Below are 144,179 nucleotides of genomic sequence, written 5' to 3'. Positions count from 1 at the left end.
AGCATGCTCCTCCAAATTCCCTCTATTCCCATGGCTAGCAAGGTGTTTCATTTTTTATAGCAGATCTTCATCCAGAAGATAGGAAATAAATGCTGAAAGAGCTGTGTCAAGAGCATCATGGAGTTCCTCCTGCCCGCAGCTTCTTCTGGGATTTCCGAGCACTAGGGGATCTTGCTCCATGTTTTCAAGGCCCAAGCCACCAGATGCAGTGTTTTCTGTGCCATATTTTGGAGTTAAATAGAAAATTGTCTGAAGGACAGAAGACACAGAGACATTTCAAAGCTAAGAAGGAAGACAATAAACTTCACTGGTGCCTTTAGAAATGACTCCACCAGGGCCTTTCAAGCTTATGTCACCTGTTTTGTTAATGGATTTGCATTTCAAAACCTGTTATTTCTCCTCAGTAGTTTCCTAATGAGCTCACCATTACACTTCCCCTAGTTCTCAAATGTATTTCATGTTCTGGGCATCTTGGGCAGAAGAATATTCCATTAAGGGCTGGCAACTTGGAGCACTCCCAGGACGGCATCGCTCTTGCCCACGCCTGGCATATTGCTTAGCAACACCGAGGAACATTTACTGCACATCCTGCTATTTATGTTTCATGCTTCACATGTTGACTTTCTCTCCTGCCTCCAAGTTCCTCTGATGGAATTGCTGTACATTAGATGCCCCAATAGTGGTGGACAAATACAAGCCACTCTTCTGTCCCTATGAATTAAGGAGACAAATTATTTCACCTGCTGTGACAAACCTGTCAGTTTTTCCTGCTTGTTGTTATGGAAAGTTGCAGAACCTGACTGATATCAAATATATGCTCATATGCTAATATCAAATATATGTTCATTGTTAAAATAATGCTATATTCACAGATACAGGAATTACAACAAAGACGCTCCCAAACTTTAAAGCTGATAATGATTCACCTAAAGTATTCCATTTTGTACAAGGTCCTGCCTTCATTGCCCTGTTGGCACACTCCAAAAGACCTCCGCAAACTTTGGTCTCCCTCCGTTTTACTGGTACAGCTGCATCACCATACTGGTATTCCCCACAGGTATTTCTTTCAAGAATAACAGTTGACTGGGAAAGACTGGGAATGACTGAGCAGCAGGAGACACAAGTGGCTAAGGGTGTCAAAGATCACCAACCCCACCCAGCAATTGCTGTCTAGGGTTCTTTAATACTTTTGTTCTTCCCAATTTTCTACATCAAGAGTGCACACCAACAGAAAGCCCAGACTGGGACCATAATGTGCTATGCTGTAGTGCAGCAGCTGCAGCACACATAAAAATGATGTGTAGGATTTTCTGTCTGAGGGCCTTCACATTTAAATATGTGACTCTGTTTACAAGTATTTAGAGAGGAGCTCAATGGCTCAGTATAGGTTCAGAAGAGAAATTTACCCTGCTACCACCAAATGAATGTTTTTCAGAGAAGAAGGAGAAGGAAATTATCTTTAATATACAGCTGAATTTCTTCTCAGTGAATTAAAATGTCTAGCAAAGAGCAAAACCTATATATTTAATATAATAAGATATAGAAACATTGGGGGAAATACTCAATGGGCTAGATTCACAGAGGTATGTAAAACCCTCTTTTTGATCTCATTTCATTTAGCATCTCTCAGATTTCAGTATGGGATTTTGGACTCCAGTCTGATTTTAAAGAACTATCTCTGGAAGCAGCCGAGCTACGTTCTGGAAATCAATCCTGGTAATTGAACAAGAAAAATAAACTATGACCGTATACCCAATGCACTTTCCATTTTCCTTATGCATTTGACTGGAAAGAAGATGAGAAGGAGCATCTTATGAAAAATTTTACATGAATTTAAGATAGCCATCTGTAGAATAAATATACAGTATCGCACACTGTGACTTTAACATAACAAATCAATTTGAACCTTGATGTAAGTGGAAATTATACCTGTATGTAGTCAAATACCACATTTCTGGGGAAGAATGTATACTTTGTGGGAGAGAAATAAGCATATTAGTTTAGAAGGATATTAAGTACGGTTGGGAATATAGAAAATTTCAGATGAAAATGATATAAATTATACTCATATAAAAATGGGTCAGTTACTGCCATTACAAAATAAATGAAAGCACAACAGTGGGAAAAAAATCTATTATGAGATTCGGGAAGCTCAATTTCTCACAGTGTTAAGTGCTGTGAATCAGAGTATATGCACACAAGGTATTTCAGATTTTCTACAGAAATTGCAGTGAAATTAGAATTTTGTCAGTATTTCTTCCTAGGTTTTCAAGGCACATCTAACTGAAATGGCTTCAGGATGCAGATAAGATTTTTAGTTGTTTGGATGATGTCTTGAAAGAATCAACACAGATTTGAAAGTTAACAATGGATCAACAAGAGCGAGAAAATGTCGTGTGTATCTAACTGTTCATTACTAAATACTGTAAGCCATACAGCAAGCATCTTCAATAAAAATCTAAACAGTAACATCCTATACAGAAGATGAAATAAATGTAGGGAAAGCTACATGGGCATATATATCAGTTAATGTCAGTGCTTCTCCTTCTGCCAGTGTGTGCAGGTAGAAATGAGAGGACCAAAGAGGATGGCTGTGTTCAGAACCCATCTGCCAGGGAAAGCAGCAGCTCACTCACTCTCATGCAAAGCCGAGAGGTGAGGATCAACACCGAGTGCTTGCAGTCCAGGCTTGGGAGAAAGGCAAGACTCCCTGCTTATAGCAGTGGTCCCAGTGAGTGACGGTGGCTCACACCCTTCTGCTGTTTTGTCAGTGTGCTGCCTACCAGCAGGATGGGGAGACCCAAGCAGCTGTTTGAGCAACACCACCTCCAGTGTAAGGAATTTCTACCTGAGTAAGGGAGTGCATCCAGCAGCTCCTCACAGAGATACAGCTGCCTCTGTGCAAGACTCATGGCAAAGCATTAACAGAGCCTCAGGATGAGGCTCAACATACGTTAAAATGTACTGTCAAGTAGGTTGCATAGTTCCGTGCTCAACTACAAGAGGTGCTACCTGACTACTTACAATTCTTGAGACTACTACCTCCTTTGGAAATTAAAGCCTTTGCTCTCAATTGTGTTTTGGTGTGGGAATATCAGTCTTGAAATCGCAGTCATCATTCAAACCACATGGGAAACAAGGGTACATGCTGGCCTTTTTACTTTAACAACAGTCAGAAGTCCCATAGTAGTCACAGAGTTCATAAATGCTACATACTGGTCAAGAAGTGACATCTATAAAGCAGCTGTGACCAGGAACAGTTTTCATCAAGAAAAGATGGTAAGATCAGAAGGACATATTCCAAATCCCTGGTGCAAGCTCAGTCAGCCTGAAAAGCTCACCCCCTGATCTGTCCGGCCACTGCCATCACATCATCTTTCAGGACAGAAACTTTCCAAGGCCAAAGGCATCCAAAGACTGATAATCCACACAGTTCAAATTTCAAATACAGCTTGGGCTACTGGAGACTATCACTGATGGCAAAAACGATGTGCAAGCCATCAATAACGTTACTGTGCAAGGATTTTAAGTCAAGTGGGGACTACTGGTAGACAGAAAATGCACGTCAAGGTGGTACAAGCCTTCAAGAAACTCTATGTTCTTTTAGATGCGCCACCCAAATATTTTAAAAAAGGTGATAAACACTTGCTAGTGCAGAAATTTTCTTTCCTTCAGAAGACTGCAGAAAGTGCAGATTGTTTTTAAGATAGATTCATCACCTCTTTTTTTTTTTTTCCAGGAGAATTCCAAATATCTGCTGACACCCTCAGGCAGAAAGGCAAATTTTCTTTCCATTTAAAAATGGAAAGCATGCTTCTCTCTCTCTAAAAAACAACCAAAAAAAAGCACAACAAAAAACCCCTCATCCAAAGTAACTCAGGACTCAGAGTTTGCTCATTTTACCCAACTCAGCTGCAAAAATATTCAAAAGTAGCTCATCTGAAATATCCTGTGCTCAGGGCTGTGAATAACAGGCCACAGTTCCAGTTCTGAGCAACCTATAATGGAAGTCTGAAATATGATTTATTTGCTTCTTTATATTTGGTTATCCAGGATTTTATATCACCCTACAACTTCTTCTCTCACTAGATAGTAAATACTCTCAAGATGAGAGCTCAGGAGACCCAGAGCATACTTTGGGAACTGCTGAAAGCCAGACAGTAAGTGTCGTCTTATCCAGGAATAAGAGAAAATCAAGAAGCAAAGAGGTAGAATGGTTCCATGTTCAAACAGCAGTGACAGGGCTCCTCTGTTCCTGTAAACCTGATCCTGGCCCTGGACACCACAACGGTCTGACCATATCGTGGTGATGACACCCAGAGTCCTTTCCTCAGCCTCCTGCTACTTAGATCATTCTTTCTAAAGTGCCATCTCTGTTTGATTAGGTGAGAATTCAAGTACCCATTTAAAAATAAATTTCTTCATTTGCAAAATTCAAAATAAAAAAGAGGGCCAAAAAGAAAAAATAAAATAAATATTTTTATTCCAGTCTCTTCTTAAACTGGTTTCCTCCTTCTTGGGTGAGAAAATTTGTACTTCTGAGGCTCATTTGAACCTTCAGCATCTCCATTTCCATGTACTTCTCTGCTAAAACGAAACAACAGGGACATTGCTCAGTTCTGACAGGTTTCCTGTGCCATGCCATTTTCTGAGGAAGGTGCTTTTTCAGATAAGGAAACTACTTGTTACTGTACACCAAAAAGTTTTCAGTTTTGCTGTGATCTTGTGTGAAAGAGGAATTAACCCAGTAATCCACACATACTGAAGGTAGTACCCTCTCATGTTACCGACACCGAAGACAATTTGAAAAAACCTTTTTTATGAAAACATAACACAGAGTAGCCATCTTTTCTACCCCCGTTTAACATATATCTCTTAACACTTGCTCTGGCTTGGAATTTTACTCCAAGAGTAGCATCTTTCCCAAAGGAGTGCCAAGTTGCCATGTGCAAATATCTACCATTGACTTATGAATGACATGATGCAGTACAGCAAATGCAGATTTCAACATCAAAGAGCACACAGGAGGTGACAAGAAGTCAGGACAGCAGGAAAAAGGCTGTATTTTATTCTGGAAGAGAAGGGAAGAAAAAGTGAAATGTGAGCTCAGGAGGATCAAGGAAGGGCTTCTGCAATGGTTCTAAACCACTGTAGGCCAGACAGGACCAGCCAGAGGGAAATTCCAGTTCAGAAATGACAAATGGAGTATGAATGTGTTTCTACAGATTGAAAACTTGCAATCAGAAAATATTGCTTCATCTTAACATCTCCTACTTCAGGTTTCCAAAGGTTCTTTGCGGATTTTTGTTGTTTGTGTTTTGGGTTTTTTTTATTCCAAAGTAACAACTAGATTTTTACAGATATCTTCTCATGACCATTCTTCTCTTTTCTTGCCACATAAATCCTCCTCTTCCCCACTTGTAAGGAACAACCCAGAGAAAAGTCAGCACAGGCAACAATACCCAGTCTCTGCACCTTGATCTTGTACATCAGGGGACACAGGAAAATAATACAAAACAGAATGAGAAATCTCAGACATTTTGGGAATATTTCAGAGGACTGAGGGGGTTTGCTCAATGGAGTTACTCACCTAGGGTTAGCCCATGGCACTTTCTCATGGCACACTGTCTTTTAGGGGACAGGTGCTATGAACTAGCTCAGTTGCCAGAACTAGTGTAGCTGCTTCATGTGTTACCTGTTACCAGATTTGAGACACATTTATCCTAAATGCATGAGTCAGGACCCCTCTGCTGAGCTGAGATTTGTCAGAAGAGCAGCTAAAACAAAGATGATTGAGACTTCATCTGAACATAAGAAGTGAGGAACACTTCAGAAGGAAGAAAATATAAATGTGTGAATGGGAAGAGGAGCACGACTGAGAGGACCAGGATCATGGGCATCATTAAAAATCTGCATGAGGTCCAAATGCAATCTTAGTAGATTTTCCCTATTGCCAATGAAGCATTCAAAGTCAAACAGGATGGCAAGGACAATTACATCCCTGCAGCTGTGACTGATGTGAACCATTCATCTAGACAGCAAGAACTTTCTTGAAGTGAGTAGATAGATCTGGTAGCAACTATTGGAGAAGGAAACAAGACTGAAAGATTATGTCCAGGACACAGTTAGAGGCATAATTTTGTATTGCTCTAAAGACCCCTGCCATGGTATAAAAATCAGGCTATTCTTCTGCCATTGGTAGTCAAAGATGGGATCAGTGGGAAAAGAAAACTATGGGAGTATTGTAAGTGGAAGCCCTGAGAGAAGGTGCAACCATGCAAAGAATTGCCCAAAACCATCAAAGAAATAAATGAACGGAAAAAAACACTAGTAGGTTTATCCAGAGGGCTCATTTGAACAGAGAATTAATTTTTAAAACTTTTGCTCCTTTTAGCCAAAGTGTGTCTCTGAGTCTCTTTAGTTCAGGAAGAAGAGTGGGGAGGTGAAGGAAGGAATCTAGTAGAGAAAAAGAAAAAGTAAAAACAAAGCTGAAAAGTCAAACTAAATTCTAAAATGCAGGTTGAAAGGTTAATGAATGCAAATAGCTCAATTGGGGTGCTGCATAATGAAAGCTAGCAATCATGTTGAACAGGGGAATAATCAAGAAAGGATGAAAGAGAAACACACTGGGTCATGGTAAAGACACAATTAAACTTGCTTGATGTAAGTCCAATGCTTTTTCATGGGGATACACCCAATGCAAATGTGGTTCAAATTTGGAAAATATGATTTGTGACCTTTTTCTAGTGAAAACATTTCTGCTGTTTGTACAAATATTGCTAGTTTTATATAGCCAGTTAGCTTCCCTCCAAGCACTCCCAAAGCTAAAGGTGAAAACAGCAATGCTCTACAAAGTACCATTCCTAATTACCGCAGCTAAAGGGACTCAGGACAAAACAGCACTCTTCACAGACTGATACATGAATAGATACCAGCAGAAGTGAGAGCCTATAAAGCAGCTTTATAAATGGGTACCGGAAAAAAACAGTGAAAAGTTTGCTGTATTTGAACAGCTTGGTCAGTCGTTCTGTGCACAACTGTTCTGCATCACAGAGTGAGAACTTCGCAGCAGGAAAAGCTTTGAATTTATGCTAAACGTGGCAGCCAGGTATGTTGTACCTGAATGTAAGTATCTGCAGTGGCTGTCTATGATGCACCTGGGCTGTGTTCAGTCTCTAACTGAAGTTTCATTTGGTCTAACCAACAAAACCATAAAGAGAATGGGCTGACAGAAGCATGTAAGGAAGTTGCAGCCTTCCCCATGAACATCACCTGGGGCACATGCTCTGCACTGCATTACGGAGAGGACAATCCTCCTCCTACCCAGATCCTGGTTAAAATGCTTCGGATGCTTCCAGCCTGAGAAATTGCCTCTGTATTTCCCTTGCTCATTGCAGTATGAATTCAATGAATGTGAAAATAACTTTTTTTTTTTTTTTTTTCCCTTTAGCAATCATGCTAAAAGCACTTAAGTGTAGGTCAAGATAAGGTAAACAGTATGACTCCATCACTGAATGGTTCTATTAAATAAGGATGATTTTCCCAGTAACAGTTATATGGCATGTCAAGTCTTTCTTTTCACTGTTTCTTTCATTCTGTTTTTTCACTAGTATAAAAACCCCAAACAAATAAACAAAACCTAAACCACAATTCTGATATAACTGAAGATTCCTTGTTCTAAATATGATCAGAGTTTCTGTTTGTTTGTCCCGTACATGCTTATAATTTCTTAACTGTGGGTTATGTTCTGCCATGGGAGAAGCATCTTTTAAGAGTTTTTAAACTGAAGGAAGCTTCTCAGGTGAGTATTTTTAATCTGAAAATGTTGCTTGGCCTGAAGGAGATGAGATGGGATGTGTTGTGGTGCAAGAGACAATTGGAGACCTCATTAAAGCCTCTGGGAGACAGAGATTGCCAGGGCTCACATGTCTTGTACAAGGTCTGGGTTTTATCAGGCTACGTGCTCTGTACCTGCCATATTCAAGAAAATGCGACTTTGGTTTCTATTAGTTTCTTAATTAAAGTGTTTCTAGGAAAATCTGCCCCTTAAAAGAAAAACCTGGTAAAGAAGAAAAGAGTATCTAACTAAAAGAGCTTGGTGTAAAATGACTTATTTCAGGTAATAGCAAATCCCAGGAAAAAAAAATGCATTTTACTCTTTCAGAGCTCAATACTAGTTATTTTTAAAATCTACCCTGTTGTGGCACATGGTCAACACCCAGGTCTGACTTTGGGTACTGGCTTAGGTCTCAGTTCCATGAGATTTCCAATACCTGAGGATACCATATAGCAATACGAGAGAAAGAAAGAAAGAGAAGAAATATATAACTTGTTTCCTTTTTTTTTTTTTTTTTTTTTTCTGAAAAAAAGAAGGCAAGAAAGGTATCTGATGACTCTGCATGAGTTAAAAAGAATTCCAGTAAAAGGCAAGGCAAAGATCACCCTCAGAGCTCAGGGTGTGCTTTGTAGTGAGGGTTTTGCCCTGGGATTTTTTTTTCTAAGAGAAAGGGAAATAAAACAAAGGAAAACAAGCTCTAGTCTGAGACTGGTAAACAGATCCATAAATGTGCACATTGCTTCCAAAGCAAGGTGGTTGAGGAAAAAAATATTGGAATCATTGAAAACAGATTAGAGGCTGCCCTAGGGAAAGTGGAGTATGAGGGCTGGACAAACCTTGATGGGCTGAGGGACCTTTACTCATTCCCAGAACGACTATATAGTTTCCACCGAATAAGCCATTAAGTTACACAGCTGAAATTATGTGGTTTCGAGGCCTGAAAGGGGCTATTAGTCTTTTCTCGGTAAACCGAGTAGTAAGTAGATAGACTCAGACACCTGCCTGAAACAGTGTTACTTAACACATTACACAGAGCACCTTCAAAGAGTTTACTTTTTAAAATGGGGAGAAGATGGCAGAATCACAGTCCACGTAAGCAAAAAAAACCAGCACAATGTGCAGCCTCCAAGAGTAAACAGCAAACCCAGCATTTTTTAATTTATTCTTTCTTGTATAACTCCCACACCAGTAAAACAACCCTGAAAATGAATCAGCAGTATTACCTCCCAGCATCAGCTATCTACTCCCTTAGCAAGAGAGTGCTGCAGGGGGAAGGCTTTTCTTTCTCCTGTAGAGTTAAGTTCATCTGTTTTCTTTTCTTGTACACAGAACATACTGCTCTCTGTCCTCATCAGGAGAAAAAAACCCAAGCAAACAAACAAAAAAAAAACAAATAAACCCCAACCCACCAAAAAAAAACCAACCCCAAAAGCCCCAATGAAGTCAGAATTTAATTCTCTAATAATAAATGAGAGTATCAGAGACTGTTAAGAGATGAGGCTGGGGTGTGTGTGTGGAGAAAAAGTCCCTTAAGTGCTAAGCTAAGAATTCCATAGAGCCTTTTTTATGTAAGTTCTGGAGAGAAGCTTTATTAAATGATTTATTCTTACTTTAGACACAGCACTTACCTTAGCAGAATCTGGCCAAAAGCTGTCCGCAGGCTCCTAAAAACACAGCCTTGTGTGAAACCAGAATTGCAGGAAGGACAGATGAGCAGACCCAGAGTCTCGGTTCTGTCTTGGCGTTTTGAGAGAGTTTGCTTTGTTCAGGATGGGCTCCCAGCAGCAGATGCAGTCAGTGCGGACACTGTACCAGGTCTAAGTGCACGGGCAGGACGCTGCCAGCTCTGCCTGCAGCACTGGTGGCAGCCATGTGAAGAACTGTGTGAGTAGAAACAGCAAGTGGGGAGCTCTGCTTGGCTGACAATTTGCCGTGGACACGCTACTTCTTGTCCACGTCTTGTGATATCTTCAGGTTTGCCTTCAATTTAATTACTGCTGCACTTACTATCGTGCTTTACTACTCTGGGCCTGCCAATTCTTCTGACATCCTCTTTCCCTACAGCAAATCCCAGTCTATCCTCATAATCTTCAAAGGTCTCCAGTTACTTCTGCCCTACCTGTCCTTCTTAGCAGTTAGCAGCTAGGTAACTTCCTTTGCTATTTAGGTGGCTGTACTGTTGATTTAAATCCTCCTCACTGCCCCAAGTTCCTTTCTACCATCTTTCTTGTGTGAGATAAATAGAATTTTAAAAGTTCGAAGTCTGTCAATCTGTCTGCACCTCAGCCTCACTGCAAAACCCACTCTGGTTTAAAGCAGCAGCTGCCATGAGAAACCAGCTGACCAGTTGGTGCATTGCCACCAAACCTGTTGCCTGGAAATTTTAGATCGCGGTCAATTCATGTTAATGCTTCTTATTAATCTTGTTACCCCAGAGCTTTCCACTATTGCTTGTTATTATTCCTTCTCTTGTTATAATTTCTCTGAAAACTGAGGCAAGTTGTTGGTGCCTGGAGCTGAAGTCCACCGTGCACTGGGATGAGACCTGGCCAACTGTCAGTCTGCATGGCATCAGGAAAGAGAAGGAAAGGGGGGTTTATATTTAGGGCTGTTAGTGGAAAACTGTGGACTCTGGCACTGAAAAACTGAACAGTTCTTAGCTGTCACATCCTAGCAGTCTGCAGGTGAGGGGATGGTAGCCTTTATCCTACCAGGTCTCACAGGATTTTGAAGATGGATATACTAACGTGTAAGCATGTTTGTAGCCTAGCCATGTGGAGGTGGTGTTTGTTGTTTGCCTCACAGCTTGATCCTCCACAGCCTCTTTGCTGTAGAGCTCGCCTGAAAACAAAAGGCAGCTTATTCAGTTTTCCCATATAAGAAGCTCTTTGAAAAGATGCAAAGAGGCTTTCACAGCTTTTAAAAAAAGCAATGCCAGGACACTTAATATACCTTCTTCCTAAATTATCTCTGGGTTGCAGAAGGGCTAGAGTATTTGTGCAGATTATGGTGTGTTGCATTTGCCTGGGAAACTATCATTTTGTAGGTTTGTTGTGAACTGTACTTCAAAATATCAAAGACCTCACACTTGCCTCTCTTACTGTTCTTACAACATCAGCTTGCTATTTCTTAATCTTCCCCCTAGCTACCACCTACCTCCCTGCTTGCTGTTCTCAAACTGGTCTTTATTGACAGGGTCAGAGGATGAGCAGAGCCTGTGGAGGCGGGGGCTGGATGAGATCACTCCTGTGGCACCTTGGTGCTGTGTCAGTCCCAGGCTGAGGGGAAGGAAGAGCTCTGCAGATGGTCTGCAATAACCCGCTCCTGCAGCCCTCACTCTTTTGTACCCAGTGTACATGGGCTGTGGACCTGCAGGGATCAAGCCCTGTGTGCCAGTATGAGGCAGGGGAATTTGTGACAGTGAGTGTTCCTGAATAACAGCCAGCAAGACCAGTCACCCCCTTTCTCAGGGGCATGAATGGCCACAATAAGAGTTTCTCCTCACCACCGCTGCTTGGCTGCCCACCCTGGCTATAAGCTGGGTCTATCAGAAATGATCACATTGTGTACCAGGTGGAGGTACCTGACATCGTGCCCTTCTCACAGTCCCCTTCCCTCCTCTGCCTCTACTGCTAAGCTCACCTCAAGAAGTGATGGAGTTTGATGGAGAGGAGGAACCAGGAGACATGAGATGAAGAGCTGTGGAATATGCTTGAGGCAATCTCAAGCACAAATACAGGCTGGGTGATGACTGGACTGAGAGCAGCCCTGCGGAGAATGACTTGGGGGTTACAGTGGATGGAAAACTGAATATGAGCCAGCAATGTGCATTCACAGACAAGAAAGCCAACTGTACCCTGGGCTGCATCAAGAGAGGTGTGACCAGCAGGTCGAGGGAGGGGATTCTCCTCCTTTACTCCTCTCTCATAAGACCCCTCCAGAGTACTGCATTCAGCTCTGGGGTCCCCAGTGTAAGAAAGACATGGGCCTGCTCTAGTGGGTCCAGAGGAGACCACAAAGATGATCAGAGTCCTGGAGCCCCTCCCCTGTGAGGACAGGCTGAGAGAGTTGGGGTTGTTCAGCCTGGAGAAGAGAAGGCTCTGGGGAGACCTTATAGCAGCCTTCCAGTACTTAAAGGAGCTACAGGAAAGCTGGGGAGGGGCTCTGCATCAGGGAGTGTAGTGATAGGATGAGGGGTAACAGTTTTAAACTGAAAGAAGGTAGATTTAGATTAGATAAATTCTTCACTGTGAGGGTGGTGAGGCACTGGCACAGGTTGCCCAGAGAAGCTGTGGCTGCCCCCTCCCTGGCAGTGTTCAAGGCCAGGTTGGACGGGGCTTTGGGCAACCTGGGCTAGTGGAAGGTGTCCCTGCCCACGGCAGGGGGGTTGGAACAAGAAGATCTTTAATGTGGCTTCCAACCCAAACGATTCTATGTTTCTACAATTCTGTGAAATAGCAGGTCCCTGGGAAACTGTTAGGTTTGTGCTTTTGCAAGGGTGAGGTCATGAGATGGCCTCACAAAGGCCACCAAGGGAAGAACTGGGGTAGGTAACGGGTGATCTTAAGCAGTTTTGTGCTGTAGTGCTCTTTGATGGAGGAATAATTCCAAATTTTGTTGACAAACACACAGATCCTTCTCATTTCCAACACCCTCCAAAGTGCCCATCCAAGCTGGAGTGCAAGGTTCTGTCTATTGAGGTAGATGTCTCTGGGCAGCAGTCATATAGGAAGGGGAGAAGACACATTTCTGTCAGGCAATCAAACAGACCCAATGTAAAGATCTCTCCAGCTCTCTACAACAGCCTGAACCACTTGTAATCTGTTTCTTATTTCATGCTTTTTTGTATATTTTCAATGTCATCTTTATATATTTCCATTTTCCATATCTAAAGTATGAATAATTATTTCTTCTTTCCTTCCTTTCTCATGAAGGTCAGCTTGTTAAAGTCTAAGTTGCTGTGCTCTACAGTATTAAAGTCATATAGATATTAGAAAGCAGGTAGACACAGATCAATCATATGTGTTTGGGTTATAGGGATTTTACTTTTCCTTTCAGCTGCCAGTGATGTCCCTGACTACAGGTGCATTAAGAATCCTTAGAAAATCTCACTGGTCTCTGAGATACCAAGCTTTATCCCATTCTTTTGCTACCATCTCAGAGACTGAATGGTGGCTAAAGAAAGATACAAAGAGCTGGGTTCTGCTGGAGATCCAAGTTTAGAGCCTCAGAGAAGCTTTAGAGACAGGACAGCTAGAAAGGTTCATTTTTCCCACCCAACATTAACTACTAACCTCCATCTATATAAACGTCAGCATCTGCCTCTGCAACAGCCACCCAGTCTACTTTTTCAGGCTCTAGAACAGGCACTAAGCAGCAACATGTTTGCTGTCTTTCCTGCCAATGCTAATGTTTCAAGTATTTGTGCTGTTCTTCATGTGGGTTTAATATCACTCATTGTGGTAATATTGTTGATAATGAAATAAAAAGCTACATGACTCAGAAAACTCCTCTGCAAGGACCTTGAATAACTGTAAAAATATGCAATTTCTGCATGTGAAAGAGAGACAGTTTTCCTCTCTAACAAAAGGTGCAAACTGCAGCATCTTGTTAATGCAAGTAACTTGACTCATGAGAGCCATCTCGCTAATGTGAAGGGGACAGCTCATGGAAGTACATTTGTTCATATTTTACTTGTTCTGTTCCAAACCGTTCAGGAGTTGTTATTGTTTAGGTCTTTAGAATTACACATTTTAAACTGAAGCTCTAGCTTTTAGCTATGCAAGTCCCAGTTCAATCTGTATTTGTTAAAATTTTACCGAGGACTTGCTAGAACTCCAGCGGGTAGAAGATTCAAAGACAACTCATAAGCTACTGCTCACCAAACCCATCAGCAAGGGTGTGCTCTGGCCCTCCTTCCCTTCTTTACCCTCCACACCAACCTCTTACTATAAAACTTTAGTTTCAGTTCAATTTGTGGCAGCTGATACATTTCACTCTGGATATGCAGTAATTGCTGCCAAGAGGCAACTGTCATGTAATAATTTCAACATCAGCAGAACTGGGCCATTAGGCATTTCAGTGATTGATAATGTTGCTGGCTATCAAGGTCCAGATAGTTTTTAAATGAAGGGTGTCCACAACAGAATGATTGGAATCTAAAAATTGAAGAATGTGTTAATTTTTTTTTTGAGATGTATTTGAAAATACAATTCAGCATGTGCTAAATTAATGATCACAGGCATGGATCAGATGGTTGGTGCAGGAAAAAGAATCCACGCGCCATGTGCCTGTTTCTGTGGTGATGTGTTGGTAATTAGTTTAAATATATCTGTTACATCTGTTGATTTTGGTTCTACTTTTGAGTAATAAGCCAATCTGCATCGTTATTTAAAAAATAATTTAGCTCCACATTGCAGCAAAATTTATTATAATACTGTAAATAAACCAAAATGAAGATTTTTCCAAGTCCCAGGACTGTAACTACTCATTTTAACACACACACACGAAATATTATTTAAGCTGGCAACCTGCTGGGTTTCTTCATTATATCATAAGCAACCTTTAAGATTATGTAACAGCTGTAAATATAGCACTGAAGCAATTCATAGTTAAGAGAGGATTGACGGAAGCACTGTCTTTTTTAATTATTCAGCTATCAAACTTAGAGAGGCTTTGTTGATCCAGCAGTAGCAGACTTCTGCCCTCCAGTGTAATTCTCACTTGTGCTGAGCACCCGGTAAAACTGAAATATGGTTTGAAGAAAGGTGAATTTATCTCCTTTTCCGTGATAAACATAATTTGTTACTCTTTATCATATCTGATTGCCTTTTTGGTCATAAACACTGAGCTAAGCATTGTGTCGGAGCCCGGTTGCCCATAGAGACCTTAGATCTGCAGCATCGTCCCTATTTAGGGCAATGCTCAAGCACCTGGTATTGTGTAATCACATGCACAGGTGCTTTCCTGAGCTGGAAATAGCTAAATATGTCCATAACCAAGTGATCTTCACCTTTTTGTCCAGATCAGCTTTGAAAATGTTCCCTTCCATTCTATTCTAGCAGAAGAACTGTCCTTCCACAGTGCTAAAACACCTCACAGGCGCAGGCTAATTTCAGACTGGTTTTAGTTAAGTCTTTCAGGTCCCAATGCAGGATAGGATTTTCCACTCTCTTTCTCTGTGCATCTCACATATTATTAGTGCTACAGCAAAAACTAAAAGCTTGGTAAAGAGTCTAACTAGGACCATACCAAGCCATGGTTCTGCAACCTGACTGTCAGGGATTTGCAGGTTGGGGTATAAAGTGTTGGATTTGATGTTTAAATCCCCAATGTATTGAAACCCACTATCTAAGAGGACAGTCTTCCCCTGCATGTCCTCCTGGCTGAAGGTAAGATCCTCAGGGGTGCAGATACTGGGCTCCTATGGAAGGAGTCAAAGAGGACAGTTCCCTCCCTTGGGGACGGGCTGGCATCAGAATCCACTCACCAGGTGTGTCTCCAATAGCCCAAATATTTTACCTTTTACCAGCAAATTATGCCTCTCCTTTTCTTCCCAGGTAGTCAAAATTGGTGGAGTGTTCAAGACAAGGATCATTTAAGTGGAATGAGGCTGGAGCACAAGCTTAACACTTCAAATGGAACTGGAAATGAACAGCCATTTTATGTTTGCCATTAGGTTACTGAGCCGTAGGGTATATTTTAAAAGTCTAGCAAAATTCTGGCTGATCTCAGTAATTCAGGATTTAATCTGTAAAATTAAAATGGATTCAAAATGTTTCATTTTAGAAATTGAAGAACTGTATCAACTCATATCATATTAAAGCCAATATTTTTCCATGGAATGAAGAAGGGGAGAAACAAAACAAACATATACAGAACATAGGGAAGTAGTGAGAATCAGGTATGTTTAAGAATAATCTTTATGTTGTCATATCCTTGAGGACTGCTGCAGAACTGGTCTCATGTAACTGAGTGGAAATGCCATCTTTCCTGAAATAGATAGTCTTAAAAAAATATTTGTTTTGAAAAATCCGTTTTCTGGGAGAGGGACAAGGAAGTGGAGCAGAAATGGAGTTTCACCTTAAACCTTTGTCAACAGCTATACTTTAAGGACCAAGACTAAATATAAAAACAAATTTACAGAATGTGTGAGCAAGGATGAAAAAAAAATTATTTTTTTTACCTTCACAATAATAGACCAGACTTTCCAGTAAGTTTTACTTCTAAAACTATTGAAAATTTTATATGATCTTGGTACTAGAGGGATTCATATTTCTATTAACATTTCAGGAGCCAAAACTACTTATTTTCCCAATAGATATTTGATATTCTTGTCTCGGATGCCTTAAATGAAATATTTTCCTCCAATGTTTAAGAATGTAGATTAGGGGAAGAGCTGCTTTTATGGTGGATAGAAAGGAGCTTTCATCCGACCTTTATAAATTTAGGCTAAAACCAGCAAACAATCCAACTTACTGAAATCTCAACTGCATACTATTTACATTGTCAGATTCACAGAGAAAATAAATGACAATCTGGCTGATGGGTTTATCTTTCCTATAGATTTGAATAATTTAAAAAGAATTCTCAGGATGCAGTTATGTTGTACAGATTTCATGTAATTTTCAAAATTTCATGGTGTGGTAGTACCTTATTTGATGCGGAGATGGATCACTAGCTCATTAGTTAGGAATGGGTTTAGAATACTTTGACCCTTGGCAAAATTGCATTGTCACTTCTGTGTGTATCAAAGATGGATCTAATTGTGCTTTTCTCTCAGTTATGGCATCACTGCTTTCCACTGCTTCATAAAAGCAGAAACAATCTACCCAAAATATTCTCCTCTGTCAAAGTTTTAATTTTGTTTCTATGTAAATAATGCATGTGCGCAGGCACCAGTGCTACTGTCATTAACTGGGAATAAACCTGGAGCTTTCGGCTCTCAAAGTACAAATCCACACAAAATGAGCAAAACCAGCAATTCTGTCACATACTATTAAGCAACAGACTGCTATAGTCAGAGTTAGTCACCATAGGGAGGGCAAAGCTGCATGCATTAAACACTGTTTATAACATTGAATATGGAGGTGCTAGCAGACAACGTAGACCCCTCATTTAATCCATTTTAAAGGGTAAGAGTCAAGCCTGGTATGAAGATAGGTTGCATGCAGCTTTGCTTGCAAGCACATCTATCTCACTTTTGATTTCTCTGTCTGTGCTACAGTCATTAACTACCATAGCTGTGTTATTCAAAACAAACCAGACTAGAAGTAGCAACTGCAAATGAAATAATTAATCTCTCTTGCGCTGAATGTTAAGAGGCTAATCGTTCTACATACACTTACCAAAAGCCTGTACCTTGTGTGTGTGTGAAGTAGTGAAAGCTTACTCAAATACTGCAAATGTGCTTCAAATGATCCAGCTAGAGACACTATCTGCTGCAGTGGGGAAAGCAAAAAAAGATGCTTTTTTTCTCAAGTCTCAAAGTGATGAAATCTCGATTTCAGGGGAAGGCTGTCTTGAAATGCCTGAGAAATAACCCATTGCATTGATATTCTGTCAAAGCTTTCCACTGCTGAAGACAGAGGCAAAACAAATAAATCCCTTCACTAGGAGCAACCCAATGTCAATACTGTGCACAATGTTTGCAAGGTCAACTCTGTGCTCTCTACAGGCAGGTCTGTTTATAACTGCTGTGTTCAAAACCAAAGCCTGCTGTCGATTCCCATGTGCTGACAGCAGTTACTATCACACCAAAACCAAAATAATAAATTGCACCAAGCATTCTTCAAAGGGAGACCTGTATTCTTCAGGGTTAACTCCAGAGAAGAGGAAAGTGATGTCAGCACGGAGGCAAACATTAAAAGACACACTGGAGAAGCTTTGAAGATCACTTGGGCTCTTGGAAGGGAAGAGTCCAGAAGTCATCTTGCTTTTTCTCTAGTTGTCATTCATGTTTTCTGTACCTTCCAATGTATTCTTCCACATCTAAACTGGAAGAATCTCTTACCATAGCTTTTTAGGATCTCTCTACCCTGTTCTTCCCCTTTCAAGCTACGTGAAGGAGGCTAAATTGAAGTGATGTGCTGCCCAAGGGTGACTGGATCCCCTATCTTGTACTGGATAACTGTATCTCACCCACAGGACATGTTTACCCAGTGAATATACAGATTAAAACATATGCATTGCTCTGTTTAGCTGAGCAATCCTCATCACCCTGGAGGAGGCTGAGTTATGTTCTCACCCTTAAAGGTGTCCATTCCAAGGGAAGGGAAAAATGCAACAGGGTTTAGGGTCCCCAATGACTCAGGAAGGCGGTTGATGCTTCTACTAGGACACTAATAAACAGGTTATGGGAATCAGTCTTAAGCCCTGAACCCGCCTGAGCACATTTTCACATCAAGAAGAGAATAAATGATTCAGGCAGAGAGCAGATGTTTAGGCTGTGGCTGCTTAGTTTGAAAGAAAGAAAGATGTTTTCCTCTGTTGATGTCGATAAGGTTGAGTTGTTTCATTCTTTTATTTGAGAGAAAATAAAAGCTGTTTTGAAGTACTACCCCTGACTTGCAGTGGCACCCACTGGTCTGCTGAGGAGCAGTCATGACCAGTCAACTGCAACGCATTAACAGGAGAGGGCAAAATGGGCAAAACTATCAAACTTCGCTGTACGGAAAAACTCAGTGTACACCTTGCCACTCTTCTTGTCTCATTAAATTAAACTAAATTAAATCAAGTCACCTCTGAGTCCTATATGGTAGAAATATGCACAACAGAGATCTGTCTATGCTTTAAATTCTTCATGAAGTGTGGATATGAGGACTGTGCCTTTGCAGCTCAGTTTCATTGATGTGTGAGCTATTATTCATGTCAGGTTTTCTTTTAAGGATACTTGAACAACTCTATTTTTAGACTTTACAGTGATCTTACTTCATCAGATATTGCATGCATAATGCATCATCAGCAACAAAAAATTTAATCATAGCATAAATCAGCCAAAAGATGCTACAAAAAATCAAAGTCCAAATTGCTTTGCTTGGGGACTTGAGTAAATGGATTCTGCTTTCTTATTCTTAAATTCAGAGAGGCTGAATGGGTGATGCTCCCCAGATATGTAACTGATTGGGGAATGTATGTTGTAAGGCCCCTCAGGTTGAGTCCCAACCATGAAACATCATATTTCAGTCTGAAAGCAGCCTTTACCTTTAAAGTTTTTGCCTAAGAGAAATCAAGACTAGAATTTGGGTCTCTCATCTAAATGACTCAGATAAAGTACACCTGACTGATGGCAGAAAACCACTTGCTGATTCACAAATTCAAAAGCAAGGAAGAAAAACCTTTAAAGCAATTTCAGTGCTGTCCCCCATGACCCAGAAAGTAAACCCTTCACAGGCACAGGAATTTCAAATGCTTCCAGTTTCATTTCCAACAGCAAAGAGTAATTACCTGGGGCTGTGTCCTGTTATTAATGTGTTAAGGAAATAGAATTAAAATCAGACATCTTATGAAACAGCAAAGAGCACTGAAGGGGAATTAACAGACCTGTTTTTTTCAGCTAGGAAGGCTTTTTACTCATTGTTGCTGTTTTCGTTAAGGACAACCCATTTAATTCTAGCTTTAAAAGGTGGGTCCAATAGGTTATTTGTGGGAGCATATGTGGGGGGGAGGGCTTATTCCTTTTCCTTGCAGGTTACATGGATATGACAGTAGCAGCTATTGCAGCTAGATGAGGCTTGACTGTGCAAGCAGTGTCTGCTCCTTGTTTCACCCTCTCTGGACAGCAGAGGCAGGAGCAGCTCATGACATGCTCTGTACAGGGACATCCCTGAATCATAGAATGGTTTGGGTCGAAAGGGACTTTTAAAGGTCATCTAGTCCAGCCCCTCTGCAATGAGCAGGGACATCTTCAAGTAGGTCAGGTTGCTCAGAGCCCCATCCAACCTGACCCTGTGCTTGAAAGGAAGCACTCAAGTGTTAGGGTAGCTCTTGCTGCCTAAATAACCACTCTAGGTTGGATGGATAAGCCAGATCTAGACAGCAGGTCAGCAGCTGGACCTCCCCATCTGAATGGGACAAATGTCAAATAAAGGTATCATTTCATCTGAGGGCTATAACTATGACAGCAGCAATATTTTTTCCTGACCTCAGTGACTTCTCTTCACACTGTTTTATCTTTTACAGTGAGAAGCTTTCTCCTTCACAACCTCTGCCATCTGGAGGAGTCTTTTGTATTTCGCTGGTTCATGAATCCACCACATTTTATCTTCAAGATATCTCTTTCCTTTGATTAGGCCTTTTATTTCTCTTTCCCTTGGGTTATCCATCTTTGTTTCCATAGTATATAAGTGAGCTGCTGAATAGCCATTATTAGTCCCTAGAGTCACATAAGGATCTCTAGAGCATGATAAAACCCTCCTTGGGTGTGTTTTGGTTAGATTAGAGCCAAAGAACTAAATGGAACTGGGAGATGCAATCCCTCCTATTAGTTTAAGAAGAATTGGTGAGGGAATGTTTATCCTTTCATGGGGGAAAGTAGGGAAGGACAGAGAGTGGGGGAACAAGACGGAAGGGGGAGGAGGAGGAAGGAAGCAGCCAGGCAGCTAGCGAGAAGGGGAAAGTGGACTACTTTGATCAGCCACCATGATGTGAAATTCATTTTGTCCTGACAGCGTGGTATTTACTGAAGGTACTGCATCACTGCTTGTTGATGATGTCACAACATAAAGCTTTTCACAGCAGCAGAGGTAAAAAATTCAAGCAACTAACTTCTTCATCAGTCAAGCATACCTACCAGAAAGAAGCCCCTCTGCAAGCAGAGCAGTAATAGTGCTAGCAGTGCTTCAGACAGAGCAGCTATTAACGTGAGAGGAGATTATGTGCACCTGAGCAAAGCATCAACATATTATTTCCATAGTTAGAGGCATGATTTAGTTCCTTAGGGATCCCAGCCCCACCAGGGCATGAACCTGTAGGAAGGGAAGGCTGTGTGCAGCCTGCCTGAGCCCTGTATCAGCAGGCTGATTTCGCCAGGCGGGGTATGGAGGCAGAGGGGAGAGCAGCATTCCCAGAGGGCAGTTCAGAGCATCTGGAGGTCCTATCCTCAGCACCAACTGCTTGATTCATCCTTGATGAATTCCCCATCTGATATTGGAGCTTATTAGCAAAATAAACGGATCAGAAAAACATGTCAATTTGGAAAACCAAGCACATCTCTTTTGAATAAAACGATCTGCATGATAGGGATTTGAACAGTTTTGGATTTGTCAGGCAAATGCTCTGTTTGGTTGTAGTAAATACTCCTAATTTTCTCATTTAGAAGGATTTCAGTTTGACATTTTTATACTTTGCACTATATGAAATACTCCCCTCTGTGTGTGGTCAGGACACCAACCTAGATCTACATCCAAGGATATAATGAGTATATAAAAGCATGAACAGGAGAGAATGAGAGGCCTTTCTAGGAGGGTAGAAGGGCATATTATTGAGTGGGATACAGCTGGACTGAAGTTCCTGTAGGTTCTGGGTAAAAATGAACCTCATCTTTCTCTCCACTCCCTATTGCTTACACTGCTACACCTTCGTGATGTCTTTGCCCAGGCCCTTCCCCTCCGTATAGGCCATCTACCACAAGATAATACCATCAAAGATCTGTGCAGTCAGCCAGTGTGTTACTATACGCTACAGTTATGTTAAATTCACCATGAGGGCTTGAAAACAGTTTCTTACATTTGTATACACAAAGTCCCATGGTGAACCTTTGCACTTAGAAGTACAGCCATGCAGTATTTACATACTGAGAGGCAATGACAGGATGTATCCCCATAACCATCCCCCTCTGTACATACCCAAAGTGATTCCGAGCATTTGAAAGCTGCTTGTAATACTGTAAAAAAAAAAAAAAAAAAAAAAGTTCTGGACACGTCAATTAAAAAAAATACAGTAGTGTTATAAAAGTCATAATTGTGAATGTCTTACAGATGATGATCTGTCTGTATGACATTTCATTTGCTGCCTTAGGGAGTTCTCAGAAACAATGTATTTTAATGAGTCACTGTAATGACTTAAAATCAAGTCAGAAAAAAGACACTCTCTGTAAAACACTACTTTTAATTAGGAATGTGAGATATTATTCAGGAATATATCTGTTGCTCATGTAATGATTTTTTATAAACCTAATGCAAAACCTTTCCTTGGTAACTGCTGTGTTAATGGAAAATGTAAACCCTGGCCCAAGAAAATAATTGTTATATTTTGAATTACAACAGGAAATAATTTTCACTCAGATTCTTTATCACATGTTTAGAATCTTTCCTTCAAAACGAACAAAATTAAAATTACTAAATGTTAAGAACAACTGTCCTGAAAACTGACAAGTGCCCATGGGCTGGTGCTACTTGGCTTAAGCATCTTTCTTTCATTTCATCATTGGTTATACTGTCTCAATATGAAGCTCAGGACAGAATGAATATCATGAATTTAATGAGGTTATTATAAAGTTATTTTTTCAAGATACATGATTTTTACAAGGTGAGCATATGTACGTCTGAGCTTTCAAAAGACTGTAAGAGGAAAAGCCAAGCTGGCAGGAAAAGACATGCAAAAGAGCAACATAATGAACCATAAGAAGGACTGAGAAGAAGGAAATTAAATTATATAACCACCTACCTTACTGGGAGATATTCTAGTAATCAATTACTGAGAGCAGGGTACATGTTTTTTATAACAGGGACCTTCTTCAGGCTGAGGTAGGAGAGAGAGGTAATCAGTAAGTAGGAACAGGCTCTCCCAAAGGAAAAGTCAGGTAAAACATTCATGTAGTTCTCATGTTCTGAGGCACCCTTTTGGATGTAACTGTGTCTCTCCAAATCTTCCGTAGCAACCCTAATGAAAGAAGCTTCTTAGTTTAAGGAAATAAAAGTTAAATGTATAGAATGGCATGATACAAAAATCGATTATGACTACCCTACTGTTTCTTTACCCTTTCTCCTGTAATTTTGCTGGCCAACACTTGAGGTGCCCAGACGTAGGCATCTAGCCAGTCTGTGAGCAAACAAAGTACAGAATTTCACAAAATGGCTGTAGTTTTATCTTTCTGTACTGGACCAGGCATCACTATTTGGTGAAATTAAAACCAACTTGGAAAAAATCCCGTTTTTTTCAATTTTCATTATGAACATTTTGCACAGATCAAATAAGACACCACACATGTTACAGAAGGAAGCAAGGAAAGGACTCGACAACACTTGTAATTGTGTACAAAGCATTCAGGAAGGGGAACAGGAGTCAGGACTCCTTTTTAACCTCTCAGGAAACCACTTTGCACTCCAAAGCAGTTACCAGTGTTTCTGAATTTATTTCAATTAACATATTATAATGAAAAACTGGATAGGTTTGGTCTTTATCCAAATAAACCATGTTAAATTTAAGCTAGTAGAGCAAAAGACTGTTGATTCAAAAGAAAAAATTGAGATATCCAGGGAAAATTAAACATTCCATGAAGCATCACTCTGATTCTCTTTATGAGATAATTAAACTCAGGATGTTTTTTGAAACTATGCATTAGAAGTCACAAAAAAGAGGCCATTAAAAAAGTATTGAAGGTGTTACAGAAGCAAACAATAAAAGGACAAAAAAAAAACAGTCCTGAGATTTATGAATTGGAATTGCTCACAGCCATCAAATCTCTGAATGAGTTCAGATTATTTTTCACTCACATGAAAATAAACAAAGGATATATTGAACTATTATACATAACCAGTTATAAAGGAATGTATTGTGTAAGTGTAATGTATGGTAATTGCTTAAATACTGCTATAAATAAAATAAATAAATAAAAAAAGAATTATGAAAGACACAGACCTCCTCAAACACTTTGGTCAGGGAAGGGCGGTTCTGTCCCTCTGTCTGACCTCACTGGACACAGCTGGACCAGGTGACTATTTATTGGTTCCTGATAAATATCCAAATATGCAGCACCCAGTGCTGGTTTTTTCAGAAGATGGCACTGTGGAGCTGAATCAGATCTTCCCTGGAGGGCTGAGGAAAAAAGAGCAATCTGCAACTCTGACAACAAGATTTACAAATTTTCTGAACCATAAAACATGGTTCATCATGACTGCAGTGAAGAAGGTCAGGAAGGTATGGAAAATGTTAGAAAAGGCATTGAAACTTAAGCTTCAGTGACTTCTCATCATTAAAAGACAGGCAATCGCTGATCTATTAGCTGAGTGTAGAAGTGCAAGTCCCAACATCCCACCCATATTCCATTTTGGATAATTAAATTCTGCATAGCTAAAACCCCTCTCCCGGTTAGACGGACATCATCTGTATGCCACTCTTTTCATGGCCTCCCTTAGTACACTTGCTTTCCAGGTTTCCTGTTCTGTTTGCATCTCTTTGTTTTGAATTTCTTTCCCCATGCATGTGTTAGCTTGAGTCTTTTTCCATGCTGTTTCATTTTGTTATTTTCAGCTCAGCTTTGAGTTAGATTATGCTCGTGCTGTAGAGCATTGCCAATCTTGTCATACCATCTGTTTCAAAAATTAGAAAAGAAGTTGAATCCCTTAATGGGTTGAAATAACTACTTTGCTCTGGGAGTTTTCTTCATGGATTATGGTTATTTGTTCACTTGTTGATAGTTCCATCCTTTATGGCCCAGTAATTTAAATACCACTACCTTCTCTGCCATTATGTCTCCCTTAAAGCTTCATTTTGCCTAAGATTGCTGACACTCTATACAATTCATTTTGCACTTCCAAACACAAAAGTCTTTACAGGTCTTCTAAAAACTCAACAAGGAACAGCATGTTTTATGAGATGACAACTAGGTGGCTCTTCTACTAATACTTAAGGCCATATAGATTTCTATGTTATTGCCTAAAACAATAAAGGAAAATAATTTTAGCATTCCTCTTTAAAAATGCTTTTTTTAAAAAAATATATTTTTTTTTACTTAAACTGAACTCTATTTAGGTTTCTTTCATGCATTCAATTGCTCCTGCCTTCAGTAAATTAGATCTGGAGGATTTCTGAAGAGTCAGTGAGCATGTGCTCATGTACCCTCATGGCAAACGAATGGAAAGCAAGCTGAAAAAGGTCCAAGAGAAAAATGAGGGGCACAGGAGCCTTATTAAAATGTGGCTACTGGAGTGAGTAAGAATTGTTTCTCCTCTGTGCACATCTGAGCATGAACTTGCTATACATCAGTTACACCATCTTCCTGCTCATCTCAGCAAACTGTCAGTAAAGGCACGTAGGTCTGCAACAACTAGACATGATGAGGATTTTTTTTTTAATAAGGCAATGATCATGTATAATACAATTTAAAACTGTAATTTCTACTAATACAGTCCTATGTATATATGATAGTAGTTTTTTTAAAAAATTCATTCATTAATTTCAGTGTGTTCTCATGACTGATTTGGACCTGGTTTCTCCAGAGGATGGTGCTTTCCTGACCTGAGGGAAAACAAGGGACAGAGCAGAGCTGACAGAATCCTTCATGGCACAGGCCTTTCAGCAAAAGGGCCACCAGAAAATTTTCAAGTCCCTATATAAACAGAAAAAACACTATTTTTTTTTCTCTGAGACTGAGTAAGAGTACAGCAGTGTCAGGGGATTCAAGAGGAACTGAAGACTTCAACAGTTGTAGGAAGTTTATGTACAAGCTGTTGACAGACTTCTCTGTTTCAAACACAGCTGCAAGCTGCTATTGATGGGGAGCATCACAGGTCTTGTAGTCCTCACTCTCTGCTAACTAGTTTTATCTTTCTAAATACTAGATACTAGTTTTATCTATCTAAAGCACTTTAAGCTTTCTTCCTTCAATTGACTTTTGTCTTCTGCTGGACTTGTTGGAGCTGTTCTGGGAAAATGTAAGATGTAATTTAAGTGTAGAAACATACTAGAACAGAAAGGGAGAACAGCTAGAAGCAAGTGAGCAGTAGGGGTCTGTCCTGGTTTCAGCTGGGATAGAGTTAATTTTCTTCATAGTATAATAGCTGGTATAGTGCAGTGTTTTGGATTTAGGATGAAAGTAATGTTGACAACACACTGATGTTTTAGTTGTTGCTAAGCAGTGGTCAAGGACTCTTTAGCTTCTCATACTGCCCTGCGAGCGAGTAGGCTCCATCAAGAATCTGGGAGAAGACACAGCCCGGGCAGCTGTCCCCAACTGGCCAGAGGGATATTCCATACCACACAATGTCATGCTCTGTATATAAACTTGGGGGAAAGCTGGAAAATTTACCTCTGTAAATCACTGTTCTTGTATTTGTTTCAGAGGATAAGGTGGAAAAAATCAGGATTAGAAAACAATCATGTCTACGAGGAAGTATTAGACTACTGCTTCAATTCAAGGAACAGTTTTTCGGATTGGATCATTTTTCATAAACGCTCATTCTCAACTTCAGCTGATCTCATCTCCTAAGCCCTGAAGTCCTCTCTTCTTTCATTGGCAAACTTCTTGTTTCTGTGGGAGTTTTGATTGCATAAGGACTCACACGTTCACAAGATTCAAGTTACTTTTAATTTTTTATATTCCTCTTTGAGATTAATTATTTATGTGAACTTTTTAGAAAGTTTCAAGTTTGGTGTTACTAATTTAGTGCATCTTTTCTTCTCTGGATCCTTTTGATAGTGCATTACTATGCAGCTCGAACGAATAACGAAGCTACATTTTTTCATTCTAATTAGCAGTCACATTTTTTAATAGCCTACAAAATATAAATGTCAAAGTGATTTATTTTTCTGAGACAATGACAGGAAGTTTGGTACATATTCTCTAAACCACTGTTTAGCTTTAAAGTATAAATCAGTCTGTGGTACTTTATTATCTGCACAAGACTGTAATGTGATGGATAACACACAAAGAATTTTGAAATCCTGAAGTGTTATATGTTTTGGTAGCAGAATAAAATTATTATTATATCACAGACTTCATGCTAACTAAAAGCATGCATTTATGTTTTCCCCACAGCATGCTCTGTCCTGACAAATAATATTCTTTTATTCTGTTCCTTAAATGAAAGTCATCATAGAATTCAGTACTCTAAAAAAATCGGTTGACGCTAGGACTTTCTCAGAAAAATAATATTATGAGGGTCTAGTCAGCCAGCAGGTTGATTAGTTTAAGCACCAGGTCCTTAAAGTTCTGAGCTCATGTTTCTTCATGACAGAAATGAGCCATATATGAACCAATTTTCTTCTGAATCTGCACATTTTGTATTATTTATAGACACTGTCCCATCACTGGTTTTTTGTGTTTGTTTTTTTTTTTTTAATTTTGTCCAACATGGCTAACTAATTTGAAAATGTGTGAGAGCAGTAAATTACGTGAAAATACCTATTTATGCCAGTTAGTCTGTGATGATACCTGTTAACCTTTGCTGTTAGAAGAGAACAGGTTCTTGACAAAATTATACAAAAATAGGCAATAGTTACAAGATATTCTCACACAGTGTCTGTAAACTTCTGAATTTTTCTAGGCTTTTTTGGTTATCTATTTTTGTAGGTGCCTGAATTACCATGGATCCATGTTGATTTTTTTTTTTTTTTTTTTGTGCTAACAGACCTTAAGGGTTCTCTAACAAAGGCTCCTATTTATTGAGATGAGTTTTCATTCCTTTAATCTCTGTTGAGGAAAAGTTCTGCCTAAAACAAAGATTAATTTTTATACCAAAATAGTGAAATTCAAGAAGAAAAAAAAACATATGAAGTGGGCTAACATCATCAGGATGACTGAATTATATAAAAAATAAAATTCCATACAAGGCTGCCACCAAAACTACTTTTTTTGGTGGTAGCAGATCAAATTTAAGAGCTTCCTATTCCTGCTACATCTACCTCCTTGTTAAAGCACGTAAATGTGGATTCCTACCTCTCAATAGAGGAACTGACTCAGTTGTCCAATCCTATTTCATTTAAGATGCTGCACTCATTTTGGCTGAAATAAAAGTTATAGCTTGTATGGTGCTATGCTTTAGATTTGTGAACAAAACAGTGTTGATAACACGGGGTTGGTTGTTATTGCTGAACATTGCTTACACAACATCAAGACCCTTTCTGCTTCTCACCACTACTGGGGGTGTGCAAGAAGTTGGAAGGGGACACAGCCAGGACAGCTGGCCCCAACTGATCAAAGAGACATCCCATACCATATGACAATTCCCACACAGCAGAAAAGCTGTGGGCAAGAAGAAGAAAGTGGGGGACATTTGGAGGGATGGCATTTGTCTTCCCAAGTAACCATTACCATGATGGAGCCCTGCTTTCCTGGAGATGGCTGAGCACATTCCTGCTGATGGCAAGCGGTGAATGAATTCCTTGTTTTGCTTTGCTTGCATGTGTGGCTTCTGATTTACCTATTAAACTGTCTTTACCTCAACTCATGTGTCTTCTCACTTTTACCCTTCCAATTCTCCCCTCCATCCCACTGTAGGGGAGAGAGTGAGTGGCTGTGGGGGGGTTATTTGCTGGCCAGGGTTAAAGCACAACAGATGTCCTGGCATATCTGGAGTACTCCTGGGATGTCAACATGTGGAGGTCTCCAGCAGGCAGCTTGCCCAGAGTGGACAGGTCTAACATGAGGGTTGCAATAGCAACACTTAACAGGACTTGTGTGGGCAGATTGATCCTGCAGCCTGCAGGGATGGCAGAATAATTGTACTTCTACAGATTCATAATAGCAAAATATTGTGTAGCTTGTCCCAAATGCTCATTACATTTATCAAGGGGGCAGGGAGGAAGGAGGAGAGGAACTCTGCAACAATTACATTGCAGAAAGCAGTCCCATCAAGAGGTGGTGCTCAGTGTTAATTTTAGAGTTAAGTTTTATCTAATGCTCGGTGCCGACTAGGAAAGAGGGATGGGAAGTAAGTGGTATCCACCTGCAACGTGGTTGTTTGAATCAAACCATTGACTTCTTTAGAAAAGCATCACAATACTTTTTGCCCTGCTGCTGCTGACAGAATTTATATCCACTCTCACAGAGAGATTTGTGCAGTATCAAGTGGACATCAGTTGATTTTCACTCGTACTTCACATCAGTTGTGGTTATAAATTCAAGTGACCTCTGAATCCTTTTCACTTGAAGTGTTCTACAGCTTTAGTGGCAGATGTTTTTACTGTCAGTTGATGCAAAAATTGAACCTCTGATATTGAAATATTTCATAAGCATCTTGGCTCAGTTAATCATTATAAGTAGTTGTTCTACTACAAAACTTATAAGGTTAGTTTCTAGGGATTTAAATCACTATATTACACATGAAAACTAGAAGTTATCCTTAAAAACATGGATATGTCATTTGGACAAGAAAACACAAACCCTTATTTGAACCAATGTCTTGAGTGTGATACTAAGCAGTAGATTTGCTTCTGTCTTACTCTGCTGAAGACAGGCTCCTAGGACTGGCAAAAGCGTTAAGTAGTCTTGAGATATTAAGAAGAACTAGGAGCTACAGGCTGGTCAGCCTCACTGTAATCCCTGGGAAAGCGATGGAGCAAATAATCCTCAAAATAATCCTCAAAACCATCTCTACATATATGAAGGTCAAGAAGGGGACTGGGAAGAGTCAGCATGGATTCATGAAACGGAAATCATGCCTGACTAATCTGATAGCTTTCTAGGACAAAATGACTAGTGGCCAAGGTGAAAGCAATGGCTACTGTTTATCTTGACTTCAGCAATGCTTTTGACATAATCTTTTCATTGACAAGCTGATGAAATATTGAGTAGATAAAGAACAGCCACGTGGAATGAAAACTGGCTGAACTGCTGCACTCAAAGATTTGTCACAGGTAGCACGAAGTCTAGCTGGAGGTAAGTCACCTTTGTATCCCAAAGGCCAACACTGTTTAAGATCTCCACTGATGATGAGGATGATGGGACAGACAGCACCCTCAGCAAGTGTGCAGATGATACAAAACTGGAGGAGGGGCTGATACATGAGATATGTGCCTGCTATTCAGTAGGTCTTTGACAGGCTGCAGAAGTGGGCTGACAGGAATCTCATGAAGAAAGGAAAATGGAAAGTCCTGTGCTTGGGGAGGAACAACCCCATGCACCAGTACTGGGAACCAACCAGCTGGAAAGGGGCTTGACAGGAAAAGCTCTGGGAGATCCTGGTGAACACAAAGTTGACCGTTACCCAAAAATGAGCCCTCATGGCAAATAAAGCCAAGAGCCTCCTGGGCTGCTTTACGAAGAAGGTTGCTGGTGTTGATCAAGGGAGTTAATCTTCCCCCTCTACTCGTCCTCCATGAGACACATCTGAAGACCTGGGTCCAGCTCTCATCTCTCCAGTCAAGACACCAAAGTGAGTCCTGCAAAGGGTCACGAAGATGATTAAGGGACTGGAGCATGTCATAATGAGGAGAGGCTGAGAGGGCTGGGACTGTACATCCTGGAGCAGAAAAGGCTCAGGGGCATGTTGTCAATGTGTATAAATACTTGATGGACAGAGGAAGGGCAGAGCCAGACTCCTCTTAGTGCTATCCAGTGACAATATGAGAAGCAGTTGTCACAGATTGAAACTAGAGGAAGTCTTGTATCTGAACATAAGAAAACTTTTTCACTGTGAGTGTGGTCAAGCTGTTTCCCAGAGAGGTTGTGGAGCTCCCATCCTTGGAAATATTTAAAATCTGAATGGACACAGTCCTAATCAATGTGCTCTGGTTGACCCTGTTTGGAGTAGGAAGGTTGAGTTAGATGATCTCAAAAGGTCTCTTCCAACCCCAACAATTCTGTGATTTTGTGATTATTTTCTATCAGTGTATATATAAACTTGTTTGTTTTTCTGTCTGTAGCAGTTAGGATCTGTCCCAGTGACCCACAGCCATGGAGACTCCTTTATTACAAAATACTGCAGAGTATGATGATGTCAGCCACAAAACAAGTGCTTCTAGTGTGTAACATAGAAGTTATTTCACCTTTTTCTCAACAATAAGATACAAATCTCCCAGACAAAAATTATGTACTTCACGTAAATAAACTCCTATTGAAATTAATTTACCTTTTTTTTTTTTTTTTTTTTTTTCAGGACTCATCAGAACTCAAGTTTGTTTCTCTTATTTTCAGGAGTTATTAGTGTCCGAAGTGGCATGTGCAGTATTTGCTTTTCTGTTTCACATGCAAAGTTTCAGCCCCCTGGATGCTGCTCTTCTTTTTCACACCATTCCAGATTACTGAGCAGTATATTCTGCATTGTACTATTAGCACCTGTGGTGGGTTGGTTGACCCTGACTCGCTGTCAGATCCCCACCCAGCCGCACTCTCACTTCCCCTTCTCAGTGAGACAGGAGGAGAAATAGGATGAAAAAGCTCATGTGTCAAGGTGAAGACAGTGAGATCACTCACCAGTTACCATTGCAGGCAAACCAGACTCAACTTGAGGAGAATGAATTTAATTTATTGCCAATAAAAATAAAGTTGGATGGTGAGAAACAGAGAAAAACTAAAACACCTCCTGCTCCTTGACTTTTCCTCTTTCCCACCTTCACCCACTTCCCCCCTTCCCTGCCGACTCCTCTCCCCCAGGGGCGCAGGGGCTGGGGCTGGGGGTCGCGGTGGGTCCCTGGCAGCCCTCTGGGCCGCTGCTCGCTCCTGCCCCGTGTCCCTGCTCCAGCGCGGGCCCTTCCCCGGGCTGCAGTCCTGCAGGGACAACCTGCTCCCGCCGGGGCTCTCCACGGCCGCAGCTCCTGCAGGAAATATCCCCCCGCTGCGGCGTGGGGCCCTCCCCGGGCTGCAGGGTGGGTCTCTGCTCCCGCGGGGTCTCTCCGGGGCTGCAGGGGATCCCTGCGCCGGGCCTGCAGCACCTCCTGCCCTCCTCCTCCTCCGGCCTCGGGGTCCCTCTGCTGCTGCTCCCTCCTCGGCTTCCTCCTCCTCTGCCTGGGCCGCCTTTGGCCCTTGCTCGAACCTGGTTTCCCCCCAAATCATCAAGATTGTTCAACATTTAGGTCAAAGTCCAAGAGTTTAAAAAACCTGAACTTCCATTGCTTGCCCCTGGCAGGAGCATTTACAATGCATGGAACTTGCCAAAAGGAAAATATGGAACAAGATGCTTCCTTCACCCCACTACTTCTTAATCCAATACTGAGAAACAAGTTAAACTTGCCAACAGCGTATGAAGATAAATGGAACTGACTGCAGATCATCTACTGAAAGACATTCACTTAACATGTAGCTGATTTGTTTTCATATGAATTATTTTCAGATCAGATTAGGCTCCAAAGAACATGCATATAACATTTTTCCATTGTGCCTACTTTAAGATTAGTGTCTACTCAGGACATTTATAGATGTGATTATGACTTCATTAGTATACTATTTCAGAAAGTACTTTAATTAGTTTATTAAAGTATTCCATGGGGGCAAAGTGAAGCCGCATGCATCGCAGGGTGTGATTTGTGCTATAAAATACATTTTCTGCAGTTTGTAATTTGCTTAAAAATACATTGTTTAAACACACATTCCATTTATGGAAAACTGGGTTGTTTTGCTGTATTAATCCTGTTTGAGCTGCCACAATTAAGATGTGAATTCTTCTAGGTATCAAGATAAATGTTCAGGATCAAATTCTAAGAAGCAAACATCCTTCGGTTGTGTGGCGGGCTGACATTGGCTGGCAGCCCGCTGCTCACCCAGCTGCTCTCTCACTGCCCTGTCGAGGGGAACTGAGCTCAGTTTGAAAAAGGAACACAGCAATTCAGAAAATCGGAATTCACCTGAACTAAAAATTTGCATGAAATATGAAACTAGAAATAATGTAATATAAAATTACACTGTGGTGAAAAGCAGGCTGTGCACAAAGTGCTGTGGTTGTAGACAACTCATGGTATTTTATTTGTGTGGCAAAGCCCTAACTAATGGATCTTAGAAATAAAGTTTCTCATAAGAAGCTAAGTCTCTGACTGCCATGAATAAAAGTTTGAAATAAGGCACAAGTGTAAGTCTGCAACATCTGAAGGAAGTAAGAAAAATCTAATTCTCATTATTACTGCTTAAATCTTATAATCTTATAGTTAAGCCAGCCTCATGGTTTGAGAGAAGCAGGAAGAGAAGCAGAGCAGATTAATACATTTTTAGTGCTTGGATTGTTGATACTATGTGTGCCGTAACAGGCCAAGATAGCAGGTGGGAGGATGGCCAGTTTGTAGTATTATCAGAACATCTTGCTCCAGTACAAGTGCTTTGCATCTGTGGAAGCGAATGTTATTTACAGAGGATGTAACAATTATTGATCACATTTCAAATATGGGGAACAGGAGAACAGATGAAGTGTCTTGCCCCTAAGAACAGTAGGGCAAGGGCAGAGTCTGAATCCTGAGTCCCTGCTCATAGAGAATGCATTTATTTATGACAAGCGCAGTCTACACAAACTATATTTTTCAGGCAGCCAACAAGTTTAACAGGAAAGGTAAATCTGCAACAAAATGTTCTGATATAAATGTTATTTCCTGCAGATTTATTTATTAATCAGAACTGGAGAATGTATAAAAATGTTTTTGCAATCTGACTGTAAGATAAGATACATTGTGAAGTAAAGTAGGAGCTAGGCATCGGTGTCAGCCTATCCCTAGAGATCCTGAAATTAATAGTTGTATTTATAAATGAATTATATTCTGAATCTTAGCAATGGCAAGGGATGTGGTATGAACTGAAACATATTGTTATTCTAGTGAGATACTGTCTCGCTAAAGGAAGAACAGAACTGGGTCAGCCCTAGCCAAAGCAGAATCTGTGTCAGGGAGAGGGCTAATGTTATCCCTTAATCATTTTTTAAATTTCAGTTTTTTTCCTTGTGGGCAAAACACTAGGGATTCATTTTGTGAAATGCAAATATTCAAAGACCAGTGACTCTTTCTTGCATTTGTCTCCCAGTTCTAACTGTACCTCACAGCTTGAGCTTGCGGGCACAGTCTCCTTTCTGTCCCTTCCTCCCATCAAATGACAGTCCCAGAAGGGTGGAAGAAGTACCGTGGAGAATGGCCTTGCTGACTCCCAGGTGCCTGAAACCTGATGATGGAAATAGAGAGGCTTTGCAGGATCAGTAGAAGTAGGTGATAAAAGAATGGTACTAACGTTCCCTTCATCCTTTATATTCTTCTCACCCCAGCTTCATCTCACTTGGTTTCTCTCCAGAGACAGGAGTTATCAGAATAAGGAAATCTGCAGTGCTAGAACACTTCATGTAGTATTAAACTGTGAGTTACTATATTACAGATGTGCAATCATGTACCGTTTATCATTTATATTCAAATGTCCCATTCACTTCAGGAGATGTAACAATGGGTCTATAACTATTTCATTTATAAACATACAATTCTATAATGCAGGATCTATTAGCACATCCCTCACTACACTGAATCAGCTTGAACCTTAAGGGGACTTCATATTTTAGGGGAAAATCTGTGTAATAGGTGGCCTTTTTGAACTGTTCATTTTAAATTTGAAGGCACAATGCAGCAGTCTGGGTGACACCAGTTACTGGCCTCAAATCTTTCCTCACCAGACTCATCTCCAGGTAAGAAATCGACCATCACAGCAACTAAAGAGTGTGACTGCTCAGCTGAGATTTTAATTTCCTATGGGAGTGCCTTACTCTGTTGTGTGTTCTTCCTCAGCAAGGCATGGGATGGGAATGTAAGTAGACTACTTTTCCAGACAGCCACCACAACTGGGGACATAGCTGGGAGGAGATGCTGGGGCTGAAATAACATTGAGAGAGCAGCACTGAGAAATTGTTCCTAATGCTGAAGTTCTCCAAAAACCTTTAGCTTGTCTCATGTCCCTACCTTGTCCCTGCCATAACTTCACCCAGCTACATTTTAGTTAATGATAGCATGGTAATCTAGTCTCAGAATTGAAGAAAGCACCTTTCACGCTATTCTGATCAGAAATTTTATCTGTCAAGCATTTCAAAGATGAGTTCTGAGCAAATATTCTTCAAGTTCATGTTGGACATGCAATCACATAAATCTATTCTTAATGAATGCTATAGGAAAATAAAAGCAACCTCATATGAGGAAACCATGAATACCTACCATTTTCATCTGCTTTGGAGAGCCATTTTGAAACGCCTTAACACAAGCCCGAGAAGGCTGAAGGTGAGAGGCTGATGGAGTCCTTCAGTTTCTCAGTTGTCTTTGAGAAGGAAAATTAAGGATAAAGTCAAGATAATTGTCAACAAAAGGGCTTTTTTCTCAATTTCAGCATTCTCCAAATACAGGTTACTTCCTCTCATTATTCTGACTTGTAAGCAAAGTTGCTTCTTGTCACTATATAGAGTTCCTGGAAAAAAATGTTGCTTCATTTATTTTTCTTCCTCATTTTGCTTTAAGATGTTTTGCCTTGTGCAAGAGAACAAAAAGATAATCTATTGCAAGCCAAGTGGAAATGTATATGATAATGTTATGGATCACTTCTCTCTGGAACAGGACTGATGAGGTAGGAATCAGTATGTCTCTCGTTCTGGTATGCACCACAGGTGGGAGGGAAAGAGAGGTTTATGCAAACCTGTACCTCTAACAAGGCCAAATAAGGAGACAAATTCTTTCCTTCAGGATGGCTTTTATTATGTGACAGCAATGCTTTCTACCTACCCTTTGAACGAGTGTAGAAAAATACAAGGAATATTGAAGTATCTTCTGAGCCAATAATAAGAAGATGCAACATGAAAGCAACCAAGTAATGACATCAGAAGCTTGTAATCAATGACAAACATCCAAAGGTAGTAGGAGAAGATGCAGGATAGGTTAATCTTTTGTATTTTATACAATACTGAAAAAAAAAAAAAATGTACACAGTTTGCCTTTGGTCTTGCCATTAAATGTTTTATTGCTAATACAATAAAAATGTGGTTCACACAGTTACCTTTCACTCAGCAATCAGGTACACAAGTATATACAAGTTGCAAAACTAAGGACTGTTCTCTCTGCAGTTTTTGTAAATAGAAAGAGAGCAACACCAAGGCCGTAGAAGGATGATGCCTAAGACCAAGCCCACTTGGGATCAGAACATGTTTAGATTTCTTGACAGAAGTCGTGTCAGACATTCAAAGCTATGAATGCTTTGGACACTATCCAAAGTGAGCTCCTGAACTTGGAAATAATAGTATTGCCAGTTTAAATCATACTGAAGATGGCTTAAAATATAAATGCTTAATTAATAAATCTGGCGGATTATGCACATCAACCATGAGCAGTAACAACCAACCACTTGATCCTATGCCTGTAGAGGCTAAACCTGGACTGATTCATTTGCAAGTATGTCTATAGCTGCGAGACATCGGAAGATGGTCAGAAATCGACTGAAACAGGTCTTTAATTACATCATGGCATAGCATTTTTTGGTTGTAGCCATCAGTTTCTCTCCAGTACAAATTGATAGTTGTTGTTCAATTTAAATGACTTTTTTTTTTTAATTATTATTTGCATATTATAAGCAAAGCAAAATTTAGTATTAGGCCTTAAGTGAGAAACGTTTCCTATTAGCAATTTTCTTCTTTTACACTACAATATAGATAACAAGATCCACTAACCATAGCATAAAAGGCCAGATGAGTGCAAGACAGAACATCATTCTGTCAAGCCTATTCCTTGTAAAATCATCTTTTGTTTTCAAAAACCATAAGGAGATAGTACTTCATAATTACTCATATTGATGCAATATATGATGGAATTATTCTCCAGTGACAGAGTGAATGTCATCACAGCTCCGGAGAAGCTATCCTGATACACAGAAAAGGGAAGGAGGGAAGGAATGGAGGGGGAGAAAGAGGTGAATCTGACAGATCTGTCTACAGAACCGATTTGAAGTTCTGAACATTTAATATTTCTAAAAGGTAAACAAAAAAAATCAGATGCATCTCACTTTGGCTTTATTATACTCACCCAAGGAGTGATTATGCGGTAAATTAGAATCCCACCCCTGTATCTTGATGCCACAGAAGCATTTTAAAGAGGCCTTTTTGTAACATTAGGGAAGATTTTAATAAGGTGCTGAAGAAGAACCTTTAGCTCCAGAAGACCTGTAATTTTCTTCACAGACTTTTGCCACATCATATGTTCGGTATTAAGAGTCTATTTTGTCTTGGAACTACACATTTTAATGATGCGTACAAAACACTGCACACCTGTAGTAAAAATACAACACACAGTAAAAGATTTCCCACTTAGACACCATTTTTGTCAGCCAATTCTACCCAGTTATCTGAACAATAAAACCATTTTAGTGGGAGGAAATAGATTACTGCTGTTAGATTAACCCAGTTATCCTTCCATAAATTAAAAGTAAGAAAACTACATGATACTGCAGTAGTTATAACAGGCTATGCTACTTCTAGGAGTCCTTTGAGATAAAAGTAGAGATTTTTCACTTACTTGGTTCTGTTCTTCCGAAGATTCAAAACATTATATATCGATTAAATTCTATACTTTAAGAAAAAAATCTGCATTTAAAACCCATTCATGTGACAAACAAGGAGTAGTGCTTCCAGTTGCCACCCCTATTTGCTTTCCTCTCCATATACCAGCACGTTGTAAACAATACTCTGCAAAGGAAGTAATGTGTTGTTCACCTTTTTTCTGTCCTCCATGCAAAAACACCATGATAAAGTTCTAAACAAGGCCACAAAAGATTCAGATACTTTAAGAGTGTGATGCAACTCACTGACCTATTTGCAATTTAAAAAACTACATAACCATGTGCAAGGCATCCTAGGAATGATTGGAAGGCAAGTCGTTGGGAAGAAACTCTTGCAGAGTCTATATTTGTAAAATCTGTCCAGCTACTTTGATAAAAGGCATTAAATATGGTACAATTTATGCATAAGTACTACCAATACCATGGAGCATTTTTGCATCATTTTTTGTGGTTTGTGAATGAAAAGCCATGAAGAAAATTAATGATTTTCTCTTGGAAAACTCACAAGAAAACAGAAATTAGCAAACATAAGGCCTGTGTTTAGTTCTGTCACATTGACGCTGCAGCAATTTTGGAATTAAATTGTTCTGCTAAAGTCAAAGGAGTATCTTTCAGCAGGATCATGATTTCTTCCTATTTACAGTCTTAGATTATGGGAAGAGCATCTCCTACACTACATAATCAAGGATTTAAAAAAATAACTGCTTTTATTGCTGCAGGAGTTGGGAACTAAGTTTGAGGATCAGGCATGGCAATTCTTTCCATCAGTGACTTTTTGCTGGAAGAAAGGAGTCACATTTTTATTTTAACTCAACTAGAATTGCTTGTTTGTTTGTTTTATTTTCTTCAATACTATAAGGATTTGAATTTAGAATATTAAAAATACCTGCAAGCTCTCTTGCTTCAGAAACTTTGAAGTGGAAACCAGTTCAAAGTTTTTATTCCTCAGAAACAACAACTTGTTATTCCTGAAATGAAAGCTATTTCTTCTGCAGGCTATTTCCGAGGAAAAAAAAAAAAAAAAAAGCAAATATCTCTTTCATGCTTTCTTTAGAAGGACATTCATAAAACCAGCAGAAAATAGAAGCAATTGGAATACATAAGCAATTTAGAGACACTTGTTTAATCTCAGTAATTACCTATTCAGTAGAGACAGGATTGGTTATAAAGGGCTATAGATATTTTTCTATTTAAAACTTTAAAGAGTTTCCTCAGATGTGCTAAACACAGTATAAATGTCATATCTGTTCTTCTGTCAAAATCATACCAAGATAAAGGACAGAATATGGTCAAGCAACAGAAAGTATTTTCTGCGTAGCTGTCACAGCAGATGAACAACTCTGAGCTGTTTTGTTCATTCACATGTATACAATCTCGTTTACTTCAGTGAACTTCCGTAAGGCAAGGTGACGTCAGAAATTGACCCTGTCAGTAATTTTCTGAATAGCATTTCCTGAAGTGGTTTTAGAAGTCAGCAATGTCAAAAAGCTGCATTTTAACACTGCGTTTTCTTTACATCTTCTGTGTGTTTTGGGTTTTTTTTAGTCAGATTACATTCTATTAAAATGCTCAGTCCTTCAATCTCTCATTGGTCATCCTGTAGCTTGGAAAAGATGAATTTGAGAATCCCACCTGCTCCCAGAGAGCACAAGTAAGGTTCAGGGGATTAAGAAGTACATGGCAGGACGTGGCACTTGGCTGTGCAAATTCTAGATCACTTTTGGGCAAAATTAATAAATTCCAGTGCCTGAAGAAAAAGAATATGAATGATAGACATCATCAGGTTACCGTACTGACAGCAGTAACCTAGCTTAGGAAATGCTGGCCTTACTGGCTGCCACCTTTTGGATCCGTTTTGGCACTAAGGAATTTTGTCTTCCGTGAGACAAATACTTAATGAAGGACACAGGGTTTACAGAATCAGGTTGTAAGCACACAGGACCAGCTGGCATACTTGAGAGGAAATCTGAAACTAGTTTTAGATTTTGGTAGTCACAGATGTCATGTCAGGGCATGACCTCTTCCCAGGCTGCAGAATCCAACACAAATTAGATAAAGCAAAGCAAACTTATAAAAGTCTTCTGTTGGCATACTGGGGGAAGGGAAGGGAAGGGAAGGGAAGGGAAGGGAAGGGAAGGGAAGGGAAGGGAAGGGAAGGGAAGGGAAGGGAAGGGAAGGGAAGGGAAGGGAAGGGAAGGGAAGGGAAGGGAAGGGAAGGGAAGGGAAGGGAAGGGAAGGGAAGGGAAGGGAAGGGAAGGGAAGGGAAGGGAAGGGAAGGGAAGGGAAGGGAAGGGAAGGGAAGGGAAGGGAAGGGAAGGGAAGGGAAGGGAAAAAAAATGATGCTAAATTTGGGGAATAATCTCTAATGTATTTCTTTGGTTATGGTGGCTTTTATTCAGCTTCTCAGCTCTGTAGGCAAAATTCAGTTTGGTGGCAGTGGCAATGTGGGCAGCAAATGGGTAAGAGCAAAGCTGGCAGGAGATGTCTGAAGAAAAACATGAGCAATACATGCAGGGGCTGGGAAGACCAAGGGGACTGCGAGTCAAACAGGTGAATTTGGGTAGGCTTCTGGTGAGGGATACTGAGTGATGCCAGCATGGCTCTGGAAGACTCTGAGACAGAGAAGGGCACAGGGTCTTTGCCCTTACCTACGCATCCCCTTTCCCACCATCTTCCACACTTAGTCTCCCTCTTCTTGCTTTAGTTGCCCTGAATTATAGGACTTCACACCTCGTACATAACTCACAAACCCTATCTTACCCTTAGCAACTACTTACATTTTTTTACATTTTTCCAAGAAAGAAGCAACAGCCACTCCTCTCCACACATTTTGCTTTGGAGGGATTAAGAAAGTAAAAGATGGACTTTAAACCTAGGAGACAGGACTGGAGTGTGAAATCAGTGGAGATACTGGAGGTGAGTGGAAGGGTATTGGCAGTGACTGCTTCTGCAAGGGACCATTTTGTATAGCATTAGCAATTGTCCTTTTAGACAAATACTCCAGAAAAGAACCGTTTTCTGCATTGCAAACTCTGTATCTCAAACCTTAATCTCTCTGTGCCTCAGTTCAAACAAGGTAAAAGTGTCTTATCTACTCATCTCAAAAAAGTGCTGTGTAAAGCAAATTAACATAATACATTTTGTGAGGAACTCAGATAAATATCGATGAGCATGAAGGCAAAAGTCTGCAAGGAAATTAAGTTTCAAAAGCAAAATCTGAAGAGGTAACAAATGCTTCACTGGGACACATATTGAACAGCAATAAGCAAACAAATTAGAGAATAGTTTCTCATTTGGTAAACACTAATTGGTACATACCTAAAACGTGGCAGAAGTCCAAGTGTAAGAAAATGCATATGATCAGGTGCCTGCAGTGGAAAACTCCAATGTCTGAATCTGAGGAATCAAATTAAGTAGGCACACGCCACCTCCTGGTATTTCTTAAATACAGCTTGGTGACTTATTTATGTACTTCCCACATTGTAAATTTGCACAAAAATGCAAATTTGAAATACATGCCAATTCCTTATTACTGAAAAAAACCCAGAAGAAAATGTTGCATCTATACTGTTATTTTCAAAATGAAAACTACTGGAGGTTTTGCTCCATATAGTGTTATCTGTGAATTTATCTAAAAAGACAGAAGGGGTTAAAACATTATAAACCAGCTGAACAAAACGTTCTGGACTAATATGCAGTCGAGGGAGGGGGGGTGTGGGAATTGATTTTTTAAAAGAAAATAAATTACGAGTGTTGATGCAGGTCATCTGTCAGCTACCTCTAACCCCAGTATTTCCATTTAACCAGTGCTTCTTACAAAGATCAAGTAACAGCACCGGGGTGGTGGGATTCCTGTGCCTTAGAGTCTGTTCCTAGCACAGGAGAGGAGATGCTGTAGTGGGCACAAATGACCCTGTGCAGTTCAACCAAGAATGATACCCAGGCTCTTGTCTCCTAACGCCACTTTCATGTTTCACCATGCCACTGACTCCTCCTCAGAGTCCCGGTCTCCTCTCTGTATCCATGCTTCAGGCTTTTATCTCAGCCCAGGTCTTCTTGCCAAACTGATAATGCTTCCTGTACCAGGATAAAGAAAACCTGCAGTTTTGGGATAGAAAGTGATGAATCTCCTACTTCGTTTTGATACTACATCTTAAAATAGTTAATATTTTACCTCCCTACCATTTCCTATTACAACATAATGACTTTTCATATTGTGTTTTATGCCCTTTTCCCTAAACATATTCCTGCCTAATTTTTTTGTTTATCTTCTGTATTTGCTTGGAATTATTTTTAACATCCTAAACCAGTCAGCCAATTGGCATTAAGTCAGCACAACTCAATTAATCCTGCCAGTTCACACAAGCTGAGAATCTGGCCCACTGTGATAGGAAATTGTCTTTTTTTTCTCAGTGGAGGCTCTCACCCACAGGCCTTTTATAAACTTATTTGGTTATTTTAATGGATGTGACATGACTTTCTCCAAAAGGTATTAACAGGAAAAACATAAATATTTTTTTCTGTGATCAGTGGAACTAGTGAAACCTGATTTCCCATGGGTTTGCATCCCACATACCTTACCTCCACTGTAATAATCCCAACTCCTCTCTTCTTTTCATCATGACCTCATTCATCCTCTAATACTTTTAGTAGCCCCTCCCCATTCCCTCACTGCCATCTGGGAAGAAAGAAGCACACGTCAGGCCTGGCTTGGTGTTGTATCTCTGCTGTCTGCTGTTGGTTGCATCCATAGCTTGTATGCACAATGTGCCTGAGCAGAACTGGTCAAGCAACATAAAAAAATGTTGAGTTCATGTGGTGCTTTTTTCTCTCAATGAGGTCACTAATTCAGTTTGCTTTTGCCTAACCTTTACAGATTTTCACAAAACCCCCAGAACCTGTGAGACATCTGTCTCTATCTGTGGCAGAAACCGGCCTGTTCATTTCTAAGTTATTAGGGACTGACCAGTATGATTGCAAAAGCCTTAGAAACCAAGGAAAAAGAAACAAAAATAAATTGCATGGAACATAATGTGCATTATTTGTTGTCAGTACTTTAAATGACACAGAATAAATATTCTTTGCAACAAAACTGGAACACATTCGTTCTTTTCTTGAGGGTTTTAATCAATTCTCAAAAAAAAGTCTAGCCGAGACTGAAAATGGAAGAAAATAATTAGATTCTATTTTTGGATGTTATGGTAATCAAAAACTTTGACATTACTCTCCTATTATATAGCAGAGGGAAGAGAACACTCCAATGCAGATACATAGAATATGCTGAAGTACATCAGCAGCTCACTGGAAGGGATTGGGAACTCAACTAATGTCACTGATTTGGAGTATGAAAACTGTAGTGTGATCACTTGGGACCCATACACAGAGCCAGCTCTCTTTACAGGTAACACTTCAGGAAATCTGACTTTCACATAGAGTATTTGAGATATCGCATCACCACCCACTCTGTACTGGTAAAAGTTCTCTGCCTCATTCCCCTTCTGCCCCAGTTGGACAAGTAAGTTAAATTTTAATAACACAGACGTCATTTCAATACAGTATTATAAACCTATTTACTTTATAGAAACACTACCAATCCTAAAAATAAAATCTATCAAAATTGCTCCAATCTGCCAGAAAAATTATAACCGTAGACATTCCTGATGCCAGAGGGAAGGATGAAAAGTATGTTAGCCAATGGTATAAGAATGGCTCCTTCTCTGTTTGAATAAACTTGTAAAGTCTCTTTAACTGTAGGACAATTAATGACTTAAGAATAACGCATCTGTGGATCACAAAACTATTATTTGTTATTAAATACATACACGTGTGTATATATTCATCATATGAGAACATTTCTTACACGCTTGAGGATTCTGTAATATTGACATCTTAAATTTTGATGTAGAATTTATTCTCCAAGTATATATGACCATAGTTTTGAAAAGTGTTTGGACGGAAAAGGATTTTGGATGCAATTTTAAGATTCTTGCTCTGAGACATCTGCAAGACACTAACTTTTCTGACAGCGGCTGCTCAGCACTTTCAGAGAATTTCTAAAAAAAATGTAATCATTCCAATCTATTTTTGCTGTCCCCCTGACAGCTGTCTTCCTAGTGGGTATAGCTGTCACTGAGAACTCTTGCTTGAGAAGAGACTGGGGAAAAAAAAAAAGATATCTACCAGCAACTACTGGATGGTTTGAGGGACGGAATTGGCATGAACTCTCTGCTCTGCTTTCAGGGCTGGTTAGTATCGTCAGTTTGCATCCACTCTACCTCCTGCCAAAATGAACAATGACAGAGTAAATGTCTTAACACAGCCCCTGAGGATCTGACCTCTGCAGTCTAATGACGTTTGGTAGAAACATCTTCTCCCATCAACTACATTTGGATGGCCATAAAATATTGTAACTACCACCTGGTTATAGAATCAACTATAAAAATATGAGGTTGGAAAAATAAGCCACTGAGTAAGTATTACTAAAATGATTGTTGAATTGACAACAGATTAAATAGATTAAAAAAAAATCTCAGTGAAATGCCTGGGAATGGTTTTCTTTACTGGTGGCTGGGCAAGCCATGGAGTCTGTGCTGTAAAAACTACTGTCACTATTGAAACCCAAAATTAATTGTTATAATGGATTTTAACAACGCAGTGGTGAGCAGCTGTAAATCACTCACCAGTCCAGTCTTTACTCGTTTCTGTTGATGAGTACTATACATTTCTTATGTTTTTTTTCTTTCTACAACATTTTAAAACTTACCTGTATCTTTCCTACGTAAGTATAAAGGTAACATTAACTTTCTGCCATTCCTGCATTATACTGTTGCCGGGATACATGAATTCCTTTGGGATTTTTTACTATTTTTTTTACCTATTCTTTAAAACTCCTTGAAAAGAGCTCAGTCTTAGCCATCTAAGACTAACTAACCATTCCTGTTACCCTTTTGAACCTCCGCTAGCAGTTCAAACTAAGGTACTTTGTGCTGCTTGCTGCAGAAATTTGATTGTAGTTTTATGTGAATTAGTAATTCATTTGGAAACATAGAACTGCTACTGCCAAATTACTAACGCAATTCACATTTTTATTGGCTACAGAACAGGATGTTTCTGTCTCACACCTCAGATATTTCTAGAGTGAAAACTCTAAAAGCTGTGCCTATGTTATGATTATCTCTTTAAAAAAAAATTAAAGAGAGGTTACATGGGAACACAAGAGTTTTGTGCATGTGTGGATCAACACATGTATGAATTCGTGATCCAGAAGATTTAGGAGATGTTCAAGCAAAACTGGGCAGTCCACTTAGATGAGCTTGGAATGAGGGGAAGTAGAACCAAACAGTTTGGCTGCAAATTATCCATGTAGCAATTTCACCTTTGTGCAGTTACTGGGTAGTTTAATTGTCACCCTAGATGGTGTCAAAGGATCAGGTGCATCTTTCATTGACAGTAAACGAAAGATGGGTGTTGAACAGAAAGGTGGCTGGGTACTCTTCTGATGTCCTCACTGAAATGAGAAGTTCTTGTATTCTACAACTAAATTTCTACCCGTTACATAACACATAAGGAAGCACAAAGAGATCAACACATACATATTCATAGGCTACAGCTGTTTGCTCTGTTTTGAAATTGAATTAGGAAAACAGTTGTTTTAAACAACAGCACTACAATTATGCTAAGGGCTTTACTGACTTTTATTGAATATTAGATACTACATGATTTATGTAATAGCATCATAAAAGAAGCCTGCTTTGAAACATATCAGCTCTCTTCAAAGAAACCTCAATCCCAACACTGTTTATTCTGTCATTTGAGCTTTTAAAGCCTACTCCATATCCACAGCTGTTTATAACACACACACAAAAAGGAGGAAAACATTTTAAAAACCCTCAGAGAATAAAAGGTATTCATCACAGACATGGGAGCTGTAGTGTCAGACAACTGAACCTTTGGTCTTAAACTGTTTTAGTGTTTCTAAAAGAAAACTAAGAGTTATCAGGACACATTATTCACAGTGTTACATTTAAATCTGTGAGTAGTGGCTGAATGAACACCAAGCTCCTGCTTGTCTCATTCAGACAGCTAGTAAGAACTAGTAACTGCACTATTTGCCAGCATTTTCCTGAAACCATATGGCATGACAAGTATGCTGAAGATTGCACTCCTTTATGCACAGCTAATAAAAAAATAAGACAAATAGCTTGAATGAAACACCTCAACAGAGAGAGCAAGTGTCTTTAGGTGATAGAATGATCTTTGTACTTAAAGTTGCACCTACATGATGAGTTGAGACCATGATAATTCGTTTGTAATTTTGGCTGTTAAAAAAATGTATTAAAACTTTCTTCTAGAGAAGAACTAGGAGGATTATTATCACCAGCCCTACTTAAAGGACAAATGCAGCTATACAGAATTTCTCAGCGCTGACCATTGTTGGCTGAAACATTTAATAAATTACACTCTAATCCCAACAGGTCATGCTTTACAAGCAGTGCCTCAATATACGTATCTATGAAAGGCAGGCTGTTAATTTTTTGTTATTACTTTCATTGTTTGGTCCCAAGAGTTCAAAAATATAATCTGTATTTCAGAAATTATATCAACAAATAAGAATTTTAGTTTATTCTTTTAACTCCCCCAGTCGCACCCACATGTGATAGTCTTGCCAATTTTCCCAAATTAACATATGGAGACTGCTGAAAACTGCTAGACATGAAGACATATCACCTCCCCAGTTTCACATTTTTAGGAATTATTTTCAAAGTAACACGTCAGAAACACTGATCCTGCTTATCCCATTGTGAAAGTTAGATTCAAACAGCGTAAGAAGATGAAATGCTAGTTCTTCACCAGATGTAACATAAGCAGACCTAAGTCAACGAAGTATGTAAAGTCTAATAAACTTTTAGCTGATAACTAAATGAGAATACCTTGGACACATCTGTCTAACTTGATAGCTGGACTGGCACTTCTTCCTTCATGAAGCAACTTCATGTACAACAGAAAAAGAACTTTTCAGATTTCCCCATGCCTGTCTAGAGTATCAAATTTTGAAACACCAGATTTTGAAACTGGTAGGATTATTTCAAGGAGAACGGATTAAGAGATTATCCTGCCTTGGATCAGTAGCTGTTTCACGTGAATTCCATCTGGGTTATTCAGCACTGCCTGTCTCAGCCCAGCCACCAAGCACAGCTTGCCCGGCTTGGCCCCCTCCTTCAGTCCCGGGGTAACTGGAGCTGGGCACGACGGCAGCTCCCACCTGCTGTCCAGTTCGGACTAAAAGCAGAAACACGCTGCCAGGCCAAAGATCTTCTGCCAACACACAGGTCTGGAGTCCAACTTTGACTTCACATTGTTTAAAGCAAGCAGCGCCTTCCCCCCCCTCACAGAGGCTGCCGCTCCTCCTCGCACAGCGCCCGCCAGGGCCGCCCCCACCACCGCAGGAACATCAGGGTTTTAGCGCCAGCACAGCCGAACCTCCTTCAGACAGAGTTTCCCCACCAAGGCTTCAGCTCATCCGGGCAACCAGAGCGGGTGCCCGGGCCCCCCGGAGCCGCCGGCACCACCCGGCAGGGCGGGCACCCCACTGCCCCCCCGCCGCCCCCCGCCCTGTCACGGAGGGGCGCCGGGCACGTGACCCGAAGAGAGCGGGAAGGCGCCTGCGAGGCGGGGGCGGGGCCCAGAGGGCGGGGCGGGGCCAGCGGGGCGGGGCCAGGGGGAGCTGTCCCGCCCCTCCGTCGCTGGGCGCCGGCGAGCCTGCGCCGCAAAGGCTGCCGGGAGTTGTGTCCGCCCGCGGCGCCCGGCGCCCTCCGCGGCCGCGCTCGGCGCTGCCAGGGCGGCCCTTGCCCCGGCCTTGTCGTGCGTGTCAGCGGTGCTCCTTCTGCCGCCGTGCCCCCCTGTCATTGCTTGTGCGTGGGGAGGGATGGGCGGAGAAAGGACGCGACACTACTCCTCATAGAACTACCGCTCCCGGCGTGCATTGTGCCCCGGGCAACTTAATTTGGGGGGGTGGGGGGGGAAGATGGCGGCAGCTAAACCGAGTTGGAGAGGCGGCTGAGGTGAGTCTGGGGCAGCCGGGAAGCGGTCCCTTTACTTGTCTTCGCAGCCGTCTCCTTTTCGCGTTCTTCTGCTCCCTTCTCCGCTCTCCACGTTTGGGAGCGAGGAGGACGCGCCAGAGAGGCGGGCGCTGAGGGGTGGCAGTGGGAGGCTCGGGTCGCCCTGCTGCAGCGGGACCCCTCAGAGCGGCGGGGTGGGGGGGGGAGGCGGGAGAAGAAGCCACGGGAGATCGCTGAGGGCCGGCGCCCCCCACGCTGTCAGCACGGCAGCCGGCTCGAGGTGTCCCTGTGGGCGCTGCTCCGGCGGGCGGGCTGCTCCTCGCCGGAGCAATCCCGGGAGGCCTGTGGTAGTGAGCGGGACCCCCCCTTGCCTTTCCCAGGAGAGGGCTTGAGGTCCTGCCACCGTTCAGTAGTGCCTCCTCTGGAGGCAGAAGCCTTCCATGAGGCGATCATAAGTCAAAATCTTGTTGTCAGTTAGTCAGTCGTGTCTAATGTGGTCAGACATCCCTGTGGCATCAGTCTGAAAGCAGCGAAGCAGTGAAGGATTGTGGCTTTGGGATTTCCCTAAGCTGGTTTTCTCCAAATGGACCATAACACAGCGAGGTATTGCTAAGCATTAACCGAACACAATGCAAATTTACAAAAGGACTACACTGAGCTTTCTTAAATATCTTCATCTTTAAATTGCTCAGCACAGAGCCATACTTTAGATAATTGAGGTGTACGTTCTCTAATCCTGTTACTGAGAACTAATTATAGTACAACTTCTATTTCGTTAAGCTGAATATATTTAGGGAAGGTATTCTGTGGTACTTTGAGCTGAGATACTAGGAAGAAGAGATCTTAGCATGGATTGAGAGGTCTCTGTGCTCTGTTGGAGAACTTGTGGAAAAGCCTGTAACTTAAAACCAGAGTTTTAATTCCTATATCAAAATCAAGTTCACTAGCCCAGATGTTAAACTTTGTAAGGCTACACCAGATGTTTGCTGTTCAAATCGAGTAGGTAAGCTAGAACCAGAGTAAGAGACAAGGCTTTAGGAAGATAAAGGTAGTACTCTACTTCCTGAAGCCTTTGTAATGCATTCATAATAATATAAACTGGCATAATAAACTGTGGTTTTTAGTAACTTTAGTATTCAGGGCTTCTTGCTGGATGCTCTTAAACATATGATAAAATTTCCCTGAGAAATTGATGGTTTGGAATTGAAATCTTGACTGTAGTGCCCTGGTATGTGTAAAGACTTATGCTAAGACTTTTAATAAATAACACAATATTTGTCTGAAAAAATGCTGCTAGAATGGGTTTAATTTCCAATTCAGGGGGAAAAAAAAATCGCAAAAATGGGAATTAGAATTTAGTTTGTAATTAAACATTTAAGTTTGGCATCACATTATGAAAATGCTTGCAATTAATGATGAACATTAACTTCTCTCTACATCTGGCCCAGACTTGTTCAGGAGAAAATAATAAACAAATTTTATATTACATGCAAGTAACTTAGAAAATGAACTTCGAGTCTAATGAAAGGGGATTACACTTCTAATCGTGAAATCTAAATAGTAAAATGTACATTAAGATCAGTGACTTTTAACTGCCCAGCCTAACTATGATTAAGTAATTCTTGTAAAATTACTGTGTGATTTTTTTAAAAAATTAAGATTATTTTTAAAAAAGTAAATAATGTCTTCTATAGTTGGAATAGAGCAAAAAGTATTTATCTGGATTTTTAATCCACTACTAGCAACATGTGTACCTCATTATAGGAAAGTTGCTTTTAATTTTGCCAACGAAATGGTTATTGGGTTAAACTAGCCTTTGAGATGGTGGGAAGGGTTGCTAAGGAACACTTAACTTGATGTGTAGGGTTTTTCTTGTCCTAAAACCATCTGCTCATGATTGAATTTTCTAAGATGAGGCAGGATTAATATCCTGTTGATGTGCCTGTTTACATGAACTCTTGTGTAAGAGAACAGGGTGGCCTCATAAATAACAGCCCGGCTCATGTGTGGCTTTGCTTCTTTACCTTTCTGAGAAAGCCAATTCAAAATAAAGTCAGATACTTTCACAGAAATGCACTATGTAAAAAAGTGCTATGTAAATCCATCTTACATTGCATTTTTTAGATTTTGGGAATTGTAGTTGGAGCCGAACTGTCTATATTTAGGAATGAGTGTGTGACATTAATCTTGCATGGCACTGGCCATTTGTCTACTTTCAAAACTAAAGTCACTGATTAATTTTTCAAATAGGAAATATGAGTGGGGGACCAGGTGATGTAGAAACTTAATGTATGGTGTATTTTTAATTTTTTAGCTCATGTCTGCCCAGCCTGGGTTCCCTATCAGAGGTGTTTAAACTTGTACTCTTCTTTGGCTTAATTTGGAGGAATGGATGGGTGCCCAGCTGGCAATTTAATTTTGAATACTCAAAATCAAGTTAATCATTTATAGTGTTACGTAATAGAACAATATAATGGTAGGCTTACGAAAAGAAAATACAAAACCTTCAGGTATGCTGACTTATGTTTCTTTACCTGTAGCACAGAACACTTTTCCAATGTAGGTCTTTTACAGAAATCTGTTGTTTTAGGGCAGACAGGACAAAGATGTCTACTCTTCTGTTTACTTTCAATGCCATTTATGGAATCCTATGATAATAAGAAATAATTTCTATTTATAAACTGTTTATTTAATGATAAAAAAATCAGATGTAAACATGTAGCTGGAGGAAGATGATGATCAGAACCATTCAGTAGAACAAAGTGTATTTTTATTACTATGTTAGTACTGCTGGAAATCTGATAGAACAATAAATTGAGCTTGGATTTCCTTATCCTAGCCAAATTGTGTAGAATGTCTTTAACACTAAACTGAAAGTTTTTCTTATAAAAATGACCTTTCTGTGTCACACAAACATCACACAAGTGTTGATCTGCTTTTTAAGGTACATTCACTAGCATTGTCATTTTGTTTATAATAGGAAAACAAAATAACTTTTAGTTCTCTGCAGAAAAGTAGATATGACTCTTCTTTACCTCTTTCAAATCCACAAGTCAGTTGCTTTGGTGCATCTTTTGGAGATGTTGTATAGGTACATAATATCCTTAACTTGCTTCTGGTGATCTGTCAGATATCACAGAATGACATGAAATATGTTAAATAGCCTATTTAGGAAAAGTAAATTATATCTTATGGTTTACCATATCTCTTTTTTTAATTGCAGCCAAGTTCTACTTCATCAAATTCTGGATTATTTTTTTTTTCCCCCCTCTCTTGATATGTCAAATTTAATTCAGTGACAAACAGCAGAGCAGGCTCATGGTGGGAAGCTTCTCATTTTATTTTTGTTCTGTTCTACTGTAACAGATATCAGCATCTGTGGACTAAACTTTGCCCTAGGCCTAATGAGCCAGTGATTGACCATTTTATGGAGAGGAAGTTGTGTAGTCTGTTCCGAATGTAGAATTCAGGCCATCTCCATATTGAATTTTTGGTCCTGTTACAGATCATAAAATGATTGAGAAGTCCAGTGAACTATTTAAAAACAAATCCCAGAATCTTCAATTTGAACACCTTTCTTAGTTGCTTATACAACTTTTCTAGTAATTTCTGCATTAATATCTTCTAAAGTTAGTTGACTGCTAGCAGCAACAGCAATAATGTTCCAGCAAAATTACTGAATTCCCAATTGCTGGTGTTGGTCAGTAAAACACTGAGTCTCTGGCACTTTCTCACTTAAACCTCTCATCAGGCTCTTCGCGTTTTTATGTTCTAATACACCAGTATATCTGTCTTCCGTAATCTCTTGGCTAAGTTCTTAACTCCACTTTAATTTAGAGATTTCACTTTTCCATGCATCAGAACATTGCAATCCACAGCACGTGTTTCCTTTCATAAAATTATGCTGCTTCTAACTCTGTCCTTTGAGAGGGACATACAGCTGTCTAATAGGATAGGGTATTTTAAATAAATTACTTCAAAGCAGTATTTGTAGTCACGGTTGCTATTAGCAAATTGGAACCTTTGAAATATGTATACAATGAAAATAAAGTTTATTTTTAACAACTATGAACATTGCTTTAGTGCGTGATCATTAAAACATATTTTGTGACCAAGTAAAATACATATCCTTACATTATCAGTATCTGTAATTAAGTGTTTTGATGCACATATATAACCGAGTATTAGATGATTTTTTTAAATTTGATTTTTTAAATTTTATCTTTGAAAACAACAATACTCGGTCAGTTTAACAGATTTTTTTTCTTACTAATGAAAAAGTACATTTGCAGGGAAGTTGCATCTGGTCATTAATAAAACCCCAGTGTGCTGGTTTAATGTAGAAAAATCTTCAAATAATTTTTATTTTAATCCTAATTAATTAGATGGTTGATTAAGCTATTTTTATACCCAAAATAAATTATTGTAACGTCAGTTGAGTTAATTATATGAAAATATCTAATTGCATCAAAAATCCTTTGAGCAGCTTTTCTTTGTAGTAGCTTGCGCTCTGATATAAAATCTGTATTTTTTGATACTGGAAGAAGAATGTCCTAGAAAGTGCCACACAGATTTTTCAGCATACTTTTGCTCTGTATAGAACAGAAACCTTTTCATAGTCATTTTAACTGAGAAGTGCTGTGATTTACGTTTGAAGTGGAAGTATCCTGTTAAGGCGATACACCATTTAGCACTTTAAACAGTGGCAGATGGGAAGGCCATCCCAATAAACACGGAGAAAAATGTTGATTCGGACATCAAATACAAGAACAGAATTACTAAATTTCAAGAACTGGAAAAACCTACATATAGTCTGGTCAGAAAAAAATGATATCTGAGTTTCTGTGGTAACAGCCTCTGATACTGGAGCTGAAGAACGGGACTTTGGCTCATTCTGCATAAGTTTCGATGTATATTTGGATGTAAATTGCCTAAAGCTATTGCTTGACTTAATTTTTTGTTTTCTTTATAGCTTCTTACATTTTTACAAAATAGAAGACAGATTCCTGATTAACAATGCCTGGCAGTAAGTACTGATACCTTAAGTATGTTAAGACAGAATTTAGGGGTGTTTATGATATTTTATTTGGGAATTAAAAAATCTACCAAAATTAAAATGCAAAAAACCCCAGAACTATGATACTTGCTGTAATTTTTAAGATATTTTGGATCTCAATATTATCCAGCCTCTGCATTTGTAAATCTCCTTATGTTTTTCAAAAGAACCTAGTTTGGTCTCTGCATTTTCCTTTTCAATAAGAGAAGTTCACAGTTTAACATTGATGAATTTTGTGGTTTAAAGTATGTTCTGAAATATCTTTTTATTTTGTGAATACATTATTCAGATATAGCTATCATACTAGCTTTGGAAAATTACAAATATTGTTTAGAGAAGATAGAATTACTATGTAGGATATAAAGTGATAAGACTTAAAATTTTTAACATTCAAAGATAAATGAAATTTTTGACTCAGGTGTTTCTAAGAATCACATTATTTACCTTGAAGAGTAACAAATTTCTCTAACACAAAGGCTCAAGTTATTAAATATGTGTTAATATTATTAACTCCAACTAATTTTTATTTTTTTTTCTAATTTCTATTTAGAAGAACCCTGCATGGTCTCTAGTAAAACTGCTAACATCAGTCTTTGGAGAAAGCAGTCTGCTTTTTCTAGAGGATAGAGGTCTTCATAAAGTTAACAGTACCTATCATATTGAGTGCACTTTAATTATAGGTTTGTGATGAATTTCACAAATGTTTAATTTCATGAGGAAATGTTTGAGCAATTTTTTTTTTGTGTGATGACAAGATTTCTAATAAAATCTGTAATAAGTTGTGACTATGGAGTACTTAAGAATCTTACAGTATTTCAGTGTTGTGTTGTTTGAACCACTGTAATGTGAAATACCTTACTGTAAATATTTAGGTGTTTTCTGCTTTTCTGGTGAATAGCTGAAATTATTCCTCTATATAGACATGAGGTTTTGTAACTAAATGATGACCAATATGTATGTATTATATTGTATATTTACATCACAAGTAGCTGGCATAAATTGTTCCAGCTGTACTATGGGTTCAACTTTTGTAATCCAGTGAACTGCTGCTGTGTTTCGTTCGCAGTGTTTAGTACTACAATTTTCGTGTGAAGGAGTGTGTTGGGTTTTTTAAACAATTACACTGAAAAAATAAGACAGGATTTTTTTTTTTTCTAAACCATGTATGCTTATGTTCAGGGTCATTATTAACAGTATTTACCATAATTTATGTAGAGTCTGCATTATGACAGTCAGATGAAACTTAAAGGAGACCAAAACAAGTGATCGCAATATTTATCTCTAGCGAGACATACAGAACCACACAGCTATTTATATATCTTCTGTGTATATTAATGAGGTTTTTTAGGTGTAAGTGAGGGAAGGGTAACCTAACAGATCTGTGTATTGCAGTTACTGTGAAATAGCAGTACTTAATAATTTCCTTCCAAAAATTGTGGTGATGAAGGATGATTAGATTTGTATGCAAGCAAGCATTGCATTGAGGCTAGTTGTACTCTTTATCTGTGTGCTTACAGACAGCCTTCAAGACTTCAACTTTGTTGCATGTGAAAGGGAAAGCTGCCTGCTAATTCAGGTTTCTCTGGAGATTCCACAGGGTTGTTTTCAGAGCACACTGACGAAACAGGTTGCTACGACTTAGTGTGACTTTGAAATCTTTAAGTATTTGTCCTTGAAATCTGAAAAACTCTGTTGTTTTTGAAGGCTGGGTTTTGGTTAGGTTTTTTTTTTCTTTTTCTACACGGAGTTCTCCTATCCCACACATCAAGAAGTGCGTTAAGCATCTTTTGGAATAAAATATGGAAAAGGCTGTTAGAGTGAAATAGTTTTCAAAAATGTTTTCTATCATGCTAGAATGAGTTCTTTATAAATGAAGTGGAATAATTATATTTATTTTAAAGAAAAGTTTGATGGAGTTGTCAGGTCATACTGATGAACTCCCTCTTCCAGTGTTGTCCTGCTTGCTTTCCTGAGTCTCTGTATTGGTTCCTGGTAATACTTTTACTCCTTTTTTGCAGTGCAGTAGTTAGGGAGTGTCTAGGTCTAGAAATGGTAATTTGGAAGGTCAGGAGAGGCAAAGAGACTGTTATCATGGAAAGACTGGGCAAGGAGACTTGGTCTTTCCAGGTACTTTACCTGTTCCTGGAGATACTTTAGAAGTCAGTCTTGAAGTTACCCTACATGAAATGTTCTCAGGACAATATACTTTTTATCTCCCTCAATATTAACTGTTCAAAAAATAGGCATACTCCAGAATGTGGTATTGAGAGAGAGAGATGAACATAGTTAACCAGAGATTATGTTCTTTTCATTTGACCTCATCTCAGTCATGTGTGCTGGTCTTCAGTTGTTTGCTACATATCAGTTTTTCAGACCTTCTGCTGATGTTGCTGTTCAGTGATCCAATTTAAGAATATGGGGATATATTGCTGCATTGAGTCCTTAATGAAATCATAGAATCACAGAATACCAGGTTGGAAGGGACCTCAAGGATCATCTGGTCAACCTGTCTTGGCAAAAGCACGATCTAGACAAGATGGCCCAGCACCCTGTCCAGATGAATCTTAAAAGTGTCCAATGTTGGGGAATCCAGCACTTCCCTGGAGAGATTTTTCCAGTGGCTGATTGTTCTCACTGTGATAAATTTTCCTCTTGTGTCGAGTCAGATTCTTCCCAGGAGTAACTTGTACCCATTACCCCTCATCTTTTCCATATGACTCCTTATAAAAACGGGTCTCAATCTTCTTTGTATCCACCCTTCAAATACTGGACCATCATGATAAGGTCTCCCCTAAGCCTTCTCTTCTCAAGATTGAACACACCCAATCCTCTCAGCCTTTCCTCATATGTCAGGATTCCCAGCCCCTTGATCATGTTTGTGGCCCTCCCTCTCCAGCCCCACATCTTTTTTTTTTTTTGTATAACAGCAATGAAAACTGAAGACAGTATTCCAGGTGTGGCCTGACAAGCACTGAGTAGAGTGGGATAATGACTTCTTTATCTCTGCTGCTGATGCCCTTGTTGATGTAACCCAGCATCCCATTGGCTTTCTTTGCCACAGCAGCACCCTGTTCACTCATGATCTTGTTGTGCACCAGGTGCCCACGTTCCTTTCTACAGAGCTGCTCCCCAGCCAGGTAGATCCCAGCATATGCTGCACTCCTGGATTATTTTTTCCCAGGTGCAAGACCTTACACTTGTCCCTGTTGAACTTGAGAAGGTTTCTGTTACTCCACTCTTCCAGCCTATCCAGGTCTTCCTGCAGGGTGACTCCCTTCTGAAGTGTCTGCTTCCCCACTTGCTTTGGTATCCTCAGCAAACTTCATCAGGGTACACTTGATCCCATCATCCAGATCACTTATGAAGATGTTAAACAGCATTGGGATCAGTATTGATCCCTGGGGAACCCCACTTGTAGCATGTTACCAATTTGAAGAAGAGTTATTTGCCACCACCCTCTGGATGAGGCCTGCCAGCCAGTTCCCCACCCACCACACAGACCACTTATCTAGACTGTAATGCACCAGTTTCTCTAGGAGGAGGCTGTGGGGAACCATATCGAAAGCCTTGGAGATATCCAGGTAAACAATATTCACTGCTTGCCCCACATCAACCAAGCAGATTACTTTGTCATAGAAGGTGATCAGGTCTGTCAAGCACATTTTGCCCTTGGTGAATACGTGCTGGCTTTTCCCAGTCGTGTGCTTCATTTGACTTGTGATAGCCCCCAGGAGGATTCATTCCGTAACTTTCCCAGGGATTGAAGTAAGAAATAAGGTTTCAGTCTCAACACAGTAATCATCCATAAATAGAATTTTTTCAATCTAGTCTCTTAATTTTGAGATGTAAAAATGTTTGGTTTAGACTAGCCATGGCGTGGCATTTGTATTGACATCTGCCCTGTAGTGGAAGTGTAATGCTCTGTAAATGCTGAAGCACTTGTAGCACCCTTGCTAAAGCATTGCTTTCCCCTGTATTCTTTGTAGATACATCTTCATGTGTAGTTCCTCTTGTGCAAATAATATAGGCATTGATGCAAGGTGTGCTTGTGCAGACACCTTTGTGTCTGAAGTTGAAATGCAAGTTCTGAAATGTTGAGAAAGCAAATGTGTTTTCTCATTGCTGTTACAATACAGGAGGAGTAGATCAATTTAAGACACAGCTCTTTTATTAACTGATTTAACTGTGCCTTATCACAAAGAAAGCATGGATTAAAAGATTAATTAGTCCTTTTATTTAAAAACAAAACCAAAGAACTTGTAAGCAGATAGCATTTGCAGTGCAGGCAGTATGTTTTTTTCAGTTGTCACAAGTGTGCTCTCAATTTCCCTATTTAATAATTTGTGCTGATACTTTCATTTAACTTCTCTTATTGAACATGGGTGGTTTTGGTAGGGGTTTTTTTGGCTGTATTTTGGATTGAAATGTTACAGATGCTTCTGCTATGGAAAAAAGCATATCTAAATCATATACCAAACCATTTGTTTAAGACTTTTCTGGTTTGGGACATTATGTTCCAGATATTCACACTTAATCAGATGCTTGAAACACAGTTTAGTAATGATTTTTTTCAGAAACAGCTAACCTACTTACTGGCTGTGTTCCCCGACTTTAATTAAATATTTAACTTAAAGGCAGATTTTATACTAAAATGAAATTTTTCAGACTTGAAAAAGTATTTTTGATACAGGTGAGGACACCTGCTGACTGTAATGTATTTTACTTGTGGTAGCGATGTGCGTGATTTTTTTTTCTTATTCTTTTCTCTTGTTCTTATACAATTAACATAATCATATCTTTGCTTTTCAAGGTTTTATTAATATGATTGCTACATTAAACTGATTTTAGCTGCTTATTAGCAGGTCCTTGTATGACTGACCATGACATGCAAATCGAGAGCAAATAAATAAAATAAGGATTTTGACAAATGTAATTTTCCCACATTCTTGTCTTGAATTACTGCTGTGAAGTTTAGTAATATGAAATCTCCTATTATATTCTGTCAAATATTTGCTGGTTAGAAAGAGGACGCTGATTTAAGAGATAATGTATCAGTTATGTGGAAAATCTGCCATCATTTGTCCCGATTCTTGGTTACAGTGAAGTGACTGTTTTGGTAACTTCAGAATGCTGCTCCAAGTATGCTCAATGCATTGATTGCTTCTCATTAAACTACCCAACATTTTGTTTCTTCGGCTTTCCAAACACCACGGGGCTTTTTGCCAGTTGTGTTTGCAGGGACAACTAGTCTGCAGTTGGTGTGTACTGGTGGCTTCCCTAGTTCGTGTGAGATGAAAGTAAATAAGAGATGAAACAATTGATGAATAGTGATTGTCATCTTTTTTTGTTCCTGGATGTTACTGCTTTCAGTTAAGTTGCTTCAAGGTCTTTAAACAACCCACCCGTTCCCCCTAACCAAAAAACCCAATAAACTTTTAAAATTATAATTTTCTTTTTGAATAGAGCTTCCTTGCCAAGCGTAGGAAGGAAAACAGCACTTGAAATGGAATTTGAAATGAGTGAATACTTAACTCACATTTAATGTTCTTAATGCATTTTAAGAGCCAGATAATCTCCTAATTTTGGGTTTCTTCCCTCACAACAATTTTGGGAAATGAATTTATTTGTCTTCTGGAATTCTAGTTATTATTCTGTGTATAAGTAAGTAATAACAAGATTGTTAATGAGAAAGGAAGACTTATTTCCCTGTGAAATACCCCTGGTGACTGGAGATGTGTTCCTAAATCAATCTATATAAATATTTCATGGCCTAAGCGTTCTAATGTTTTTAGTGAAAATTAAGCCATACTTCTAATGAATAAGTTTTTCCACTCTAACGTACTTTTTTCCTCATCTGGAGTGTGTTTCTCATGTACCTTTGATACTTTAAAACCCTATATGGGACCTTCTACTTAATGATGCATTTTTCATAATTGCTTTAATTTATTTTATAGGCAGTAGAAAACAAATTTTTTTTTTGATGGTATTGTTGACTACTTAGAATAGTGTTAAAATAAATACACAATAATCCTATAAAATCTGCATCAGTTATTACAGAAGAGTTACATGGGGGAGTATCTCAAATCATTGTCTGCTGCTTGGTTCTAGTACCTTAGAGGTTGAGAAACAGTGGCCCTGTATCAAGTCCATCTTTCAAGTACTAACCCTAACCAACACTGGAACCTGAAAAACAACTACTGCTAAGGGAGTGTTGTGGTTTGGGCTTCCTTTGGCAGCTTGTCAATGTGCTAGACTTAGGCTAATAAAGGAAAATAACTATATTTCAGACTATCTGTAAATATTACTATGGTCAAAATACATAATGGATTCTTTACACAATAATATATAATAAATGCTTTGAGTATGTAACCACATAGACATAGATTTTTTTTTCCAGCTGATTTTTAGGTGATTGTCTTTTCTATACTGAAAAGAAAATTAATACCTTATCTGAATGTATCCTTTGATTAACCTAAGGAAAAAAACTCCAGGAACTTGTAGCTGGAAAACTGTAGCTCTTTGTTCATTTATTTCATTCATGATACCCTGAGCAACTTTGTGTACCAGTGGGGTGGTTGCTTCCCTATTCTTTAGTGAATCTGTGTGGATTTCTTTAAGACTTGTTAATTTTGAACAAGTGCTCATTTTGTTGTTTTCTGTTAGCTGTTAATTCTATGTACACATCATCCTAACCCCATTTGGGAAAGTTAATGTTTATGAGCAATTCCACAGAAAGTGAAAATCACTTGTATTAACACATTGTAAATAAACTTTTAAACTATACACGAACAGTTCACCAGATGTTGAAATGTAGCTTAATAGTTTTTCCAGATTTTATTAAAATATGGCTATTGTTATTTACAGAAATCGCTTTGCATCTGGTTTTCCTATCAGTCGATTAATCTTCATGTGCAGCACTGTTTACTATTGATTTCTCAATCATGGGACGAAAGGGTAAGAAGGCTCATGCTGATTATGCATGCAAGTGTCCTGTTTTTTTTTTGTGCATGACAACAAATGAAAATTGATTTTTGACGGGGAGGGGGTAAGTTTTCCACTACATGATTAATGCATGTCTCTGTGGAAGGACAAGGGTAAACTGCTTTAAAAAAATATTTTAACCTTCCCTTTACCTGGTATATGGACTTTCTTTCCCATCATCAATTGCTAGGACTGCAGTGGCTCTCTAGAGAATCAGGTACCTTGTGAATTGCTGAAGATGAAAGTTAGCTGTGTACATGACTCTTGGCTTTCAGAGAGTGCTATTTCATTGCTAAAATGTTACATAATTCAAGATTAATTCATGCAGGTATTAGGAATGATTAATTCATGCAGGGCAGGTATTAGGAATGATTAATTCATGCAGGTATTAGGAATGAGTAGAAAATTGGAGCAAGGAGATGTGTGACTCCTTATCTACTAACCTGTAGATTTCAGCTAATGATCATGTCTGAAGGTGAACAGTTCCAGATTTTGCTGTTTTGAAGGTGCTTAGCTGAAGAGACAAAGTTCTGCTTGATTACATATTCTTGAGTTGTGTCTATGAAGTATACTAGCAGATTCTGTTTGTAGCGGATGTGTTCAAGGGAATGACCTATGACTTTTACTGGTAACCCAGCTGGCTCAAAGAACACAAGCCTTTTGGTACCCATGTAGAGGTCAGCATGAAATTTTCTAACATAAGGTACGTGTCATAGTTGTTTACGTTTCAAAAGTTAAAACAGTAATAGAATCCTTGTCTTGCAAAGGTGTATTTTAAGAATCTTAAGACTAGCAAGTCTAGCAAGTCATTTGTAACCTAGGAAACTTTTTAATTTGCCTAAGTACAAGATGTAAAAAGCAAATTAGTTAAATCTATTTATGGAGTGCTTGCTGTTTTCTTGAATAGAAGCTTAGATCAGTAAATATATTTCTGTGGAGTCAATACTGCAGTAGTCTGACTTGCATGCTTTTAATTCAGAGCAAAAAGGTTTTATTGTAGGTAAAGAACTGTCTAGTCTTTGATAATTTACATGTGCAAATAACTGAGCTCATGAAATGAATGCTGCTGAAGTACTGGTATTTTGTATTTAAGAACTTTGACTTCTCTCAGGTATTGAATTGTTTTTCTAAACTAGAAACATGGCAATAAGAATCTTTTAGATTAAAGATGTGCAAAATCCCCAACAATTATGTGAGAAAAGGTAAATGTTTGATTTCAAAATAAACATTTTTTAGATTGTTTAAAAAGCTACTGAGTTTAAAAAAAATAATATTTATACCATGTAAAGTCTGAATAGAATTCTAGACCCCAAGATTTTAAAATATAGTTGGTGTGTGTGTAACTCAACCTTCCTTTTCATGTACAACTTGAGATCTGTTAAGGGTCTCAGTCCTTTTGTTTTTCACGAAGAGCACAGCTGTGATTCTAAATTGTACTCGGACATGTTACAGTATTTTGCTGATTAAGGTCTGTACTTTGGCTTGAAATGGGCACCCAGAGTCTTTAATCGTGGCTTGAGAATGCTTACTCATTCCTTAGAGAATGTTTCAACCTAACACTTAGCTGTATCATTATACTAACTCAGTATTCCTTCCTGATAATTTTGTAAAGCTGTTAATATGTAAGGAAATATGTGAAGATAAATCTTCACAGATATCTTGTTAGTGTACTTCTGTAGTTCTGACAAATACAGAATACTTTATGCAGTAAAAACACATTCTCCCATTTTCACTAAACTAAAACATAATTGTTCAATGATTAGAAAAAAACTTTAAGGTGCTGATACCCTACTTTTGAACTTATAGGTAATAAAATATAAGTAGTTTTTAAATGATCTGTGTCTGATATGATTGAGCTGTAAAGAGTTCTCATCTTGTAATAAATGCAGTGCAGGTTGGATCCAAGACTTTTTCTATATGCGCGTGTTGGGTTTTTTTAAATGAGTTTGTGATCTGTTATTGACATTAGTTTAGACACGACCTTAAAGTTCTTCAGAACTGACAGAACATTATTTTTGAAAATTGAATCTGATGTTGGAATTGCAGCGTGGTGAGAAGCGCTGGTTGTGGGGAAGAATGCTTGGATTGCTGTAGAAACCAATGAGCCTGTGTGCCCACAGATGTCCTGTCTCATTTCTGCAGAAAGCTGAGACAACTAACACTTGCTGAGTAACAATATGTGTATATATAACTTCTTACTTGTGTATAAATATAAAGCTGTCTGTCTACTAGACTGATCATCTTCTAGACTGAACAATTTGGTAGGAAACAGAGTGGTGATAATGAAGGGACATAGCCTTTAGGTACTGAAGATGCCCAGAAGAGCAATCAGCTGCATATGTGTTCCTTGTGTAATCTGTGGCTGATTAGAAATTGCAGGAGGGGGGAAATGCCTTTTAATTAGCTGGAATATGTGGTTCTGGATAGGTGTATCTTCTGTCCTTAAATCTCACCATTTTGGAGAGAAGACAATTCAGAACCTTGTAACAGCTTCTTGACAGTTATTCTGGGAAACCTGAATCCAAGCTGGAGCACAGTTTAGAACTAATGGGAAAGGTAACAACCACAAGGATATTCTATAATTCAGATAACCCAGAAGGAGATTTTTAGTGTAACTTCTGTCTTTCATGTCTGTGTTTAAAACTTAATATGGAAAAGTTTTTGCTTAAGAATCTGCTTGTTTGTTGTAGCACAAACATGCCTTTCTATGAGGGCAGGATGAACTAGAGAAAGCTATCGGCAGAGAAAAGAAATTGTGTAAAATGGAGTGTATGGGCAGCTCCAGGGACCTGTTGTTGATAATACGTAAAGAGATTTTTTTCAAATTTTTGATTCCAAATTATTTTAGTGTTCTTCTATATGTATATTTGCATGTTCAAATTGCAGTATCCTATTGTAAATACCTTCTGGGAAAATCAAATTGGTAGGTACAGACACAAATAGGATACTGAATTGAAGATTGGTGAGACTTGGACAAGAATTTGAGTTCTTAAGCTTATGTATCATCTGTGACTGTTTCTCAAAGTAACATTACATTTTTGTTTAGCGTTTTACTTTTCAATAATAATACAATTTAAGCACTTTGTAACCAAACAAGAACAGATGTTTTGTCATGTCTTGAGCCCCACATATGTGCCTCAGAAGGATTGCTGTGCTCTTTTATTAATGTAGATACCACAGCATGCTTCTAGATTCACAGAAAAGTTTTCGTCCATTCTTTCTTGTATTGCTTTCTGTATACAGTCTGTATGTGTGAAATCAAATTTATTTAATGTGGTATTGAACTACTTGTATACAGAAATTTTTCCTTTTAATTAGGAGATGTTTTTCAAAATTTGTGTACATGTACTGAAGTCTATAGCTGCGTGTGCTGAAATGAGGGTAAAACTTTTTGAAGCTCTGACGATGCTTTTGTTGGCATTTGATGTGTTTTAATAGAAAATAGAAAAAAGGATATATAGAACAACACACACATGTCCTATATACAATTCAGTGGTTTACTCTGAACTAGTTAAAATCTAATTCCGTAAGAGAAACCTTGCCACTGCATTAGCTTCGAGGCTTCCAGAAAGAAGGCCTGTGAACCTTTGCTTGCTCATTGTCAGAACTTTTAATCGTGATGCACACGCTGTTTTCACTCACAGAAAGCTTCTCATGCTTTATTTTCTTCATGAATCAAGGGACAATGTGGTACCTACTCCCTGATCTATTTTAGCACTGTGCATTTGGGCAATGTGTGCTGCAAGGCCCCATTGGGCTGGAGTGGAGAATTTAATCCTCCCAGCCTAGATACTGCAGTCATAGGATACCTGTGATAAAGAAGTGACACAGCTGTTCTGAGCATCCTTTCCTCTGAGGAAACAGATGGGCAGCAGCATAAGATTCTGTGAGTTCTTACCACTGCGTTCCTTCCTTGTGGATTGATTCAAGATTAAGATGATGGAAAGCTGCATCATTTTAAGAAAATTGAAGTAGTCATAGTCGAGAAACTTCTTCATGCTTTTCTACATTCATATTTTTTAATGTACAAAGTTTCAAGTGCTTATCACCCTGAGAATAGTGGCAACCCTGGGCACTTTCTGACCAGTTACTCATGGGTTTGAAGTGAGCTTGTCTTCTGTAGAGCAGATGATGGTCAAAGTTTGCCGGTGTCATCCTTCAAGCTCTCTTCAAATAGTGCAAATATATAGTATTAACAAAATCTTCATGACATTTCAAAAGTAGAGAGTGTTCGACATTGTTCCACCTGTTCCTTGGCATAGGGAAGCCACAGCTTCAAAAAGAGAAGAGGCTGCTATGTAATACAGATAAGCTGACCAGCAAGGTGTATCTTTAGACATTTTGGAAACTTTCCCATGTGTCAGGAGTCATTACAGTTTGTTTTGTGACTCTGACATCAAGACATCTGCTGAATCATGGTATTTGGTGACCATTTATGTTTTAAGAGATGCTAAGTAATGCATATGTGCTACTTCCATAAGCTTGAGACTTTAGATGTAGTGTTAATTGTAACATTACCACATCTACAGTGGAGGTTGTGTCATTAGCAGTATCACTGTGAGATGGTTGGATTTGCTTTAGTCTCTACTTAATAGACTAACACTATCCCGCCCTAATGCTCTGCCTAGAGTTGTATCCAGACCCATGTGTTTATCCTGGCTTCCTGTTGATGCCCTCGTCTTCCCCTCCCCTCTCTCATCCTCAAAATACATCCATATATGAGGGGTGTTGCTTTCAAGGCAATGAATTCACATGAATTCCTGTAGCAAAACAGAAGTGAGCAGCAAGTGTTAAAACAATGAAATAACTTTCTTCCTTGCTGAGAAGTAGGGCTGTGTCCAGTAATCTTATGCAGAAATGCAATGGGACAAGGAGTGTGGAAAACCTAGTTTAGAACTTCTAAAATTAGAACTGGGCATAGGGGGAGTGGCATGGAGAAAGCCCCTGTTGGTTCTCTGCCTTGCTGCCTGGAGCTGGCACTCGGAAGAAATGGTATGACCAGCTTGAGCATCTGGGAGTGATTCTGCAGCCTGGGTTTAAGTAGCAGTCAGCAAAGCTTATTGAGGCATGTAGCCAAGAATATATATTTTTACCTAGTTGGCTAACCTGCTGATCAGAAGTAGGGCTTGAAGGCTCCAGAGAGAGACAGTGACGCTTTTGGAATAGTTTTGCCCCTGGCACCCCTCAAGAATTGCTTCTTACGGACATCTGGCCACCCAGAGATAGCTAAGTGTTGCTGCTTGTCCTGTTACCTTTTCTCTCCTTCAAACATAGTGCCTGTCTCAGTCCTGAGGTTCTGCAGCATCTTCTGTAGAATGGTCTTTCATGTTACACATTGCTTCATACCTGCAACAAGGTGGTAGGAGAGGTGGAGGTGTTGCAGCCCTCCTCGGTGGAACCCATGGAGGAGTGTAAGGCAAGTTTGCTGGCCTTTCGAGTGCATGCAGAGGTTATGGGATGCTTATCTGTCAGCTGCAGCTATCTTCTGCGGCTGTGAAGTGTTTAAGGATGCAGTTTTCTGCTCATCTGGGTTAGAGAATAGGTTGGAGTCAAGGTGAAGCCAGGCTTTAAACAGGATAGTCTGGTACTGGTCTGGTACTGGGAGCTTACTTCTATGCCAGGATTATTACTGTTCTGGGAAGACTCTGTTTGTCTGTACCCACTGATCTTGGGAGGAGCCAGGCATTTGGACGGGGAGAGACAGATGAAAGTATTCGTATTAAGTAGTGAGAGTAGGAGAGGACGCTGCTGTGATAATGTCGATCCTTTTTTTTTTTTTTTTTTTTTAATTCTGAATTAAATAGTAGATAAAGGATATCTTACTGGCTCAGTGTGTTACTGGATGAGGCCTTTAAGTACAGCAGATACTTTGTGGTGTTTGTTATGAGCTGTTCATGCTCTACTACTTGTCTGGATTGAGGAATAATCGGTTCATGTGCTTCAGACATTCTGCAAAGCACTATGAGCCTCCTTTTCTCTCCTCTTTTAGTCCAGTAGTTTACTTATGTCCCCATTTTTCACTCATTTATGAAACACCTTGCTATGAAATCAGTATTTGAAATCAGAAACAGAAGCATGATTACCCAAACGTCTTTTATTTCCTCTTCTGGGTTTATCACTCAGAACTCATTTTCTGACTGTGAACCTAATATTGAAAGCAGGAATGAAAGTTGGACTTCACCCGATTTTTTTTTTTTTTTTTTTTACAGTTAACATGTTATCAGTGCTGGAGATGGGTCAAGAAGATTTATGTAGAGGTGTCTTCTGGAGTGACAAAATTTCCTTTTTGTATTGCTTTAGTGATGAGAAGTAAATGACCTTGTTATGGCCAGGTTAATAAGTAATGACAGGAACTAAGAAGCAAAATTGTAATAAGCCATAGAGCTTCTTTCACTGGAACTGGATTAATTTTAGATATTCTTAATGCTGTATTAAAAATAGAGTGCTGGTACTATCTCAGAGTAGGAAAGGAGGAGGCGGTGTTGAACAGAACAGAAATGAGCAAGTAAAACAAAGTTACTATGTGAAAACAACAAAGGTGGGAGAGAGAAGACAGTATGGAAACACTGCAGGCGGTGGAACTTCTGTAAAAGAATGCAACCGGAGAACTCAATGTAATGGAAAACTTCCTTTTAATGGATTAGAAGTCTTTAACAGGCACTGTCCCAAAGATAATATCATCCCCGGGGATTTCTTTTAATTGCTAATGGTTCAGAAAAGAATACCTCGTTGAAGAAGCTTAGTGGTAAGCCTTATTTGACTAGGCTGTGTGGGATTTTTTTTCCTACTTCTTACTAGTAGCTTGACATGCATTGTCATTTCTCATTTTCACAAAAAGCTTATATTCAGATAATATTTTCGTGCTTTCCACTGTATCATGCTGTGCATCACTCTGTGTTGATTAAAGTATAGAAGAACACACCTTGAACACACCGTATCGCACCAGAACTGGCTTTATAATTAGCTTTAGGCTTTACTGTAAGAATAAATGATAAGGAGAAAGTTGGATATTTTAATTATTTTCAAATTAATGAAGCACCAAAATATTTTTAAAAAGAAGTGTAAAGTTGCCAGACTTAGGTGGTAGATGGAATTTGCCACATTGGCTGTTACTGAGATTTTGCTGTCATTGGGGTCAGAAGCTGACATAAAGATGAATATCATGTTCTTAAGACACAAATCTCATCTGCGTGTTGGCCATTTTCTTTGAGTTCTGGTGGAGACAGTCTGGAAACCAGCTCTTTAGAAGTCAGATAGTACTAGGGTGGGAGGTTGAGAAGAGGCTGATCTGGGGGATGGGACTTCATACTGTCTAAAAAAGTTAAGTCCTCTGTTCACTCTGGGAGTGTGTTACAGGGACACTGCGATGGCTGATGAATGCGTCCTTGCAGCAGTTGTTCTTTTTATAGCAGGTTGAAGAATATTTTTAATTAACTCCCTTATATGGCCAGAATAATTTCCTTGTTCTGAAGTACTTGATCCGTTTTTAATAGTGGAAGGGGAATGCCCTTGAAAACAGCTTTAGTTTGGAATTAAATGCATCCGCTGATACTAATAGTTCAAAACTAACCAGGTATAATTAGTGTAATGGTTGAAGTGTTATTTTATGCACTTTCTTCTGGATGTTTTAAACAAATTTCTTTTTGTTTATATTTCTTATCTCAGATATAAAAAAAATAACATGAAAGTTTAATGTATAAAGGTGAAGTACTCGATTTTTTAAAAAGTTATATTTAAATACATTAAATAACCAAATTTAATTTTAATATTGCTCAGTTTCTTGACATTAGCAAAATGTTCATTTATCTGTAGATTCAAGCTTTTTATGTTGATTATACTTTTTTTGATAGAACTTTTTTTTTTTCTGATCTTGGAAGATAGACAATAAAGACAACCAGGTGCAAGCTGGGGTCATAACAAAAATATTCAGTGAGTGAACATGAAATCTTGTTTCAAGTTGTTGTCAACTGTTTGCAGAACATTAACAGTGTTAGACAGCATTACAAAATTTTGTAAGAAGTTCTAGCTTTAGAGAAATAATACAATCCATTTGTTTTCTGTTTTGATAAAGAGGAAAATAATCTGGCAATTTTAAACTTGATGGGCAGAACTTCGTGTTTTATGATGAAAGCCAGTTTAAAGGTTTTGATTTTCTGTAATTTTGCATGAGTAACATGTAGCAGTGAATATGTAGACAAACTCACTTGAAATAAAACTTTCTTGTAATGTCTTTTTCTAAAGCATACCTTAGGGTTTCTTTAGTAAACTATGTGGTAACATTTTCTGTGTAGCTCAGTGTTTTTTCTGAATTTATTTGCAGTAAACACTAGTTTATTAGCACTAGTCTCTTTAAGTCTAGAATTGGTATGGAATTGTTATTTAATGGAAATGATAAGTTATTACTTTATTAAAAACAGAACCTTATTTCCAGAGTTTATAAATATACCTATATGAAAATCCTGTACCTGTGTCACCCAAGTGGATGTAATGTAGGAAGTAAAATGATAAAATGACGAGAAGTAATGGGAAGCCAGAAAGTAGCTTCAGAATTGCTTAACTTTCTACCTGATGTATCCTAATATCTGTGAGAAAGGATGCTAAGGATTTAAATTCTGTAATGCTCTCTTCTTAACTACTGAGGTATTATTAGAGATAATGTTAATTTCATTAACCTATTAATTTTTAAAGTGCTTTTCTAATCTTAAACCCTTAAGATAAAAAGTCTTTTTGGTCAGCAGTCTGCCTTAAGTAATTTTTTTCTAACCATTATTCAGCAACATCAGGGAAGTATGTTTTGCTAAAATATTTATTATTCCACAGTGATAGGTGGCTGCTGGCTAAACACAGTTTTTTCCTGTAACTATACTGATTTTTTGCTTCTAGTCACAGAAATAATGAACTGTGTGATCCCGGGATGTTGAGTAATAAAACTGGCTCTGTCCACTTTAATTCGATGAGCTGTGAAACACACTGAGGATCTATTTTCACTTTTATTCTTTTCTCTCTTTTTGTGCCTGGCATTGTTAACAGAATTTGATACTGAAGTTTTTCACGTGTTTGGTAGCTTTATGTAGATGTCACAGGGCTAATCAGATAAGCTTACAGTATTGCAGAGCCCTCGCGTGAAGTAACTGCTTCTATGCTAGTGGGAGAGAGCAAATTTGTGTAAAAGGAGAGAGTACTCGGAGAGTGAAATCATATCCAGGATCATATCCAGGATGAGGCAGTATGTTCAAGTCCCAACTGTTGAGCAAGAAAAATCGTATGATTATAATTCTGCTTTTGAACCGAGACCATGTATGTGTTTGGGTAGGTGAAATTACCATTTTCTGATAACATGGACTGTTTCTTCTTACTGCTGTTGTGTAGAACAAATGTGTGTAAAAAGAAGTAACTGTACAGCTGGAAAATATGTACAGTCTTAGCATGTGAAATGCAGATTACAGGATTCCTTTAGCAGAAGAGAACATGCATGTTTAAACTTGGAAAATCCCACTATTGCAGAAGTAAATAATAAGTATTGTTTAAAGGTTTTACGTTGATGATCTTGTAACAGTGTGAACTTCTCTGTGGATTACTTTAACCTTCATATTTACTTGTATAAAATGACGTAAAGATGTCTTCAAGGGGGAGACCATTAAAATGCAAATTTTTGCCTGACAGTGAATGGAATTGTCATAGGATTTTTTAATGATAAAACTACATAAAGTGAAGTAGGTTCTTTTTAACTGGCTTTGTGACTGTGTTCTGTAGACCTACAAAACGGCTTATTTGTGTGAAATGAATCTGTTTATTTGGTTCAGCTTCTATGTGAGTTAAATTTCTATCCAAGAAGTATAGAATCCATTTTCAATTGCTCAGCTTCTCTTCGTCTTTTAAAACATTCATCTTTTCTCGTCTGCATAGTGAAGTGTTCCTAGATTCTATTTTTTAACTTCATTCTGTTTTTAACGTATGTTGTTAGGGGTTGATTTTTAGGGGGTTTTTAATATACACACTTTTTAAAAGAAACCTATTCCTATGTTTTTATTAATCTTTCCTGGTTATATCAAAACACTGAGCAATGATAAATAATTTTACCACAAAATGTTTTTCATGACTGTTAATTGTTTTAGTTTTTGCTCTTGTTTTCTTTTTCTGTGTTTTTTGTCACTTTTTACACTTACAACACTCAGAAAAAAAAAAAACTTTTATTTATGTGCTCCAAATATCTTTGGAGGATGAAAGCTTTGATAGATTAGCTCCAGTTTTCTAATACTTGAAGGTTCTATTTAATTTAGAAAATTCTTTTAGTGACATTAAAATTGATACTAATCTTAGTTTTATATTTTATTATAGAGAATTGTTTGAAAATGTGGTGGTATTTTTTATGTAAACTGTGCTATAATTAAATATATAGCAATGTAAATATACCACTGAAAATCCAGGATGGGGAGAATAGAAAATTTTCATATCTTATGTAATATACTTTTAAGCCTTTTTTTTTTTTTTTTTTTAAATGTCAAAATTTACTGTGTGCCACAAATTTGAAGAGCAGTATTTGAACACTATGAAGTTTCCATTAACTGAAAACATCTGGTAAGGCTGTCAGAATGAGTTGGTGCTGTTATCTGATATTTCATCCCTCTCAAAGGAGTGATTGTATCCAGGTTTTATGCTCAATTTATGTAATTACCACAGTTCTAAAACACTGTTTGAAAAATTAAATTGTGGTCCTTTGCAAGGATTTTCTCTCCTGACACTTAAAGATGGAGAAACTAACTCTAGAAGAATTTTTAATTGCCCCTGTCTTGTATATAATATTTTATGAAATTTTCTGTTCTTACTATGGTTAAGATAGCTGTAGCAAAATACTTACTATAGTTATTGCAAGAATATTTTTTTATACTTAGCAGTAATCAAGCATACTATTTACTCTGGGCCAATATTAGTGTCCATAAGTTAGAATATCAAGTAGGAAAACAAAAGTACAGAGTGTTGAGCCAAGTGCAGAGCTGCAAACATAACTCAAGAAACATTTAACAATATTAAGTCTTGTTCTGGTGGATTTTGATGGCGATACTTATATTTCCGAATACTGAGTGATATATTAGACACTGAGATAGTGCTTTCTTACTATGATTTTACTTTTATAGTGTTACACAACATTGCTCTCAATAGAATAAATTTGTATAAGTATCTGAATTAATTTGGATTTAATTCCAGTAGGTTTTCAACCTCTTCTGGTACCTACATTTTCCAGTGGCATATGAAATAGCTTTGATTTTAGCTGCCTAGGACCTGTAGTTCTTATGTAAATGTAGATTGGTGGTTTTTTTTTTTTACATTGGTTAGACTTTCGGGAGGAGGAGATGTCAACAGAAGAAGTCATATGAAGAATTTAGCAGTAGTAACAAAGTACTGTTTCACACAAAAGTTCTCAGTATTCCAGTTGTTTATTCCTTGCGTGTTTTTTATTTTCATAGTTACATATTGAAGTTTTAAGTCTGCATTCATCTTACTGGTCATATATGACTCTCTAATTAATGAACTGAGTTAAAAGACCACTGAGGAGAACTTAAATTGTGCTTTTAAAATTATAGTTCTATCTTTAATAATTGTTTCCAATTAAATAAATTGTAAGATTAAAGTTGTCATACTATGAGCACAATTCAGATTTTTGTCCAGAAGACAAGTAGTATCAGAAAACAGGTGCAATAGAGGGACAATTTCTACTCATGTAGAGTCTTGTAATAAAAACAGGTACAGCAGGGGAAATATTTGTCATAAATCTCCCAGATGTTCTGATAAATATGGTTAAAACCAACTAAGGTTACTTGGATGTCTTAAGTAAAGAAATACAGATCCTGATGTATTTGTCTAATACTTCCTCACATCCTGAAAATTTGATGATTATAATTTATCTCCAGAAGTTACTGCTCAGATATTCTTTATTATTTTCCCTACTTTGATTTGCAGTAAAAACTTTGGCAGCTTTTACTGTTTTTAGTGTTCTATGATTTTTATGAGTACATAAATCAGTACCTTTAAGATATTTGTAAGATATTTAGTTATCTGAATGCTCTAGATACTGAGATTTGAAAGACCAGATAGCCACTGACCTGCATGCATACTTGCTATATTATTATTCAGTATATTATTTCTAATTTAGTGGTTCTTACGTATCAGAGCTGCTTCAATGTTAGTCTGAGGCTTGGACAGTGAGTTGGTTTGGTAATGTGTCCACTGAAACATTTAAAGATGATTTGTCAAACATTTAAGTAGAAGAAAATTTAAATAAACAAATAAAAGAATAAAACTGCACGGATAAAATAGTTGGACAGAGAACTAGAAACATTTTTTCAGGTGTTTTTTTTTTTTTTTTGTGCTAAGTTTTTACTTCAAGTAAACTGGAATAATTCCAAAGTTCTAGCAGTGCTGAATGCTAGAAAAAAACCAAACTATACTTTGTAGGTTTCTATCTTGTCAGAGCAGGTAGTATGACTCCTTTTAAATTAATAAAATTGCAAGCTACATGTGTTGTTGTCATTATCTTTTTGTATCAGTACAGTATTAGTAGAAGACTAGAAATGAGATCAGAAAAATACCTTTATTCAAGTCACTGTCTTCTGTCTGATGCCCAGTAAAATAGTGGGATAATGAAGGGAGAGCTTGTTTTGTATATTGTGCTTTATATGGTTGCCTGGAAACAGAAGATTTTGTAGTTGACTTTTACAAAAAAGTGAACATAATGCATGTTTAGATATGTTTTGAAATGATCATTCAGAATGAAGATAAACCAGCAAATAGCCTTGATTTTAATATTACTAAATGTTGAAATTTCTTGATTTTTCTACATGTTTTTAAGTATGGCTGGATGACAGGTACAGGTACCCAAGATGCTTGCCTGTTATCTCATATATTACATTATAATAGTAGTCTTGTTTATTTGACTTCTCAGTCATTTTCAATGACCTTAATTTTGCTTTAGTGCTGATGGTAACAGCTGAATTCACTGTATCTTTTTTTTGCCTTGCTTGTCAGCTAGTCACTTCAAATGAAAATACTGGAGTTCCTAAAGCTTAATTCTAAATTCTGGGGGGTAAATCTCTCTGCAGGAGTGTGCTGTTGCTGTGCTGCTTTGCGACCTCGCTACAAGCGTCTGGTAGATAACATATTTCCTGAAGATCCAAAAGTAAGTGATGACTTGAAAATTTTAAGTGATTGGTGTTTGAAAATTTTTGGTTAGTAACTAATGGTTTAGCAGTTTTCTTTTTATTTTTTCTTTTCTATTTTAGCATTTTACAGTAAATTCTGCTTTAGCTCTTCATAGCTTTAATAGAGGTTAGCAGAATAATTTAGCTGGAAAGGGACCTCTACAGATATCTGGTCCTAATTCCCTTTTCAAAGCAGTGTTGTGCATATTGAAGAGCAAAATTAGTATATTTTTTTTTCAGAGAAATAGAGATTTAATTAAACAGGGTATTCTGCAGCAGAGGTAGCACTTAACTTCATAACTACTTAGAACCACAAGCACTTGTTTTATTATGGTTGCAGGTGTGAACATTTTCTGATTTTTTTACGAGATTTTAATTTTCTAACTCGCAATGTAATGACTGTGTAAGTTTTTATAGTTCTGGTAGACTGTTGTGATCCAAAAGGGATTTTTGTTTTTGTTTTTTTTTTTTTTTAATTTCCCCAGTTATTCATGTACAGTTTTTTTCATTTCACTTCAACAGTGTTGGAGTTATATTAAAGCCTAGTTCTTACTCTCTGTGAAAATAACTGCTGTGTTACCGTTTAGTAATGCCTATATCTATTCATAATCACATGATGGTTCAGACTGATTAAGAGTTTGTTTTTCCTGCTGTATTTTTTAAAAATGTGTTACCAGATTTTGTTATTTTATATTATAGCAAGAGTAAGCAGAACAGCTTTTCCTTAAAATGTGTTCTTACTGAGTGCTGTTTACAAGTGTATGTTACCGGCTGAATACAGTATGTTGAAAGCAGGGAACAATATGGTTTTATAGATTTATTTGGTTTAATCTACTTGTTTGATACAGGTGTAGAAACACCTGGAATTGCTACAATTGTAGTCTTATATCTTTAATCTCACCCAGTAGCTCTGAACTGAGACTCCTTAGACTCTGCTTTTCTTAACATTCATTGGCTCAGTGCCTTTCCTAAAGTGTGAGACTTGCTTGATAAAATGCATTAATTACTAATGATTGTGTTAATAGCTTCAAAGTAATTTGTTTTAAAAATAAAGTTTTTGTGAACTTCTAGGAAAAAAAAAAAAGATAAAAAGTCCTATCCTTCTTACCTGATAGTTATAACTTCACCTGAGGAGATCCATATCACAGTTCATGTTGGAACTAATACGTTAATCTTTGTTCTTGTTCTAACAGTTAAGCCTTCAAGTCTTGTCCAAGCTGTAATACTGAAGAAAGAAAATATTTAAACTACAACCTAAAATATTTAAGATACAGTCTTGTTTTTCTATAAAGTCAAATTTATACATCAAATAAACTTTTTTTGGGGGTATGGGAAAATAAGAAATTCACATTATACCAGTAGGGAAAAAGCATGTCTTGGAACTGATGACATATCTCGCTAAGTACCTTCTTTTGGAATACCTGTTTCCCACCCAAAAAAAGATGGGGGAAGATAGATGCTTCATTTCTTAAAAAAATACTTTTTTTTTTTTTGACGTTGCTGATTTTTACAGCTAAGCTATTGACAATTTTACTCAAAAGTTTTTCTTTTTTCAGTACCTTTATTCCCATCTGTATGGCTCAGATCTCTAAATGTCAAGTAGACAAAAGGAAGAACACTTCAAAAGCTTTATACTTGCTGTGAACTTTTTTATTTTTGATTTTTTATGTCTGTTTTTAGGATGGTCTGGTTAAAGCTGATATGGAGAAGCTGACTTTCTATGCAGTTTCTGCACCAGAAAAGCTGGATCGAATTGGTGCTTACCTAGCAGAGAGACTGAGCAGAGATGTTGTCAGACATCGTTATGGGTAAAGAAATAAGTTACAGCATTTAAAATACATTCTGACAGGTAGCTGCATTTCATCCTATTTGTTTTGTTGTTTAGGAGGTAAGACAGACCCTTTGTGGTGAGTTAACCTTGGCTGGCTGCCAGGTGCCCACCCAGTCACTCCCCCTCCTTGGCATAACAGGAGGAGAAAATAAAATGGAAAAGTTCGTGAGTTGAGATAAAAGCAGGGAGATCACTCACCAATTACCATCACTGGCAAAACAGACTCAACTTGGAGGATTAATTTAATTTATAGCCAATTAATAACAGTGTAGGACAGTGACAAATAAAAACCAACTTTCCTTCACTCCCCACTTCTTACCAGGTTCAGCTTCACTCCTGACTCCTCTACCCTCCTTCCTCCTGAGCAGTGCAGGGTGATAGGGAGTGAGGGTTGTGTTCAGTTCATAACACTGTCTCTTCTGCTTCTTCCTCCTCACACTCTTCCCCTGCTCCAGCGTTTGCTTCCCACAGGATACAGTCCTTCATGAACTTCTCCAAATGAGTACTTCCTACAGGTTGCAGTTCTTCAAGAACTGCTCCAGGGTGGGCCCTTTCTATGGGATATAGTCCCTCAGGAACAGGCTGCTCCAGCATGGATCTCCCATAGGTCACAAGCCCTGTGAGAAGACCTACTCCAGTGTGGGCTTCTCTCCATGGGCCACAGGTCCTGCCAGGAGCTGGCTCCAATGTGGGCTCTTCACAGGCTGCAGCCGCCTTCAGGGCACATCCCCCTGCTCCAGCGTGGGGTCCCCCCCGGGCTGCAGGTGGGTCTCTGCTCCCCCATGGAGCTCCATGGGTGCAGGGCACAGCTGCCTCACCACGGGCTGCACCACGGGCTGCAGGGGAACCTCTGCTCTGGTGCCTGGAGCACCTCATCCCCCTCCTTCACTGGCCTTGAAGTTTTCAGAGCTGATTCCCACATTTTTCTTACTCCTTTCTCACAGCTGCTGTGCAGTGTTTTTTACTCATTCTTAAATATGTTGTCACAGAGGTGCTACCAATGCTGCTGATGGACAGAGCTTTGGGCAGCGGTGGGTCCATCTTGGAGCTGGCACTGTCAGATGTGGGAGCAGCTCCTGGTGTCTTCTCACAGAAGTCACCTCTGCAGCCCCCCTTGCCATGTAAACCCAGTACACCCTTGAATGTCATTCAGTGTATTAGGAGACGGGCATATCTTTTCTTTTCATTGCTTTTGACTAAATTTTATTTAAATGCGAACTTGTAAGACTGTCATACTGTTAAGTCCTATTAGAGCTAGAAATTGAAAGAATATAGAGTCACAGAATCACAGAATCATTGAGGTTGGAAAAGACCCTTGGGATCATCAAGTCCAACCATCAGCCCTATTCTACAAAATTCTCCCCTACACCATATCCCCCAACATCTCATCTGAATGACCCTTAAACACATCCAGGGATGGTGACTCCACCGCCTCCCTGGGCAGCCCATTCCACTCTCTGACCACTCTTTTTGTGAAAATTTTTTTCCTAATGTCCAGTCTAAATCTCCCCTGTTGGAGTTTAAATCCATTCCCCCTTGTTCTGTCACTAATTACCTGTGAGAAGAGACCAGCACCAACCTCTCTACAATGTCCTTCCATGCAGCTGTAGAGAGTGATGAGGTCTCCCCTCAGCCTTCTCCTCAAACTGATCAGTCCCAGCTCCCTCAGTCTCTCCTCATAGGATTTGTTCTCCAGGCCCTTCACCAGCTTTGTTGCCCTCCTCTGCACTCGCTCCAGCACCTCGATATCTCTCGTATTGAGGTGCCCAAAACTGGACACAACACTCCAGGTGTGGCCTCACCAGTGCAGAGCACAGGGGGACTGTCACCTCCCTACTTCTGCTGGTCACACCATTTCTGATACAAGCCAGGATGCCGTTGGCTTTCGTGGCCACCCGGGCACACTGCTGGCTCATGTTCAGCTGCTTGTCAGTTAGAACCCCCGGATCCTTCTCTTTCAGACAGCTCCAGCCACACCTCCCCAGGCCTGTAGCCATGCTGGGGGTTGTTGTGGCCCAAGTGCAGGACCTGGCACTTGGCCTTGTTGAAGCTCATCCCGCTGACGTTGGCCCACTGATCCAATCTATCCAAGTCTCTCTGTAGTGCCTCCCTATCCTCATGCAGATCGACACTTCCGCTTAACTTGGTGTCATCTGCAAATTTACTGCTAATACACTCTGTGTCCTTATCAAGATCATCAATAAGGATGTTGAACAGAAATGGTCCCAACACTGAGCCCTGAGGAACACGTCAAAAGAGGGAGAAGATTTTAAAGAATGTGGAAATGGAGTAGCAAAAAGTATTTTGTCTGGGAAGTAACAATATCCATCACAGGCCATCATTATTGGCCTTCCTGATATCAAAAGCTATTTTTACAACTCTGTAGAATGCATAAATGACCATTCATTAGGGTAATGTTGTTTGCTGCTTTTCTTTACTCTTTTTCATTTACATAGCATGTTATCTGACTGTGCAGGAGCAGAAGTTGTTGTCTTTCTGTACTAGGATTTGTGTAGACAGAAGAGCTGTAGACTAGAAAGCGAGGATTTGTAGTTGGAAATAAAATGTGCTAAAAAAGAAAATTGGACTGTATTTACTCTGTTACTAGGTATTATGACATCTCTTCTAAAAATATTCTTCTCCCAATGCCCCACACAAAAAAAAGAAAAAATGTAGGCAATACCTATAACTTCCATTTTTTAGATCATGAAAAAAAATATGCTTTCCATGATTTGTCTTCTAACTTTTGTAGTAATAAGTACCTAAACTGAATTAATTGAGGTAATGATAAATGTAGCATGTGTTTATGTGAGTGTCTCTAATTAATTTTCAGGTATGTTTTAATTGCCATGGAGGCATTGGACCAACTTCTAATGGCTTGCCATTCTCAGAGCATAAAACCGTTTGTGGAAAGTTTCCTTCATATGGTGGCCAAGCTTCTGGAATCGGGTGAACCAAAGCTGCAAGTTCTTGGAACTAATTCTGTGAGTAAACTCTGATACTAAATCAAATCAGAATAAATTTTAGCTTATTTGCCATGGGAAAGTAGTTTCAGAGGTCACAAAGTATCTGCCAGTTAAGATGAATTGAGAAGATTCTGTACGTGGCAGGGTATGACATTTGGCAAACACAGAGCAGGTATCAGCTGGAAGGCAGAAAAACTTTCCTTTAATCTCTAAAATTCTTTTGATGGGTGGACTCATCAAGTGCAGAAAAAACTGCTTCTGGAAGGAACAGGAAAGCTGTTCTGTGAATTCATATTCTGAATCTTTAAACAGACCTTCTGGAACCCTTGTATAGGTAAGACAGTGTTTTCTTGCTTTCCAGCAACAAGAGCACTGTTGAGAAGGAGGAAATAACATCCTTCTCCACAGCGCTGAAACTACACAAAAAGATTCCTATTAACTGAAAAGTAGCCAGGAGACAAAAGCTTTCAGGATCACAACCTTTACCGTCTTACGAGCTTAAGCATTTCAGGGTTCAGATCCAGGCTTAAAGGGCATAGCTGAAAGTGTCAAAATTAAGATTAGGAGATCCAGTTTTCTAAATAAAGTGATGAATGCAATCAGTATTATAGTTCTGTCATACTTCTTTTTTAACCATTATTTCCCAGCTGGTACAATAGGGATCTCATAAACTTCAGGATTATGATATAGACTGTTTTCATGTAGAGTGATTGCTTTTACATGAGTAAAGAAGTAATGCTTGCATTTTGTGTACATTGCCATTGTTAGTAGTGTGGTAGTTTTTGTGGATTCTGTAAAACTGTTGGGCTTTCCTTTGGGCATGATAGCCAGTTGATGGATTTAAATAGAGATGTAGTTCAGGGAGACAGGAGGGTGGAGTAGAATGATGCTACTCTGGAACAGAATTTCTTATTATGGTGGAACGCAGAGAGCTCTTGCTCTGATGTAGGGGATTGTCACCTTGTGCCCCAAAGTAGCAGGACAGCTTTACTGAGGGTAATAAGATAAATTTATTTATTTATTTTAATATCTTTGAGCCAGACTACCCTGCTTCTTTTGATTTGTTTGTATAATAATGCCTAGGCAAAACCTCCTAGGGAAATAACTTATTTCCTGGGCTGCCCAATGGCAAGATGTACATCCCTTTCCAGCTGTTTAATATCCTTGGTGCCAAACAGTTACTGCCAACCTCCACTTCGATGTACAAGACACATGTCGCTTCCAAACAAATGTTATTAAACAGAGCTCTACCTTATGGTAATCCATTTGATATCCTTGTCAGTTCCTAATGAAGTCTTTTATGAGTAAAGCAGATTAATGGACTTCCTAAATTAGGAGATAATTTGTGTTTGTCTGTTGTAAAATCAGTAACCAAAAATAATTACGTTTTCATAAATCAGGTGTCTAATTCTGTGAAGAGAGTGAATATATACAGCACTTCAACAGTATTCCAAAGGCCAATTTTGGCCTAATTATGCTAATTTCCCTAGGTGTCTTCTGTAGTCAGTGGAGAGGAGAGAAAAGATGAGTCTTTTTGTGTTGACTCAAGAGGAGCAAAGTATATTGACTCTGATAGCTTGTCTGTTTCCAAGGACACTGACCTGCTACGTTCTTAAATTTTGTCAGACGTGGAGAAAGCTTGCCATCACATTTAGCCTTTTTTAGTTTTTCCTCTCGTCCTGAAGGAAGGCAATAAATAAATAATAGAACAAAAAACCCCAGCCAAAATAATACAGAAGGTAGAGTGACTGAATAATCTCTCATGTGCTTTAGTTATTCTGATATATACCACTTTGGAGTGGAGACTAGTATTGTTGGAAGAGAAGAATAAATTGTATATGAAGTAAATGTCTTCAAAGTGGTGAAAAATCAGGCAACCCTTGGAAGAGTTTCTGTAGCATTTTTAGACTATACTCAGTTTCAGGCCTATAAAATTTATATTCTGCTTACACTTAAAAAGATACGGAGTATGACTGTGGCTTGATTATCTTCCATCCCAAAGCTGATTTCCAAAGCTTCACTGAGATACAAAGGCAGTGAAGTCTTTCAAGTAATATTGAACTGTCTTACTTGCAGTTTTTTCTCAGCCTCACAAACAGATTTTGCTTCAGCTGTGGGGACTCTTCTGATTGCTCAGAAGTCAGGGTTTCAAGTGAAACAAATCTGTGTACTGAGTGAGTAAAGTCTTGTAAAGATCTGGAAGTTCCCACTGACTTCCAAATATGTGGTTTTGGATTCAGAATTTATTATACTTGGTACTCTATATCTTAAAAAAACCCTGAATTTGTATTCAGCTGTTTGATGTCTTAAATTCTTTTTTGAATTTAAATTTCATTTTTCAAGTTGATTTTCTTCTGAAAAGCAAACCTGAAGATTACTGTTTTGTAAAAACAATCGTTTGGCTTTCATTTATGTACTTTTATGCCTGATCTTCAGGTTACATATAATGAATTTCTATGTCTTTTTATATGTTGTATTTATAAATTATGTTAGCTTATTTCCTAGAGCAGCAATGATAGTTTTTATAACGTAATTGTAAATCTATTTATATAGGCAGACACTTGAAGACGGATGAAACTCAATAGTGGATATGTTGAAATGGAGTTTTTTTGAAGTAGAACAGATTTCAAACTGGCAGTGTCTATGAAGTTCAAAATGTCTTTTTCTATCATGAAAGATATTTTTATTAACCATGTGCTAAGATAGCATATGCTAGTGAGGAAACTGAAAAAAATGCAGTGAGAAAAAGTGAAATTTCCTTGGCTTAAGTATTTCAGTATTTGAAGGCTGATTTCAATAAGCTTTTACTTAGAAACTTACAGCAGCGCTGAATTCCTCTCACCATTTCGCAGAATTTCAGTAACCGAATATCATGTAAAACATCTGTCTTTCTCATGTACAAATAATTAAATGTATTGCTTAGATCCATGGTGGTATTATTACTAGAATAGAATTAAATAATTAATAGGATCATAGAATGCTTTTGGTTGGAAGGGACCTTAAAGATCATCTAATTCCAACCCCCCTGCCACGGGCAGGGACACCTTCCACTAGCCCAGGTTGCCCAAAGCCCCGTCCAACCTGGCCTTAAACACTGCCAGGGAGGGGGCAGCCACAACTGCTCTGGGCAACCTGTGCCAGTGTCTCACCACCTTCACAGTAAAGAATTTCTTCCTTAGATCTAATCTAAATCTCTTTCAGTTTAAAACTGTTACCTCTTCTCCTATCACTGCACTCCCAATAAAGAGCCCCTCCCCAGCTTTCCTGTAGCCCCCTTTAAGCACTGGGAGGCTGCTCTAAGTTCTCCCCGGAGCCTTCTCTTCTCCAGGCTGCACAACCCCAATACTCTCAGCCTGTCCTCACAGGGAGGTGCTCCAGGACCCTGATCATTCTCATGGCCCCACTCTGGACTTGCTTGAGCAGGTGCATGTCCTTGTTATGTTGGGGCCCCAAAGCTGAACACAGCACTGCAGTGGGGGGGCCTCATAAGGGTAGAGTTGAGGGCTGCTGGCCGCACTGCTCTTGATGCATCCAAGGTTATGGTTGGCTTTCTTGTCTGTGAGTGCATATTGCTGGCTCTTACTCAGGTTTTCATGTACTGACATTCCAAGTCCTCCGTATCAGGCTGCTCTCAATCCCTTCATCATCCAGCCTGTATTTGTGCTTGGGATTGCCCTGACTCATGTGCAGACCTTGCCCTTTGTCCTTGTTGAGCTTCATGAGGTTCACACAGTCCCACCTCTCCAGCCTGACCAGGTCCCTCTGATGTCACATCCCTTCCCTCCAGCGTGTCAACCACATCACACAGCTTGGTGTCATTGGCAAACTTGCTGAGGGTGCATTCAATCCCATTTACGCCTGTTCTTCCTGTCTAGGTGCGAACAGCTTTAAAATCTTTGAACTTGTCAAAATTTTTTGGGACAAGATATAGTTTTTTAAAAATATTTTTAATTTTCTAACATTTTTTCATAGAGAGGATCCAGAAAATCACTTCAGGGAGCAGGTGGTCTAAAACAATGGGCTGCATAATTAAGTAAAACTTTCATGTTGACAGAACTCGCTTGAACACAAAATGTTAGCTAATTTGGAACGTTGAAAGTGAATTATTTGTATTTTAATAGTAAAACATTTTTTTAATATGAAATTTATCAAATATATGTAGAACCCAGTATTACCACAATGGCTTGCTTTAGTTGATAGGGCGTTTCATTTTGGAAGTGTGGTTTCTTCTTAGGAGCAGTGAAATAATGATACTGTCAGTGACAGTGTTGGGCTTCCTGTGCATGAGAAGATGACTGTTATTGCTAGTTGTCACCATGTGTTATTTAAAAAAAGACAAGTGGTATCCCAAATGGAAAAGTGAACAGTCAGTGACTGATTTAACAACAGGATTTTTATATTTGTTAGTGCTGGTTTATAAAAGCAGCTGGTCAGGATTGAAGTGCATATATATGTAATAATAGTATAAAATGTCAAAACTGAAATTAAGGAATGTCAGAAATAATATTCCCGGTAGAGTACTCATTTGTTTGTCTTGCTTGTCTGCAGCATGCTAATCTGGAAGTATGTGATAGAAGCTTATCTTTATTACAAGATGCTTCTTTCATCCCATGTACCAATATAGAATTATGTGCTAGTGGTGACTTAATACACAGTGAAGTATTTAATCTCTAGGATCCCTGCTTTTTTCTTATAGGAGTTAAAGGTGTAGAGAGACAGTTACACAAAGCACGCTCATCCTGTAGGATATTAAATTATCTTCTAAATTCTATGTCTGCATCTACTAGAAGTTGAGTGATGCTGGATAAATTGTTTTAGGCAGTCCTTTTAAGGTCATTCACAGTGTAAGTATTGCTTCCCCCACCTGATCCCGGTGCTTTCTGGTCTTGCGGTTTCATAGCCTCACTAATGTGGCTCTGTAGGCCAACATACCATTACTGACTTCGTTACACAGCTGCACACGTAGTGTTCAGGATAAATTTCCTCCAAGTGTCATGAAGTAAATGGAACGTGAAGCTATCCATCCCATTCCAATAAAACTCAAAATGAGAAGTGTCAGGTGACTTAACTATTAATAAATGAACTGAATCACCAATTTCTATTGCTGAGAACTTTATCTTGTTATTATTTATTGTGATCATTTTAATACTGTGGGTGTAAAGGCAGTGCATGAATCCAGTGTTCAAAACTTTTCTATTTAGAAAAGTTGAAGTGTTTGTCCCTTTTGCATTTGTTTGGTGAAGTGTATGCACCCATTCAGATGCCTCTCATTAATGCTGTACTGTGTAGTTTACAAGAGCCTTATGTTTATAGGATATCATGGCTTCCTGTGTGATAGCTTCCTAATAATGGAATACAGTTGCTTTGTCTGTCAAAGGTGGTAACTATCAGTATCAGCACCCCTTTTCCCCTATCTTAAACAAGAGAAAATTGCAGGCTGCAGAAGACAGACTAGGGAGCTCAAATATAAATAAAATACTGCTCAGATCCAGCCTACAGTTTTTACATGGAGATACTTTAAATAACATAACTCAAACTTGAACATGATGCATGCTGATTGTTCTTGAATTGCTGCAAAAACCTGACATTCTTCAAAGACATCCACAGTGCATTAAAAGTTATGATTTTTTTCCTACTGTACTGGCTAGAAATTGTGTCCTTAGGAATGTAATTTGGGAACTTGCGTGATTCACTTACAGAACTGACACAATCTCTTCTCTGGTAATACGATCCAACTCTCTTGACTCAGTCTGGAACAAACATCTTCTGCATAGATAAGTTCATTCTTTATTTTGTGGTACACTTATACATTTTTATACTGATTGAATTTTATTGATTTAAAAATTAATGGAAATAAGATATTAGCAATGTAAGTTCCTTTTGTACTGTCTGTATACAAATATAGAAGGTGCTTATGCTGGTAAAACTTCCATAAATTACCAGTGCGTGACTGCAAGAATTTGCTATGACTGAATAACGTGTTTACATCTACAGAAGCTTTGTAAGTATATCCCAGGCAAGTTTTTGGACTTTCGTAAGAGTTCTGTCTTTTTTTAGCATGAATAATTTTTATAGTTGAAGTATGCTTGAAAATATCTTAGGTGCTTAGGAGTAATATATTTTCTATTTAACAACAATAACAGTTTAAGAGCACCACTGCTAAGCAAGGAAAAAGTATAGATATGTATAATGTAAAAACCTAAAATGTTTTGTAATGAGATGGAATTGTATACTTTTCTGACAGTGCAACTCAAAACTGTTATTGCAGTTAGCTTTCCTGTGGCCTAAATGTTCAGTCATCTGAATGCTAATCCTGGAATATGCTTCAGAAGTGCTTTATGTTCAGTGGGTGTAATTGTTTTGTTATACACATGAGGAAATAAAAACATTTTGCCCTTTCTGGACATTTTACTGTGCCATTTTGAGATGTATAAGTTCTGGGTGCTTTCTTCCCTGCTGCAAAGCTACATCATGATGTAGGAGGAATGTCCAGAGCGAGAGTCAGTAATGCTTTCTTGGCCTAAATTTGTCACTTATTCTTACAAAGCCATTTCTTGGTATAATAAATCTTTCTTCTAGTGAAACAGTTATTAGACCTAAGTTTTCATGTTGGAAGATCCTGTCAATCAAATAATTTTGTATTTTAGATAATAATAATATGCTAATATTAAAATGCTAGATGAGTTAATATTCTCACAGCCCCTCCCATTGTGTTTTCTGTTCTTTAAACTTTTTGCTTCCATTCTTTTACATGCTTTTATAAAGTTTTCTGGGTGAATCAGTTATAGACTTGAACACTTGAATGTCTGGAAAATGCTAGGATAATATTGATTGTTTTGGTTTTTTATCATGAACTTTGTGCTTTATTAAATTGTAAAGACTAATTAGGTTCCTGTCTTAAAAACAATATGGAAAATCTATTTCTCTTTTGTAATTAGCAATTCCATGAAACAAACCAATAAGATGTAAGACCGCTCTTCCATGTGGGTGGCAATGAAACTGCGACACGTAGTCTGAGGACAGTCAAATGAGACTGCAGGGCCTTGGGATCGTTGGTAAGGGAATTTGGAGTACAGGTTATTTTTTCATCTCTCCTTACAGTTGCAGGCAGCAACACACAAAGTAGTAGATGGACCCAGTCTATTAATATGTGGGTCTCTGACTGCTATCACTGCCACAGTTTTGGGTTTTTCGATAATGGTATGGCTTACACAGCACCAGGCCTGCTGGCATCAGATGGGATTCACCTTTCTTAAAGGTGGAAGAGCCTCTTCACTCATGAGCTAGCTGGGCTCATTGACAGAGCTTTAGACTAGACGTGAAGGGGGAAGGGAATCATATCAGGCTTGCCCATGACAAACTGTGGGGTGACACGTCAAGGTTAGAGGGCGGCGTGCTAGCAAGGACTCTCAGTCTGTTGCTCTGTGACATGTTGTCTGCAGTGCAGCACACTTACGGAGATGAGCCAGGGGCTCCTCAGGTAATAGGAGCCAAGAGGGAAATACAGTGAAATACCTCAGAGCAATTAAGGATGTTCCTTTAAAAAGGTGACATGGCTGACAGCCCAGCTGAAGTGCCTCCACACCAATGCACACAGCGTGGGCAACAATCTGGAGGAGCTGGAAGCCACCGTGCTGCTAGAAATCTATGACCTAGTTACCATTACTGAAACTTGGTGGGACAAATCCTGTGACTGGAGTGCAGCTATTGATGGCTACAGGCTGTTCAGAAGGGACAGGCAAGGAAGGAGGAGTGGAGGGGTTGCCCTCTACATGCAGAAATGGATAGAGTGTGGAGAGCTGCCTCTGAAGAATGGCCATGAGCAGGTTGAAAGCCTATGGGTAGGAGTCAGAGACTGAGGCAACAAAAGGAATCCTGTGGTTGGTGTCTACTAGAGGCCGCCCAATCAAGGGGAGCCTATTGATGGAACCTTCTTACTCCAGCTACAGGAGACATCGCGCTCGTCCTGCTGGGAACTTCAGCCACCCCCACATCTGCTGGAAAAGTAGCATAGTGAGCTGTAGGCAATCCAGGAGAGTCCTGGTACATATTGAGGATAAATTCTTAAGCCAGGTAGTAGACAGTCCTACCAGCCCTACTAGAGTGGGTACAATACTGGACATGATGGTCACTTGCACTGGTGACCTAATCAGTGACATCAGGATTGGGGGCAGCCTGGGCTGCAGTGATCATGCACTGGTGGAGTTGCGGTCCTGAGGAATATGGGTCAGACAAAGAGTGAAGTCAGGACCCTGAATTTTAGGAAAGCAAACTCGCAGCTCTTCAAGGAGTTAGTCAATAGGACCCCCTGGGAAACTGTCCTCAGGGACAAGGGAGCAAAACAGAGCTGGCAGATCTTTAAGGACACTTTCCATAGAGTGCAAGAGCTCTTGATCCCCAGGTGTAAGGAATCAGGCAAAGAAGGCAGGAGACCAGCATGGCTGAGTTGAGACCTGCTGGTCAGACTAAAGGGCAGGAAGGAAATGCACAGGCAGTGGAAGCAGGGACAGGTGTCCTGGGAAGGGTATAAATGCTGCTCAGTTGTGTAGAGATGGTGTTAGGAAGGCCAAGGTGTGGATGGAGCTGAACTTGGCAAGGGATGCAAAGACTAGTAAGAAGGGCTTCTACAGGTGTGTCAGCCAGGAAAGAAAAGTCAAAAAAAGCATAACTCCCTAGTGAGCAAGACAGGCAAACTGGTAGCAGTGGACAACGAGAAGGCTGAGGTACACAACTTTCTTTCCTTGGTCTTCACTGGCAAGGTCTCTTCTCACACCTGAAAAGCAGATGGTCTGCAAGACGGGGACTGGGGAAGCAAAGCCCCTCCCACTGCAAGAGAAGATCAGGCTCATGACCATGTGAGGAACCTGAACATACATAAGTCTATTGGACCTGACAAGATCCATCCCAGAGCCCTGAGAAGTTGGCTGATGTAGTTGCCAAGCCACTCTCCATGATATTTGAAAAGTCATGGCAGTCAGGTGAACTTCCTGGTGACAGGAAAAAGGGAAACATTGCACCCTTTTTTTAAAAGGGCCCTGGGAACTACCACCTGTCAGCCTCATCTCTCTGCATGGGAAAATCATGTGTTAAGGCACAGGGCATTTGAGACAGTGAGCATGGTTCATGTCCAGCATGAGACATTCACCAATGGCAAGTCTTGCCTGATCAACCTAATGGCCTTCTATAATGGAGTGACTATGTCAGTGTACAGGGAAAGAGATATTGGATGTCATCTATCTGGACTTCCATAAGGCCTTTGCCATGTTCCCCAACAACATCCTTCTCTCTAAATTGGAGAGAGAGAGATTTATTGGGTGGACTGTTTGGTGGATGAGAAATTGTTTGGTAGTGGTTAACAGCTCAATGTCCACATGTGGACTGGTGGTAAGTGTTGTACCTCCGAGGTCCGTACTGGGACCAGTACTGCTTAATATCTTCATCAGTGACATAGTGGGATTGAGTAGGCCTTCAGCAGCTGACACCAAGCTGAGTGGTGCAGTTGACATGCCTAAGGGACAGGATGCCATTCAGAGGGACCTGGACAAGCTTGGGAAGTGTGCCTGTATGTGAACCTCATAAACTTCAACAAGGCCAAGTGCAAGGTCCTGCACATGGGTGGGGGCAACCACCGGTATCAATACAGGCTGGGCATTGAGTAGAGGGAGAGCAACCCTGTGGAGAAGGACTTGAGGGTACTGGTGAATGAAAACTGAATGTGAGCCAGCAATGTGCACTCTCAGCACAGAAAGCCAACCATATCCTGGGCTGCATCAAAAGAAGCGTGGCCAGCAGGTTGAGGGAAATGATTCTGTCCCTCTGCTCTGCTCTGGTGAGACCCCACTGGGAGTACCATGTCCAGATTTGGGGTCCTCAGCACAGGAAAGACATGGACCTGTTAGAATGGGTCCAGACAAGGCCACAAAACTGTTCAGAGGGCTGAAACACCTCTCATGAGGACAGGCTGAGAGATTTGGGGTTATTTAGCCTGGAGAGGAGAAGGCTGCTGGGAGACCTTATGTTGGCCTTCCAGTACTTAATGGAAGCTTATAAGAAAGATTGGGAGAGACATGCTAGTAGGGCCTGTTGTGATAGGACAAGGGATAGTGGTTTTAAAGTAAAAGACGGTAGATTTAGATTAGATGTAAAAAATAAATTTTTTATGATGAGGGTGGTGAGACACTGGAACAGGTTGCCCCAGAGAGGTGGTAAATGTCCTGTCCCTGGAAATATTCAAAGTCGGGTTGGACGGGACTCTGAGCAACCTGGTCTAGCGGAAGGTGTCCCTGCTTATTGCAGGGGGTTTGGACTAGATGACCTTTAAATGTCCCTTCCAACCCAAACTATGGTTTAAAGCATTTTCCAGGGTCTACTGGGAAAGAAAGGATCATTTTTATAACTCACTGTATTGAAAAAAGAAGTATGGATGCTGTTTGTGGATTGCCTTTGAAACTAACAGTAGACTAAAGAATTTTTTTTTTGACTGTATGTCACTTTCTTATCACCTGACTATACAGGATGTTCTCCAGAGAAGGTCATGTAAAATGAAGTTGTATTATACAACATTGCTCTGTTTTGTGTAATGGCTGAGAATGTAATTTTACAAACTATCACTTTCAGCTATGGCTGTAGCTGTCAGTGGGTGAACTGATAGTGCAGTTGAAAAGGATGAGTGTTCTAGATAAAACAGAAAAAAAAAATAGAACAAGTGGTGGGGTTTTTTTCTGAAATACACAGCTTTCACTTTCAGCTTGAAAACTACCTCAAAACCTTCCCACATCAGTATGCTGTAGCTTATGCTAAAGTGCTTTGGGCTTGTCTAGATGTATGTGGGTAATGTGCTGATAAAAGCAGGTCCTGCGTCTTGGGAAGTATACCCGAAATGCTTCAGCCTGTGCTTAGCAAGTGGTGAGAATATTGGGGTGGGAAAAAGTGGAGAGATCTTAATGGGACATCTCCCAGCTTCTGAGCAGAACCAGCAGTATGTTAAACCTTCCCTGAAAACCTTTCCTTTCCCTTTTTTCCTCCCTTTGTAGTCTGTTCTTAAAACTGTCAGTGAAGTAAAACCCAGAAGTTCTTTAGGCAGTCCGCTTGCATTAGAAAGGAGGGGGTTTTAATGTCTAACTTGGGTAGCCTTTGCTTCAGTGTAAGCCCATTGTGCTTTTCCTATTACCACTGGGACAAAGAACACCATTTATCGCTTTTCTTTTTGTAGCTGTCTTCTGTACACAGTAAGACTAATATCTTTTAGTCAGCTCTACACTGGATAATTTAATGTCTTTCAGTCTTTTTAACGGGTGTTTATCTAAAGTTTTGTTCATCCCTTGAATAATTGAAGGACGGTATCAGTTAATCACTGTCTTCAGCTGTGATGCTTCAACTGGATGTGGTACTTCATCTAAGGGTTTATTAGTGCCAATTAGATGGCAAAAAATTTTTCATAGGTGTCATGGGTAATACAGATGCATCACAGTATATTGTTTTCTTTTTCATGCAAATATAACGGCATTGACTTCTGTTGAATATGCAATTTATTATAACCATAAGTTTCTTTTCTGCATTTGGCTGTGTCTGACTTGTACTTTTACAGCTGTCTTAAAGTGGTATTTTGTGTTTGTCATTCCTAAATTGCTTCCTTGATTTTTCAGGTCCAGTTTCTAGTTTGTCAAGAACCAGGCATTGAGTGTGCCTACAACTCTGGCCAGCTTAGTGTTCTTTGCAAATCTGATGAGCCTGCTCTGCCATTGAAGTCTCTAATGAAACTCAAATAATACTGTATTCCAGGCAGGGCCCTTCAGAAGTTCACTCAATACATTATTGTAGTTTGATGACTTACAAGTGTTTCTGTATTTTTTCCAAACCCTTTTCCATCTATATTACAGGGAGTGTTCTTGGGTAGTGGTTTTCCCTTTGAGAATTCTGTGTATTTTTTTTGTCAACACCATCACTGAAGTTAAGATATGACAGATGCTGCTTCATCTGGATTCAGAAATCTGTTTCTCTGTCATAGGAATAATTTAGACTGGGTTGATGTGATTTGTTCTTGACAAATCCGTGTTGACTGTTACTTACCCCTTCGTTATTTTGTAGATGTTTGCAAATTGGAACTTTTTTTCAGAGTGTCTTTCTGTGAATTGAATTGAAGTTGACTGGGTTATGATTCCCTGACTACTCCTTTTTCCCTTTTGTAACGATAGACAGAATTGACAGGATGCCTCCAAGTTTATTTCCCTTGAATTTTAGTAAGTCAGAATGTTGCTGGTTAACCTGCCAGTGACAGTGCACCAGCTGATTGCTTGGACAATTACCTGAAAGGAGGTTGTACCAATGTGGGTGTCAGTCTCTTTTCCAAAGTAGCGAGTGTGAGAATGAGAGGAAACAACCTCAAATTGCACCAGGGGAGGTTTGGATTGCATATTAGGAAATTTTTTTTCCCTGAAAGCGTTGTCAAGCATCGGAACAGGCTGCCCGGGGAAGTGGTTGAGTCACCATCTCTGGAGGTCTTTAAAAGACGTGTATAAGTGGCACTTAGGGACATGGTTTAGTGGTGGCCTTGTCAGTGTCAGGTTTATGGTTGGACTCTATGATCTTAAAGGTATTTTCCAACCTAATTGATTTTATGATTCTATGAATTGGTTGCACTATTCAAGTGTTAGGTATTTTCATATTTCATAGTATGTTGTATTTTGTGCATTTGTACCCTTCCATAATTTCTAGTGGAAAGGTTTTAAAAAAACTCTCCAATTTAACTTTTTCATCTCTGAAGTTAAATATTTAAGTATTGTCAAATCTGGATTCTTTAATAATGCAATGTTTTATGTTGCTTCTTAAATGAAGCTTAGTATTCATTATTCTCATTTGAGAAATTGGCATCAAAAGCTTTTTTTAATGTATTTCATTTTCCAGTTTGTCAAATTTGCCAACATTGAGGAAGACACACCTTCATACCACAGACGCTATGACTTCTTTGTGTCTCGATTCAGTGCCATGTGTCATTCATGTGACCACGATCCAGAAACACAAACCGAGTAAGTGCCGTTCTGTATTAGGGAAAACTGTCTTAACACATTAATGTAGTCTGTAATAGAGTTTGTTATTATGATATAGTTCATTCCACAGGAAGAAAATAAAAGTCTGACTTTTAAATAGCACTGAATATCGCACATTGTAGGTGGCTAGAACTCCTGGAATATGTAAGTGGAATTTTACCTGAATAATGCTTGCTAGATTGCATGGATTCTCTCCAGAAAGACACCACTTATTACTGTAAAAAGTCTGTGAGTTGCATAACTCATTTGAGAAATTAATAGGGCTACTTATATGAATAGCAAAAGCATATTTTGAGTCAGCTCTGAGAATTACTTATTAAAATTGAATTTTCTTAGATGTCTGCAGTATGATACTGTGTGTGAAACCGAAATGCCTTCATGAATTAGTGTTGCCAATTTTTACATTATGTAAGCACCACAATTTTTTTTACTTCAGCTCCCCCTAGCGATGTGTTCTTTATATGAATTGTTAATCAGTATTTAACTCCTGAGCATTTTAGAAAAACTTGAGGCTTTTCAGATTATATTATTTGCATCTTTTCGATTTCCATGCATGAAAATGTTTAGCCAACTATGAAAAATCCATGTGATGAACATTTATTCAACTCTTTGGGTGTACTGTTGTTATGTTAGCTGTAATGCATAAGAATTTTTCTTAAAGTTTGCAGTTTCAGAAATCTGCGGACTTTATTTTCAAAAAGAACGAATACTGTGTACCTCACTTATGAAAAAAAGAAACAAAAACAAAACAAAAAATTCATTCCCCTTTTAGTCTACTTGTTCATTGCTCCTTATTTTTTTTTAATTTGCTGCCATCTTATTTGTTGCCCTGTTGCTGTGTGTAGGGTTCTGCTATAAGCGTTGTCCCTAAAAGGGTTAGGACTAAATCTGCCTGCTTCTCCTATACTTTTTCTCCTGTACCCACCCCCTTCTCTTTAGGAATGTTATTCCAGTGAGTGGTTTTACAGGATGACCTTGTGAATTTTGGGGGGAAGAAGTGAATTGTACTCGGGGACCAATGGGAAACGGGGATGGAAACTTCTTAAGCGGGTGTCACTAGTGAAGCCAGTGTGTTATGCAGCTACCTCATAACTTAGGCTTTGGTCAGGTACAGTATATTTATCTGAAACTGATGTTTGCAAATAGTATTCATAAATGTTTTAATGAGATTTTGCCTTTTTAGGCTTAGTGAAACTAAACCAGAAAAGTTAAAATACTTACCATAAAACATTTCCTAAGAGGTTAGGACATGAAGCTCATCTTAGGATTTTAAGTACTACTTTCACCTTCATTGCCCTGTGCAAATGAGAGGTAATAACAGTAATGAACTAGAACATGGAATGAATTAAGAGACTTGTCATCCCTGATTAATCTATCAAGTATGATCTACCACTCATAAGGATACCCCGAAGTAAAATACCTTAAAGCTGTGGTTGCCGTACGAGTAAGAGAACTGTGCTGATCTTTTGCTCTTCAAACTATCAGCCAGCACTGTTAACCTGTGCTTCAGCCTGCAATGCTGATGTACCCTTAGACAGGGAGGAATTTCATCCTAGTGACATAAGAATGTACATGATCTTGATTTAAATATAATTCCACTTTAATACCTATCTGAGTCATCTTTAGAAAAATGAAACGTTTCCTCTGTGTGGTGAAATTTGCTGATGCACCTTCCTCAGTACTTTAAGCCCCATTTTTCTACCTCCTGTACAATAGTAAGAACATGAAATCAGTACTAGTGGCATTTCAATACACAAGTGTGGCCATTTTTCCCCATGTGAATCGATTTTTTTTTTTTTTTTTTTTTTTAATGCAGGTTAATGAAATTTATAGCAATATGACTTTTTCCACATCAACCTAGACAGTTTTAATGTATCTCTTTTAAAAGAGGTCTTTATGGACATCAATTGTTCTTGGAGTTGGCATACCAGATTTGCTGTAGGTATTGAGGAAGTTGAACAAAACAGATGAGCTATGTCTACAGATGACAGATTGAAATGCAGGTATCACAGGTAGCCGATACCATTGATGGGGATAGGGAGTAATTAATCTCATCCTAAAAAAGACATCTGGAGTCGCTGTTTACCTGCATAGCTTGAGGTTCCACTGAACTGACTGGCTTGAATGGGAGCTTCAACATAATCTACACACATAGGCAGGTAGTATAGGATTTTGAGTCTGAAACTGAATATCACCTGGTGAGATTTTCTTTTCAGCAAGGGAGGTTAGTGCTAGTATTTAATGTATCTAAAGCCCCAGTATCAGCAAAACTTGATTACCTTAAGAACTTAAAAAGAAGTTTCAGTGATGGAATTTTTAGAAGCTCTGTCTCTTAAATGTCAGTCTTAAAACCTTAATATTGTAAATTTAATATTGGATACTGCACTATACGTGTAGTACAGCAATAGAAAGTGCTTTTCTAACTGTTTGTGCATCCCTCTTCTTCCTTGTTTTGTATGTAACCCTATTAAAACTGTCTTGAAAGATGTAGAATGATATCGGATCCATACTGAATGCACATGACTTTGTTCAGAAACGGCTGACACACAGGGGACTACAGATTCAAGTATTTACAAATGGAAATCTAAACAAAAATATGAATTATAGAGTTTGGTTGCCTCTGTAGTTCATCTAGCAAATATTTTAATGCATCAGATTTGACTGAACAAAGACTAGTTATGTGTTGTCCATACTGAAATTAAGATTTTAAAAAAAGAGGGAGGAATTTTAATAGAAATAATAGCAAATTTTAGCAAAGCTCGTGCTTATTTCCTCTGATTGCTCTATCACCCTTTCATCTACTTGTTTTCAGTAAGTAAAATTCTATTACTACCACTTGTTATAATGACTCATTTGCTTACTTCATAAAAGAATATTTTGCCATTCATTTAATTGAACAGATTCTCTTGCAAATTATTTTTGTTCAGCAAAACAAAATCGCTAACAACTAGACTAAGTATTTTTTTAGAACTTGTATTATTTTTTCATTTTTATTGTTTTGTTGTTGATTAGTTCTGTTTGGTTCAAACGCTTTTAGTGCGTCAGGCTTAAGTTGGTAGAATTATCCTTTGCTCTCCATGTTGTGAATCTTGCACAAATCTTTAAAGATTTGTTATGATTAATCCACAGCCTTAATTACAACTTTTAAGGACATGATCACATGGCTCTGTCAGCTATTGCTTCAGCTTTGCTGTGATAATTTCACAATATTTTTCTTCAGCACTGGAATAGGTTGAGATTGCACACAGTTTCAGTGGATGGATAGTAAATCGTTTAGAGTTGGGGTGGGTTTTTACCCATGTGACTTTCTTTTGGAGGTGTTATACACAGGTTTGAGTATTCACTGATCAGTGTCAGCATTATCCTTACAGATCATCTTCTGTTCAGATGTTTTGGCAGCTTCATTATGGGCTATAAAGGTGTTTAAAGGCAGTATGGGCAACCTTAATGAATTGGCCAAATTTCCAATACTACATGATTACTACTGCCTAATAGGTAAACAGACATACTGTGAGGTGCTGTGGTTTTCCTTTTCAGTAATTCCTTTTTCCCTTCCTTAGGATCCGAATTGCTGGAATCAGGGGCATTCAGGGAGTGGTTCGAAAAACAGTTAATGATGAACTTCGAGCAACTATCTGGGAACCTCAGCACATGGACAAGATAGTACCATCATTGCTGTTTAATATGCAGAAAATAGAAGACATTGACAGGTATTTTTATTCTTGGTCACTGGCATTTTTTTGAGCAATCTTTATGCTTAGTTTTTATGATGGATACCTTTTTCTTTTCTTTTTAGTGGAAATAAGTACTGATGTTTACTAGCTAAGTCTCCCTGAAACTGATAGCAGACTGCTATACTGCTTAACTGCTCTTAATGTTTCTTGTCTTAACATTTTTTCAACTGCTTTCATTTCACTTGTTCTAGGTTCTTTTGGCCTAAAAATTGCTCCAGAAATTGTATAACAAGGTTTAGACTTCTTAAAAATGGTAAACTCTGTGTTTTGTAATGTCAGATAGAGGGTAAGCACAGGCTTTTAGGCAACTCAAATGGTTTTGCTAGTTATTAAAAATTGAGAGTTTAATGCCCATTTAGCCATTAGTAACAATTCTCTGTCCTGTCTGCAACGGTACTTAAAGTGAGGATTTAAAATTTATTTCCATGTAGACACAATTCTCTTCTGAGTTGTTTTTTTTTGTTCTCAGTGGCTCCTAGGCATATTACCTGCCAGGTATGCCTTCAGAAAAGATCTCTGTGATGATTGCTGTTGAGGATATGCTAGTCATCTTACAATTGAAAAGTCTCTTTTTTTGGGTCTACGTGTGTATTTGTGGCTAAACACTATGTAGGTGTATAAAGTATTACTAACACTGGAAAATTTCCATAAAGCAAACTTCATTTAAGCTTGTTTGCACAGCTTTTTGTTTCATGTTCAACCCTAGCTGCTTCAAAACTTTCTTGGTAAGTAGGCTTAGCAGCCTTCGTGTGACAACATGCTTTTTATCCTTTCACGTGATGCTCACCTTGCTAAATCTGTCAGGTTTCTTTTTTTGTTTGTTGGGTTTTGGTGGTGGGTTTTTTTCCATTCCTCAGCCTTATTTTTCTTATTTCTGTCAGTATCTGTCTCTTCTCTAAAGCAAATTTTCAGACTAAATGACTAAATAGTTGTTTATCTGTCCGTGCCTTATCTATTTTCTGCATATATCTGAGGGCCCACATGCTATGTACAGAAATATCCACTTGGATTTTACATCTGAAGAGTGATCTCAATAAAGAGACAAAGGTTTCTGAAACTGCTGTTTGAACAAGGAGAGCCTAATTAGCCTTTGCTTGCTCTTACAGGGCTTCTAGATGCAGGTGAGCCCTGTACTTTGTTACTCCTTACAGTGCCCTCAAGCGTGCAGTTCCCTTTATATAGCAAAGTTAAACTAAGTACTGATGGAAAAACTGTCTGAAATAGGATTTGGATCAACTACTTAAAGCAGATCTGCAGGACTAATTTTTATAATTTGTTGAGCAATGCAGTAGTGGTGGTAGAAAAACAAATCTGTCAAAAAAGAACTGTTAATTAAATGTCTGAACTAGCTGCTTGAAACTTTTTCTATAATGCACATTCAACACCAAAAAAGACTAATGATTTTCCAAGTGGCAAGTAGGGGCCTTGTATGATGTGCATATGACAGAAAAGCTGAAAACAATATTTATAATTTGTTGATCTGCTGGCCTTAAATGATATTACAGAAAATTTCTTATCTTGTTTTATATGTGACTTCATATTTGTGGAGCACAAACAGTGGCATCCTGAAGAGTAGGAGTAAGAAACATATTGTTCTGACAGATGGAATCAAAGCATTATTTTGAGAAGAGCAGAAATTCCAGAAAACACTCCCAACTTAAGTCCACAGAAAATAACCATTTTTGGTTAAAGCTGAAGTACACATAGGTAAAGCTTACCTTAAAGATCAGTGTAATTTTAATTGTGGAACCTTAATATCTTAATTCAAGATTCTTCTAGGTACATGTCAGATGAGACACTTTTTGGAGCTTCGCCAGCCTTATTTAAGGCTTAAAGACATGCTAGTACTTGTAGACTTTACTTCAATTCCTTCTAATATATGTATAATATTCACATAAATTTTGGTTTAGGGGTAGATTAGAAAGGTTTTCTTTCTCAGGCTGAATGAATCAGAGTCAAATACTCCTGTAGCTACTCAGCTCAAAAGTAGTGGTTAAGTCTTAGTTCACATGTCGCATCATATTTTTTGGCCAGTCCTGGTTTTGTGGTATTAAAGAAGTCTCATGCTTGAGATGCTGATTTGCTCTGAGCCAGTTTAAGCCTGTGATTAGATGTTTGCTATGAAAACTGCTGTACTTCAAAACGTCCCTGCTTCCAGTTCTTTGTTGCCACCTTTTGTGATAGAAATTACCCACAAGAAAGCTGGTAGAACAGTTAAAGGAGTAGTTCTTGCCCATTTCATTGCAAAATGCATTTCATGTTTCACTCCCCTGGACTTGTGGTAGTACAGAAAGTCTGGATACAAAGGAGCAGTAGTAATTTTTTTAAAGTGTTGCAGTTGGATTTGTCAGAGGTTTTCTGATCTTGTTTTAAAAACTAAGTCGGTGAAACAAAATGTGTTTGAGTTTCTCATTTGAATTTAGAAACTTGGAGAGGCTGTACAAAGCTTTCCTTCAAAACAAAAAAGTTAGAAGAGTAGTTTTATATTCATTGTCTTTCATCTGATAATTCTAAGCAAGACTTAGCAAGAAATACTTAATGTAGGTGCTCTTGAAAGTTCAAAATAAAAATTAGATTCCCACAGACAACAGAAAATAATTTTGAGTGTTGTGATGCAGTATGTTTTAGACTAGGAAGACGGGATTGCAATTTCTTCCTTTAACCTATTCTTAAATAAGACCCCAGGTAATGCTGAGAGCTCACGTTCTGCAGGATTGCATATACAAACACTTAAAAGATAACTTGTTTTTACTGCATTTTAACTATAATTCTTCTAGATAGATTAGCTCGGTGTGTTCTGCAGCCTTTCCTTTTCCCCACCCACCCACCCTTGTAATGCTGCTTCATTCTAGGGAATCTGTGTCAAAAAACAGTGGGAATGACTGTCCTGCATTCTGTTTGTACCTTCTCTGAACTGAGAAGGATGCTCACCTGTCTAGATACCAGTCTAAGCAGTATAGGGAAAAAACTAAGGAAGCTTGAGGGGCACAGCAGTTGGATAAAGCTGAAGTTTAGTGTATTCACTTGTGGTGGATTATATACGAATTGTTCTGCCTTTTAAAATTCTAATCATTGTGCATTTGTAAAACTATTTGTCCTTATCTCACAGGGTGCCTGGGGCTTGTTTATTATTAAAATCTGACGAGCTAGCAATGCTATGGTAACTTCTGAAACAGTGATGTTACCAGACAAACAGGATTTTTAGATTGTAACTTTTAGATTGCAGCAGTCTTGAAACACTGTAAGATCTTTTGCTATCAGAAGATATCACAACTGTGATGTTAATGTGTGTGTTTGAATAGTGGCATTTCAGTATTTGACTTTTTATAATGCTCTAAAGCTATGTTTTTATGATGCTGAAGAGTGAACATTAATCAAAGCTGATGCTCTTAGTAAACACTTAAACATTTAATGCACAAACTTCACTGCAGAACTGAAAGTATCTTTAATGTTTTGGTGTATTGATTTCCAGTCTAAAATAAATCTTCTAATGCATAGATACATAATCTTCATGTAGGTGAATGAACCCTCACTTAAGCTTCTGTCATTTGTTTTGTGCAAAAAAATACTTGCTACCTGTAGGTAAAGTACTTCTTGATAAGTAATGTAAGTACCTGAGGGACAACTGTTTTCTTTTGTTCTTCCTCAATCTCCCACCTCTCAGCTGCTCAATTTGAATGAAATATTATTAACAGCTTAATGGTACGTTGTGGGAAGCACTTAAATTCAGAAATACATTTCAAATGCATTTAATTTGCTCTACTAATTCAGCTGTCTATGTTCTGAAAAGAAGGTGACTGGGCAAAGGAAAAGAAAAACAAAACAAAACCAACACATGACCAAAAAAATTAATCAAAAAACATTGCCAAGGCCTGCATCAAATGAGAAGTATGAAACTGGAAACTCTTCTGGAAAGGCTCTGCCTTTCGATGTTTACAGTGTAGCTACTGATTTTAGCTATTCCAAGGTGAGGACAGGCTATTCCCTTCAAAACTCAGTAGTAGACTTCAGGCCTCAGTAGGTTTTAGTTTGTCCTAAATAGTCTGGAGTTTCTGTAGTTCTGCTTCTCTTGTGTCTGGATTCAGTCTTTACTTTGGTGCTTTTCCTCTTCTTAATACCATGTTGATTTTAAAAAGTCTAATTCTCAGTCACAGAGAGAAAAGAAATAATTGAAAATTACAGTATTTGAACTTCACAAAAGTTTGGTCATTGCTGCTGTCATTAGTATAAAACGTGAAATTCGTGCTTTACACTGCAAGGTTTCTTAACTCATAAGTGGAAATTTCCATATGCAAGGAAGTTGATATTTAAATGCTGATTTTAATTCCTTATTAATTTAAAATAATTTTTATTTCAGTTTAAGTCATTTATTGGAGTATTTTAGCACCATAAGAAATAGTAGCTGTGGTGGTTAGAGGTTCTTACCCTGCCCCTCCCTCCCATTGTGTCATATTTTATTGTTCTTTACAAAAGGCCTGCCGTTCATTTCTGTGATTGAAATAACTGTAATCTTGTTAAAGGACAAATTTCTCAGTAAAACCTACACAGTTTAACACTCTTTATGGTGCATTTATCTGATGCAAAATTTGACTGCATTTTTTCGTTACTATTTTCTGACTGAAGGAATCAACTGCTGTGTTTCTTTTTCATAGTAATGCTTTTAGGGCAAGAAGAATCCTCCTTCAACAAGTGCCATCTTTATAAATATAGTATGGGGAAAATAACATCAATATCTATGTCTTACGAATGTTTCCAAATGTGAAAGGTGTTTGGTTTTGTTGGGTTATTTCCCCCCCACCTCCAAGTTAGTAGTAACATACTATGTGATAAATACGGGAGTCTAGTTGCCCAACAGTATCACACCATACTAAAATGTGAGAAACAACTTGAACAAAGCATTATGTTTTAATAAGGTTAAAAACTAGAGGGGTTTGTGCACTGATGCAGACAGATATTAGGCTTTTCAATCCTTGTGGTGGGTTAGCCCTGGCTAAAAGCCAGAGTACAATCCAGCTGTTCTTTCACTCTACCCCTGCCCTTCAATGGGATGGGAAGGAAAATGGGATGAAACAGCTCATGGGCTGAGGTAGAGACAAGGGAGGTCACTTACCAGTTACTGCCACAGGAAAAGAGACCTTACTTGGGCATAATTTTAGTTATTTTATTGACAATCAAAATAGATTTGGGTAGTGAGAAAGAAAGACAAAAACTAGAATACCTTCCCCCTCCTCCAACTTTTCCCCAGCCCCGCCTTCCCCCCTTCCCTGCCGACTCCTCTCCCCCAGGGGCGCAGGGGCTGGGGCTGGGGGTCGCGGTGGGTCCCTGGCAGCCCTCTGGGCCGCTGCTCCCTCCTGCCCCGTGTCCCTGCTCCAGCGCGGGCCCTTCCCCGGGCTGCAGTCCTGCAGGGACAACCTGCTCCCGCCGGGGCTCTCCACGGCCGCAGCTCCTGCAGGAAATATCCCCCCGCTGCGGCGTGGGGCCCTCCCCGGGCTGCAGGGTGGGTCTCTGCTCCCGCGGGGTCTCTCCGGGGCTGCAGGGGATCCCTGCGCCGGGCCTGCAGCACCTCCTGCCCTCCTCCTCCTCCGGCCTCGGGGTCCCTCTGCTGCTGCTCCCTCCTCGGCTTCCTCCTCCTCTGCCTGGGCCGCCTTTGGCCCTCGCTCGAACCTGGTTTCCCCCGGGCGCCCCCAGCTTGGCTGAGGGGCTCAGCTGTGTCCTGCGCTGGGGCCGCTGGAGCCGCCTGGGTCATGGACAGCTTGTCCAGTCCTCTCCATAGTAATCTGGGGAGACATAACGTTGGGAGTTAGAAGGTGACTAACCTGTACACTATCTAGCTAGAGGTAACTATGTGGGTGATAATGTTCTAATTAGTTCATTCAGACTTTCTTCCAATTCACAAGCCATCTGTTTCCACAGAAGTAGTGCCGTTTTATTTAACACCCACCCACACGGTGTGGATTCAGTAGTGGGCAGGTGAATGAGATCATTAGTCTGAACAAAATGACTAAGATTCTGCCTAACTTTTTGCATGGTTTCATAGCCTTCATTCATTGTTAGCAATGGGTGATAGTTTTGTCAAAATGCAGTGGGTAACAAGTTAAATCAGTATTGGGTTTGCCGTATACATATTTGGTAATACAGTGGTCAGTACTAGATGAAAACATGATGATCTATAGTTCTGCCCTAGGAGAATTAAATGTTTTTTTCAGAATTCTGGTTTGATGCATATTGGAGATACAGTTGTTGCCTAGATCAAGAGTGTGACTCATGGAGGTTGTAGAAGAAGGGTGGGTATGATAAGGAAGACAATATTAATCAGTAGTAAAATCAATGTATTTTTGTCTTTATTTCAGCAGAATAGGCCCTCCATCCTCTCCTACAGGAGGAGAGAAAGAGGAAAATCCTGCTCTGCTGGCTGAAAATTGTTTCAGGGAACTACTAGGACGAGCAACCTATGGAAATATGAATAATGCTGTCAGACCAGTTTTTGCGTAAGTTGTAAACTCGTGAAGGTCTTAAGAGATTTTTTTTTTATTTATTTTGTCCTCTAATTATGTTGTATTAAATTTCTTCTTCCTTTTCAACCCAAAGGATTGTATTATATTTCTTAAAAAAATTGTCCCTCTTTTAATCTCACCTCTTTGTGTTTGTCGATCTTCACATCCCATAGATGACTCTTGCAATCAGTGAAGAGACAAGCCAAGTAAAATACAAGTAGCATGAAGGAATACTTTGTCCAGATTAATACATAAAGTTAAGATTTCTACTTTCTTGCAGTTTTCCTCCAAGACCTACTTTGATATTCTGTGAGGAATATCTTTACAGCTCATTTTGTAGTGAATGGCAGTTATGCACACAGTATGCACAAATGCACACAGTATGAATTATAGCTGATGTATTAACTCTCAGGTCCAGTGTTTTTCAGTTCTCTGCATTGCCCTGCTTGCTTCCTTAGAAAATATGATGTGAAAAACAGCTGCAAGCATTTAGACCTTAAATCTGCTTCTTTCACCTCTGCAAGTGTCTACAAAGTAGATATGTTCTCAGGAGAAATCTTTGCAAGAAGCTCTAGACTTAGTTATAGTACATTCAAACCCTGACCTTTCCTGGTGATGAGGAGATCTGCTTGCTCCTTGTTGTAGATTTTCAAAATACCTACCTGTTACAGGAATATCTAGTCTTAGATGGCCTAGTTCTTCCCACAGAGACTAAGTACTCCATTCATACACTGAAAGACTTTCAATGAGGTACTGAAAGCCATTTTCAAGTTACTACTGTTAAGAACAAAAATGCAAAAAGAAGATAGGGTAGATATTGAGGGTAGAAAACTTTTGTAGCCCCTTGTTTTTCACCAAGAAGCATTAAATGCAAATAACTGTGCTATTATTTTACTTTCCATGTGTACCTGTTATACCAATCCGATAGGAATTAATCTTGCAAAATTGAGTGTTTTACTAAGATATTTTAATCCTTTCCTACATTTAAAATTTGCATTCCTCCAAAATACCTGCCACTAGACTGAACATTTAGGTACTAAATCGTCTGTATGGACTATTTGGAACTATATTGCAGCTGCTTTCTTACCACTTTAAAGTTCCTTTTATGGGCTTATCTCAAAACTTTATCAGCATGTGCAGTTCAGTCTTCTGAATCATTTCAGAATCATGGAGGTTTCCCACTTATTATTTCTGATTCCCTAGATTAGAGTTAGTACATGGTTTGGGAATTCAGAAGGTGTCATACTGACACTTCCTGTGGCAGATCCAAAGCTGGGTGTTATTCAGGATGTTATTTCCATCTTAATTTCTTACTTGCTATGATCCTAAGGATCGACTTGAGTCTTTGTGCACCTCTGTATGCTGTATGCTGCATTTGTGTTCTGAAATCAGTAGATAATGACCCACAATATATTATCTCTTCGATGAATAAAGAGTCTTTGTGGTCACCACTTTTGTGTTCCCTTTTGAGGAAGAATTGCCAAATAAATTTATCTTTTTATAAATAACTGCTGTAAAGGTTTAGTATTTTTGAAGAACAAGAGATGTAGAAAATGCAATTACCTCCTAAACAGAAAGGGAGTGCTCTATTTAATCAGCTTCACTTTGTGGCTGAGCAGACCTGGTAGAATGGAAGTTTGAGATAGTGAGTCCTTTGCACTTTATCTGATTGAATATTTAAATTTGATTTATCTTATTTTTCCTTCCAGTTTTTGAAGAGGGTGTACAGGAAAGATGGGGAGGACTCTTTATCAGGGAGTGTAGCTATAAGACAAGTGATAATGGTTTTAAACTGAAAAAGGGTAGATTTGAATTAGAGATAAGGAAGTTCTTCACTGTGAGGGTGGTGAGACATTGGAAGAGGTTGCCCAGAGGGGTTGTGGCTGTCCCCTCCCTGGCAGTGTTCAAGGCCAGGTTGGACGGGGCTTTGAGCAATCTGGTCTAGTAGAAGGTGTCCCTGCACATGGCAGGGGGGTTGGAACTTGATGATCTTTAAGGTTCCTTCCAACCCAAGCCATTCTATCTATGAGTGTATGAAAAAGCTGACTTAGTTTATGTATACTTGATTAGAAATCACTTTTTCCTAACAGTTTTCAATAATTTCCCAGCTTTTAAGAAAGCTCCGGAAATAAAGATAAGGCCACTTATGACAGTGCTAACAGTGTAGATGCAGGTTCAGTTCCCCACTTGAAGGCTTGCTTTGTGTGGCACTGGAATACCAGTCAACAAAACTGAGTGAATGTGCTTCACGTAAGCTGAGTACATTCAACAATTGAGGGATTTAAATATAACGAAGATAGTTGAAACCTGAAGTCAGTCTCCTGGTTTGGATTTAGATTGACCTTAATTCTTGCCTTTGGGAAGAAATCTCCCTGGTTATGTCTACAAGTAGTAGCTAGAAACTCATATTCTTATTTCTTAATTAAATCTGTCAGATCAATCTGGCAAACTGCTTAATGAAAGTCAAAAATTTTATATTACTGTGATATGAAAGAATTTTGTATTTTGTGTCATCAGTCACAAGCTATTTAGACTTACTTGGCCTGAATTTGCAATGGTGACTAGATCAGGCAGATCCAGAGGGATACAGAAATCTAGTGAACATAAGCAACTTCCCAAATATAACAAGTTACACCCTATTCATCTCACTGTATTTCCATTTTTGTGAATTATCGCATCATCTGTGCAAGGGTTTTGAATATCAAAAGACTAGTGTTTAACATTCTTTCAGCAAACATGATGCTTGAGAAGATTATATATTCCCATACATGTCTCAGTTTTGCTTTCTAATCATCAGAATCAATTTATCATTTTATACTGTAAGGATTGCTTGCATGTGTGACAACATGAGTGAACTCTGGGACTGTTAGTGGCTCTCACTCCATGAAGTAGTAGTTTGCACCGTTGGTTCTGCTGTTCCTTTTAATTTGAGAAACCTGATTGTGTTCGTTTGCTACATATATGCAGCAGATGTCCAATGGAAGGCAAGTTTGGCATTAAAATGTTTGCAGTCTCATTTAGATATTCTTTATTAAAAGAAATGTAATTGGATAAAAAAATAGGCAAGATGTGACTTGATTTTAACTAAATTAAGTGCACCATGTTGAAAATACCATTTACTATCTTCTACAAAACCAAAACTACATTGAATACACTGCCTGCATTATGAGGTGTAAAATAGATCACCTATAGTAATCTAATACTCCTTTTCTTAGGAGGAAGACTCCATTATACAAAGTATGCCGCCCATTGAACTGTTGCACAAAACATTAACCTAGGCTGTCATCTTCCCCCTGCTGTCTTCCCATCCGTTCAGCTACCTGAAGCAGATAATACTTTGCTTTTCTGGAAAAACGAAAACTATATGTCTTGTTTTGAGAGGAAGTGTTTTTAAGAAAAAAACTTCATATAAGATGTAGTTGACCATAATCTGCCTGAATGAATCTTTGGGTCAGGTAAAGAGGAACTGTCAAAGGTAACAGAGAATGCATGCTACCCTGAAAGATTAAAGGATCACTTCCAATCAGGGGAATATAGGGGAGAGTATGATTTTGTATTTGATGGACTGTACTGGAGTGATATTAGGGAGAAAGATGGCATGAATAAATATATTATGAGCTGCTAAGCCTTGAAGGATTTAAAGAGGTAATTTCGTTTGTCTTTCTACCCCAAGGCAGGTTTAGATTTACCTGCGTGTTTGGAATGTGCACAAGAAAGGCAGCTATCCCCAGCACATAGTCCAGTTTAATATTTAGTAATGCAAATATGCTTGTTATCTTGGCAGACAAACACCTCTAAAATTGTTGGAATTCTTTCCTGTAGGGATTTCTATTAAAGGTATGTAATGTGTCAAAATGGCAGTATGTTTTTTTTAAACTCTGTGATAGACTGCAAGATAAATTTAGGGCATGAGAGAGAGTAGCTTTATGCCAGTGGGTTTAATCAACCTTGAAGGAGACCTGTCTACTCAGTTAGGTCACTGGGCTTGGTAGCAGCTGGCCAGTGCGTTAAATGAGACCTCCAGATTCTAGGCAGTTAGTTAAAGCATCCCGTCAGCCCTCCTGTGTTCAGAATACTGACATCTTTCGCCTGCGTGCTTTCAAGTTTGTTACTTGAAGCATCTTTATACGTTTACTACATTCTTTGGGAAAGGGCAGACCAATACTGATTCTGTAGCTGAGATACCTGTTTAGAAACTCTACCTAAATTTAGTTTCTGTAAGAAAGTCTTGTTGATTTGGGGAAATTTTTTGTTATTTCTTGATGGGTTTGGTTTTGCTGAGTTTGTTGGTGGTATTTTTAACCCAAATCATACTAATGAAAAGGCATTCAAAATTACTTTTATCAGTCTTCTAGATTTAAAAATGAATTTATTTTTGTCCTGCTTTTCCAGGTAATCAGAACTCCTTTTTGGAAATTTGATCTATGCTCTATTCATAGAGTTCATCATAGTGCTTAAGCAGAAATTCTTGTCTTTGCTTGAAACTCTGACAAAGTTATTCATTGGTGGTTCCTATCCCGTTTAAAGAGAAACTGATGGATTTATCATTCTAATTGTGTTTTGGTATTTCTTGCAGGAAGTGTTGAAATGCTTCAGAGTGATAAAGGAGTACATGCAAAAAGAGTAGCTCTTGTTTTCCATATATATTATTCATGAAACCACTGTGAAAATGAAAATCGTTCTTAGAGACTCTATTCTGGATGTAACATTCAGCCATAATTATATTGTGCCTCCTGATTCAAAACAAATTATTTATCTTAGAGTAGACATTTGTTAAGGTATTATAACCATCCTCTTCAGTGTGTCTCTTTCATGTAAATAAGCATATAAGGTGACAGTCATTTTTATGCATGCACTTTATATAGAAACAGAATATTCTTAACTGTATATCCTGGGTATAACTAGGTTCCTTAAATTCCTGAAACTAGAAGATCAGGAATTTCTGTTAAAGCCAAATGTTTTGTGATCACATCCTAATCTTTGAAAACAAATGTTTTTTCTGAAATTCTGTTTTTTTCACCTAGTTAATAAGTCATTGTTTGAAAGCTTTATGTAAGGAAATAATCCCTTTGAGGTGAATTCGGAGAAAACTTTTAAGGTGCCGTTTATTATATCCATGGAATGTCATTATTTCAGGTCCCTTAATTTTTTGTTACAGACATTTAGACCATCATAGACTATGGGACCCCAATGAATTTGCTGTTTCCTGCTTCAAAATCATCATGTATTCCATCCAGGTAGGCTTTGCTCCGGGGTTTTTTTTCCTCACATACATGTTTTGAGCATGTAAGACACATTTAAATTCTTACCTCTAGTGATAACTCCTTAGTCTTATTCTTTAAATTTCAAATCATAACCTAATCATGATTTATGATCAGAAGTTACCTGATCTATTTTCAATTACTGTGCACTTGTAGAAGAAAAAAAGATAATTAAGGAATTCTCAATGGAAGATAATGCGGGGGGCCTTCAGCAAGCTCCAGAACAGGGAGCAGCATAGCCGTACTTATTTGACATTGTGTTTCATAAATAAATCTCCCTTAAGTCGGTCATTTATCTGTGCCAATCCAGCTGTACTGCTTTTACAATCAAAAAAACAACTTCACATGGAACTGTGTTGTGATAATTGATTTCTACTAGTGGGCAACCTCTACTGTCTGTTGTAAACATGATCAATGTCCAATTCTTGGATTGCATCAAGATCAGACACCTGGAAGATAAAGTCATAAAATTCCATGTTTGTGGAAGAAATCTGAGTTTTCTCAGCATTTGTATCAATGGTGCTTTTTTGTAAGACCAGCTGAAGTTCTTGAACTGCAGTTAGCTGAAGGAAGTACCACTTCACACTTCCTCTGTTCTTGCAGATACTCTGGGTATTTTAATACGGTAAGCTTTTGTAAACTGGACTAGATGAACCTGTGTGGCTTCATCTGTCGTAGGTTTTTTTAATCCATATTTAATCATTAACTGATTGAAACTTAGATAAATTTATGAGTATGAATGTTACAGAATAGGAAGATGGTCGTGACTATAGCTGAAAGATGTATGAGTATATTCTTATTAAAGTCATAGATTAAGCTTTTCTTTTTGTTTGTTTTTTAATAGGCACAATATTCCCATCATGTAATACAAGAAATCCTTGGACACCTTGATGTTCGCAAAAGGGACTCGCCACGAGTTCGTGCTGGCATTATTCAGGTTCTTTTGGAAGCAGTTGCAATAGCAGCTAAAGGATCAATAGGTAAGTTTAAAGGCATTGGGTGAAAGGATAGATTTGAGGGGTGGTGCTCACTTTTGCTTTGTTTTCAGACTGAATTAAAGTATGTATTTTGAGAAGGTTTTGTATTTATTAATTTTTTCTCCTTGTGACAATAAAATTTTTGAAATCTTACTTGGTTTACAGTTAAATGTTCTTTGTCATTTGACTGTTTTATAATCCTTCGCATTGAAAAAAAAATGAGTAGATGTATTTTTACACCCTTGTGAAAGGCAGGAATTCCTGTTTGGTAAGAAGTCACAGACTCGGAGAGAACTGTGTGTGACTACAGCATGTCAGGAGCACTGTCACTTTGTGATACAGCTGCTGTCAGATGAATGTTAATACAGGAGTCAAGAGTAAAATGATCTTTGCGAAATTTTACCTTAGTAACTGTGAAGCAGCTGAAAGAAGGTGCATTATGTCATAAAGGTAGCATAGTTCATTGAAATAAGAGTAGTTACAAAAATGTTTATGCACATGTGCTGTTTTTCTTTCGTCTCCTGCTGAAGCATTATTGCTTTGCTTCATCAGCTTCAGCCTGTCCTTTCTCTTCCTACAAGACCCACTTGCACACACAGACTTGTGAGGTCTTTTACTTTATTGCAAAAAGAGCTCATTATTTGATCCAGTGTATAAAAATGTATAGTTGTACATTTTGCAGTAACTGAAATTCAGGTGCAGGTACCTGCGGCTTGATCCATTGTTTCAGCAACCATTCATATTTTCTGTGTAAAACTTGTATTGTGGGTTGACTCTGGCCAGCAGCCGTTTGCTCATTCACCTTTCCCAGAGAACAGGGAGAAGGTAGATAGAAGGTGTGTCTCCTCCCAGTTTCTTGCACACCCCAGCCTACTCTCTGTAGAGACAGAGTGGGAAAAAGAAAAAGCCTTGATACTTGCTAGCTCTGTTCAGCAACAGCCAAAGCACTGGTGTGTTGTTAATCCTGTTTTAGTCACAGGTCCAAAGCACAGCACCACCCAGGCTGCTAGGAAGAAAGTTAACTCCAACCCAGCCAGACCCTGTACAACTTGATATTAATGGATTACGCATATATACCCGGTTGCATTTCCTGATTTGAGATTAACTAAAATAGCAAGGTGTAGGCACACCTCAAAAGTTTATCCCCAGGCCATATCCTTCAAACAGTGGATTTCACTTGTTCTTTTCAGCTTGATTTCCCCTGAAAAGGGATTGAAAAGGTTGGTTTTATTTTTCTTAAGGCATTGTTCCCTTGACAGGTGCAGTCATTGTTATGTGTTGTTTCCAGGCCCAACTGTTCTGGAGGTTTTTAATACCTTGTTGAAGCACTTGCGCATCAGTGTTGACTTTGAGCTGGGTGATAGGCGCAGTTCAGCAGGAAGTGCCACTTTCAGCACAAACTCCAAGGAGAGTGATGAGAGAATTGTCCAGAATGCTATTATTCAAACAATTGGTGAGTAATGACAGTAAGATAGGCTCACTTAAAATTCCCCCCTTTCTTCCACTTCCTCAATGAGATGATATTAAAACAGCTTGAATTAAAAAGGAATAATGGCAAGTGTGGTATCTCTGATTGTACTTACTTCTAAATCTCAGGCTCACTTTATGTATTTGACTTCTGAAAGACTGTTCTTTTAATCATTGAGCAGATAGCCAAGAAGCTCAATGAAATTTAAAAATGCTGCTGGGCTTACAATAAATTCATTAATTATATTATTATATGGCCCTTGAAATATAGATGTCATTCTGTACCTTTGGTACATAACTAATATTTGTTCTTTTATGAAAATCATATTGCAAGCAGTCATATGCAGTAATAATACATTTTAGTAACTATTACTTGAAAATTTGTAGGAATCAATGTCAAACATATTGGCAACAATGACACCTAATGGCCAGTTGTGCTACCACGACTTAACTGAAATACTTTTAAGCACAGTGCTGAAAATAAGAGCAACAATTCCTGTAAATAATTTCATTATAAAATCTTCTCTTTTATCAGATTTTCTCTTCATGGTAGGGATATTATATATTGCAGTGCATACATGATGTGTATTCCTTTACTAAGAGTAAGGGGGAATGTAACTTAAATGTTCACTAATCTAGAAAGCTTTCTAGAGCAGTAGCAAATATGTAGTAGATTATTTCTCACCATTACAGTAAAACTCCAATATGTTATCCCTCCACCCCAAAAAAATTCCAACAACCCCACAATCCAATTTTTTGAAGTAAAGCTTCTTTCTATCAAAGTTATATTATTGTACAGCAATAGAATAGGGTAGAATATAGGGTAGAATAATAGTTGGAAGGGACTCATCAGGATCACCAGGTCCAACTCCCTGCTTCTCGCAGGGCTACCTAAAACTAAACCATATGACTAGCAGTATCATCCTGGCACTCCCTGAACTCTGACAGGCTTGGTGCTGTGACCAGTTCCCTGGGGAGCCTGTTCCAGTGACCAACCATCCTCTTGATGAAGAACCTTTTCTTAATGTCCAGTCTGAACTTCCCCTGGTACAGCTTTATCCCATTTTCTTGTGTCCTGTTGGTTGCTGGTCACCAGGGAGAGGAGATCAGCACCTCCCCCTCCACTGCCCACCTTGAGGAAGTTGTAGACTGTGAAGGGGTCACCCCTCATCCTTCTCTTTTCCAAGCTGAACAAACCAAGTGACCTCAGCTGCTCCTCCCATATCTTGCCCTCAAGGCCTTTCACCATCTTGGTCACCCTGCTCTGAACACACTCTAATAGTTTGATGTGCTTCTGAGGCGCCCAAAACTGCACACAGTGCTGGAGGTGGGGCCGCACCAGTGCAGTGTGGACTGGGGCAATCGCCTCCCTCGGCCGGCTGTGCTGTGCGTGGTGCACCCCGGGGCACAGTTGGCCCTTTTGACTGCCAGGACACACTGTTGACTCATACTCAACTTGCCATCAACACAACCCCCTGATCTCTTTCTGCAGTGCTGCTCTCCAGCCTCTCATCCCCCAGTTTGTACGTATAACCAGGGTTACCCTGTCCCGGGTGCAGAATCCGGCACTTGCTCCTGTTATTCATATGGTTGGCGATTGCCCAGCTCTTTAGTCTCTCCAGATCTCTCTGTAAGGCCTCTCTACCCTTGAGGGAGTCCACAGCTACTCCTAGTTTTAAGTATCATCAGTAAACTTAATGTACATTAGATTCCAGATCATCTATAAAAACATTGATGAGCGGTGGCTCTAAAATGGAGCCCTGGGGTACCCCACTGGTGACTGGGCACCAGCCAGACGTAACCCCATTTGCTATAATTCTTTGAGCCTGACCCATTGGCCAGTTGCTCACCCAGTGTATTATGGACTTGCCTAGCTGTGTGTTGGACATTTTGTCCAGAAGGATACTGTGAGAGACAATATCAAAAGCTTTGCTAAAATCCAGATCCACCAGATCCACTGGCTTTGCTTGGCCAAATAGATGGGTGACCTTGTCATAAAAGGAAAGTAAGTTGGTTAAGCAGGACTTTCCCCTCATGAACCCATGCTGGGTATGACTAGTGACTGTGTTGTCTCAAGTGGTTTTCAGTAACTCCCAGGATAACCCTATTAATAATTTCACCAGGTACTGAAGTGAGACTGACAGGCCTGTAATTACCAGGGTCTTCCTTCTTATGCTTCTTGAAAACTGGGACAACATTTGCCAGCTTCCAGTTGACTTGGGACCTCTCCAAGCTCTCAAGACCATTGAAATATAATAGAGAGAGGTCCTGTGATGACATTGGCCAGCTCTTACGGTACCCTGAGATGAATCCCATCAGGCCACAGAGACTTAAGCACATCCAGCTGGAGCAGTAAGTCTCAAGCATGTTCAGAGTCAGCTGGAGTTCATATTTCCCCCCCCAGCTGTGGTCTTCCAACACACGGCTCCAGGGGTTTCCAGGGCCCTTCATGGGTCCTAAATGCCAAGGGGGAGAAGACGTTAAACATTTCTTTTTTATCTACATCTCTATTTGTGAGGTGACCGACTTTGTCAGGTAATGGACCAGTGTTATCTTTGATCCTCCTTTTGCTGTTAACATTTTAAAAGTCCGTTTTGTTGTCCTTCACAGTGCTGGCCAGCTTGAACTCTGAGTTTTTGCCCCACAACTTTTCTCCCTACAGTGGTGAACAGCATCTCCATTGTCCTTCTGTGTCACTTGTCCTTGCTTCCACTGTCCATACCCTTTCCTTTTCTGCCTAAGTTCTAGAAGAAGATCTCTGCTTAGCCAAGCCAGCCTTCTCCCCCCCTTGCTTGACTTCCAACATTTTGGAATTGCCTGCTTCCGTGCTCTCAAAAGATGGCTCTTAAAAAGTGACACATCCATGGACCCCAATACCTTCAAAAACGTGCTCCTTCAGCAGCCCGAAGTCTGCTCTCCCCATATCCAGGGTCAGAGTTTTGCTGGCAGTTTTTCTCCCTGTCGCTGACAGTTTGAAACTCAGCTACTCTGTGGTCAATGTAACCAAGAAAGCCACTGATCACCACTTCACCCATGAGTGTCTCTGTTTACAGACAACACATCGAGGAGTGCACCTTTCTTTGGCAGCTCCCTTAGTACTTGCACCAAGAAGTTATCTTCAACATGCTTCAGAAATTTCTTGGACCTGTTTGTGACCTCTGTATGATATTCCCAGTTCATGTCTGGCAAATTAAAATCACCCATAAGACAAGGGCAGTTGATCTAGAGGTATCCCTTAACTCCTTGTAGAAGGTGTCATCGGCCTGGCTGGGTGATTGATAGTAGACTCCCACAACAACATCTGCTTCATTTGCTTTCCCTTTCATCCTTACCCAGAGGCTCTCAACCACATCATCACCAACAGTAAGCACCATAGGATCCAACCCCTCCCTTGCATATAGCGGCACCCCCCCACCTTGCCTACCCTGCCTGTTCTTCCTGAAGCGCCTATAGCCATCCATCATGGCACACCAGTCCCAGGACTCATCCCACCAGGTTTCGCTTACGCCGCCAGTGTTGTAGCTCAGGGACTGGACCAAAGATTCTTCTTGTTTATTCCTTTTGCTGTATGCATTAGTATAGAGACATTGCTAGGGTGCACCAGTGTACTCAGCATGTTGTGGAGCAGACTGAAGGACCTTGCTAGCACACTATCCCTTAAACATTGGCTTATCTCTAGTAAGCCTAGTTTTATCCCTTTCCCCATTCATATCTAGTTTAAAGCTCTTTTGATGAGCCTTGCTAACTCCTGCGCAAAGATCCTTTTCCCCCTTTGAGACAGGTGTACGCCATCTGTCACCAGCAGGCCTGGTACCCTGTAGACTGACTCATGATCAGAAAAACCCAAAGATCTGCTGGTGACACCAGGCTGGAAGGATAGAGGAGAACACTACTTGTGCTCCTAATCCCTTAACCAGTTGTCCCAAGGCCCTGAAGTCTCTCTTGATCTTACTTCTCACTGCAACTTCATCACTGCCTACATGAAAAAGTAATAATGGATAAATTTCTGAGAGCCATACCAGAGTAGGAACTTTTCTTTCCACATCTTTAACCTGGCCTCAGGGAGGCAACAGGCTTCCCTAAGAAGTGGGTCTGGTTGGCATGTTGGGCTTTCTGTTCCCCACAGAAGACGGGATCCTATGATAATGATCTGTCTTTTCTTCTTTCTGGAAGCGGTTTTGATGCAGGGCACAGGCTGACCTACCCTTGATGACTCCTCTAATTTAGATGAACCATCATTCTCCTTGTTTGGTTCCACTTGCAGACCCGTACTTGTTACCCCAGGGCACCTGGGAAGACGGGGTGGTCATGGAGGAGACGTGCCTGCTGCGCTGGGCAGGGCCTTGTCACCACTGTCCCCTGTCCCTTAAGTCACCGCGTTCTGCCGGGCGGGGAGAGGATAAGGGATCCTCCGTATCCCGTGTCCCGCTGGCCTGGCCGGCCTGTCGCAGGCAGGCGGGTGCGGTTCCCGCAGCCTGTCTCCCTCTCGCTGTCCCTGATCCCCCTCACCCCGCTGCCCCTCCCGGAGCTCTGTCCCTGAGCGGAGGAGCTCCTCTCCCCGGGCGCAGCTCCCACAGCCGTGCTCACCGCTGCCGGCCGGCGCTGGAGGAGAGCAGGGCCCCCCCTGCAGCCTGGCACCCGGGGGCAGCGTGTTCCCCCGGGGCTCTGCCTGCGAAGCTGCCTCAGCCCGGCGGGTGCGGAGTGGCGAGCGGCCGGGGCCTTCTGCCGGGTGGGTGCCATTGCTCCCCGCCCGAGCTGGCAGAGCTACCCGCCCCTCTGCGGAGTGCTGCACTGTGCCCTGTTTGCCCACCCTGGGCATGGTGCTCCCTGGGGGCAGGTTTTGTAGGTGTGGGGGCTTGGCTGCTGTTGCTCCTGGCCCTGCCCGGGTCTCCTCAGCCGCTGTGGTGTGAGCTGCTGGCTCCTGGCAGGTCTCTGCACGCCCCTCAGGTTCCTCCTGTTCAGGGAACAACCCTGTCCACTGAGCTGGAGTGCTCCACTGCCGATTGTGCCGTCACTGGAGCTGCTCACCTCAGCAGTTTCAAAGTAAAGTAATAGTCATGTAATACTTGATTATCTTGGAGATTTCTGCTCCCTCACCTGTAATATGGTGATTTAAGAACAGACAAAAATAACATCACTGTGTTCCTGAGAAACACTTCCTATTCCTTCCTAGTTATAAATCAACAGATGTCACGTATTCAACTTTAAAGTGATGTATTTAAAGGGGGATAAAATTAGACAATTTTAGGTTATAACAAAGAAAGTGAATGTCATGAAAAGACTAAAGCCATTCAGCAGAAATGAACATGTGAGTATTACACCCTAAAACAAATCATAGTTTTATTCTTCGTCTATTTTGACCTTGCAAATATATTCCTTGTATTTATAAGGTTTTGCTTTAGAAGGGCCCTGTATCTCTTTCCTTGTGTGATTTCATTCCATTTTTATTTAGGATTTTTTGGAAGCAATCTCCCGGATTACCAGAGATCAGAGATTATGATGTTCATTATGGGAAAAGTACCTGTTTTGGGGACAACTTCACAGTCACTGGATACCAGTCATCTTGGGTTTGTATATCCTACTACAGGTTTTAATTTCTAATTAAAAATTTAGGTTTTAGGATCCTGATCATTTATGAAGTGAATAAGATAAAGAAAAGTGAAATGCAAATTCTCACTCATTAGGGGCTGTATTAAATACTATGCAGAATCAAGAGAAGCAGTGTCAGCACTATGAAATCAATTTCCAAACACATTACTGAGAGAAAATACCTGACTGGAATGCAATTTATTCTTCAATAAAACATTTCTTCTCTTTATATCTGTACAAATTGTCTGAAATTATCTACTTAATGGTGGTTAATTCCATAACTTTTTAGATGTGTGTTTTGTGAATGAGGGAAACTCAACCATGATTACATTTTTTTTAATAGTTTTATAATTTACAAATGTTTTTTGGCTGTGGTCATGATGTATAAACTGACTTCAGATTAAGAAATATATTGCAGAAATTACAGTGAATTTCTTTTGGTTTACATTTTCCTGATTTATTTAGAAATAGGAAACAGCTATGGGTGGGCAGACTCCTGTAATTAAGTCATAATTAAAAAGCCACCATATGCTGAAATAATACTTTTCCCTGTAACATGAATAATTATGTTTAAAAACTGCTTTTCATCAGTATGGGGAAAGTCACTGAAAATGTTGCAAGTCTTTCCAGGTGTGCATAATACTTTGTACCACACATGCCTGCTCCCCTGCTATGTTACATCAGAAGTTATTGTCGTTGTGCTTGGTTCTTGGTAGCTTTTCATATAGTATTGTGTCCCTGCAGTATGGGTCACTATTCCGTGGAAGGTAGAAATATCTGTGGCAAGCAGTTATCAGTCATTTAGAAGGTATTTGAAATAGAAATCCGTTTAGAATTCTGTACTTGCATTACCAATTGGCATGGGGTGGTTTGTTTTTTTTTTTATTAACTATACAGTTTTCCTTTATGGGATTCTATGTAAACATGGGACTGAGTAGTATGTTAGTATGATGCACATATGTAACTGTGAATTAAGCTTTCTGACTGCTGATACAGTCTTGCATTACTTACCTGAAAATCTGTTCTCTGCTACACAAGACATTTGAATGATAGTGCCAGCTGAATATATAGCCAGGATTATAGCCCATGAAGGTGGAAGTTTCCACTGTTACATGTGGGCCAACTTTTGTGAAGAGGCTTGGTCTTTCCTCACACTATTTGGTGGACAAAAGGGTTTGTACCTTTTTTACTTTAAAGAAGGAATCTCTCTGAATTTACTTTATCCCAAGTGCACTTTTCTTGTAAGATCTTGCAAGAACAGTGCGTATGTGACTATATACCAAATAGGTATTTAACTTCCTCTCGTACCAGCAGATGGAAAATGTGAACAGATGAAGAACAGATTAAGTGGTAGTGTGTGTACCTTCCTGTGAATTGAAAACTAGGGTTCTTTCAGTTTTTCTTGCTGATTTTGCAGATAACTTCATTCTCAAAGTTTTGGGGCCTGACTTAAGAAGTGTCCTGTCTTCTTAAAGACTCAATTATGTTCTAATTTAGAAGAAATTCTGAGCAGTGGTGTATGTGACAATTGTCAATCATGTAGCAGTTGAACATTTCAGATACAAAGAGATTTTGGAATGAATCTGGAAGATTTAGATCTGCTTCACAGATATCATTTACTGTTTTGTCAGTAGTATGTGCTTCATTTTTTTAAGCCTTCCTATAAATATCCCTTTCAAAAACATTTAATTAGTGCACCTAATTTGGAGATATTTGCCCCTTATTTATGGTCATTCAACATCCCTTCCAAGATCGCTGTATTTGCTTGTCAATAATGCAGTTGTTAGAATGGTGTCTGGAGTGAAATAATATTTTCAAGATATGCAAAGATACTAATATGCAACTTGTTTCTAATTGTAGAGATTTGGGAACTAGGAGGATTCAGATCATGTTATTGAGATCTTTACTTATGGTAAGCCTTCTGTGTTCAGTTTATTATAAGTACACAATGTTTCACTTTATATGTTTATACATATAAGTACAGTATTGGAACTCTGCATTAAGAATTTAAATATACTTTCATATTACATAGGTCTGTAGTTCTACTGGGTAAAATTGTGACAGAATTTTCCCAACTTAGATTACAAGCAGCTCAAGAAATAGTCCTCCATCTCTTAGAGCACTTCAGTGAATATCACTTATAATAGGATCTGCAGATCCAAAAGAACATCGTAGAGTAGGCTGAGTTGACTAGTTCTGCCAGCAATGCTGGCAACATCAAAGTGAAATCACTTTTGTCTCTGACACCAGAAAAGCTGTAATTAGTAGAATGGCTAATATTTTTAAAACTGTGGGAATAGATGCCTATCTCCAAGCCCTAAGAGCCTCAGGCACCATTGTTCCTTCCTTCCTGGTATTTCCGAAGTTTCTTGTAAGGTATGGTTAATTGTTTTATCACAAATACATTTTTCAACTATAAAATCAAAGAGTATTCCTGGAAATACATCCTGGTAGTAAGAAACAGAATTGGGTAGTAAAGGAGGCTCTTGCCTGTAAAATCCTGGCCTGTTTTGTTGCAGAAACTGAAAGCTGTTTAGTGACAAAAGTAGGTGAAATAGCATAAAGAATGATTTCATGACTAAAGCAGAAAAATGCCTTCCTGGAAAATGAGATTCTGTCCCTGCTTTGACATGAAATTTGTATGCAGTGTTAGGCAAATTAGTTAAACCATTTTTTACTTGTCAGAATATGAAATCCTAGATTCTGGCTTGCTGAAGACCTGAACATTCACAGTTGCAGTTTAAGGACAGAAAAAAACGTTATAAAGGACCTCAGGATCATTTTGCATTGTCTTCTTAAAAGATAGGCTCAGCTGTACCTAAATTGTTCCTGACAATATTTATCTCACCAGTCCTAAAAATTTCCATTGCAGTTGCTAGGAATTGTTCTAATTATTTGAGGTGCTGCATAGGCTGTAAGTATGCTTTAAGGTGTTCCAGTTGTGCATGTGGAAGGTATTTAACATTCTTGACACTGAATTTTGGTTTGGATCCTCTTTTAGAATATGGAGGTAAAATTCCATCATGGCACAAAGATGTGAAAGTGAATGTTTTATGCTTAATGAATTACTCAGACACCGATAAATATTGTCAAAAAAATGTGTGAAGGCACTTGTGTTCAGAGCAAAGCTTTTATTGCAGTATATGAGGTTTAGTCTGCACACATAATAAAGAATTAGAAACTCCTGAACCCTGCCTGTTTTGTGTACTGAACTGAGCATTATATGTTATGTATTCTTTAAAAATAATACTTCATAATTAGTCTGTTGTGCCTGCACACAGACAACTTAATGTTGTATAGGCAATTAAAATGTGGCACTTCATTAAAAGTACACACTTTTATTTGCATCCTTACTGTTTGTAATATTAGAATTTTTCCTTTGAACCTATTCAGTTTTGCTGTAGGGATGGTGCTTGCTCACACGTGGTTTAGCCCTAGCAGGTGCAAAGCACCACCCAGTCACTTGCTCTTGCCCAGAGGGATGGGGGACAGAATTGGAAGGGTACAAGTGATAAGAGTGGGTTGAAACGAAGACAGTTTAGTAAGTTTAAAAAAAAAAAAAAAAGAAACAAAACCAAGAAAAAAAAAAAAAAAAACAAGTGATGAAAAATAAACCAAAACCAAACAAACCACCCCACCCAAACAAATGACAAAAACCCCACCCAGAACCCATTTGCTCACCACCAGCTAACTGATACCCATCCAGTCCCCGAGCAGCAGCAGCCCTTGCACACTTCTCCCTGTTTTGTTCCTGAGCACGACATCATATGGTCTGGGATATCCCTTGGCTCAGTTGGGGTCAGCTCTCATGCCTGTGTCCCCTCCCAGCTTCTTGTGCACCTCCAGCTTACTTGCTGGTAGGGTGGAGTGGTGTGAGCAGCAGAAAAGGGAAGGAATGTGTAAGCACTGCTTAGTAATAACAAAAACATCCCAGAATTATCGACACTGTTTTCATCACAGATCTAGAACACGCAGCATACATGCTTCTGTGAAGAAAATTAACTATCCCAGCCAAAACCAGTACAACATCGTTCACACGTAAAAGCTGTAATGGTATGGAATATGAATAATGAAGATATAGTTATTATGTAAAGTCTTAGATAAAAATATGATAGCTTTAATTATAATTAAATTTTGGATAATTTTACTCCCCTCATCCTCAACAGCTTATGCATGTCAGTTTCTGAATCTTGTTTTGGGTTTAAACATAATAGAAGTAATTTTTAAACATTTCTGACTGCTCTAAATGTTCAGCTGATTAATATTCAGATTGTCAGATAGAAGTTAACTTTTCCTCCAGAGCTTGCTTTAAATAAAAGTAATCAAATGAGGCAAGTCAGAGGCGGTATTAGTTTAAAGAAATAAAAACCAACACTGTGGTGCCAGATTTCTAAGAAAGTGATATTTGCTATTTCCTTTTTTTGCAATAAAGTAGTATCCATAAATGTTTAAGATGTACATGTAGCTCCTGATTTTCTTTTTTTTTCTTTGCATGAGCCTACTCAGTACCATAGCTCAGAGACTGAAATGGAAAAATCTCTATTGAAATTATTACCATCTTCATTTTATGCTCTGCAACTTGTCATAGGCCTTTTTTAAAAAAAAAATTCTTAAATGATACCTTTATTTTTTCTTTCGGGTGTGTTGGTAGAGGAAGGATCCTGAGAAATACCACTTTAAAACAGACGAGGGAGTTCATTTGAACATTACTATTAAAGTATTTCCAGATTTGTAGTGAGATTATGAATTTTCAAAACTAGTATTTCGGTTTGAATCCACCTTTCAGATGCCAAAGCAAGCCCACTAAAAAGTGAGTGACAGCTGCAAGTAATTCTTACAGTGCAATAATGACACACATTAATTTTACTTCCAACAATGAACAGGTGACTTCAGGATACAAAGCAACAACGATAACTAATGCGCTTCCTCCCCCATTTCTGGACCCATTACTCTCTCCTTCACTCATGGAAGACTCTGAGCTAAGGCAGCTGGTCTTGGAAATACTGCATAATCTCATTGATCGGCATGACAACAGAGCAAAGCTCAGAGGGATACGGTAGTTCTTTTTGTTTGCTTTGGCCTACTTGAAATTCTAGTTTAATATCTGAATGATAAGTACTGTTGATTTTTAAATATTTTTCCTAATATGAAATATTAATGTACTGTTTTGATAAATGCACAGTGCTCAGTGTAGTTTATTGATGGCAAGAGTTTTACTGGTAAGCCTCAGTGCATAATACCTTAAATGACCATTCCAAATATCTGCTGGTTTAACTGTGGAAGGCAGAATATGGTATGTTATATAGAGAGAAAAAAACCCGTGGTTGTCATAGTTCTGTTTATGTTTTTCCCTCTTCAACTGAAATTTGAATGTCATTGTTAAATATGGATATATTTAAAATGGAAATTGCTTCAAGATTTGTTTGAATCATTTGTATATTTCACATCCACTTCCCTTTCAACTTCTTTTTGGTAAAATGACATTTTTGTTTGCTTTGTAGAATAATACCAGATGTTTCTGATCTAAAGATAAAACGAGACAAAATTTCAAGGCAAGACGTGAGTTTCATGAAAAAGGTAATAGAATGAAAAAGCTACCTTTTCTATTAGAAAGACAATAAAGTAACTGAAACAGTTGATTTTTTTTCTACAACTTTTGGAACAACTTGCAAAGATGTATTATCAAGTGATTTTTTTAAATTAAGTTACAGTGATTTCAATGTTGAGGTGCACTAGATACTTGAGAGGTGGTTCCATGGAATAAATAAATTTTCATTTATGTCTTCAGTGAAAACCTTTGCATGCATGAAATTAGAACAGTGTATACCTAAACCATGATTCTGAAAAGACCTCCCTACAGTTAGATCCCTGTGCAGCATTTCATTTATGCTCAATAGTAGTTTTTCATTTGTATGGCTTCTATTTTGAGGTAATTTTGGTTGTATTTTGAGGTAATTTCTTATTTTAAAATCTGTTTTAAAAGCCTTGGTACAGGGCTTGTGTCTTATGTTTTAGTTAAAGATGTCAAAGAAGGTTAACTTTGAAGAAAAAAAGCACCTCCTTGCAAGATTGTTTTTACAAAATATTGTGTCAGTTGACTTCTGAGGATGTTTCGTTCTAAAGAAAAAGAGATTTAGGGGGTTTTAGCTGATGCTTATGTGGAGTGAAATCACTTCTTTACAATAAATCCCTTATTTGCTATTTGGGAAAAATGCATATAGTCGTTGGTGTGCTCTGTCATTCCTGACTGTTTTATCTGTTTGATATGTTTGTAAATGAAAAAAATACAAATTACTGTAGTAGTCTCAGGCAGGCTTTAGAGTGTTTATCATTGTTATCTTCCTGAGAAAATATATTCATTTCTCACAGCTATCCCATGATGCTTTGTTTTTGTTTCCTATTAGCCTGTGAATTAAAAATGTGTCGGAGTGCTGACTTAATTTAATATTCTAATTATAAAAATCAGAAGAATTGCCATTTAAGTTGTCCAGAGGCAAAATTAGTACATGTGCAAAAATATGCAGATTAGGGTTGTGAGGCTTTCAAGTAACATTGCAAGGTAAATGTTCTTGCTAAGTTAGTACAGTTGATACTCCTTGCAGTATATTTACACCTGTTTGACATTGGAATAATACAAATATAAAGAATGCTACAACACTGGCAATTATTACTAATGTATCTTTTTAAAAAGTGAATTAAATATTACTTAATCGAATTAATATCTAGGATTTAAAACACTTTGGATAAGTTGTATTTACCGATTTTGCTAGGTGAGAATTTGAATTGTCAAACTAAATATTTGAATTGTTAATGCTTATCTGAAAAAGAGGGCAGGAGAGGAAAAGAGACTCTGACAAGATCAAGAAAAGATTATAGTGTCTTCTAAAAAAATGTATTAACCTGTGAAATGAAGTCATTCAATAATTATTTCTGCGATACTGTTTCAGATGCATATCATAAACCCGGCGTTACTCACCTAGTTCAGATGTGTATGTTGGCAGCCTACTCTTCCTAGATACCTTGCGTAATCAAAGGAGAGGGGTGAAGCACCTCCAGAATTCCGTTAAGATCTGCCTGACAGTCTGGGCTACTTTGATGTTATCACAGAAACACAGAATCATCTAGGTTGGAAAGGACCTCGAAGGTCATCTAGTCCAACCATTAACCTAACACATCTATCTAACCATTAGATGAGGATCCTAAGGTAATTCTGTATCAAACTTAGGAATTTTGAAACTGAAAACTAGGTGAATTCAAATCAGACATAGGCACAAAATTCTCTTCATCACAGTCCACTTTCTCAAAGTCAGGAGGTTTATTTCTATCATTTCTTTAAATGGAAATACTACACTTCTTGCATTTTGCAATCTTCTATAAAGATACTATGTGTCAAGAAAATCCACATAATTTATTTTCATATCTAAGTGCAGTTCTTTATCAGTGGGATGAATCATTTCATTGCATTTATTTTCCAAATATACTGTGTCTTTGAACAGCTAACTTTTACTGTGCTTATTTCTTAGTAGCTTCTGTGTTTTGCTAATAGCTGTTTCCCTCTTTTTTAAATCAAACATTTATTTGAACTTTATATTTTATTTTAGAAGTAATAAAAAGGCCAACATTGTTGTTATTTCTTCAGTGAATATGTCCTCCTTGAAGAACAGATGTTTTATTTCTCCTTCTAAAGCTGAGCTAGTAGTTCCAGAGATAAAACATCAGTCCTCAGATCTTGGAAATGAACTGTGTCAACTGATACAGATCTGTATCCTCTACAGATTAAGAGTGCTGTGGCAGTACTGAGTTGTGTGTTGCATGCAAAACCTGCTGCTTATCCTGCCTTTCTGTGATTTGTTTTTTGTGTTGAGATAGTAGTTTCTTTACAAAGATTTGGTTAAGCAGAGTGTTGCAAGGAAATGAAAGTCACTTTTGAAATTGAGGTAGATAACCTGTGTTCTTCACTAGAGCTAGAGCCTCTTTATGCACACTGGTAAATGAGCCCTCCTCACCTTCTGAAACACTCTGCTTAATGAATAGATTTTATGTTTTCGCAAGGATAACCCATAAAGCTCCTCAGTTACATGAACATTCTTGAGAATGTTTCAAGATCTACATTTTGTTTTCTCCTTTTCATAAATGGGCAAATTTTTTTCTGAATATTTTAACAGGAAATGAATGCCAGTGTCTGATACACAGTGCAGTATTCATGTGCAGTTCTTTGTATCATATTACCCATCTGTACACTTCTACATAAAATGGAACAGTGCTGTTTTTATAAACTAGTAGTTATCTTTAATTAATCATGTACTTGATTGTGTATGTGTATACATGTATTTTATGCTTCTCTAATTTTTATAATTCTCTATCTAAAATGATCTAACATCAAAGTTGGCCCTGCTTGGAGTAGGTAGTTGGACCAGAGGACCTTTAAATGTCCTTTCTAAGCTAAATTATTCTGTGATTTTAATACTCATTTTCCCTTTTTTCTTTTATAGCATGGTCAGCAGTTGTACAGACACATCTACTTAGGCTGTAAAGAAGAAGACAATGTCCAAAAAAACTTTGAACTACTGTTTACATCTCTAGCTCTTACCACAATTGAACTAGCCAATGAAGAAGTGGTTATTGACCTCATTCGATTAGCTATTGCTCTGCAGGTATGAGTCTGAAACAGCATTGGGTTCATCGATTGACAACTTATATTTCTAATTGGAGATGTGGTTAACTTTTTTTATTTGCATATTGATCTTCAAATTGGCTATCTCGTCTTTCACTCCAAATTTGATCGGTCTGTTAAGGAAATGCACTTTGTACCTACCACTTAATAATAGGGAAGTTTCTAAACTAAGCTAATCAGATTCATTACAAACTTCTTCAGCATGTTCTTTTCAGGAAGTGTAGCAGAAACCAAAATTTGTTGGAATATTCCCTAGAATCACTGATATATTCATTAACAAATTGACAAGGTATTCTTACAACCTGTGATCTTGCATCAGTGTTCTGTATAAAATATATAGACTGTCCTCACCTTGGAAAAAAACTTTTGGTTAATTGCTTGTTTGGAAATATTTGTCAAACCAGGCTATTTAATCTTACCTTAAAGTAAAGTTCTATCAGTGTCTTGACAGGCTTTATTCTTTAATATTTCTTTTACAGGATCAAACATTATTTCATATTTGCATACAGTCCTCGGTGAAACTTTGTAACTTTGTGTTTTGCTGATTAGGGATACCAATTAAACTCAGACACCAGAGTGAAAAGTGAAAAGAGCAGGCGTATTTTACTTAAAATAACTAAATAATGTAACAGAACAATACAGAAAACATACAGTAAGAAAAGACAGAACAGTGCACTTAAACAAATAGGAAAATACAGGGTAATGCATCAAATCATTACTACCTGAGAGAGAGAATAGTGATTAAGAAAGATACATCACCACTTGCATGCTTTACCATCATCCAGACCCGTGGTGTCTGGGCAGCCCCGGTTACAGCGAGGGTTTGGAGAGCCTGTCCCTGCAAGTAGGAAATCCTACACGGTGCGTCCACCCGTAGGTGAGGCTTCCAAAGTCACTGCAAACGGGTCCAGCCTTATATACCTAAAAGTTAGCTAGACAGAATAGCTGGCACCTTTGTTTTGAATGGAAATATCTGATTCTATTTTTACGATAGATTCTTCCAGGGCCTGGCCAGGGCTCAAGGAAGAAACTAAGGTAGTTTCCCAGCTTATCTAATTGATTTATGAGCAAGGTCTCACACCAGGTCACAGGGCCAGACAGCTGTCTCTGCGACCTTGTTATCTTGCCTATACATAAGGAAAGATAAGGATATATAGAGGTGTATATTTAGCATAAACATGTCTAGTACAATACCTACTAATACAATGGTTGTTAGCTATAAAATACACAGGATTGATTTATAGATTGGCTCTGGCTTGGGCCCATTGTCCACGACTCAGCACTTCCATCTGTTATCTTGCCTATACTTAAGAAAAAAAATAAGGAGATATATAGATAGATAGATAGATAGATAGATATACACACACACACACACACTCAGGATAAACATATTTAGTACAGTACTTACTAGTACAATGGTTGTCAGCTATAAAATATACAGGACTCATCTATAGGTCAACTCTGGCTTGGGCCTATTGTCCAAGCCTTAGCACTTCACTTGGTAGGTTTACATGGGTTGAAATTAAATCATTCAAATAAATAGTGCTAGCGTGTGCAGTGGAAATTTGATGAAACTGTGTCCTGTATTCCCAGTTCACTTTCTGCCATTAGCCTTGTTCCCTAATGTGCACCTGCATTATGAAACCTCTGAAATGGAGAGTGCGTCCTTAATTTTAAAATATATCACTGAACCAAATACTTGATGAAATGACATTAGGAGTTTTACTAGAGCAATAATACTACAATCTGAATAAATATAGAAACGCTAATAAGCATTAAATAATTCCCTTTATGATACTGTATCTGTGACTCACAAGAGTGATTTTTATTATTAAACTACTCTTTCTAATTTTCCTGAAAAAAGTTATGATCAGCAGGTGGTAGGGACAAGATACGACCAGTCATTGACCTGTACTCTCTTTCTGTGAAACACATGCTTGAGTTGAGTAGATATATTTCTCTTTGTAGAGGTTGAATCCTTCAAGCTCTCTAACTTCAGATCAATATGTACCTAATTTGGGAACAAGGTAAAAGATTTTAGGATTTTATGATGAGAGGTATTAAATGCTAAGTAATACCAGATAGTTGTCATATGTCAGCTAGTGTTACTGATAATAATTTTGACTTCCATATATTTGGGACAGCCTGTTAACTTTGGGAAGTATAATGCTGTATTTATATTTCAGGACATTGCCATCATCAATGAGGATAATCTGCCAATGTTTAATCGTTGTGGTGTCATGGCATTAGTTGCAGCGTATCTAAATTTTCTGAGTCAGATGATTGCAGTTCCTGCCTTTTGTCAGCATGTCAGCAAGGTAACACATAATTAAGTAATTTAAATCATGTAGAACAGTACACATTCTACTGTAAAATGGATAAATTACTTCTGTTAAGTAGTTACTTGTGGTGGTGTTCTCCTGTATTGGGTCCACCAACATTGTTCTTTGTCTTTGGTCTCTGATAGCATTATTTGCTGACTCTTTCAAATTATGCACAGAGTTTTCCTAAGGTATAGCATTTTTATTTTGTTTATGGTACCATATATAACGGGCTAAATCCCCATCTGGTATAAAACTTTACAGCCTCACTGGCTTTGGTAAAACAGTACTGGCATGCACAAGACCATGAGAAACAGATTTTTAGTCTAAAGGGTGAGTGCCACAATATCCTACTCTGGTTAAAAGACATTTTAAAAGCCTTATTTGTGCTAAGGTAGATGTTAGTGATGGATTAGTAATCTACTACAGTAGAACCTCTTTTAAGCAATTTAGTCATTGTAGAAAATGGCTATGGAACTACTTTTGTATTATTTGTTTTGGGTTTTTTCAGGTCATTGAAACTAGAAGTCTGGAAGCATCTTATTTTCTACCAGAAACGATTTTTAAAGACAAATGCAAGTAAGTAGATACAGGATGTGAATTAGTGAACAGCGAAGTACCTAGGTTACTATTAAAAATTGCACATCATTGAAATATGGTGCATATGTGAAAAATAATTTACGAGGTTTAACAACATGAAGGATAGGCAGAACAAAAGCATTAAATGCATATATGGAGAAAATATAGTTTTCGGACTTTTTTAATTGTAGTTAGAGGCACTTATATCTGCACAATATGATGTTTGGTGTGTTAACACAGCAGAATGCGTTTTCACTGAATCATAGAATTGTTTAGTTTGGAAAAGACCTTTAAGATCATCAAGTCCAACCACTAACCTAACACAGCCAAGCCCACCACTAAACCATGTCCCTAAGCACCACATCTACACATCTTTTAAATATCTCCAGGGACGGTGATCATCTGGTCCAACCCCCTTGCTGAAGCAGGATCACCTAGAGCAGGTGGTTTGGAACCACATCCAGATGACTTCAGAATATATACAAGATGGAGACGCCATGCCTCTCTGGGCAACCTGTGCTAGTGTTTGGTCACCCTCACAGTAAAAAACTGTTTCCTGATGTTCAAACAGAACTTCTGTGTTTCAGTCTGTGCCCATTGCTTCTGGTGCTGCCACTGGGCACCGCTGAAAAGAGCCTGGCTCCATTGTCTTTCCACCCTCCCTCCCTTAAGGAAGTTATACACATTGATAAGATCCATCTTCTTTTCTCTGTGCTGAATCGTCCCAGCTCTCCCAGTCTTTCTTAACTGGAGACGTGCCCCAGTCCTTTACTCCACCTCAGTGGTCCTGTGTTGACTCTCTAAAATAAGTCTGTGTCTCTCCTGTCCTGGGGAACCCAGCACTGACATAGTGCTCCAGGTATGACCTTAACAGTGCTGAGGGGAAGGATTTCCTCCCTTGACCTGCTGGCAGTACTCTGCCTTATGCAGCCCCAGAAACCCTGAGCCTTTTTTGCCACAAGGGCACGTTGCTGACAAATGGCAAATACTATTACGGTGCAGTTATTTCTGTCTAACAGAGACCGTAATCTCTCAAGACATAGCAAAATAGGTGAGGAACATATTTCAGACAACCAAAAAGTGTTAAGGTAATTTAAAATATTGCAGTGGTATTCAAACCACTAATTTTGGGCTGTGTATTCATTCCTAAAAAACTGAGCAAGTTTTATTTCCATCAGATCATTACCTTTGACCCTTTTGATTGCTTGCAGACATTAGAAAAATATTGTACTTAGTGAAAAAATCTCTATTGATAGATAATAACTTTGAATATATATTTTTACAGTCTTCCAAAATCCTTAGAGAAGCATGAAAAAAATTTATTTTTCCTGACGAACAAGATTGCAGAATCATTAGGAGGCAGTGGATACAGTGTGGAAAGATTGTCAGTTCCATATGTACCCCAGGTAACAGGTAAGTGGTGATTAATGGCAAAACTACTAAGTACCAGTTACAAAGAATGCCTTCCTAGTGTGTTGTGAGCCAATAAAATGTAATGAGACTACTTGGCAACAAAACTTAATCTTTGTATAAGTTTGTTTTCTCATGATGGGGGTTTTTTTTCTCATTACCTACTGTATTATTCTTATGAAGTTTCAACTTTGTGTCCCTTGAAGAGTTTTAAATTCAGATGGTGGGGCACAAAGTTCTTGAGCCCACTTCAACTCTTTTTAATGAATTCTTTGCTTTCAGAAGAATACCTAAGAAGATCGTAGTGATTATTACTGGTTTTCTGTATTAACTTTGTTAACTATGTGTGTTTTGGGGCTGTATATAACTGGTTGCTATTGTAATAGACTATGGGACATCCCAGTGTGAAGCATGACCTTTTTGCAAAATACAAGTACGTAGCAGGAAAATGGGATTTCTGTGTTTCATAGCTCATGGATAGAAAGAAACAGTACATATGGACAGCGAATGCCAGATCTGTCACATTTGCAATATGATTCAGAGACATTGGTGCCTGCTCTTGAATAAGATTTTTTGGATAGCTGCTATGGGAGGGAATGAGTTCTCCAAAACAGCAGGTGTGGTTTTGTCCCAAGTGCTAGCAGGCAAACCAGTGATATATTCTGACATAGCTGAAATGTCTGTTTTCTGTTGCTGTTTCATCTTCTAAAAATGAAAAAGTTGCTATACTTAACAGATTACTTCTTCTAGCATCCAAAAAACCAGTTACCATTATATTTTAATATTGGCAGAAGAGGCAGGTAGCAAGTAAGCAAATGTTAGGTTTTCAAATTTTTACTGTTTTCGGGTGAATGAGAATGAAATAAGAAAGATAGCCTGGTTTGAAATTTATGTTAAGCCTCTTCTAGAAATTGAGATGTATTTGTACCCAAATGGCCTTGCTAGAGTTTTCTTGAATGCTTTGATAAAAATGCATTCCTACATAGTAAGATACATAAGTTCTGACATCAAGGTTAAGTGAGTTTATCTGCCTCTTCAGGTGATGAGAAATGGCCATATTTAATGCTTAATCTTAGCGTATGTGAATCAGATGGGGTTTGGACACTTTTTTGTAAACTTTTTGTAAAGAGCAGTAACCAAAATTGGTTCAATGTCTGTTACCATATCTCATTAGGATCATTAATCTCTAATCCTGGGGGATATTGAGCTTCCAAGGTTTCATTTAACTAAATCAGGACCAAAGCAATTATGATTTGGCATTCTGAAACTTTTCTTTTTTTATTTCAATTAAATACTCCATTTCTGCAATTATATTACAAAGCTAGTATTTAGCGTTTCAAAATATATCATTAATTTTAGTAAAATATTGATTCATTTTTTGTATATTCTTGTGAAAGTTATGATTGAACCCAGAAAGCCAATGAAGATTTTTATCCTAAATATTTCTAGTATTTCTGAGTATCAGTGATGTAATACTTAATAATGACTTAAAAGATCATCATCCTCTCTCTTTCCAGGTTTTGGTGGTACTTATCAGTTTGAAAGACATTCATATTTGCAACTTTTTGTACCTTGTTCTCTTCCTTATTTGAGGGAGGGGGGAAGCTGATAATTTAATTGTACATTTAATCTTTTTTTTCCTCTATAATTTTTTTTGGTTATATTTAGCTCTATTTCCATCAGGCAAAAAACCTTATAAATGCAGACACAAGTCAAAAGGTAAAAATGAGTTGTAGGTCAGCCTGCTCTTCTGCTAGCTGTGGTGTGTCTGTATATGATGTGCACAAAAAAATGCTTTTAGAAGGCCTTTAGAACTTTAGGCCAGATATTGTGTTGTACTTAGTGTACCTAGTATTTCCTTCCACTTTTTTTTTTATCTCCTTCATATACCTGTAGCAATGTTAGCTGCCACAAGGTTTGCCTTTGTGTTTACTCTTGATTTGGAACTCTACAATACGGTACCTTCCTGTTTTCTTTTCCTGAGCAGGTAGTAGGGCTATAGGTATAATTTTTGTGATAGTATTAATTATGTCTTTGAGTGACATTACAAGAACTTGGTAGAAGGTTGGGAAAAGCTCTCAGCTGTTCACAGAATGCTGATTCATCTTACTCTTTGGCTGTTGAGGATAAAGGTCCACTAACTAGCAGGACATGTATACGTGCTTACGTTCTGTGTGCATCCCACCAATAGCTGGGCTTATACACTGTCTACTCACCAGCTGCCTCCTGGTTCCCAGTCTCCCCAGTCACTGGCATCTGAGCATGTGAGTCCCCAAGGCCGACAGCCGCTGGTCCAGATCCCCCTTGTGCACAGCAATGCACATGCGTGTGTACATGTGGGTCTCAGTCAACCCCCCAGGCTCCATGGTCTCTCTGACAGTTGGCCTGGGCCTCCTGGTCCCTCCAGGTGCCCGCCCCTCAAGAGACACACAGAGTGCCAGGCACACAGGGACACCCCCTGGCTCCCAGGCCACTTGACCTACTCACCTGCTGGTCCAGCTTGATACTCCCTTGTGATCACGCACTGACGCTGTGCACCTTCACTCCCTGCAGACACACCGGCCTTCTGACCTGTGCTCTGTCTCTATTTGCTGTGTTCAGACTGCCCTGCACACACTTGTGCAAAGAATAGAGTCCCTCACCCAGGAAAAGAGAAATGGGATTTGCTCAGAAGATGGGACGGGGTGCACTGATGAGGCTCAGGCATGACCAGATGCACATACTGATCAGCAGCTAGTTTACATGGGACTGTTGCCTTTATCCCCTTATTCCTCTTTTTTCCTTGCTTCCTCCTTCTCAAACCCTCTCAATTCTTCTTTTCCCCACCCTTGCTTCCTTCCCTCCTAAACATCCCATTCTAATCCTGGTGCAATCCCAAGATGCTGTTACCCTGTATTACACAGTGTCCCATACCCCAGTCACTGATCCCACCTCAGCCAGTGAGGTGACCCAGAGAGCTGCGCCCATTGCCCCATGGGGTGGGTGCCACTCCTGGCTGGCTCCTGGGACAGCCCTGGCAGGGGCCAAGGCAGTGGGTGTTGGGGCTCCACCACTGCCCTTGTGCCTCTGGGCTCTTTCGCGTGTGTGGAGACGAGCTGTATACCATATAACAGGAAAAAATTGCAATTTTCACAATCTTTTACCCAATTAATATGTTAAAATTGGAAATGAATGGACATTTTTATTAGGCAAGTATAGTGAGGCATCCATTACAAAAATGAACCCTATCCAGAGAAGTCCCAGAAATGTATCTTACGGTATTTGCATGACAATTATAGAGAGAGCAGCAAGATGGCAGCAAAGATATAGTTTTGTCTTGTGTTTACCCTTGAGGGCTAAGGTGTTTTCCTCAGACTCTGTATGTATTGGGTCACGTAACAGTGAGCCATCAGAGATTAAAAATCAAATAAATCCTTTAAAATGCCACTTCAAATGCTCAGGGTCCCTGGCAAAGATAGCTAGAATTCTGGTGGTTTTCACTAATCTTATTCTTTCACTGCCTCTTGATCTTAAAATGGCATTTCATTTGTATGCCTTCTGAAAGTTCTTTCTTGATTTTTAAAACCTGAGTATGTTCAGCTCTGCTGGAATGAATTCTGTTCATGCTCAATATTTACACTGCCAAAGCACTTTGCTAGAAGTGGTTTAAACAAAGGTTTAAAGAAGAACCAGAATAAATTACCTTGTGGGGGAAGAGTTTTGCAGTCATTCTCCTTATCTTAGTATCAAGTGCCTGTAGGTGCTTCTGACTATGTGCACTGCAAGTCATCAAATAATAATGACCAGATCCAAATGACTTGATCTTGGCTAAAATCTAAAATACAGTGTCGCAATTCATGGTTTTGTAAATGAGACATGAAAGTCAGGTCACTCAAGTCTCCATTTGTCAGAGGATGCCCATGACACATCTGGAAATGTATTTTTGCTGGGGTTTTTTTTGAAATCTTTATGTTAATATATTGTCAAGTACGAGAAAAGATTATTGGTGTATTTTCTCAGGAATGCAGTTACAAAAGGAAAATCCACCAACTGATGGATCATTTGATCATAATCTGCTAATGCGCTAATGAAATCGTTATGCTTCTTTTAGTATCATCACAGTTGGTCTTATTCTGACAACTTTTTAGGCCAGCTGGACTTGCTAAAATGTTTGTAGGAACTTAGAAAAATGGTGAGAATTTTTTTTCACCGAGTACATTTTTAGACTCATTGAATATGATACTTGTAGCAAGGAAGGATTGTTGTTCATTTCCATTCAGAAATCTTTAGTTCTCCAGTCAATGAATTGTCTTCCAACAAGTCCTTTTCTGTTTCAGAGTACCTTCAAATCAAGATCTTAATATTTCAGTTTCACAACAAAAAAAAAAGTTTGAGCTTTTGTAAATTAGTTTGCAGCAATATATCATTATGTGCTATGTTATTTATTATACATTTGAATGAGATCTTTTAAAATTCTGATCTTTTAAGGGAAATTTGGCAAAGTCTGGGATGAGAGGGGGAAGAGACAAAGAAAAGGTTACTTTCCTTCATATTTAATAATTTAGAACAATAACTGATCATTTTTCTCCACAATCCAAATGATAAAATAGATGATCTTGGGTTAAATAAGCATATAGAAACAAATCTGCATCCAATGTGTAGAGATTTGATCATTTTTCAACTGTTATACGGAAAGTAAGATGAGCTGTTTTAATTCTAGATGAGGACAGACTCTCCAGGAGGAAGAGCATTGTGGACACAGTATCTATTCAGGTGGATATTCTGCCTGGCAACAACACAGATGATAAGGTATGAAAATCACAGGATATTTTAAATCAGCATCTTTGGGGGGGGAATGTGAATGAAGCTTTCCCAGAAAGTCTAATTGTTCTATCAGTGTTAAATGCTTTGGGGGTTTGATGGGTTTTTAACTTCTGTGTTTGTGTAAATGAGTTGTCAAAGACACTGATACTGATCTTGCTCTATAAAAATGTATTTTGTCGCTGCAGTTTTTACAAATAGTAAAGTTACTGCAGAATAGGGAGTTAGCAATACATATATATTCTGAACAACTAATATTTTAGTAAATGTTGTAAAATATTTTCTTTGAATTTTGAGGGATCAAATAAATTCCTGCATCTGTATCCCTGCATCTTTTGAAGTATCTGAGTCTTGTTCATCAACATGGGGCTGACAGATATAAGACTAGTGGGAGACCTGCTGTCTTTGAGGGGGTGGGTAAAGACTAGGCAGGCTACGTACACTTTGCCCTTCCAGAAGAGTTTAGCACTCAGAGCTTTAACGTCACAAGAAGGATGGTAAGGTAGCAACAAAAAGTTCATATGTAGGGTACAGGAGCTGATGCTAATTATCCCTTAGGAAGACTGCATTATAATTAAAATTACCCCACATCTTTTGACACTTCATGTGAAGTATTTCTTAAAATAAATTTCTATTTCTACTGAATCTTTTCCAAGGTTCTGCTGATTTTTTTATTAACCAGATTTCTGCTGGTTGCAATGGAGATTAGCTGTTGAAATTGAGGTGCTTGTACCTGCAAATAAATCCTGCCTTTAGCATCTTCAAGCACAAACCAGCTAGGGACATGAAACAGAATGTGTGGAGAGAGGCAAGCTGGATGTAGTTAAAAATGCAGTGTTAACCTATTACAAAGGAGCAAGCTTCATTTTAGAACATTGACAGAAATGATTTATGTTTTGCATCGTTATTTCTTACTGCTTTCTCCTGATGATAACTCAGATATTTTGTGTTCATTTCTTGCTATTGTGCCTTGTCAAGTATACAGATAAACTAGATAAAAGTTTAGGAGAAAGAAAAAAAAGTGTTTGAAAAATAAACCAGATTGTGATAATCTTTAGCTTTCTAAAGAAAGTAAATGCTTCTAATAGGAATGGGCGTGTTTGGCATTAGTATCCTTTTTAAAATCATGTATTATATGTGATTATATGTGATTGAACATATCTTTTGAAAGTAGAATTAATGGGGAGAAGTTTCCATTTCAGATATCAAATGACGATGCTGATGTTATGTTAAGCATTGATATATAGACATTTTTTGAAGAGGCTATAGCAGTTGTAGATAAATCGAAATCTTTGTATGGGTTCTCAGTTTAATGTGGTACTGTGCTTTAGATAATGAATTACTGTTTGGCTCACTTAAAAACAAGACTTGTATTAATCAGAAACAAATGAAACAAAGCTTTCCTCCTTTTGTTGCTTGACAGTGTTTGTTTACAATGCAAAAGGAAGACCAATATTTTCCAGTTTGCTGACTGCTTCTTGACCTATATCATGAACAACTGGAAAACTGGTAGATAGACCAGAATGAACATTTAGGTCATGGTGAGGCTCCAGTATTATGCTCTTGTGATAGGTTAATCATGTCACTGAGGTAGAAGACTCTTTATCCTTAAAATACCTATTGTTGTATTCCATACAAACACAATTTTTTTGTCAGCTCAATCAAAGCTTCTTGTTGTGGTACATGTGTTAGTGAATTCTGTTCAGGAAGATGGTTTATTCCATAGTTATCTTCATTTTTAAGATGAAAGCACTCGTAAAAGCTGCTAGTGCTTCTGTAATATTAATAACCAAATCCAAGTATAATGCTGGCTAGTATCAGCAAATACTGTGGATATTAATTAGAAATCTGTAAGGCTTCCATAAACAAGTAATATTTACCAAATATGAATCATATAAAAGGTGATTATTTAAAAACCTGCGTGCTGTTAATCTCTAGCTATAACCACAAATATTTGACATAAGGGGTGTTTTGATGTTTATTTATTAATCCTTTATATATTCAGAGGTAGAGAATACAATGCTAATGTAGTAAAAGTTGTTAGAAAAGTATCATTTACAGCTCCATCTTCTGAAATTACTGATGTAAAAAGGAAACAGCTACTTCTGGCTTTTCCATGTACAGTAGGCCAAGTCAATGAATTAAAAATTTGCAAGAATTCAGTCTCTTCTTAATTGGGTGAAATAAACTTTTTGCTACCTTGCAGATCTTTTTATCTTAAATCATATTAGACCATCCTAAACAATTAGTCTCTAAAGATAAAAGTGCTGCCTGTTTACATGTAGTTTTGAAGGTTTAAAGTAAGGCAGTCCAAGCCAAGAAACCATGTTACATTCAGGTGAACACTGTTCTGCCATCTAAGCGTTCTCCCCTTATACTATCACAGTGGTTTCACTGTAAATATGCTTAGTGATACAGAAATTCTAGATCTATAAAGAACTGGAACACAAAGATCCATGAGCTGGAGCTCTTCAGAGAAACATTCATGCATCTTTGGTAATTTTGCAGCCCCAAGCAATTCCTAATGCAGTACATCTGCAACAGCAAATGGGTATTCACATTACTAAATGAACAATTTTTCTAAGTGCATCAGACACAGCTTGTTATGAAGAGCACTCTAGCTCCAATGTTTACGACATAAGCACCAAATTATTTGGAGCCCATACTGGTATGAGGATGGCCTAAAGCAATAACCGTTTTTCACTGTATCCTCCTCTACCATCTCTTACTTTAGTAGCAGATTGCTGAAAACTCATCTAGTCTCAGGACCAGTTGCTGTGATTCACAACAGCTGTCTAAGCGTCAGTACGGAGGCTTAACAGTATAGAAACACCACAGCATATTCCTGACCCAAAGGATTGTTCTTCAAAATTCAAGTCCTTTTCCAAAGTAATGTTGCCATAGCGCATCTTGACTAGAATTTGGAAAGTTTTCTTTGATCTCATTTGTTAACAATTTCCTCACTAACTGTAGTGTCTTTAAAACATGAATTAATGATTTGTCAGCTGTCATAGAAACTCCAGATAAAGCTATTAGAAACTTGTGAGGCAGAAAAGCTCTGTGGCCATTTTGCCCTTCTGTATTTAAAATTCCTTATTTTTAGAAGTTTATATGTTATATGTGAGATTGAAGGGGTTTTGTTTCTTTGTGTTTAGGTAGATAATACTGAAGAAATCACCTTTGAAGCTTTGAAGAAAGCAATCGGTAAGATTTATTACAATTATGTTTATGCGGCATAGTTCTAGACTACTGTGGAATTACTAGAGAATAAGGTGTGGCCAGAATAACATAATTAAAATATTACATTTGTTTCTCTTCAGGTAATAAAACCTGTTAGTTATTTCCTTATTTCTGAAATGATACCTCGATAATTTTAGTGAATTCATTTTCTGAAGCTAATGTGTCTGAATGAAAAGCATCTGGAAGTGCCTGTCATCTATTAAATTTGCCCTTGTAGGACAAACAATAAATTATGTGAGATTTTCAAATTCCATTGAGTGATTATTTATAAAGCAACTTAAATATTTCTTATGTATTAAGATTTTCAGGTCTTTAGTGCATTCAGAAAATAGATTGTAAGGTACACATCATGGACGTCATAAACACTCCTTTTTTTAAAATAATCTTTTTCTGACAAGTGACCCAGCTGTCAGAACTCAAAATTATCCTATTTCCTTATTTCATATCAATATAAATAATTACTAATTAATGCTGTCCAGTCCCCCAAAATACCATCCAAAATGTGGATTAGACATAGCTAAAGAATAGACACTGACATTTAAGACAATAATTCAATCTGGCAGTTTTCCAAACCTGCCTAATGACTTAGGTACTTAAATTCACTAAATGCTGGAAAGTTCCAGTTGGTTGTAGGTTCACTCAGCCTAGGGAGGTTGAACACAGTTTTCCAGATTCTGATAGAAAATTCTGGCCACCTGTCTGCCTGATACTGGGAGGGAGGATATCCCTTCTTTTCTCTTGAGGCAGAAGTTGTGTTTAGTGAGTGAGAAGTGCAGTCTTGAGCCAGATAATAAAGCAAAAACAAGCCCGTATGTACTCATAATTAAAGCACATAGCAAGAAAGGGGCAAAACTGGGGTCCTCAAACCAGCTCCCTAAAATAGTATCTGCACTGTGATTTAGAAGCCATGACAGATGAAAGCTCTCTTGTGTATGGTTACATCAATTCAAATACAGCGCTTGTTTTCTTTTGCAGTGCACATTTGAAGGTTTATATCACTTATTCTTGATAGGCAAAGATTACATTTGTCTTTATTTTTTAATATTTTTTTAAGATAACAATGGACTTGAAGAACAGGAAAAAGAAAAAAGGCGCCTTGTGATTGAAAAGTTCCAAAAAGCACCATTTGAAGAAATCGCAGCACAATGTGAAACCAAAGTGAGTCTCTGAAAAATATTATACAGCATTGAAGATATTAGTATAAGTATTAATGAGAATGAGCTGGCTAAAGGTGATTTATGTTATCATGTCACTGCTGCTGGTACTTCTACAGAAATTCAGTTCTTTGTCTTCCGTTATTGTCTCCCGTAATATCAACGTTTGGACATATCAGTTGTTTAAATGGTGCTTTTGATTGCTCCTAGACCATTTGAATAGGAATAGAAATCTCATACACTCTTAATGTTTTCCTTGCTGTCTTTGAAGTTAAGATTCACTATCCATTTCTATTTCATCCTGGGATAACTGGAGCAGTAGTTACCCCATTATAGATTTCAAATAACTAAGTGTATTTCAGCTTTGTTGAACTCCTATCTGCAATAGCAAAATTTGCTGTGTAATTCCTTGTACTCCAAGACGGTCTCACTCAATCTCAATGCTTCTTCGAGGCTCAGAATCCTTGCAGCAATGAGAAAAGAAATTGAGACAGGAACTGCTGCCTAGATTTGCCATGTGGTGACATGGAACACACTCACCAAGTACCGCCTGGCACATTCATTTTAGATTAGTTCAATATATAGTAGTTAATAATTCAATTTTAATTTATTTTTCTTAGGCAAACTTGCTTCATGATAGACTTGCACAGATACTGGAGCTCACCATTCGGTAAGGTTTTATGCAAGAATATGATGAATGAAAAATGGGTTATAAAGCAATTATGACTACTTTCAGATGGTCATGTCATAGTGTTCCCAAACACGTATAATAGGCAGAAAACAATTAACTGAATGTTGTGGTTTAACCCTGGTAGGCATTTCAGCCCCACACAGCTGCTTACTCCCCCTCTGTGGGATGGGGAAGAGAATTGGAAGGGTAAAAGTTAGAAAACCCCAGGGTTGAAATAGGAACAGTTTAATAGGTAAAACAAAAGCTGTGCACATGAGCAAAGCAAAATAGGAAATTCATTCACTGCTTCGCATCATCAGGCAGGTGTTTAGCCACTTCCAGGAAAGCAGGGCGCCATCATGCACAACAGTTACTTGGGAAGACAAACGCCATAACTCCAATAATCCTCCCCTTCCTCATTCTTCCCTGAAACCTGTTACTGCTGAGCATGATGTCATATGGTGTGGAATATCCCTTTGGTCAGCTGGGGTCAGTTGGCCCAGCTGTGTCCCCTCTCAGCTTCTTGCCCACCCCCAGCCTACACGCACTGGCAGGGCAGCATGAGAAGCAGAAAGGCCTTGATGCTGTGTAAGCACTGCTCAGCAATGGCTAAAACATCCCTGTGTTACCAACACTGGTTTGGGTACAAATCCAAAACATAGCCCCATACAAGGTACTGTAAGGAAATTTACCCATACCAGCCACAACTGGTGCACTGAAAAAGAGTAGTCTTCTCTAAAACAGTCACTTTAATTTTCTTGTTATTATTTTGAATCTTTTTAGATAGTGGACAATATCCAGAAAACATGTCATATTCTTATAATATTTCTATGTATATCAGTAGTATTGAACAATGCTGTTGTTTTCCCATTGCTGTATCTGATGAAGAATGAAATTAAATATTGAAACACCCAAATTAGTACATGCCATTATTACAGTTGTGCACATCCATTGTGTAGTATAAATAATATTTGTTAGTAATAACATGCATTTTCATAGTTTTCTAACATCAGTGAAGTTGATGTTTTAGACCAGAGTACAAAAAACAAGGCATGATAATTTCATTATTTTATTAGGAATAGAATAAAATACTGATAGTTGGGGGGGGGAAGTAGTTTACTCTTGTTTTTCATCTATTAATATAAAAAATTATAAAAAAGAAAGCAATCCATATAATTGCTAATGATATATACTGATTGTTCTTCTCACACAGTCCTCCACCTAGCCCCTCAGGAACGATGACCATTACTGCTGGACATGCTCATTACCAGTCTGTTCCAGTCTATGAGATGAAGTTTCCAGATCTTTGTGTGTATTAAGTGTCTTCTGAAGTCTGCTGGACATTATTTAGCGTAGCGTACAGTAGAAAGAACAAGATGAGTTTTCAAATTTTATTGTATATTTCATCTAAACTAACTTTAAAACAATGATGGACATGAGCCAAATACAGATTTCTCTAGCCAAACTCATGAGACTGTTTTGAGTTGTTTTCTTCTGTAATATATTTGAAGTTAGGTTTTTCATATATCATGTTTCTTTTTCATATTTAAGTACTCATAAAAGTCAGATCTAAACCTTGTTTTGCCATATAAGTGAATATTTCAGTTACTTTAGGAATTTGTATTTCTGTAAATTCCTTTAATTTGAAACATTGTAACTGAAAAACCGTTAAAGCTTCCTTCTTATTTTTTTGTTTGTTTGTTTTTTTATCCTATCCACCTCAATTATATATCTAAATAGAACGCTTTGGCTTGCTTCATCTTGTTAAATGTAGCCAGTGGAGCACTACCTTAGCTCCCTTTTGTTCATGCTGTCATAGTTGGTCAACTTATTTGTTTTGAAATATATGGAAAAAAACAATACCTTACATGTGTTCAAGTAAAGTAAATTAATTAATGGACACTTGTTAAGTATTTTTTTTGATGCATCACATAACATGCTTTTTAGATGGGTATGCCCAGTATATGTCCTGTGTTTTTTGCTAAAAGTTAACTGCTTTGCATAAGAGAGGATGAATCTCCTCCTGAAGCACTGAATTGTGCAATATTTTTCATGTCTTAAGGTGTATGGTTTACAGACTGTACTTTTGAAAATGCAGTAGTATTTTACTGTCTGCTTTAGTATAAATACATGAGAGATATATTTAGTATAGCAGAAAATAAAGTGAGGGCATTTTAAATCATAAATATGGAAATTACAGATATATTCTATGAGGTATTTCTCTGTAGTTTATTACAGCTTTTTAATGATATTTTAGAAATTGAAAGAAAACTGGATGAAACCATTTAAAGATCAAGCATTTATTACATATGTTGTCAAGCAAAAGCATTTTTAGAGATGCATCTTTGTGTTCATTCATTTCATTTCTCAAACTTTTCTAGAAATAAGAAGAATATGGTAACTTTCATAGGTTTATGTATCTGAGTATACTATTAAAAGGCACAGAAAGTAAAACTGATAGAGTAAATCACCTTTTGATGATGGTAATTGTCAAGGCTGTCTTTATGACTCACTGAATTCTGCAGGCAGAAAGAAAAAGCAGCTTTTGTTGATGCCATGAATAATAAGTTTGAAGTCCCTTATTCTATCTGAATCTGACTGAAGCAGCACAAACATGAACAAATGATCTCAAATATCTATAATAAATGTAAGACATACAAGTTAGCCAGCAGTTTGGTTGAACAGTGATCAGGCCATCAACAAAGTCATCTAACTTCAGTTAGCCCTGCTTTGAGCAGGAGCTTGGTTTAGATGACCTTCAGAAGTCCCACCCTAAATTAATCTATGATTGCATAATTCTAAGATTGGAATGGTTATCAGGCCAGCTAATTTGCTGACTGTTTTGAGCATTTGCAAACCCACTGTAAAGAGGATTTTAAGTTTTTTGAAATGTAGTACAGTATTCCACTGGACTGCTTTCAACAGCTTGTCATGACATAACATCAGAAAAATATCAGCTACTTAAACCTATGAGATAACATGCTGAGACTTTCAGAAAGCATTCACAAAACTCAAAAGGTAATTGAGACCTTCTTTTCAGTTTAACAGTGCAATCACAGCTGTTAGTGGATGACGAAACAGCCCCTTATCTACAGCATTCCGTTGTGATTTTTACTGCTGCAGCGTATCAGCCTGATCAGACCACAGTCTACAAATAAATAAGACTCTAGCTTTTAGTTTTCACTTTTTGGTTTTTTTTAAGGTAAGATATAATAGACATAATTTTGGCCTATATAAAGAGTGTAATTTTTTAAATAGTAAATCTAACCTAGGGATACAATGTAAAACACTTATCCACTTTGTCATTTTTTAAGAATAACACTGTGTGCTTTTGTACAAAAAGAAAATGAGGAGTCTAAGAAATAAAGAATGTACTTCTGTTTGCACTCTTGCAGTATGAAGACTGTGCTGTAAATACAGGATTGTTTCTGTGATTGAATTCTGTTGCATGAATGCTGCATGTGAAAATAACCAGATTCAGCATTTCACTTTCAGTTCTGTTTATGAAGTATTTTTTATTTATGCTAATGGTAGGTTACCATGTTTTCAATGTTCAAATGAACTTTGTTTGGGAAATGCAGGTGTTGTGCAGGTATTGTGCAGGGAATGAAGAGCTTGTAACACTCCATGTATTCACGTGATATTTAATTTCTTCCTTTCTGGAAATTCAGGGAGTCTGTAAGTTGATAATTGGTTCACTCTGGCCTGTGTAGCCAGATGGGAGGTAGGAGTGACTGTAAAATGTATTGTTTTGGTAGCTATTATTATATGTAGCTAATGAATGAAACCAAATGAATTAAGAATGCTGTTGTACAGTATAAAGCTGCTGTGTTTCACTTATCTCTTTATGTTCTTGAGACAAGTTGCAGAACTTAAAAGCTCCATGTGCATACTGGCCTCTGTTATCTGCAACACACTGAGTACTGTCACAATGTTTATAAATTGGTATCCAGCTATTTAAATGTATTCCAGCTTTTGCTTTGGGTTCTCTCTCCCATTATGTAATTTTGAAAAATTACAGCTTTTGGTAGTGGGTCACTTGAAAGTAAATTAAATCCATGTTAATTTCAAAATAGAAATAGCCTGTTGTCCAAAATCAGAGTAGGGCTAATTTGTTTGTTGTTCTGATGGTCATATATTCTGTACTGTACGTAATGAACCAGTTTCAGTAAATGTAAGAACACACTGTGCAATCTATATTTAAGCAATAAAATAAACCAAAATTTAAAATCAGTCTTTTCTAAGGTGTCAGTTAATTTTTGTTGCTCACAATTAAAATGTCAATGATGCTGGTTTTTTGCATTTAAAATAGCCCTCATGTTACACACGTCTGTTTTCCCAAATGTTAAAGCATTGCAACATTATTAAACTACTACTTGTATTTATGATTAAACCATTGCTATTGCTAAGACCACCAAAATTCGAGAATGCAACAATGCAAAAGTCACTTCCTAATAGCAAATAAGCTTCAAGAAGATAAATAAGCTATACTTTTCAGGTCTGCCTCCCCAGTTAAAAAATTTATTTGGTTTGTAGTATCAATTTCAAGGAACAAAGTCGTCAGTATATGCAAAGATCCACATACAGCTTACCCACAGCTAGCATTTTTCAAACAGCGATGCTATCTAATGGGGCTGTTTGTTACACTCTTTTTTTGGTAGCATTCATTTATTTAAATTGTTTTAATGGTGCACCCTGCGAGAAGTGGGAAGAACAATTATTTTTTTCTATTTTGAGGAAGTCGAGACCTTCTCTAGCTCATGTGAGGTATATCCTAATACAGAGAGGATTTATCATTGTCGTTTTTTCCCTTGCTCCTCTATTGTAATTTTTGCAGACATTAATTAAAACTTTGTGTATGTTTAGGAAATTTTAGAGGATAGGCATCTTCTTTCTATAATCTATGACTTATCATGCATCTCAGAACCTGCTATTAAGATATGTGGTCATCAGCCTTTTCTGTTGTTCACATTGATCTGAACAGGATTTGATGATGGACACCTCAAAAAAATCCAGGGATAAAATAGTAGCCACACTTGGAAGTTTATTTTAAATCATATCTAAAGTGAAGGTGCAGAGGTAAGAGACTCTGTTACCCTACCACATGAGACCAGACAAGGAGGGACAATAGTGGCAGCCACTGCAGTTGTAAGACAAAACAAAGGTGACCTGTGAAGACGGTTCTGGGGGAGTTTGTCTGGAAGTTTTTGCTTCTTCAGTTGCCTTTGTTTGAAAGACTTAACTCATTCTTGCTCCCAGTTTTGATGATACTGTGATCAAGACAACGAGTACACCTGCATAGTTTTGGTTTTCAGAGTCCATGTCTTCCTAAATAATATCAAGTTGTTTATGAAATCATGTTCCCAAATCTTTAATACTTTATCAGCTTACAGACAAAGTGCTTAAAAGGTTAAAATAAGTAAATCATTGTCTAATGAAATAGGAAATCTTTTTAGGTTAGTGATTAATAAATCAGTTGCTCACTTTGGGCAAGCAACAAGGATTTGGCCAGCTACACCCCAAATCTTTGAAAAATATAGTGTAAAGCTACTGTGAGAATGAAAGAAAGCAAAAAGCTGTGCTAAATGTCTTGTTCTGCTTAATTTTTTTATTATTTTTTCACTGACCTCTGAGAATAAATAATCTAGCTATGATTAGCTATATTTATTCGAGACTTCTCTTTATCAACAAAATTCATATGGTAGTAATTACACAACAGTTTTGGTGTTAGATTCATCTTGAAATAAGACATACTGAAAAAAAGCCCAAAGGAAGTGGTGACAGCATTGCCTGAATAACAGCTTATTTACATTGTAATTTCTCTGTTACTTGGTCGATTCAAATGATCCATCTCTATCTCTGCAATCAGAAAATTCAGCATATCTGAGTGAACATATGCATGTGTTATTTGCATAAGAATGAATGTAATACTAGTTTCTAATAATTAGTAGAAAGGGATGATTTTTTATTTTAAGTGTATTTTAAATTCAGGCTTCAAAGCAGCAGCACTGCTATCAATCAGAGAAATTAACTTGTGTTATTAAGCAGTAGTGGAGTTAATTCACTTGTTTAACGGCCAATTTTTCCCATTTCAGTTTATTAACTATCTGACCTTATCATTTTTATTTATAAATGCTGTGAAATATATAACATAGTTTTTCACCACTGTGTGATAGAAGGCTGATAAACGTTTCAGCCCCGAAACAAGTGAACATACCGGTGTAATGCAGATTTCATCCTCAGCACTGGAAAAAAAAATGAGCATTTTGCAGATTTGTAGCATTTTGCTTTAGTACTGAAATACCCTCTTTCTATACAGCATAATATGTGGGGGGGAAAGTAAAATCTAAGTTAATTAAAATCTTGCCTGCAGAGTTTCTCACATCATTTAGCTATCCCCTGCCTTCCCTTGAAGAAAGTCTTTATGTTCTGGTTTGTTTGTTTTTTTTTCACTAAGGGTGTAGCCTTTGTAGGCAGTGGGATTCACATGGCTGAAATACTTTTTGAGTTTGTTTATGATTTGGATTTTTTGATGGTTTTCTTTTTTTCTGCACTGCTCTAATCCTTTGCAATTTTAATGCAGGAAAAACACTGCAGGTGTAACACCACCAGCAAGAGGCTTATAGAATATTATCTGCTCATCCAAGAACATTCACTGGCATTTTCACCTGCTGTTCTCACAACATTCAGTTCCCACAAGGAGATCAAATGATATGGTTTAGGTAACTGCTTCATGCTCTGGAAGAAGACACGTTAGCATTTCTGTACCCAGCATTAGGACACAGACGTTGATCTGTAAGGAATACGTTTGTGACAAAGTTCAACCCTGTAGAATGAGATTATAGAGAAGAAATCCAGACCTTTCTGAGCAGCTGAATCAGTAGAAAGTTTGTAGCAACACTTTTTGTTCTTAAGACGTGTTAGTGTGAGCCATAGAATGGTTTGGGTTGGACAGGACCTTTAAAGGTCATCTAGCCCAATGCTCCTGCCATGTGCAGGGACACCTTACACTAGACCAGGTTGCTCAGAGCCCCGTCCAGCCTGATCTTGAAGGTTTCCAGGGATGGGACATCTACCACCTCTCTGGGAAACCTGTTACAGTGTTTTGTCACCCTCATCATAAGAAATTTCTTCCTTATATCCAGTCTGAAAGTACCCTCTTTTAGTTTAAAACTACTACCCCTTGTCCTGTCACAACAGGCTATACTAAAACATCTGTCCCCATCTTTCTTATAAGCCCCCTTTAAGTACTGGAAGGCTGCTATAAGGTCTCCCTGGCTCCTTCTCCAGGCTCAATAACCCCAACTCTCTCAGCCTGTCCTCCAGCCCTCTGATCATTTCTGTGGCCCTCCTCTGGTTTCCCTTCAACAGGTCCATGCCTTTCCTCTGCTGATGGCCCCAGAGCTGGACACAGCACTG

At 38.6% G+C, this 144,179-nt stretch overlaps 1 protein-coding gene across 9 annotated transcripts; it reads left to right on the top strand.

The window, feature by feature from the left end:
• Positions 1-47,060: 47,060 nt before the first annotated feature.
• EFR3A (EFR3 homolog A) lies at positions 47,061-140,987 on the top strand. 9 transcript variants are annotated; one of them, XM_074898419.1, is made up of 26 exons: positions 47,061-47,317; positions 52,287-52,340; positions 59,235-59,324; positions 72,449-72,525; positions 74,228-74,355; positions 77,212-77,362; positions 90,248-90,369; positions 93,951-94,100; positions 100,475-100,612; positions 105,777-105,855; positions 106,724-106,859; positions 108,145-108,309; positions 113,776-113,890; positions 115,773-115,824; positions 118,796-118,968; positions 119,414-119,489; positions 122,405-122,566; positions 124,773-124,904; positions 125,419-125,486; positions 126,772-126,899; positions 128,565-128,615; positions 131,596-131,684; positions 134,852-134,900; positions 135,991-136,094; positions 136,711-136,760; positions 137,974-140,987. In XM_074898419.1, exons 3-26 carry the CDS (start codon positions 59,312-59,314, stop codon positions 138,077-138,079), a joined length of 2,514 nt encoding a protein of 837 aa, XP_074754520.1. In that variant the 5' UTR covers positions 47,061-47,317; positions 52,287-52,340; positions 59,235-59,311; the 3' UTR covers positions 138,080-140,987. The 9 variants fall into 9 exon arrangements, with proteins under 9 accessions (XP_074754520.1, XP_074754521.1, XP_074754518.1 ...); XM_074898420.1 differs by lacking the exon at positions 59,235-59,324; XM_074898421.1 differs by lacking the exons at positions 47,061-47,317; positions 52,287-52,340; positions 59,235-59,324 and adding exons at positions 59,467-59,568; positions 59,943-60,054.
• The last annotated feature ends 3,192 nt before the right edge of the window (positions 140,988-144,179 follow it).

Source organism: Athene noctua, chromosome 2 (assembly GCF_965140245.1).
Source record: "Athene noctua chromosome 2, bAthNoc1.hap1.1, whole genome shotgun sequence".
In the NCBI taxonomy this organism is placed as follows: domain Eukaryota; kingdom Metazoa; phylum Chordata; class Aves; order Strigiformes; family Strigidae; genus Athene; species Athene noctua.
The sequence above is the reverse complement of the archived record's forward strand: the minus strand, read 5'-3'. Positions and strand labels throughout refer to the sequence as shown.

Excerpts from the sequence above, each read along its gene's own strand:
- EFR3A (XM_074898414.1), top strand. The coding sequence starts at position 68,570 with ATGAGGCAGTATGTTCAAGTCCCAACTGTTGAGCAAGAAAAATCGTAT. Across the intron at positions 105,856-106,723 it reads TCATCATGTATTCCATCCAG|GCACAATATTCCCATCATGT; the intron begins GTAGGCTTTGCT and ends GTTTTTTAATAG. Across the intron at positions 119,490-122,404 it reads ACGTGAGTTTCATGAAAAAG|CATGGTCAGCAGTTGTACAG; the intron begins GTAATAGAATGA and ends TTTCTTTTATAG.